Here is a 144,179-nt window from a genome sequence, read left to right on the forward strand (position 1 = left end):
GAAATTCAAAGGAGGCGATAGACAGATGGGTAAGGGGAGAAAGAGAGAATGACCACTTGGGAGAGATGAGGATCCCGGTGCCACCACCCCGCTGACCAGAAGCTCTCGGGGTGTGCGAGAACACGTGGGCGGACGAAGAGAGAGCAGTAGGAGTAGCAGTGTTATCTGTGGTGATCCATGTTTCCGTCAGTGCCAAGAAGTCGAGGGACTGGAGGGAGGCATAGGCTGAGATGAACTCTGCCTTGTTGGCCGCAGATCGGCAGTTCCAGAGGCTACCGGAGACCTGGAACTCCACGTGGGTCGTGCGCGCTGGGACCACCAGATTAGGGTGGCCGCGGCCACGCGGTGTGGAGCGTTTGTATGGTCTGTGCAGAGAGGAGATAACAGGGATAGACAGACACATAGTTGACAGGCTACAGAAGAGGCTACGCTAATGCAAGGAGATTGGAATGACAAGTGGACTACACGTCTCGAATGTTCAGAAAGTTAAGCTTACGTAGCAAGAATCTTATTGACTAAAATGATTAAAATGATACAGTACTGCTGAAGTAGGCTAGCTGGCAGTGGCTGCGTTGTTGACTTTGTAGACTAGCTGGCAGTGGCTGCGTTGTTGACACTACACTAATCAAGTCGTTCCGTTGAGTGTAATAGTTTCTACAGTGCTGCTATTCGGGGGCTAGCTAGCTAGCTAGCAGTGTTGATTACGTTACGTTGCGTTAAAAGAACAACAATAGCTGGCTAGCTAACCTAGAAAATCGCTCTAGACTACACAATTATCTTTGATACACAGACGGCTATGTAGCTAGCTATGTAGCTAGCTACGATCAAACAAATCAAACCGTTGTGCTGTAATGAAATTAAATGAAAATGTGATACTACCTGTGGAGCGAAGCGGAATGCGACCGGGTTGTTGAGTGCGGAAGTTCTATTCAGTAGACGTTGGCTAGCTGTTGGCTAGCTAGCAGTGTCTCCTATGTTAAGGACGACAAATAGCTGGCTAGCTAACCTCGGTAAATTAAGATAATCACTCTAAGACTACACGCTCTAAACTACACAATTATCTTGGATACGAAGACAGCAAAGACAACTATGTAGCTAGCTAACACTACACTAATCAAGTCGTTCAGTTGAGTGTAATAGTTTCTACAGTGCTGCTATTCGGTAGACGGTGGACGTTTGCTAGCTGGCTAGCTGCTGGGCAGATAGCAGTGTAGACTATGTTAGGACGACGAAATACGAAGTTGCAATAGAAGTGCTGACTGTTTCACTTTGTTGTCCTCTTTCTTTTCCTTTTTCTTCTGTCCTTCTTTTGTCCTTATTTTGTCTTCCTTTCTTCTGTTAACTAGATATTTTTTGTTGTTATTCTTTGTAAGCTAGCTAGCTTCTTCCAGGAGAGTCCCTAGCAACTGCTTAGCAACAAGTAAACAATTCTGCTAGCAATTGAGCTAGCTAAGATAACTGTACAATTTTATGAAAAATAGTTAATTTTTCAAAAGCCTGTCTTTTTTGGCTTGTTCCTTGTTTTGTCTTCTATTGAGTCTTGCAGTTTTCTCTTGATTTTTTCGATGTACTTCACTCTAAAAAACATTTAAATCTCAATATATACAGGAGCTCATTTTTCAGCAGCTGCTCAATTTAGAACTCCGGAACATGTTTTATGTTATGAAATTACGAGTTGATGCACTGTTTTATAATTGTGCTGTTTATTTCCATAAATCATGTGTGTTTCAAAACGGCCTTTCAGTTCAGTTACTTTGATGATTGATAATGGTAGTGGTAGTTATAACCACATGAGTGCACTAAATGACCAAAAGAGGGATAGTAAACTTTGAAGAGTGTGGTAAAGTCCCAATAGTAAATGATCATGGTGCTCAGATCCTGGTGAGAGATCTTGTCTGATGATCCACGCGTAGCTTGTAGCTTTTGTGGATAGATAGGGAGACAGAACAATAACAGCACAAAAATTGACAGCACAAAATCTCCAAAGGATATTATTTAAATTCCAATCTTATATGCCAAGATATTTGGTTGAGATAAGAGGAAGAACGATTGGTAACAGTACATTTTATTCTCTTCGAAAAGTTTCTTTCAGTAGAATATTTCAATTTCACAACTAAAAACATTTAATAACCAGCTTACAAGTAACCGAGTACTCAAGCAGAGGTACTAAAGGTCATCTTATAAAGAACACTATGATTGTATCACTAAATAATCATAACAGCTTGAATGCTTTTCCAGTCATGATAATCTCTCTGACTGATATAGCCTACTGTGCAATCCAATCCATGCTCATTTATTTTATTTTACCTTTATTTAACTGGCAAGTCAGTTAAGATGAAATGTAGTCCTGTGTTAATAGCGTTTCCCTCATCCCCCATTTACCAGACGACCCTGCCCTCCCCGGCCTTGTCCGAATCACATTTAATAAGTTTGAATTCCATTTGCCGTTGAAGAGGAATAGGGAATAGAAATAGGGGTAAGAAAAAAAGAGAGAGAAAATCCCCCTGGAGGTGTCGGGCACATCTGAAGCAGCTCTCCTCACTGCTGCGATTTCTCTGGCTTCTCATCAAATTGACTTCCTTTTAGCCGAATGTGGTGAATAATAGCCTGCGAGAGGCAGGGGACATAATACTCCCTATCTCACCAAACATATTGTTTCCCTTGTGATTTCCCTTTGAAATGTGACTGTGAGTTCTGAGTGTCTCTCTCTGTCTGTACCCCAGGATTCTTTTGTATTTTTTTTCTTCTATTTTTCGTCTTCATCCCCCTGTGTTGCAGAGTACTGTCATCCCTCTTTCTCACACACTTTCCCTCTCTCTCTCCCGATGCGGTAGGCCCCATCTTCTCCTTAATTATAATTGGGTGCAGCTTCAAGGTAATCACGAATGTGATCTCTGAGACATGTGGTGGTGGTGCTGTGAGAGCTGTGTGAGGGGCGATGAGAAACAACTGCGTGTGTGTGTGTGTGTGTGTGTGTGTGTGTGTGTGTGTGTGTGTGTGTGTGTGTGTGTGTGTGTGTGTGTGTGTGTGTGTGTGTGTGTGTGTGTGTGTGTGTGTGTGTGTGTGTGTGTGTGTGTGTGTGTGTGTGCAAAAACATGTGTGTGTATGCTTAGACTTATAATCTGTGACTGTGATGACTATGGCACTATGAAAACATGTATGCTTGTCATCCCCCGGAGATGTCTCTCTCTTTTCTCTCTCTTTCTCTTCCTTTTCTCTTTGTACCCTCACCCCCTCTCTCTCTCTCTCTCTCTCTCTCTCTCTCTCTCTCTCTCTCTCTCTCTCTCTCTCTCTCTCTCTCTCTCTCTCTCTCTCTCTGATGATGTGTAGAGTAGGGCCTGTTGGCTTGTTGTTGGTGAGTGAAAGGAATACAGCTATAGATGGGAGCACAAATAAGGTTTTCCTACCACAACATATAGGTAAGTGGGAAACCTTACTGTTCACCTTGGATTTAATTATTTTGGTGATAGTTGAGCATAGGCTACTCATGTAGGTACAGAGTGGTAGAGAGAGATACCTCATCATTCTTAAGTGATAAAAATCCTCAGTAATCGTAGACAAACATACAACATATAGGCCACTATTTTTACATGTCGATTATCCATGGCCTAATCTCAGTATAGATAATACCAAACATGCCACTTTTCTTCATGCTGTGCTCTTTAATGCACAAATGCACCACAGGGTGCTCACAACAATAACGTCCCCAAACACGGGAGACGAAAAATGTACAACTGAAATACACGACCAGGAAACAAACATGTTCCTCTACATACAGAACCGAAGGTCACAATAATTAATCCCACACAACAAACAGGCGGGCCGGCTGTCTAATAAAGCCCAACTAATCATTCAAAAACAGGTGCTACCAATAAACATACAAGGAGGGGGAGGAAAGACAATCAGGGGCAGCTAATAGGCCGGTGACGACGACCGCCGAGTGCCACCCGACCGGGAAGGGAAGCCACCCTCGGTCGGACTCGTGACACATGGTCAGCTCGATGAGTTGAAACAGGATAACGGCAAGTTGACAACAATCTGTAAGTCATTGAGAGAGTACATCAGTTCTATGTGTAAATCCATGATAACAATGACGGATAAATCAGACTATCTCAAGGGAGAATCAAGATGGAACAACATGGTTTTGGATGTAACTGCAGACTCTCCACATCAAATCAAATCATATCAAATTTATTTATATAGCCCTTCGTACATCAGCTGATATCTCAAAGTGCTGTACAGAAACCCTGCCTAAAACCCCAAACAGCAAGCAATGCAGGTGTAGAAGCACGGTGGCTAGGAAAAACTCCCTAGAAAGGCCAAAACCTAGGAAGAAACCTAGAGAGGAACCAGGCTATGTGGGGTGGCCAGTCCTCTTCTGGCTGTACCGGGTGGAGATTATAACAGAACATGGCCAAGATGTTCAAATGTTCATACATGAGCAGCATGGTCAAATAATAATAATCACAGGCAGAACAGTTGAAACTGGAGCAGCAGCACGGCCAGATGGACTGGGGACAGCAAGGAGTCATCATGTCAGGTAGTCCTGAGGCATGGTCCTAGGGCTCAGGTCCTCCGAGAAAGAAAGAAAGAAAGAGAGAAAGAGAGAATTAGAGAGAGCATACTTAAATTCACACAGGATACCGGATAGGACAGGAGAAGTACTCCAGATATAACAAACTGACCCTAGCCCCCCGACACATAAACTACTGCAGCATAAATACTGGAGGCTGAGACAGGAGGGGTCAGGACAGGGCCAAACAGGAAGGATATAACCCCACCCACTTTGCCAAAGCACAGCCCCCACACCACTAGAGGGGTATCTTCAACCACCAACTTACCATCCAGACAAGGCCGAGTATAGCCCACAAAGATCTCTGCCACGGCACAACCCAAGGGGAGGTGCCAACCCAGACAGGATGATCACATCAGTGACTCAACCCACTCAAGTGACGCACCCCTCCTAGGGACGGTATGAAAGAGCCCTAGTAAGCCAGTGACTCAGCCCCTGTAATAGGGTTAGAGGCAGAGAATCCCAGTGGAAAGAGGGGAACCGGCCAGGCAGAGACAGCAAGGGCGGTTCGTTGCTCCAGAGCCTTTCCATTCACCTTCACACTCTTGGGCCAGACTACACTCAATCATATGACCCACTGAAGAGATGAGTCTTCAGTAAAGACTTAAAGGTTGAGACCGAGTTTGCGTCTCTCACATGGGTAGGCAGACCATTCCATAAAATTGGAGCTCTATAGGAGAAAGCCCTGCCACCAGCTGTTTGCTTAGAAATTCTAGGGACAATTAGGAGGCCTGCATCTTGTGACCATAGCGTACGTGTAGGTATGTACGGCAGGACCAAATCAGAGAGATAGGTAGGAGCAAGCCCATGTAATGCTTTGTAGGTTAGCAGTAAAACCTTGAAATCAGCCCTTGCCTTGACGGGAAGCCAGTGTAGGGAGGCTAGCACTGGAGTAATATGATCAAATTTTTGGGTTCTAGTCAGGATTCTAGCAGCCGTATTTAGCACTAACTGAAGTTTATTTAGTGCTTTATCCGGGTAGCCGGAAAGTAGAGCATTGCAGTAGTCTAACCTAGAAGTGACAAAAGCATGGATTAATTTTTCTGCATAATTTTTGGACAGAAAGTTTCTGATTTTTGCAATGTTACGTAGATGGAAAAAAGCTGTCCTTGAAACAGTCTTGATATGTTCTTCAAAAGAGAGATCAGGGTCCAGAGTAACGCAGAGGTCCTTATGTCTGAAAAACACATGCGTCTAGCGAGGGCAATTTTGGGGCTTCACCATGTTTCATTGAAATGTACTGCTGTGTGTCATCCGCATAGCAGTGAAAGTTAACATTATGTTTTCGAATGACATCCCCAAGAGGTAAAATATATAGTGAAAACAATAGTGTTCCTAAAACGGAACCTTGAGGAACACCAAAATTTACAGTTGATTTGTCAAACCATTCACAGAGACAAACTGATATCTTTCCGACAGATAAGATCTAAACCAGGCCAGAACTTGTCCGTGTAGACCAATTTGGGTTTCCAATCGCTCCAAAAGAATGTGGTGATCGGTGGTATCAAAAGCAGCACTATGGTCTAGGAGCACGAGGACAGATGCAGAGCCTCGGTCCGATGCCATTAAAATGTAATTTACCACCTTCACAAGTGCCGTCTCAGTGCTATGATGGTGTCTAAAACCAGACTGAAGCATTTCGTATACATTGTTTGTCTTCAGGAAGGCAGTGAGTTGCTGAGCAACAGCCTTTTCTAAAAATGTTGAGATGAATGGAAGATTCGATATAGGCCGATAGTTTTTTATATTTTCTGGGTCAAGGTTTGGCTTTTTCAAGAGAGGCTTTATTAATGCCACTTTTAGTGAGTTTGGTACACATCCGGTGGATAGAGAGCCGTTTATTACGTTCAACATAGGAGGGCCAAGCACATGAAGCAGCTCTTTCAGTAGTTTAGTTGGAATAGGGTCCAGTATGCAGCTTGAAGGTTAAGAGGCCATGATTATTTTCATCATTGTGTCAAGAGATATAGTACTAAAACACTTGAGCGTCTCTCTTGATCCTTGGTCCTGGCAGAGTTGTGCAGACTCAGGACAACTGAGCTTTGAAGGAATATGCAGATTTAAAGAGTAGTCTGTAATTTGCTTTCTAATAATCATGATCTTTTCCTCAAAGAAGTTCATTAATTTATCACTGCCGAAGTGAAAGCCATCCTCTCTTGGGGAATGCTGCTTTTTAGTTAGCTTTGCTTTTCCTCAATTAAGTTGAAAAAATAGACCTGAGACCTGGACGGAGTCTGAGGACAAACTGAGGGAAATGATCTCTGAGAAATTGAAAATGGACCACAGGAAGATTGAGGTGGAGCGTGCCCACAGGACAGGAAATCCCACCACCGGCCCAGGTGATAGGCCCAGGTCGATAGTGGTCAAGTTCCTGAGGTTCAAGGACAAAGTTGCTCTTCTGGAAAGAGCCAAGAACTTGAGAGGAATGTATATCTTCCTCACCGAGGACTATCCTGAAGCTGTGCGCCAGAAGAGGAAAGAACTGATCCCAGCCATGAAAGCTGCCAGAGCGTGTGAGGACATTGCGTACATCCACTATGACAGGCTTGATATCCACCCTCCCTCCCAGAAGCCTGGAAGGGATGAGAGAGCCTATGGGTTTGTAGCCTCAATCCCACAGCACACACACACACACACACACACACACACACACACACCAATTGATTATTTGACTGCTGAATGTATATATTTTTCTCTTTCTTCATCTGCTCTTTTCAGTATTATGTCTATCTCTGATAAGCTACACAGGAAAGGGCTGAAAATAGACCATATTAATATATGTAGCCTTAGAAATAAGGTTCATGAAATCAATAACTTGCTAACATCAGATAACATTCATATATCAGACACATAGATAACGGTGATTCTGATCCAAACATATAGTTATAACCACTGAGACTCACTTAGATAATTAATTTGATGATACATCAGTAGCAATACAAGGATATAACATTTATAGAAGAAACATAAATGCTTATGGGGGAGGTGTTGCTGTATATATTCAGCTCCATATCCCTGCAATGCTTAGTGAAGATCTTATGTCAAGTGTTATTGTGGTTGCAGGTTCACTTGGCACATCTAATGCCTTTTCTTTCGGGGTTTTACTATAGGCCACCAAGTGCTAACAGTCAGTATCTAAATAATATGTGTGAACTGCTTGATAGTGTATGTGATCTAAACAGAGAGTGCTACTTTATTGGGCACCTACCTGAATATTCATTTGTTTTTCATCTGTGCCTGTAATCTGGTTCAGGTTAATCTACCAGGGTGTTTACAAACAATACAGTAACAAGATCGTCCACATGTATCGATCATATTTTTACTTATGCTGTAGAAACTTTGTTCTAAAGCTATATCTGTATCTGTATTGGATACAGTGATCACAATATAGTGGCTATATCAAGGAAAGCCAAAGTTCCAACAACTGGGCCTAAAATAGTACATAAGAGATCATACATGTGAGTCTATGTGGATGATGTTAAATATATTTGTTGGTCTGATGTGATTAATGAGGAGCATCCAGATGCTGCACTTGATGAATTCATGAAATTGCTTCTTCAAATTATTGATAAACATGCACATGTTAAAAAACTGACTGTTAGAACTGTTAAGGCTCCATGGATTGATGAGGAATTGAAAAACTATATGGTTGAAAGAGATGATGCAAAAGGAATGGCTAATAAGTCTGGCTGCACATCTGACTGGCCTGCTTACTGCAAATTGAGAAATTATGTGACTAAACTCAATAAATAGAAGAGGAAACTTTATTATGAAGCAATAATCATTGACATAAAGAATAATATAAAAAAAAGTTTCAATGAAATTATGGGCAGAAAGACAAATCAAATCAGATGGCTCATTCATCACAAAACCACTTGATGTTGCCAATTACTTTAATGATTATTTCATTGGCAGAGTGGGCAAACGTAGGCAGGAAATGGCCACAATGAACAGTGAGCAATTGTATTCATGCCTAAAAAACAAATAACGAAAGAAAGGCAGTGCAAGTTTGAATTTTGTAAAGTTAATGTGGGAGAGGTGGGAAAATTATTGTTATCGATCAATAATGACACACCTCCTGGCATTGACAACTTAGATGGAATGCTACTGAGGATGGTAGCTGACTATTGCCACTCCTATCTGTCATATTTTTAATCTGAGCCTAGAGGAAAGTCTTTAGCCTCAAGCCTGGAGGGAAGCCAAAGTAATTCCGCCAGTCAAGAGTGGTAAAGTTGCCTTTATTGGTTCTAACAACAGACCTATAAGCTTGCTGCCAGCTCTTAGCAAACTGTTGGAAAAAATTGTGTTTGACCAAATGCAATGCCATTTCTCTGTAAACAAATTACCAACAGACTTTCAGAATGCTTATAGAGAAGGGCACTCAACATGTACTGAAATTGATAATAAGAAGATTGTGGGAGCTGTACTGTTAGATTTCAGTGCAGCCTTTGATATTATTGACCATAACCTGTTGTTGAAAAAACATATGTGATTCTCTAATGTCAAACATGTAAAGTGTGGTGTACCGCAGGGCAGATTTCTAGGCCCTCTACTCTTTTCTATTTTTTACCAATGACCTGCCACTGGCATTAAACAAAGCATGTGTGTCCATGTATGCTGATGATTCAAACAAATATGCATCAGCAACCACAACTAATGAAGTCACTGAAACCCTTAAAGAGATGCAGTCTGTTTTGGAATGGGTGGCCAGTAATAAACTGGTCCTGAACATCTCTAAAACTAAGAGCATTGTATTTGGTACAAATAATTCCTTAAGTTCTAGACCCCAGCTGAATCTATCTGGTAATTAATGGTGTGGCTGTTGAACAAGTAGATTGTAAACTGTCATGGTCAAAACATGTAGATTCAATGGTTGTAAAGATGGGGAGAGGTCTAGCCGTAATAAAGAGATGCTATGTTTTTTGACACCAGTTCTGCAGGCTATAGTTTTGTCTAATCTTGATTATTGTTCAGTCGTGTGGTCCAGTGCTGCAAGGAAAGACCTAGTTAAGCTGCAGCTGGCCCAGAACAGAGCGGCACATTTTGCTCTTAATTGTAATCAGAGGGCTGATATAAATACTATGCATGCCAGTCTCTCTTGGCTAAGAGCTGAGGAGAGACTGACTGCACTTCTTATTTTTATAAGAAACATTAATGTGTTGAGCTCTGACACACACTTATCCCACCAGACATGCTACAAAGGGTCTTTTCACAGTCCGCAAATCCAGAACAAATTCAAGAAAGCGCACAGTATTATATAGAGCCCTTATTAAATGGAACTTCCTTCCATCTCACATTGCTCAAATAAACAGCAACCCTGGTTTCAAAAAACAGATAAAGCAACAACTCGCAGCACAATGCCTCTCCCCTATTTGACATAGAGAGTTTTTGTGTATGCATTGATATGTAGGCTATGTGTGAATTTAAAATAAAATGTATGTAGATCTGTCCTTGAACTGTTTTTGTCTATTCTGTATTATGACATTCTGTATTATGTTTCATGTTTTGTGTGGACCCCAGGAAGAGTAGCTGCTGCTTTTGCAACAGCTAATGGGGATCCTAATAAAATACCAAATACTGTCACGCCCTGGTCGAAGTATTTTGTGTTTTTCTTCATGTATTTGGTCAGGCCAGGGTGTGACATGGGTTTTTGTATATGGTGTGTAGTTTAGTGGGATTGTAGCTTAGTGGGGTGTTCTAGGAGAGTCTATGGCTGTCTGAAGTGGTTCTCAATCAGAGGCAGGTGTTTATCGTTGTCTCTGATTGGGAACCATATTTAGGCAGCCATATTCTTTGGTTGTATTGTGGGTGATTGTCCTGAGTGTCTTGATGTCCTTGTTTGATGTTAGTTGACACAAGTATAGGCTGTTTTCGGTTTTCGTTTTGTTTATTGTTTTGTAGTGTTCGTGTTTAGTCGTGTTTACGTTTGTTTAAATAAACATGGATCGCAATCGACACGCTGCAGTTTGGTCCGACTCTTCTTCACATGTACATGTACATTACCTTTAATGAATTAAATATCTCTCTCCCTCTCTGTGTATGTCTACCCCGATCTGTTTCTCTGTCTCTCTACACAAGAGCCAGGGCTTCCTGTAATATGTATGTGTTTGTGTGAGTGTGTGTCTTTTTCGGCTGCGGTCCCTGTACAGGGACCAAATCAGCGGAAATTTCAGAGCGCCAACTAATAGTACTTGATACAACTCAAACTTTCATTAAAACACACATGCAGGGTACTCAATTAAAGCTACACTCATTGTGAATCTAGCCAACATGTCAGATTTGTCAAATGCTTTTCGGCGAAAGCATGAGAAGCTATTATCTGATACCATGTAACCCCCAAAATACCCAAAGGGGACGTAAACAGAAATAATTAGCGTAGCCGGCGCTACACAAAATGAAGAAATAAAATATAAAACATTCATTACCTTTGACGAGCTTCTTTGTTGGCACTCCTATATGTCCCATAAACATCACAATTGGGTCTTTTTTTCGATTAAATCGGTCCATGTATACCCAAAATGTCCATTTATGAAGCCCGTCTGATCCAGGAAAAAGCACCTTTTCAAAACGCAACGTCATTTTTTTTTATTAAAAAAGTTGCCTATAAACTTTGACAAAACACTTCAAACTAACTTCTTTTGTAAACCACCTTTAGGTATTAATAAACGTTAATAATCGATAAAATTGATCACGGGGCGATCTGTATTCGATAGCAGCATGTCTTGAAATCATCGTCCATATTCTCCCTTTCATAACTTCCTTCGGTGTACCCGTATGACAGGAAGTGCCTATTCGTCATCCCACCAAGGATAAACCAGAACTGAATTGTCACTACTGGCGACATCGTGTGGAAGCTGTAGGCATTGTAAACGGGACTCTATCTATTTTCCCTGGCCATAGACAATACTGAGACTGGTGGATGGATATTGTTTTTGTGATTTTTTGTGAACAGTTTTCCTTGGGATTTTGACTCCTAAACACGTTCTGTTATAGCCACAGACATGATTTAACCAGTTTTAGAGACTTCAGAGTGTTTTCTATCCACACATACTAATCATATGCATTTACTATATTCCTCTGCCCAGAAGGCCAGCATCCCGGAGTCGCCTCTTCACTGTTGATGTTGAGACTGGTGTTTTGCGAGTACTATTTCATGAAGCTGCCAGTTGAGCACTTGTGAGGTGTCTGTTTCTCAAACTAGACACTCTAATGTAATTGCCCTCTTGCCCAGTTGTGCACCGGGGCCTCTCACTCCTCTTTCTATTCTGATTATAGCCAGTTTGCGCTGTTCTGTGAAGGGAGTAGTACACAGTGTTGTACAAGATCTTAAGTTTCTTGGCAATTGATGAAATTGATGTTCAAATGTTGCATACACATTTTGTAGCACCTAGATATTGTGTTATATGTTATAATATCTAACAAACAACTATATTGTATACATCAATAATATTGTTTTGTCAGGAAAATGTAAATATAATAATAATAAAGTTTTACCTGCACCTGTATGCAGACGATACGTTTGTCTATACTATCGCCCGCCCTGCTGATCATGCTCTATCTGAACTACATTATGCTTTTGTTATTTTGCAGAAAACTTTTATTGACCTTAAATTATTATTGTATACGTGTAAAATTAAGTATACGTTGTTTTCTAGAGTGTACAAAAATTATTCTAATGATTGAAGTGTATGTACCTAGTATGTTGTATATGTATAGTTAAGCTGTCATTTAAAATATATATATATATATTGATGAGTTAGTTAATTAAGAAGATTAATATAAAAAGGGGCTTCTTATAAAGAAACCGGTCAGGCCTCATAGTACAAAGCAGATAATTCAAGTGATGTTCTTACTGGTCCTAGACTGTGGCGAAATCATCTATATGAATGCAGATGCCACTTCATTAAAGCCTTTAGATACATTTGACCATAGATCACTTTGTTTTTTATGGGTACAAGTTCAGTACACATCCCTGCATTCTCTATCATGAAGTAGACTGACCCTCTTTGAGGTCACGTAGGTCAATTCATTGCTCTCTTTGCCTTTATATAGCTCTTTGACATACTGTAAACTCCCTCTGTAGCTAACATCTACAACATATACCATTAGGACGTATGAGTCGGAGTTATCATACACAGTCTCAGGGATAGCTAGCTCTGGAAATTCCTTTGGTCTGTACAGAGTTAGGTAAATCAGCTCTTTACCCCTTAATGTGGAATAATCCCCAAGCTTCTCTAAACATGAATGTTTTGGTGTGTCTAGGTTACCTCTCCTGTTGTGTTCGTTTCAAAATGACCGCCCAATTATAGCTTATAATAAATCCATAATACATACATATACAGTTTTTTTTTATTGCTAAACGACAGTGGACACAACTGGAGTCACATGTGCAAAACTCTAACTACAGTCTGCACAGCAGCAGTTCATGTGGACCAAACTCTAGTTTGTTTTTCATTGCTTGAACACAGTTTTCAAAACTCTACACACTTATCCCATGACTTTAACCACAACCTGCAAAACACTGTGGATTTACAGCACTTTGTTCAAATGCTAACACACTGCTGTCAAAACTGTGAACCACACATTCAAAACGGAATAGATTTCAGCCTTGTGCCTTTCAAACACTGCTGATTGCAATTTCAGCTGAAAGGCTAAGCAGGTGTCTTGTTTTAGACTTGTTAGTGAACACACACACACATATTACAGTATATATAGGTAGAGCTCAGAAAGACTCATTTTGGAAATGGAACAAGGAAGATGGGTTCGTGGAGGGAGAAGGGTGGCAGGGAGAGGGTGGATGCGTGGAGGAAGACAAAGAAGACAAAGAGCTGTTATTTCAGATGAAATAAGGGCTACACTTATAGACCATGTCGTGAACCATGGTCTCTCATTGAGAGAGGCAGGGTTGAGGGTGCAACCCAATCTGCAAAGATCCACAGTGGCATCTGTAATGCGAATTTTCCATCATGCAAACAGGTTACATCCTTACAGTAAATGAAAACATTACAGGAATCTATTTTGTATTGCAATTATAGAATATTTACACAGATATATATTACAGTAAATTTGACTGTAAAATATATTTTTACAACAGGACCAAAAGGCCCCCAAGAGGGGGAAGAGGAAAAATATTTTCAGATGCGCAGGAAAATGCTATTGTTGACATTGTTTGTTGTCAACAATGCAATAAAACTGCGGGAGATTCAAGATAGAGTGCTGGCTGATAATGATATATTTGAAAATGTTAATTCTGTCAGCACAACAACTATTGCTCGAGTCCTAAAGAAACACCAAGTTACAATGAAATAGTTATACACTGTACCGTTCGAGAGAAACAGTGAACGGGTAAAAGAGCAAAGATACCAATATCAAATCAAATCAAATCAAATCAAATCAGATACCAATATGTCCAGGTAAGACGTCTGAGGTTACGTACACAGCTATACAACATATTTACAGTTAAAAAAAACACTAGCATTTCTACAGTAAAACTGTGCACTGTTTTTCAGAGAGTAATGGACGTGGAAGCACTGGAAAGACCACATTCATTTGTATTTATCGATGAAGCTGGATTTAACCTTGCCAAAACACGGCGCAGAGGAAGGAATGTTATAGGTCAAAGGGCCACTGTGGAGGTTCCAGGCCAAAGGGGGGGAAATATCACCATGTGTGCTGCAATGGCCAATGATGGTTTGCTTCTCAACACACCATTCATTGGCCCATACAACACAGAAAGGCTTATAGCTTTCCTAGAACAGCTCTATGCTCAGCTAGTGCCAGCAGAACAGGGGGAGCCAGTGAGAAACCCCCAAGTTTTTGTCATAGTTTGCGATAACGTTGCTTTTCACCACTCTGCAGCTGTCACAGATTGGTTTGCAGCACATCACAGATTTATGGTTTTGTACCTGCCTGCATATTCACCCTTCCTCAACCCTATAGAGGAGTTTTTCTCTGCCTGGAGGTGGAAAGTGTTTGGTCACTACCCACATGACCAAATGTCTCTTTTGGAAGCCATGTGTGCCGGATGTGAGGACACGAGTCCAGAGGACTGCCATCGATGGATAAGGCACTCCAGAAGGTTCTTCCCCAGGTGCATGTCAAGAGAAAACATTAGATGTGATGTTGAAGAAAACCTGTGGCCTGATGCTAGAGAGAGGCAGGATTAGCCCCTCAATTATTTGTTCGAATTACAGTATGTACTTTTAGTTTCTACCTTTTTTTTCTCATTACTGTAATTCTGTAAATTACTACAGATTATTGAAGCAAACTGCTAATTTTCATTTACCTTAAAGACTTGTTATGTTCTAAAAATGTTAATAAATCATGTGAAAGAATGTCACTCTTTTCTTTGAAGAAAATATTACTTTGTATGAAGTCACTGAAATTGTTCAAACTGTAAAGATGAAAAGTTTGTATTTTCTGTATTGGTGTTTGATGCTAGTGTTTTTACGCTCAGTGTGTTCTGAGTGACAGTGTGTGTTATCTCAGTGAGGGTTGTGCATAGTGTTTGGCTGCACTGAGCGTGTTTTGAGCCATGTGTTAAGAGTTGTGTTGCTTGGAATGAGTTTTGCAGGTGATGTGAACTGTTTAGCTCAGGTGATTGTTGGTAGTGCAGACTGTAGTTAGAGTTTTGCACATGTGACTCCAGTTGTGCCCACTGTCGTTTAGCAATCGAAAAAAAAAACTGTATTATCGCCTAATGTTGTGTTGGATCTTTTATAAACTGAAGTTCTTGTGAACATTACAGGTTTTGAAATGATATTTGCTATTAATGGCCTATAGGCCTCATTGACCTGAGCTCATACACTAGTTTTTGAGTTTAAAAAATTATTATTATTATTTTGACAATCACAAAGTCAGATGAAACATATTGTGCTATTCATCACAGACTACCTTCTCCTCTAATGCATCTTCATTGTCAGTTTCCTTGCCTCTACTCCTTACCAGTGTTATGATCAAAGATATGATCAAGAGCCTCACATACAGTGTGTGTGTGTGTGTGTGTGTGTGTGTGTGTGTGTGTGTGTGTGTGTGTGTGTGTGTGTGTGTGTGTGTGTGTGTGTGTGTGTGTGTGTGTGTGTGTGTGTGTGTGTGTGCTCAAACACACATGCATGTTGGGGTCTGGGAGATGATGTATGTCCATCTGATGAATGGGAATGTGCCTGAACTCAATTCTATACACTAATTGCAGTCTCGCCCATTCATTTCTAATGATCGGTCATTTTTGACCGGGAACACCACATGTGTACTACAAAAGTTAAATAAAACACCCAAAATTGAATGAAAATCATCCAAATGTATTTTGTGTGTTCAGATGCCCTGTGTGGACAAAGTAATGGAATCTTATGACAATCAGATTAAATGAACTAAATTTTTCAGAGGGAAAACTTGTCAATCGGTCCAATTCGACCGGAACACAGCTGGAGGGTTAATTCAGGCTGCTGAATGAGGCCTGTTGCAACTTACTTACAGAACCTTTAAAGGAGTTTGTGAAACCATTCAGTCATGCATGTATGTAAACATATTTAATAAGTATTGCTTGTTACAGAAGACTACCGTTGTTCATTGAATAGCCATTCATCACTGTTACACCTTCTTGATGTGATGGTTCTCTGTGTCTGTACATGTTTATAATCCACATAGTGTGAATAGTGGTTTCCATAAAGTTATTAGCACCCCTAAACCTGAATCTGAAATGATCTTTATGATCTTTCTTACCACTGTTACACCTTCTTGATGTGATGGTTCTCTATGTCTGTACATGTTTATAATCCACATAGTGTGAATAGTGGTTTCCATAAAGTTATTAGCACCCCTAAACCTGAATCTGAAATGATCTTTATGATCTTTCTGACCACTATTGCTTTGGGGTTCTAATCCCCTTCTTTCAAAATCCACACTTTGAACAAATCTTTAACATTCATGATGCTTCACTATATTTATCCCAAAACTACCCACAATAACTATTGTCTACTGTTATTCTCAATGGCCTTACTGACAATATGAACGTTTTATACAGAACTAAATACAATGTTGGAGACGGTTGTCATGTCTTTCGTTATGCAAACATTTGTTTATTAGATTATATTTCTCATTAAGAATAATGTGGTTTTAATTATATATGAGTCATGCTTTGCTTTGCTCATGTGTTCTCTTATAGGTCAAGGATTTTAATTAGAATATAGCAATTATGTTCTCGCTTCAATTACTTAGAAGGGCATGTGGTCCCACCCCTCCCAATGTGTGCCCAGGTGCATATTTTATAGTACATATACATTCAGGATGTAAGGCTTACGAGTTAAGGCAAATGTTAGGAGGACCTGGTTGTTGTAACAAACAAAACCACAACAACAACAAAAACAGCAAAGCTTCATACTTTGACCACATCTTTTCACATACGTTTTATTTGGGTCTTTTTCATGTACCCCGTTGATTGGCTCCAGCCATTGGAAGCTTGTACAAAAAAAAATAACCACTTCAATCATTGATGGATGATGACGAAATAAAGACATTGCCAGTAGCCATGTTAAGGTTTTCAATGTTTTTTTTGGGGTGGAGTTTTGCCTGAATAGGAAAGAAGATCTGATCAAGCCTATTGGTGTGAAAGACACACAAATGTTTTGGGGTTAATTCCACATCTGCTTGCATTGTTTGGTAGTGTATTCGCATGGTATGAGACATATATAATACCTTAAGTAAAATAAAATAAACAGTATTATCCTAAATTGTTATCACATCAACATCTTTCAGAATGTGCCTGTTTTCCAGTATATAATGACAAGTATACAGATTATATTACAACTTTTTGTGTTTTGTCTTACTGATTGTTCGTTAGTAAATAGGAAACTCAACAGTGTGTTAGTCAGAGAAACATTAACTAGATGGTTGTTTTATGTTTGTGAAACCTTGAAATTAACACAATGGGAAGTGGTTTTGTAACAACAGATTTGAATGAGTAATTGTATCAAATATATATGTATCATTGTACGTTTGAATTATTTCTCATATCAACGGTTTTTATCACTGCCTTGTAAACACATTCTTGTAAGTTGGAGTTGCTGTACGTGAATACGTGAATCTGTTGTACAGATTTGAACACTTGACATAACGTTGACATTTCTGGGTATGTCTCACCTGTAACATAATAATAATAATGATTATGATATTAATAATAATCATATTGTTATATTATTTGTATAATAATACAAATCTGTCAATCAACCACATTTATTTCGTAAAACCCCTTTTTGCATCAGCAGTTGTCACAAAGTCTTTTACAGATACCCATTCCAAAAATCCAAGACCCATCAATGCATATACCGAACCACAGCATCTAGGAAACACTCCCTAGAGGTCATAAACCCACGATTAAAATTAGAGAGGAACCATGCTCAGAGGGCTGTGCTGAGTGGACATTTAAGAGTACAAGTGTCCCTTATCGTTATTCAAGATGTTCCAATGTTCGTAGATGACCCTCATGGTCATATAATAACCAGGGTGGCTATAGAGTGGGCAAAGGTTCAACACTCAGGAGTCAATGGCATGTCTTTTTAATAGCCTGAGAGAGGCAGAGAGAGAGAGGCGCAGAGAGAGAGAGAGAGAGAGAGAGAGAGAGAGAGAGAGAGAGAGAGAGAGAGAGAGAGAGAGAGAGAGAGAGAGAGAGAGAGAGAGAGAGAGAGAGAGAGAGAGAGAGAGAGAGAGAGACAGCGAGAGAGAGGATCTATTACATAAAGTTATCATAGATGCACACTATGTAACTCATTATATGAATAATTCCCTAAATATGTGGTGTCATTGTCTTTCATAACTGTTACAATACAAAACATTTAAATGTTGTTAGATATGTGTTACTTTGTTACACATTGAGTGAAATGTTATACATTGAGAGAGAGAGTAATATTACAAAATAAAATAATAGACCATCACTCACACAGACATGGCTTTATAGTTGTTCATAGTTTATTATCATAGTTTGATCATAGTCTCTAATTAGCATTTCTAATCATAGTTTGAACATAGTTGGCCAAAGTTTCTAATCATACTTTCTAGTCTGAGAGGTTTTGATATAATAAAAAGGGTCAAATATAATCTAAGAGGGCAGAAGCTATTGTCTACAAACATAATGAATAAAAACTAGGGCTACTGCTCAATGGATAAATAGCCGTCATTTGTAATACATATCATTCTTAAATAATATATTTCTACATACAAACATCACCTTGAATATTCAACTCACCTTCAAAAAACAAAGTTCCATGAGGAGGAAAGGATTCCCAGATTGTCTGTTGAAGAGGGGGGCAGGTGAGTGAGCTGGGGGCTTTTATGGTCCTGCCTCTGGGAGCCTGTTAGTGTCTGACATGATGAGAGGGTGAAAGAGGGCCTACAAACACACTTCTATTTGAAGAGGTTTTCGACCATTTAGGGACCTAATCTCAAACACGTGTGAAACCATGAAAAACATTATTGTCTACATACACTAAAGAATGTGAATTTGGTTATAAAAATGCTTTTTGACAGGTTATATGCATGAAAAAAAAAATCTTAAAAATGTGACATTTTGGAGAGGTTTTGGAACACTATAGGGACCACCTAGGCCTTGTTATGGATAAATGTCTATAAAGATAGACCATTATAAGATATCCGCTCCAACTCTGAGGGCCATGTTAACAAGATGTTGGGGAATCACTGCAGGGGTATATTGACCAACTGAGCATCTTAGTGTACAGCTCAATAAACACAATAGGCATCTTGATACATTTCAGTCTTCTATGATGTATTTCAAGTGGCATATTGGGATGCAAACAAAAAAAATGAATATATTTAAACTATACAGTATCTGACATGTTACTGCTGGTGTCTTCTTTTTTAAGTCCATAAGGGGAGGTGAGGTGTAGACTTTTGTTTCACAGTAGATTTGTTTAAGACCACCAAGAAACACTCTGTGTGCCCCTGATTTAGCCCAGTGCATTAAAAGGTTATTAAAGGGGGTAAAAATGGATCTGTTTAAGTCATAAGTAAAGCACCCATCTTAAAGAGTACAATTAGGTATGTTACCTAAATTTAAGTTAAGTGCTGTCTCTCTAGCTAGGCTGCATTCACACAAACAGCCCAATTGTGAATCACATCAGATCTTTTCACGTAAGATATTTTTCAGAACTGATCTGATTGGTCAAAAGACCAATTAGTGAAAAAATATAATAATTGTGTTGCCTGTCTAAATGCATCCCGAGTAGCATATGTAATCATTATTGTTTGAACTGTTTAATTGCTCAGAGCTTGTGACTGCTGATACATTGACTTAGTTTCAGGCCAATTTGTGTTGTAATCTTGCTAATTTGTGGGCGTGTTGTAGGAGGTGTTTTCTTAACATCTGCCAGGCAATCAGCAATTATTCATGGGAGGTGTGTCCTTCACCTCTGCTAGGCAATAAGCGTTAGTACTTCAGTCTCCCCTGTTCTTACAGCGGCAGTGTCATTGCCGAAACAAACACAGTTCAGCGATATTTGAGAAAGAGAGGAAAGCTCCACACTACTCTCTCACTTGAGTATCTCACCTAGTTATTTTCAGATTCTCATTTTGCTCTTTTGTAGGTGTGTCAACCTTGTGTGCTCCCCACCCCTTTGCTGCAACCCTTCGTAGTGTACCCTGAGCACACAACCTGTGTGGAATATCTGGTCTCCAATAACGTTTTGGAACTACCGATCATGTTTGCCTGACGGAGACATGGATTACCCCAGAGAACACTGACACTCAAGCTGATCTCTGGTCAGCTGAATATGTGTTCTCTCATAGTCTGAGAGAATTTGGTCACCGCGGTGGTGGCACAGGGCTACTCATTTATTTTTATTTGAGAATGTATCTTTTCCCCCCTCTCTCTCACCTGTCCATCTCCTCATTTGAATTTCATGATGTAATCTATCGCCCACCAGGTGCCTCAATGAGCTTGACACCTTGATAAGCTCATTTCCTGACGATGCCTCACCACACATACTAGGCAACTTCAACCTCCCGACGCCTGCCTTCGGCCTTCCAGCTCCATGGCTGTGTGACTCACTACGAGCTCACAGAACAGGGCTTTCGGTATCTGTGCAAAAATGGAGTAAAACAAAACTTCCGGAGGACCTTCCTCTGTATCTGCTGCTAAAGCTGCTTTCTATCACTCTAAATTTCAAGCTTCTGTCTCTAACCCTGGGAAATTATTTTCCACTTTCCTCCTTGATCCTCCTCCCTCTCTTCGGACGACTTTGTCAACCACTTTGAAAATAAGGTTGATGACATCCGTTCCTCATTCACACAGCCTATTCTCTGTCCTGGCACCACAATGGTAGAACCAGCTTCTCCCTGAAGCTTGGACAGCAAAGTCCATCTTCTGAAAACATCTGAAACCCTACCTCTTCAAAGAGTATTTTAAATAATCTCGCACCCTCTACTCACCCTTTTGTGAAGTAACACTTGCAATATTTTCCCCCTTTACTAACTCTGTTGCTGAAAGCTGCTTTATTGAGGAAAAATGTACTTCCTATTACTGTGAGATGTGGTTGTCCCACCTAACTATTTTAAGATTAATGTGCTAACTGTAAGTCGCTCTGTATAAGAGTGTCTACTAAAATGTATACATTTACATTTGAGTCCACTAGTCCCACTCACGCAGAACTACCCTACACTCTGATCTCTTTCTTTCCAGATGAAATCTTGCGACTCTTGATGTCCAGCTGCCTGTCAAACCTGCCCGTTCGACCCCACCCTCTCCTCACTTCTCCAGACAATCTCTGGAGACCTTCTCCCAATCCTCATCGCCCTCAACTCATCCCTGACCACTGACTGAGTGCCCTCTGACTTCAAGATGGCCAGAGTCACTCCCTTCCTCGAGACCAACACTTGACCCCTCTGATGTCAAACTACAGTCAGGTATCACTTCTTTCTATTATTTCCAATACACTTGAGTGAGCTGTCTATGACCAACTCTCTTGTTATCTTTGTCAGAATGATTTTCTTGACCCTAACCAGTCAGGCTTCAAGACGGCGCACTCTACTGAGACCACTCTCTTCTGTGTCGCCGAGGCTCTTTGCTCTGTCAAAGCTGACTCTCTCCTCTGTTATCATCCTCCTAGATCTATCCTCTGCGTTTGAGAATGTGAATCATCAGATGCTCTTCTCCTCCTCTCCACCTTCTCAGGGCTGGGCGACTCAGCCTCTCCACACCCTCTCCTCTTTTTCTATACAAAGTCACTCAGCTCCGTCATATCCTCAAATGGTCTCCTATCATTGCTATGCAAATGACACTCAGCTACTTTTCTCTGCCCCCCTTTGACAGCCAGGTGGTTACACTAATCTCTGCATGCCTGGAAAATGTCTCAGCTTGGACATCTGCCCACCACCTCAAGCTCAACCTTGACACAGTGGAGGTGCTCTTCCTTCCAGAATCCTACCTGCTCCAAGTCCTCTCCATCACGGTTGACAACTCCACAGTGTCCCCCTCCCAGAGTGCAAATAACCTTGGCGTGGCCCTGCACAAAACAACCTGTCCTGCTGGTTTATGCTCTACAACCCTCAGATTAAACTCTGGACCTCAAAGCCAGTTCAACTGCTTTTTTAAATCACAAACTGATTTAGACCTGGGACACCAGGTGGCTGCAAATAAGTATCAGGTACAACTGATAACCAGCAAGCTCCGGACCTCATAGGGAATACCCCTGCTCTACAACATCCATAGAGTAAAACATTTACATTTAAGTCATTTAGCAGACGCTCTTATCCAGAGCGACTTACAAATTGGTGCATTCACCTTATGACATCCAGTGGAACAGCCACTTTACAATAGTGCATCTAAATCTTTTAAGGGGGGGTGAGAAGGATTACTTTGTCCTATCCTAGGTATTCCTTAAAGAGGTGGGGTTTCAGGTGTCTCCGGAAGGTGGTGATTGACTCCGCTGTCCTGGCGTCGTGAGGGAGTGTGTTCCACCATTGGGGAGCCAGAGCAGCGAACAGTTTTGACTGGGCTGAGCGGGAACTGTACTTCCTCAGTGGTAGGGAGGCGAGCAGGCCAGAGGTGGATGAACGCAGTGCCCTTGTTTGGGTGTAGGGCCTGATCAGAGCCTGGAGGTACTGAGGTGCCGTTCCCCTCACAGCTCCGTAGGCAAGCACCATGGTCTTGTAGCGGATGCGAGCTTCAACTGGAAGCCAGTGGAGAGAGCGGAGGAGCGGGGTGACGTGAGAGAACTTGGGAAGGTTGAACACCAGATGGGCTGCGGCGTTCTGGATGAGTTGTAGGGGTTTAATGGCACAGGCAGGGAGCCCAGCCAACAGCGAGTTGCAGTAATCCAGACGGGAGATGACAAGTGCCTGGATTAGGACCTGCGCCGCTTCCTGTGTGAGGCAGGGTCGTACTCTGCGGATGTTGTAGAGCATGAACCTACAGGATCGGGCCACCGCCTTGATGTTAGTTGAGAACGACAGGGTGTTGTCCAGGATCACGCCAAGGTTCTTAGCGCTCTGGGAGGAGGACACAATGGAGTTGTCAACCGTGTTGTCAAACCTTCCTCATACTGAAAGTGGTGCAGGTCCTAATGCAGGCATTTGTCATCTCCCGTCTAGACTACTGCAACTCTCTGGTTGGGCTCCGCACGTGTGTCATCAAACCCCTGCAACTTATCCAGAAAGCAGCAGCCCACCTGGTGTTCAACTTTCCCACGTTCTCCCATGTCACCCCGCTGATCTCCCATGTCACATTCCACTGGCTTCCAGCCGAAGCTTGCATCCACTTCAAGACCCTGGCACATGTCTCCGGAGCAGCAAGGGGAACTTCCCCTCCATACCTTCAGGCTATGCTCAATCCCTGCACCCCAAACCGAGCACTCCATTCTGCTACCTCTTGGCCATCCCACCCCTATGGGGGTCAGCTCCCGCTGAGCCCAGTCAAAGCTCCTCTCTGTCCTGGCACCCCAATGGTGGAATGATACAAATGAATGCTTGACAGGACCTATGGACATGTATTCAGTCTGATTGATGAGCTTCTGTGAGTGACCACACCTATACAGTAGCTTGGGACAGGAAATTACCTAACAGCGTGGATGGGCTGGAAAAAAATAGGATAATTTAGGAAGTTTATTCAACCAACATATTTAAAACATAGTATTTGGCATAGGGGTGGAAAATGGTTCAGTTTAGGGCTATGGTTAAGGTTATGGTTATAGTTGAGGTAAAGGATGAACCTTGATGTGGACTTATGGTTACTGGCTGCTGTTAGGGTTAGGGCTAGTGATAAGGTTATTACAGACATTTAATTTCTTCATATTATTTTCTTAGCTTTGCATTAAAGAAACACATTAATCCTCAATTATAATTCCATCAATGTCAAATTCTCAAATTACTATTTCCAACCCAAGGGACAACATCCTACTGGGATATTGATTGTACTAAATATTTATTTAGTAGAATTTTGTTAGGATCTCCTACTCTTCCTGGGGGTCCAAACAGGAAACAACAAATAAAATTACATAATATACATAACACTACAAAAAACAATAGTAGTGTTGATTGAATTAGATTAGGATGTTAGGTGACTTCTGATGAATTCCCTATCTTGACAATGGTCCATAACTGTGCCCTGCATAAGAATATACTCACTTCTCAACCAACACCTGACAGACAGGACATCAGACATCGGGAACATGAGTCTTTCAGCCTTAATGAAAATCTATATTACTCACCCTTACATTTTTGGGGGGACTTTCATAACATACTAAAGGCCTCTGTAGCGAAAATAGGACTAATTATTTCTGCACAACCCACTCCCACATCATAAATTGTAAGCACACTAGTTACACTGCCTCCTAAACACATGATTGACATGAGGGGAAAGAGGGTGGGCTATCAGCTGATTGTTGATGATTGATGTAAATCTTCTAGGTAGCGAGGGCAATTTGTTTTACTAACGGTGATTTATCTTCAATGCTTGTATCAAATAATAACTTAATAATGTTCATAATCTTCTAACTCGTGATATGCGGCTGGCTGGCTAGTGTCTTATGTGGAGATTTTAGTATATGATGGTTAACTAGAGTGTAGACTTAGCTGTGTTGCTGCTGCCCTGACATACATGTGCAACTCCTAACTTAAGAAGGGTTGGTGTTGGGTCGGAAGGTCGTTGATGCAGCCACTCAAATCAAATCGTATTAGTCACATTCACCGAATAGAACATGTGTTGACCTTACAGCTTACTTACAAGCCCCTAACTGACAATGCAGTTTAAAAAAAACATGGATAAGAATAAGAAATAGGGGGTACTGGTACAGAGTCAATGTGCGGGGGCACCGGTTAGTTAAGGTAATATGCACATGAAGGTAGTGTTATTAAAGTGACTATGCATAGATGATAACAGAGAGCAACAGCTGCGTAAAAGAGGGGGAGAGGAAAGGGGGGCAATGCAAATAGTCTGGGTAGCCATTTGATTAGGTGTTCAGGAGTCTTATGGCTTGGAGGTAGAAGCTGTTTAGTGCTCAGGTACCGCTTGCCATGCGGTAGCGGAGAGAACAGTCTATGACTAAGGTGGCTGGAGTCTGACCATTTTTAGAGCCTTCCTCTGACACGGCCTGGTATAGAGTTCCTGGATGGTAGGAAGCTTGGCCCCAGTGACGTACTGGGTCATTCGCACTACCTCTTTAGTGCCTTGCGGTCGGAGGCTGATCAGTTGCCATTCCAGGCACTCCTCTCTGTCTGTATGATGGCGCCGACTGAGATTGCAGCATCGCGACTAGCTTCTAAGCAACTCTGCAGTATATTGTTTGTTTTATGTACTATATTTTAAGTTATTAGCTCAGGAATTGTTTCGTGTCATTACATACAACCGGGAAGAACTATTGGATATTAGAGTGGAAGTACCTCACCAGAACTTCCAGGATTGCGACTTCCCTGGAGCAGATCCTTTGTTTGCTCTCCCCAGAGCAATTTAACTTATTCCAGAGGCGGACCCAAAACAACGCCAACGGAGAAGAGGTACTCAAGGAGGTCTTCTGGTCCGACTTAGGAAGTGTGCACACCACCCACCGCTCGCAAGTATTTTACTCGCTAATGTCCAATCTCTGGATAATAAAATTGATGAGCTGAAGGCAAAAGTTGCTTTTCAGAGAGACACCAGGTATTGTAACATACTCTGATTCACAGAAACATGGCTCTGTCAAGATATACTGTCTGACTCTGTAAAGTCAGTTGTTTTCTCAGTACATTGCGCCGACAGGAACAAACATCTCTCCGGAAGCAGGAAGGTGGAGGTATATGTTTTATGATTAACGATTTATGGTGCAACTACAGGGACTCTAGTCCTTCTGTTCACCTGACCTAGAATATCTCACGATCAAATGCTGACCGTACTATCTCCCGGGATAATTTTCGTCAATAATAGCCACAGCGGTCTATATTCTGCCCAAGCGGATATCACGACAGTGCTCAAAGAACTTTACTGGGCTTTATGCAAACTGGAAACCACGTATCCTGAGGCTGCATTTACTGTAGCTGGGGATTTTAACAAAACAGATTTGAGGAAAAAGCCCCAAAATTCTATCAACATATTGAATGTTGTACTCACGCTGCTAAAACCCTCGACCATTACTAAACCTACCCTAACCAGAAACCATGGATAGATGGATAGAACGTTTGCGCAAAACTGAAAGCGCGAACCACCACATTTAACCAGGGCTAGAAGACTGGGAATATGAAAGAATACAGTGTAGTTATTCCCTCAGCAAGGCAATCAAACAAGCTAAGCGTCAGTATAGACATAACGTAGAGTCGCAATTCAACGGCTCAAACACGAGACGTACGTGGCAGGGTCTACAGTCAATCATGGACTACAGAAATAAAACCAGCCCCGTCGCAGACACCAACGTCTTGCTACCAGACAAATTAAACAACTTCTTTGCTCGCTTTGTGGACAATACAGTGCCACTGACATGGCCCGCTACCAAAACCTGTGGGCTTCAGTGTTGCCAACTACTCAGTAAGTAAAGTAGCTATTGGCTGTCCTAAAAGTCGTTAGAAGTTGCTAAATGACGTCATCACCCTAATTTGCATAATTGGCCATGTGCATGTAATTGTGATGGACGCTGTAGGAGAGAGGAATAACGTCGTGGGAGAGACAAAAAGTGAGTAAAAAACACCCTAAATATGTTTAGAACTACAAATGAGCAAGCTGCAGAGAGTGGCACACACAGCAAATAAGAACCAGATATTTGAGGTCATACTCCTCCTTCAGCACTTTATGGACCCCATTGTTAATCCCCGTCATAAGAGGCATTGTCAGTCCCTATCCCCAAGAGTTTCTCTTTTTTAAGACAACACTTCTCGAGGAAAGCCACAACAGCATGGGGCTATAGATTTGGCATCTCCTCCCTCCAACTTAACAAGCCCCAGAAATGTTGATACAATTGTCTGCTTGGTGTCACTAAAGTACTAAAGTACCTTATCACAACCCCCAGGTACTTAGAAACACTTAAATCTGTGGACACATCGAGGAAGAGGCTGAAATGCTAGTCACCCACAACTGCGACCAACTTTTTCAGAAAGTATGGTGCTAGAACACCATTAATCATGTCTGTGCACTTTGTCCTGTGCATTTTGAAGTGGGTAGCAGCAGTGGAGTCTGAGAATGCAGCTCTATATGCTTTTCCAATGTGATCACATTACCAGCATCGAACAGTCGTCAGCGATAGTTAATGCCGTGGTGGCCTAATTTTTTGTAGCCACAAATGGCAGCTTGTTTTGGGTGGAACTGTTATAAGGCTTTTTGCCTTGTGAGTATGTTTTTGAGTTGTCATGTGTTTTTTTTACATCACTAAGTTTGGCGTAGAAATCAGCCTTACAATACAGGCAGTATGCCCGTGTATCATCTCCAATAAACCGCTTCAACCAGTCTTTGAATTTAGGTACCGCTTGCCGTTTGATTCCCACTCCTTTCTGTATTTTTGATTGTACAGTTTAGACTGAGACATGATGAGCTAGCCAGCTAGATGGTTAGCTTATATAGTCACTGAGAGGGCACACACACAGTTGACAAGGTGAGTAAGTGACTGAGGCTGCGTGAGTCAAATGCAGTGATTTATTTTTGTGCGGTGATTTATTTTAGACAAAGAACATTTTACATTTACATCTTCCCTGAATGTAAGCCAGGGCGGGATCAGCCAGCGGCGGCTTCCCGCATGTGCGATTCATTTGCAGACTGGACACGGAGGGGTGAACATCTGCTCTGACTGCAGTTGGGAGGGACTGCTACGCGAGGACTGGGCCGCCTGTGAATGCTTTGGGAAGGGGGTGGGGCCCAATGCAGCACCCGCTGCTCGTTGATAAGAGTAAGAATGATACATGCTTTCACGTCAGTCTCCAAAAGTCTCCAATAACACCAGAAAAAGTCGCTAGATTTGTCGCTAGTCGATTTTTAAAAAATGTGTCGCTAGAGGGGTCTGAATACTCGATAATTATAGCAACAACGTCACTAAGTTGGCAACACTGGAGGGCTCGCCTTCACCGTGGCCAACGAGCCGCTTCCTCAGAGCATGCGCAGACCTGCTGGCTGGTGTGTTTACGGATATATTCAATCAATCACTATCCCAGTCTGCTGTGCCCTACATGCATCAAGAGGGCTACCATTGTTCCTGGTACGGCAACTGCTCCGCCCACAACCGTAAGGCTCTCCAGAGTGTAGTGCGTTCTGCACAACGCATCACCAGGGGCAAACTACCTGCCCTCCAGGACACCTACAGCACCCGATGTCACAGGAAGGCCAAAAAGATCATCGAGGACAACAACCGCTCAAGCCTGTTCACCCCGCTACCTTCCAGAAGGTGAGGTCAGTACAGGTGCATCAAAGCTGGGACCAAGAGACTGAAAAACAGCTTCTATCTCAAGGCCATCAATCAGACTGTTAAACAGCCATCGCTAACATTGAGTGGCTGCTGCCAACATACTGACTCACATCTCTAGCCACTTTATTAATTAATAATTGGATGCAATAAATGTATCACTAGTCACTTTAAACAATGGCACTTTATATAATGATTACATACCCTACATTACTAATCTCATATGTATATACTGTACTCTATACCATCTACTGCATCTTGCCTATGCCGCACGGCCATTGCTCATCCATAAATGTATAAATATATTCTTATTCATCCCTTAACCTGTGTGTATAAGGTAGTTGTTGTGAAATTGTTAGATTACTTGTTAGATATTACTGCACGGTCAGAACTAGAAGCACAAGCATTTCGCTACACTCACATTAACATCTGCTAACCATGTTTATGTGACCAATACAATTTGATTTGAACTGATGCATACACACACACACGGTCATGTTTTTAAATGTATGTCAATTGTAAAGTATTTTGTCTGTAATGTCTTTTTTGTTGTACCTCGCCATTGGCGTTGGCTATTGGGGATCCTAATGAATCAAATCAAATGACTGTGTTATTCAATGCATTTCTCTGGGCTATAGTAGTAAAGGCCAAATGCAATATTTGATCAAATAATTTGTAAAAAAATGATTGATACCTAAAGGGGTCCTAAAATTCTAAATCAAATAGCTCTTCTTCCGAAGAGGAGAGGCGAAACGGATCAGAGGACCAATACGCGGCGTGGTAATTGTCCATGGTACTTTTTTAATGCGTAAAGGTACACATGAACAAACTAACAAAAACAAGAAATGTGAAAACTCAAAAACAGTCCTATCTGGTGCACACACAGAGACAGGAACAATCACACAGTGAAACCCAGGCCACCTAAGTATGATTCTCAATCAGAGACAACTAATGACACCTGCCTCTGATTGAGAACCATACTAGGCCGAAACATAGAAATAACCAAAACATAGAAAAACAAACAGACTGCCCACCCAACTCACGCCCTGACCATACTAACTAAATACAAAACACAGGAAATAAAGGTCAGAACGTGACAGTACCCCCAAAGGTGCGGACTCCGGCCGCAAAACCTTGACCTATAGGGGAGGGTCTGGGTGGGCGTCTGTCCGCGGTGGCGGTTCTGGCGCGGGGACGCGGACCCCACTTCACCATTGTCTTAGTCCGCTTTATTGTCCGCCTCCGTGGCTTTCTCACCATGGCAACCCCTCTCAATGACCCCACTGGACAGAGGGGCAGCTCGGGACAGAGGGGCAGAAGCTCTGGACAGAGGGGCAGGGGCTCTGGCGCCTCTGGGCTGAGGGGCTCTGGCGCCTCTGGGCTGGGGCTGGCGCCTCTGGGCTGAGGGGCTCTGGCGCCTCTGGGCTGAGGGGCTCCGGCAGCGGCGCCGGACAGGCGGGACGCTCCGGCAGCGGCGCCCGGACAGGCGGGAGCACCTGCAGAGAGGAGACAGAGAGACAGCCTGGTGCGTGGAGCTGCCACAGGAGGCAGCGGCGCCGGACAGGCGGGAGGCTCCGGCAGCGGCGCCGGACAGGCGGGACGCTCCGGCAGCGGCGCCGGAAGCACCTGCAGGGAGGAGACAGAGAGACAGCCTGGTGCGTGGAGCTGCCACAGGAGGCAGCGGCGCCGGACAGGCGGGAGGCTCCGGCAGCGGCGCCGGACAGGCGGGAGGCTCCGACAGCGGCGCCGGACAGGCGGCAGGCTCCGGCAGTGGCGCCGGACAGGTGGGACGCTCCGGCAGCGGCGCCTTGACAGGCGGGAGCACCTGCAGGGAGGAGACTGAGAGACAGCCTGGTGCGTGGGGCTGCCACAGGAACCACCAGGCTGGGGAGACCTTCAGGAGGCTTGGTGTTAGGAGCCTGAAAGACCGGGCTGTGAGGGAGCACTGGAGCTCTGGTGCGCAACCTTGGCACCACTTCCCCAGGCTGGACAACTACTCTAGCCCGGACCCTCCAGATTGCAGGCACAGGTTGAACCGGGCTGTGGGTAAGCACGGGAGATCTAGTGCTTACTACACGCACCTCTCCCCTAGGCTCCACTCCCACAGTTGCCCAGTACGAGCGGAGCGCAGGCAGAGGACGCACTGCACCCTCCCAGCGCCCCGGAGACACAGCACGCAGAGCCGGCGCAGGATAACCTGGACCAAGACTGCGTACCGGTGACCAGACCCGCTGAGCAGGCACCATACGCCCTGGCTCAATGCCCACACTCGCATGGCACTCTCGGGGCTGCTCTATAGCGCACCGGGCTATGGACACGCACTGGCGACACCGTGCGCTTAACCGCATAACACGGTGCCTGACCAGTAATGCGCTGCTTATCATGAACACGAGGAGTGAGCTCAGGTCTGCTACCTGGCTTAATACCACACCTCGTGTGCCCCCCCAAAAAATTTTTTGGGGGCTGCCTCTCGTACCTGTCGCACTGCCGTGCTGGCTCCTCATATTGCCGCCGCTCAGCTTTCGCTGCCTCCAGCTCTGCTTTGGGGCTGCGATTTTCCCCAGCCCGTGCCCAGGGTCCCTCTCCGTTCAGTATCTCCTCCCATGTCCAGGAGTCCTGTGATGGTGGCCTCTGTTGTTGATGCTGCTGCTGCTGTCGTCGCTGTCCTTTACCACGCCGCTTGGTCCGATTTTGGTGGGTGATTCTGTAATGAATTTCCTCCTCTTCTTCCGAAGAGGAGATGCGAAACGGATCAGAGGACCAATACGCGGCGTGGTAATTGTCCATGGTACTTTTTAATGCGTAAAGGTACACATGAACAAACTAACAAAAACAAGAAATGTGAAACCTCAAAAACAGTCCTATCTGGTGCACACACAGAGACAGGAACAATCACCCACAAATACACAGTGAAACCCAGGCCACCTAAGTATGATTCTCAATCAGAGACAACTAATGACACCTGCCTCTGATTGAGAACCATACTAGGCCGAAACATAGAAATAACCAAAACATAGAAAAACAAACATAGACTGCCCACCCAACTCACGCCCTGACCATACTAACTAAATACAAAACACAGGAAATAAAGGTCAGAACGTGACAATCACCACCTTAAAACAATTCCATATGTCAGCTTAGAACTCCTCCTCCCACCTCAAAATGGCTTACACTTTTAAGAATGAACTATAAAACCAACTCTCACTGGACCTATACTTCTTTCTGCAAACACCTTTTTCGTCCTGCTATCCCCTTAACAGAAACAACCCAGTGTTGACTAATGGGTCAAATGTAGTTGTCATGTTCTGACCTTAGTTCCTTTGTTTTGTCTTTGTTTCAGTATGGTCAGGGCTTGAGTTGGGGTGGGCAGACTATGTTTATTTTTCTAGGTTGGTTTTTGTGTTTGGTCTGGTATGGTTCTCAATCAGAGGCAGGTGTCGTTAGTTGTCTCTGATTGAGAATCATACTTAGCCTTTTTACACCTGTGTTTCATGAGTGTTTATTTTCTGTTTTGTGTGTCATCACTAGACAGGACTGTTTCGTTTGTTCGTTCTTCCTAGTTGTTATTTTGTTTAGTGTTCAGTTTGATTATATTAAAAATTATGAACACTTACGACGCTGCACCTTGGTCCTCTTCTTCCACCGACGACGGCCGTTACAGTAGTGACATTTCCTCCTGGCTGGAAACGTAACATTCCTTGGTTTCCTTGCAGTTGGTTGATTTCTCCACAGTCAGTGACCTGTGAAATGGAGGGCTCAGGGGCAGTGAGGAAAGTTAAAGGTTGAGTTAGAGATTTAATGATTCGGATTTGGTGGTAGCATACCTGGGTGGAGCTGGGTAGCCAGATGTGTTGCACCAGACCATATCTGATGTGCTAACAATACTGTGAAATATGTGAACCTCGGGCTTGTTAGCCAGTGAAGGGAGGATATTTTTCTGGTTGTGTGGCGGCTCGTTGATAATGGCTGTATGTCCAATGCAGGTGGAGTTGACATTGACAGTTCTGGCCACTTAATCCTAGTCAATAACAGTACAGCTAAGGTATAGAGAAATACATCAGCTTCATCTCTAGTTGTTTGATTATGACCATTTGCAAAGCATATGAGAACTGTATTTTAACAAAGTAATCAAACCACACTCTGGGGAGAAAGGACTTCTGTGGTAAAATTATGAATAGTCCAACTTCTGATTTCTATTTATTTATTTAACATTTTTAACCCCTTTTTCTCCACAATTTCGATCTTGTCTCATTGCTGCAACTCCCCAACCAGCTCGGGAGGCGAAGGTAGAGTCATGACCCACCAAATTGCGCTTCTTAACATCCGCCCGCTTAACCTAGAAGCAAGCCACAACAATGTGTCGGAGGAAACACTGCTCACCTGACAACCGAGGTCAGCCTGCAGGCTCCCGGCCCGACACAAGGAGTTGCTAGAGCACGATGAGCCAAGTAAAGCCCCCCGGCCAAACCCTCCCCTAACCTGGACGAAGCTGGGCCAATTGTGCGGTGCCCTATGGGACCGGTTGTGATACTGCGCCACTCGGAAGACACCCAGCCTCTGATTTCAACGGAGGAGCACAGGAGAAATAGTCTCATCATTAACGTAGAGGTGAAACATATCCATTTATATTTGTTGGTGTGAACAGTCTCAACAGGGCTTTTTACCAATATGGTACTAATAGTCCCCTCCATACACACAGGCGGGCAGGCAGGCAGACACACACACGCACGCATACACACACACACTCACGGATGGCTAGAGAGAGGGAGTTCCAGGAGATCCACCTCATCCGCCAGTGTCACACTTCTGCAACTGCAGTGAAAGGTGGCAGTGCAAGAGCGATGTTTGTCAGACCATGATGAGACATCCCGAAAATCAGTGTTTTCACAAAGACGTCTCTAGTGTCCGAACAGTTTAGCCCATGAACTAATATGGAAAGATGAGACTCTCATGAACATGATGGTGTGCTTCATTTTTTCTCTATGACTCCCACAAGTGTCACAGAACTCGTCTGAAGATAACTGGATGAACGAATGGATGAACGAATGGATGTATGAAGGTAGTTTTGTGCATAACAGAATAAATGCAAAAAAGGGGTTAAATATATGTAAAAAAAATATATATATATAGAGTACCATTTAAAAGTTTTAGAACACCTACTCACTCAAGGGTTTTTCTTTATTTTTACTATTTTCTACATTGTATAATAACAGTGAAGACATCAAAACTGTAAATTAACACCAAAAAAGTGTTCAACAAATCAAAATATATTTTATATTTGAGATTCTTCCTTGCCTTGATGACAGCTTTGCACACTCTTGGCATTCTCTCAACCAGCTTCACCTGGAATGCTTTTCCAACAGTCTTGAAGGAGTACCAACATATAATGAGCACTTGTTGGCTGCTTTTCCTTCACTCTGCAGTCCAACTCATCTCAAATCATCTACATTCGGTTGAGGTCGGGGGATTGTGGAGGCCAGGTCATCTGATGCAGCACTCCATCGCTCTCCTTGGTCAAATAGCCCTTACACAGCCTGGGGGTGTGTTTTGGGTCATTGTCCTGTTAGAAAAACAAATGATAGTCCCCCTTAGCCCAAACCAGATGGGATGGCAAATCGCTGCAGAATGCTGTGGGAGCCATGCTGGTTAAGTGTGCTTGAATTCTAAATAAATCACAGTGTAGCACTCCCACACCATAACACCTCCTCCATGCTTTACAGTGGGAAATATACATGCGGGGATCATCCGTTCACCCACACCGTGTCTCACAAAGACACAGCGGTTGGAACCAAAAATCTCAAATTTGGACTCCAGACCAAAGCACAGATTTCCACCGTTCTAATGTCCATTGCTCGTGTTTCTTGGCCCAAGCAAGTCGCTTCTCTTCTGTTACTTGAACTCTGTGAAGCATTTATGGGCTGCAATTTCTGAGGCTGGTAACTCTGATGGACTTATCCATTGCAGCAGAGGTAACTCTGGGTCTTCCATTCTTGTGGCGGTTCTCATGAGAGCCATCATAGCGCTTGATGGTTTTTGCGACTGCACTTGAATAAACCATCTTCTGTATATCCCCCTACCTTGTCACAACACAACTGATTGGCTCAAACACATTAAGAAGGAAAGAAATTCCACCAATTATCTTTTAAGAAGGCACACCTATTAATTGAAATGTATTCCAAGTGACTACCTCATGAAGCTGGATGAGAGAATGCCAAGCATGTGCAAAGCTGTCATCAAGGCAAAGGGTGGCTACTTTTGAATAATCTTCAATATAAAATATTTAGATTTGTTTAACACTTTTTTGGTTACTACATGATTCCATATGTGTTATTTCATAGTGTTTATGACTTTACTGTTATTCTACAATGTAGAAAATAGTAAAAATAAAGAAAAACCCTTGAAGGAGTAAGTATTCTAAAACTTTTGACCGGTAGTGTAATTTCATAGGCTTAGACTTGTCTAGTCAAATAACGCTAGGCCTGCAGGTTCTCTTCCGTCCAAACATCAGGGGTCTCCAACAGGTCAATTGCAGCCCACCTATGAGTAGCTCATCATGAAAGTACATGCAGCTTTCACCCCAAACTATCGGAAACAAATCTCACAAGTAGCATCAGACACCGCAAGCTCCCATCTAATCAACAGAAAATAGAAATTAACCCACCCCTGGTACGCCAGTATTGGCTTAAAAGGCAAACCTGACACTATCTGACAATTAATTTCCAGCAATATTGCCCGTCTGTCTATGTGGTGAGCACGATTATTTATCACTCTGCTGCATCCAGTTGATGTGATAACCATCTTGGGGTTTGACAGAAATACAGTACTTTCCACAAAACCTTCTCAATTAAATGTTCACTGAAAAGTTTGGCTTACCTGGCAGAAGTATATCATGAGTAAGTATATCATTTGTTTGTATTATTTGGGCCTGAAGCATAAAAGGGGAATTACACTCAAATTAAATCAAATCATCAAGTCAAGCTTTATTTATACAGCACTTTTAAGACATGGAATGCAACACAATGTTCTTCACAGGAAAAAATAAAAACAATGAAAATAAAAACGAAAATAATTACTACATAACAAATATAAGAGAATTAAAAAAATATAACAATAAAACCTGAATGTCTAAAAAGCACCCTAAGAAAAAGCAAAGCTAAAAAGTTGTGTTTTAATCTCTTTAAAAAAATGTCCAGAGTTTCAGCCCCCCTCAGGCTATTCCAGAGTTTGGGGGCAAAGTAACTAAAGGATGCCTCTCTGTAGTTAAAAAGGCAGTGCCAGAAGGCCTGAGGGACATACTGGGTGCATCACTTAAAAGCATGTCTGACATGTATTGGGGTGCACAATCGTGGATTGATTTAAAAACCAATAGAATAATATTAAAATTAATTCTACAGTGAGGGAAAAACGTATTTGATCCCCTGATGATTTTGTACGTTTGCCCACTGACAAAGAAATGATCAGTCTATAATTTTAATGGTATGTTTATTTGAACAGTGAGAGACAGAATAAAAACAACAATATCCAGAAAAAAACGCATGTCAAAATGTTATAAAGTGATTTGCATTTTAATGAGGGAAATAAGTATTTGACACCCTTTTGACTTAGTACTTGATGGCAAAACCCTTGTTCACAATCACAGAGATCAGATGTTTCTTGTAGTTGGCCACCAGGTTTGCACACATCTTGTTTCTCACATTCTCCAATCTATCAGAATGGTAGAAGATGACCATTTGTTTAAACTCACTAGAAGGTGGAGTTAAAGGAATATAAATTAGGTTACTCACAATAACTATAGTGCCATTTCTATAGGAGTTGATATGATTCCCAAGTCCTCTGTTGCTTATTCTGACAGGGAGAACTGAAGCACTACCAGAACCTGCCTGTCAGTCTCTAACACAGTTTGTGATGTTGCTGGAAATAATATTGGAACCTCTGCGTTTAAAAAAAATGTGCTGGTTGCTCCCACAGCAAATCAAAGTTGTCACAAAAAGAGAAATTCCTGTCATTGCAAAGTTTCTTCAGATTACTCGTTTAGGGCAAAGAGTCGGCTGAAACGTTACGAACCCCTTCGGTAACACGGAAGGGGGCCAGAGATAATGATGCTCCAGATACTCAACTAGTCTAAAGAAGGCCAGTTATATTGCTTCTTTAATCAGAACAACCGTTTTCAGCTGTGCTAACATAATTGCAAAGGGGTTTTCTAATGATCAATTAGCCTTTCATAATTATGAACTTGGATTAGCTAACACAACGTGCCATTGGAACACAGGAGTGATGGTTGCTGATAATGGGCCTCTGTACGCCTATGTAGATATTCCATAAAAAAATCAGCCGTTTCCAGCTACAATAGTCATTTACAACATTAAAAATGTCTACATTGTATTTCTGATCAATTTGTTCAAAAATGTGATTTTCTTTAAAAAACAAGGACATTTCTAAGTGACCCCAAACTTGTGAATGGTAGTGCATATTGACAGAAAACATAATGCACTTGTAACGGTTGTCGTCTGGAGAAAGAGAGGAGGACCAATGCACGGTGTGGTACATGTCCTTGTTGATCATTTATTAACATTGAACACCAAAAACAAAATAACAAGGAGAACGAACAAAAACGAAACCGTTCTGTCTGGTGAAGAGACCGAAAACAATCACCCACAACTAAAATGGGGAAAACAGGCTACCTAAATATGATTCTCAATCAGAGACAACGAACGACACCTGCCTCTGATTGAGAACCATACCAGGCCAAACACATAAATACTACACAGAAAAAAAAGAACAGACTACCCACCCCAACTCACGCCCTGACCAAACTAACACAAAGACATAATAAAGGAACTAAGGTCAGAACGTGAACGTACAAGTATCTCTTGTACTCTAAGGACCTGGGGAAGAGTTGCAGGGGATAGGAGAAGACTATGCCTATTTGAAAGCTAAAAAAATAGAGGCCCCTGCTGCACATAACAAATACATTGGTACAGACAAGAGTAAATGTCTTAAATTAAAGAATGAATGCAGCAATCATCTAGCTGACATCTGTAAAGCTTTCTCTTTCAATGTTGCTTCTCTTGATGGGCCTGGGGAGAATATGCATTATCTCTAAACAGCGTAGCCTAAATATTCTTCCCTGGCAAACAATTTCAGATTAAACCACTGAAAACTAAATCCTGTTTCTGATGCATATTGTACGTGGTTGAAATACTGACAGCTGTTAAAGGACCAATCACTGATTAAAAATACCCATATTCGCATTTGCTCAAAATACTGAAAGAAATCTTACCATATTGCTCCACTCCTTTTCCTGAGACAAAAATAACATTTGGTGTATCATTGTACTGCAAGAAATACATAATTCTGCATGAGTTCATTTCATATTAGGCTACAGGTGAGATGTTATAGGCCTGTCAGTGTCAAGATTTCAGTTTGTATTTCAATCTCAAATTCAAAAGTATAATTTCAGCTGTCTAATTCCGGCTCTCTCTTTGTTGGCAAAGTAAACATTTTATAACACGATATATTAGTTTCTCACAAGATCACAATCTTTCACAGTAAACAAGTAATTCACAATAATACTCAAAGTAGTCATAGTAATAGAGAAATTAGTATTTCAAAGTGTCAAATATTTAAGTAGGCCACTTCCAAATGGAGAGCCATAGTAATAATTCAAAGTGTATTTGTTCTGAAGATACAGAAAAGTTAACAGCACAATTAAATAGTAGCCATACATACAGTAATGGCAGTGTAGTACAATACAAGGACTACTTGTACAGTGGTGCAATAGAGGTAACAGCGGTGTGGGTGTAGAGATGTGCAAAGAGTGATCTTGTGACAAGAACAAGGAGAGAATAGGAGAGAATTTCCCAACAACCTGCAGTGCAGCACCCCTGAGTGGAGAGTGTAGGGGTGCCTTGCTCAAGGGTAAAATGGCAGGAAATGGTACATGGGAGCCTTCCAGCTGCCAGTTCAAATCCATACCCATTTTTGTGTCATCCTTGGCTTGAACCATTGTAGTCATGGCACCACACTCATTCATTGCTCCTGTAGTTGCCTAGCCCTAGAGCACCCTAGTTTCCTGATCCTGATCGTAAAGGAATCAAAGTGGTGCACATTTTTTTTTTGCCTTAGCACTACACATCTGATTCAAACCATCCAAGCTTGATACGTTGATCATTTGAATCAGCTGTATATTGATCGGATAAATATAAGAATGTGCACCTGAACCAGAAATGTGCCCCGGTCCGGGCAAGAAAAAATGGGAGTGGAATTGAACTGGCAGCTGGAAGGCTGTTGGTCATTGATCCCATGTACCATCTTCTGCCAATGTGCCCTTGATCATGATCAAGCCACCTAACCCCCCACAATTGTTCTCCATACAGGGCCTCTGCACTGCTGCTGACCCTGTGTCAACTTGTGTATTTGTTGGCGATGGGAAAGAGTGAAGACATATTTTCCATTCTAACCAATGGATTATAAAGTTGTATTTAATTCCTATTTAGCGTAATTTATGTCTTTATCCAGCATTCTGTCCATCTAGAGAGGGATAGACAGCCCTGACAACACCAGCTGGCTCCCCATGTACTCCACTCCTGTAATGTAGACGCAAGGAGTCAGGAAGCAGGTGCAGTTAGTGAGTTTAATGATAATGAACATGGAACGATACAAAACATGGAAACACAAACAATACTACCTGAAGACTGACAAAACAGAGTGCTAGATAAATGTTAAGTAATGAAGTTAATAATGAAGTCCAGGTGTGACTGATGATAGGGTACAGGTGTGCATAAAGATGGATTGCTAGGACCGGTGGTTAGTAGATCGGTGACGTCTAGCACCGGAGAGGGAGAGCGGGAGTAGACGTAACAACACCAGGAAATATATGTCTACCATCAAGCATTATTTTCTGGAAAAAAAGAACAACACATTAGACTCACCTGCACAACCATTTGTTGAAATATATCAGCGCAATGTTGATGGGACACCTTTTACGTTGATTATACCCCACAGACCCCCAAGATGAGTATTACCCATGCGCTATCGCTCACATAGGATAATGAATTGTCTAAAGCCAAATCTTCCTCTTAAGTTACTCTTTCTCATCAATGTAAAATATTTTGTAGTAGACACACTAGGATTATGATTATCGGCTAGAATTTGGATAGATATCTAGCCAGCTAGAACATAAGGTAACCAAATCCTCTAGCTACTTTAGTTAGTTAGCTAGCTAGTTAGCTAAGTAGCTAAGTTCAGGTTAACTGGGCAAGCCACCCCATCAGCTTTGGGGGTATAAAGCTATAGCTGTATCACAATTGCTTGCACAGAGAGCAGCTATGGTAGCTTAACAACAATACATGGATGTAGCTATTATTGTGTTTCACAGAATTAGCTATTCAAGTTAGCTAACTAACATTAGCTAGTTAGAGTCGAGAGCTAGCTAGTTAATGTTACAGCAACCCACAATCGGATGTATTTTCCTGTTGCAAAAAGTTAGCTTTTTGGGTGGCATAGACAGACAGCTTTTAAAAGACTAGACAGTTTTTGCTAGGTCTTCAGACAGTGAGTGGAACACAGTTAGATTTATAGCTAGCTTGCTTGGTAGCAGATTAGTTAGACTATAAACACATTCATGTTACCTAAAGTGAAATGCAGCCAGACCTTCATAGCAGTCCTGTCTCAATGAAACACAACACTCAACCCTTAGCTACCCCTAGTAGCTAAAGCTAGCTAGCTAAATTTCTTCTTGTTGGTTTAGCTTTCTGGCAGACTAAACACTTTGTGGCACCAATTTAGAGGTTCTGAGTTGGAATCCATGCCACTACAAGTATGGTGAGAAATGCATACATTCTTTGGTGTTAAGATGGTGTCTTCCCTAAGAATGAGATGGAGAAGCGGGGTCTAAACCCTTGGATAGGGGTTTAGTTGTTGTTTTTTCCTCAGTCATTTGTCCAGGGTCAGGAGGCCATAGATGTCCCCGTCTATTTCATGCCGCTCCGCAGCACCTGATTGGCTGCGATAAGCATGACACTGATGATGAAAGCAATGGCGAAAGCACATATCAGGCTCTTGCGTACACACGTCTGCTTGACTTGCTGCGTTGGACTAGCTGCTTGACAGGGAAGGGAGGCAAGAGGATAAGGAAGGTATTTTAGTGGAAAATAGCTACTGTACATATAACGCAGCTACCGCCGGGCTATGCGTTTTCCCACGACGTCAACTTTCCATATCTCTCACCTGTTAGTCCCTCTCAGTTAATCTATATGCCTGTCTCAAAAAAAAAGGATACACAGTGTGTTATAGTGTGTGCAAGAAGTCTCTTATGATCTATATTCACCAGAGACGCATGTTAAAGTGTGTATCATACAGTGTGAACTATAAAGTGTCTACTACAAAGTGTGTACTATAAGATCCCTTACTCTCTATATCCACCTGAGACGCATGCTCTGAGTGAACTATAAAGTGTGAACTATAAAGTGTCTACTACAAAGTGTGTACTATAAGATCCCTTACTGTCTATATCCACCTGGCAGGCCCCTGGGTTCTCTATATGGCTCTCCTCGGTCTTGAAGATGTTCTCGATGTCCTTCATGGTCAGGTGGTCGCAGAACGTACGCACGCACAGACAAACAGGAACTGTTGATTTATGTTTTTCACCCCAATGGATATGGTTACGATTTGGAAATGGTAAGTTGATCCTGGACTTTCTAGCCTGAGAGAACAGCACAACACTGCCCATTGATGCGTGTGACATATTGAATGACTGTCTTGACTTGGGAACATACACTTCCATACACACACTACAACGTGTGTGTTTGTTCTAGATTGAACACAAAAACACTGCTTCGGCATAGACATTGCCAAGGGAAGCCTGAATCGGTCCCTAAATATTTGGTAAATCCTATTACTGTCCATATGGGAGGGTAATTATCTGGGAAACTGTCACAGAATTAACATCTGATTACATCTACATGGATTTCACTTCCTTTGATAAGTTGGGTCTCAACCCTTGGATGGAAATGTGGACCATAGATCATGAAAATAAGCCTCTTTAACGGGGACACATAACCATTCACCCCCAGATCATTCCCCTACGAAATGTTTTTGCATTGCAACTGCAGTTAGAGTACAGTAAAACTGCATTTATTATTTAACTAGGCAAGTCAGTTAAGAACAAATTCTTATTTTCAATGACGGCCTAGGAACAGTGGGTTAACTGCCTGTTCAGGGGCAGAACGACAGATTTGTACCTTGTCAGCTTGGGGATTTGCAACCTTCCGGTTACTCGTCCAACGCCCTAACTACTAGGCTACCCGGTTATGTATGAGAGGATGTTCTACTTGGTCTTACAGCAGCCTGACTTCCATCAGAACCTTCAAAGAGACAGATGAAGGTGATATGAAGCCTGGGGGATTGGTGATGATACTAGGCTAGAGTCCAAAACATCTCAGAGGAGGAACGATGGCAACAGGCATCATAGTGATCAGCTGGGATCCACAGATACAACATGGACTGACAATCAAATGCGTGTGCCCACTAGTGATACTGCAATGTAAGCATCATCAAAGGGACATACTATCTAAAGTCTTCAACCACATGTGACAGATTGCACACCTGGGACCTAGAGACTCTGGAAAGCCAAGAGGCGACTTGAGATGGAATATAATAGCAATCCATAAATCTACTGAACCCAAGAAAACACGTCAGTTTTTAAGTTGAGTTACTATCTGAAATGTCATCATGTCAAATAGTGCTTGTTCATAGAGCTGGTCATCATTCAAAGACAGTGTTATAATTGTAGGTCTTGTGTAATTTTCACTCATCAATAGTTGTGCATTAATATACTTTATTTATGTGAAATACCATCCCACAACAGACAGACATCTGGTATGATCAATGAACATATGTCACAGGGGGCGGAAAATATACAGTAACATGTTTTTGCAAGATCCAGAAACATTGAGTATCAAATTACAATACAATGAATGGAACAAGAACATTCAGTAGACTCAACATTTATACATTACAACACGTTTTGTTTCACCTGTAAAAGAAAATAAATATTTGACTGGTTTCTATTTCTGTACAGCTTTGCTTTGACAATAAACTATGTTTCGTTGACACTTTATTTAAAAGTACAATGCCAAAGTGTCTCAGAGGATAAGGCAAAGTAACAGGTCGTCAAACAACCTTCTCCAGACCCTCGGTTTCAAAGGGCAACATATTGTCGTCTCATTAGAATATGTAAAAAATAAAGACATTTAATTAAGCAGTGTAGTCAACTGTCGCACAAACTGAATGTACCAACAACAGATTTACCAGTTAAATGTAACAACAAATTAGGTGGGGTCATCTACTCTTCTTCATCATTGCATTCTTTTGATGATATAAGGAAAATGTACAAAACAGTAACTATTCAAAACACAGACAAGTATGTTTTGCGCAGTACTACAAAGTGCTACATTTGTTTACAATACATTTGTTTAAAGTACATGTAAATTGACCATGTGCAATTGTATTATGTCCTCTTGCAACCTAGATGCCTTTAACAAAATGCTCATGCACGTGAGATAATTGTTGCCCTGACTGTTTTTAGACAGGACAGTAATCATTATTCCATCACCTCGGTGGTATGCTTGTTCATAATACACAAATACTGGTTCTGACAATCATGTCAAACACAAAAAAAGTTATATTCAATACAAATTAAATATCCTCAGCCTCCAATACATATTTCAGTATTATAGAGAAGGGCATTTTATTTTTGTTATTTTGTTCATGCTCCACAGTATCTCTCCAATGCTTCGTCCTATTATTTTCGTTACATTGAGATCTCATCTCTGATTCATACACTTCACAGCTGAATAGTCAAATCTCCAACAAATATAACCCATGTCATCATGCCCACATTCAGAGATCCAACAACAGAACCCAGGGCTAGATTCAATCCCATTCTGCCTTAACCCATGACAACTGCATAGCAGTTTGTTTAATTGTTTTATTTAGGCGATGTCGGAGATGTAACTGCATTGGAGCTGTCAAATCAGCAAGCGGCTTCCTGCATTAAAGCTATTGCATTAGTAATTTATTTATCTGTTATTTTACCAGGTAAGTTGACTGAGAACACGTTCTCATTTGCAACAACGACCTTACAGGGGAGAGGAGGGGGATGAATGAGCCAACTGTAAACTGGGTATTATTAGGTGACCGTGATAGTTTGAGGGCCAGATTGGGAATTTAGCCAGGACACCAGGGTTAACACCCCTACTCTTACAAGTGCCATGGGATCTTTAATGACCTCAGAGAATCAGGACACCTGTTTAACGTCCCATCCGAAAGACAGCACCCTACACAGGGCAGTGTCCTGGGGCATTGGGATTCTTTTTTTAGACCAGAGGGAAGAGTGCCTCCTATTGGCCCTCCAAAACCACTTCCAGCAGCATCTGGTCTCCCATCCAGGAACTGACCAGGACCAACCCTGCTTAGCTTCAGAAGCAAGCCAGCAGTGGTATTCAGTGTGGAATGCTGCTGGCAGTAATAATCCCATGCAGCCCTGTAACAAGTTCAAACACTTGAATGTGTGTTGTAATCTACACCTTGATTTGGCTGATGTAAACTGTACAAAAATATAAACGCAACATGTAAAGTGTTGGTCCCGTGTTTCATGAACTGAAATAAAATATCCCAGAAATGTTCCATGTGCACAAAAAGCTTACTAAAAAAATAATTGTGCACAAATTGGTTTACATCCCAGTTAGTGAGCATTTCTCCTTTGCCAAGATAATCCATCCACATGACAGGTGTGGCATATCAAGAAGCTAACTAAACATTATCATTACACAGGTGCACAATAAAAGGCCACTCTAAAATGTGCAGTTTTGTCATCCACAATACAATTCTACAGATGTCTCAAGTTTTAAAGAGGCATGCAATTGGCAGGAATGTAATTTGGAGAGTGCAATTTGCAGGAATGTCCACCAGAGCTGTTGCCAGAGAATTTAATGTTCATGTATCTACCATAAACTGCCTCCAACATTGTTTTAGAGAATTTGGCAGTACATCCAACCGGCCTCACAACTGCAGAACACGTGTATTTCTTATATTTTTTATGACGTCTTGTGGGCGAGCGGTTTGCTGATGCCTACGTTGTGAACACAGTGCCGCATTGGTGACGGTGGAGTTATGGTTGTGGCAGGAATAAGCTACGGACAACGAATACAATTGCATTTTATCGATGGCAATTTGAATGCACAAAAAAAACGTGATGAGATCCTAAGGCCCATTTCTTTGAGGTATTTGTGGCCAACAGATGCATATCTTTATTCCCAGTCATGTGAAATCCATTGATTAGGGCCTAATGAATTTATTTCAATTGACTGATTTCCTCATATGAACTGTAACTCAGTAAAATCAATGAGATTGTTGCATGTTGCGTTTATATACACTACGGTTCAAAAGTTTGGGGTCACTTAGAAATGTCCTTTTGTTTTGAAAGAAAAACACATTTTTCATCTGTTAAAATAACATAAAATTGATCAGAAATACAGTGTAGACGTTGTTAATGTTGTAAATGACTATTGTAGCTGGAAACGGCAGATTTTTTTATGGAATATCTACATAGGTGTACAGAGGCCCATTATCAGCATAATCAGCATAATCAGCATTATCACCCGTTCGGTTACTGGCAAAAAGCTCTACCCACTTAGCTACCTGCACTAGGCTATGCACATATAACAAATATCAATAACATACTTTAGGATTTCTCAGTGATATGCTAATACAATCCATCACATCTGAGCTGTTTTTCATTGGCAGTAAGATATACTATGATGATCGTCATGGGATGCTCAGTGAAGTTAATAGTCCACAGTACGTCGATAAGAACAGTTCCTCAACAAACTACTTGTACAATACGAGCATGTAGTCTACTAAACAGCCCTTATGTTCATGCAGAACTGTGAAGTATTCCTATCATTAAATATTATTTGGTACACAGTACAGAAAAACAAATTCTCCATTCCCTCCCCTGACCACTGAACTTTGGTCCTTAACCTGACACCTTGACCTCCGACCCAAACCCCATTAACAAAAGTGAAAGTCACAGTTGGCCATACGTGATTTAAAACACACCTATGTTTGTTACACAGTTCTATGGATATACACTTATAATAACTTCTACAAATGTTTCAAGAGACGACTGGTTAAATCCATGCACTTCATGCACAGATGATGGTCATCTTCCAGGCCCACATAGTAGGGGCTCAATGGGTTCCATTCAGAAAGGAGTTTAAGGAGCAAGTTGGGAAATATGCCCATGAAGTCAATTGGATGAGAGCCATGTATTCTTTTCCTTTCAGTTTATTTTAATGTTGGTTTGATCGTCTGTTGTTGTTTTTGTCATTGTTGTTGTTCTGGTCATGGTTGTGTTTGTGGTTGTGGTTGTGGTTTAGAAGTTTTTCCTCAGTCATTTGTCCAGGTGTTTTACATTAGTCTCTTTCAGAGGGTCAGGAGGCCATAGGTGTCCCCGTCTACTTCATGCCGCTCCGCAGCACCTGATTGGCTGCGATAAGCATGACACTGATGATGAAAGCAATGGCGAAAGCACATATCAGGCTCTTGCGTACACACGTCTGCTTGACTTGCTGCGTTGGACTAGCTGCTTGACAGGGAAGGGAGGCAAGAGGATAAGGAAGGTATTTTAGAGGAAAATAGCTACTGTACATATAACGCAGCTACCTCCGGGCTATGCGTTTTCCCACCACGTCAACTTTCTATATCTCTCACCTGTTAGTCCCTCTCAGTTAATCTATACGCCTGTCTCAAAAAAAACTATTATACACAGTGTATTATAGTGTGTACAAGAAGTCTCTTATGATCTATATCCACCTGAGACACATGCTCTGAGTGAACTATAAAGTGTGAACTATAAAGTGTCTACTACAAAGTGTGTACTATAAGATCCCTTACTGTCTATATCCACCTGGCAGGCCCCTGCGTTCTCTATATGGCTCTCCTCGGTCTTGATGATATTCTCGATGTCCTTCATGGTCAGGTGGTCGCAGAACGTATCGTACAGCAGCCTCTTCAGCTCCTCCACCGTCAGCTTCTGCATGTCAGTCTGGACACAAGCACACGCGCACAGACAATCACAAGCTGTTGTCACTATGGTGGAGATACTGTTTCAAGGATGATTTTATGTTTTTCACCCCAATGGAGTGAACAGCACAACACTGCCCATTGATGCGTGTGACATATTGAATGACTGTCTTGATTTGGGAACATACACTTCCATACACGCATTACAATGTGTGTGTTTGTTCTAGATTGAACACAAAAACACTGCTTAGGCATAGACATTGTCAAGGGAAGCCTGAATCGGTCTCTAAATACTTGGTGACTTCTATTACTGTCAATATGGGAGGGTAATTATCTGGGAAACTGTCACAGAATCAATGCCTGATTACATCTACATAGATTTCACTTCATTTGATAATAAGACAAGCGTAGGAAAGGGATGGCACTGTCCTATTAACCATCCAACCAAATCTGGCAATTACATTTGTCTTTGTTCCAAGTCACAAAGACTTAGATAAACGCGATAAATAATAAATAATTTGATAGATAGATGACAGCTATAGCGAAGCATCCTGATCACCCAGAGGACTTTGCTTCAGCTTGTCAGTGGTAATCAGCAGGAGAGATGCGGGTAACGATTACTTACCTTCCAGAACACGGAGTCAAAGTCGGTTCCGTGGAACTTGTCAGGCATTCCGGCTGCTGTCAGCTTGGGTCCGAGGAGAGTGACAAACTCCTCGAAATCCACCTGACCATCACCTGTTGATGACAATGGGGCGAAGACATCTGTTATGCTCGTGGGTTTGCGAGCACACATGAATGCGTGTATGCATACCCATGTGGGTGCCTGTGTGTGTGCCTGTGTGCGTGCCCTGAGTATTTTCGTCGGTGTGTGTGTGTGCGCGTGTCTCACCGTCCATGTCCAGTCTCTGTATGATGACCTCCAGCTCCACCTCGTTGGGCATGTATCCCAGGGATCTCATGGCCATGCCTAGCTCCTGCTTGGAAATAAAGCCATTCCCATCACGGTCAAACACCTTGAACGCCTCGCGGATCTCTGCAGAGAAGACACACACATACGAAGGAGTATATGAAACCAGCCTACCTGTTCTGTGCGCCTAAGAAAATCAATCAATCAATTCATGTATGGTTGTGCGTGTGTGTTTGGTGGGTGGATCTTAATTGCACAAGGCCTGTTATTTGGCTGGGAATAGTACTTTTATTGATTCTACACATCACTTTGCTCAAGTTGATTGTCTCCAACCGACTTGTAAGTTGCAGCCATTTTTAGGGTTGTAAACGGCCAATAGCGCATCGATATTAGTCAGGAACATTTATTCCACTGCTCAAATCTATAAAAAATGTAAGTATTATAATTTTGGTCATCGAGTCGTAATGGTATCCAATTAAACTTTGAGTGAGGCGTAGTGCCTTTACAGCCGTCTAGTTGGCCCTCGAAACAAAGCTAATCGAGAATGATGTTCTGTAACCCAACCCTGGAGAGTTGCTTGAAGAGTAATGGATGAGAAAAATACTAGGATTGAAGCAAATGTAAGGAATTAACTTTATAACAAATCATGCAAAACATTTACAGTTAACAGGAATATGTTAGCTGTAGAGACAAAAAAAATTGTCATGAAGTTAATTGGCAAAAATCTTTCTAACATTGCATTTAGCTTTCTATGTGTGCGGTTCACAGTTATACAAATTGTAATTTGTCTTGTTTAATATTTTAGGAACTCCTGAGCAAACCGGAAAGCAAGGCTATCATCTTGTGAAATCCAGTGGAAGTAAAGAATTCAGCTAACGCATTTAATGTTACTGGAAATTGAATGAACAATTTTGTAAACTTGAATTGCTCCTTCAAAAAAAAAAATTCTAAGTCTGACTTGTCATAGTTCGTTATTGAAGTAACGTTAACGTTAGAGATTGAAGATATTTGTCTTGCAATGCAGCTGAAGTAACTCTTATTGCTTACTGTGTAGTAGAGGATAAAAAATACCCGTATTCCTATGGATGGGTTGCTTTGTAGCCGATCTGTGTATAGACCTTAAAACATTTGGTATAAATACCGTCAGAACCCGGTTACGAACCCAGGTCTCTGGTGTGAGACACAGTCCCTTAGCAAACTGAGCCACGAATAGTCAACAGAACCCAGAAGATGAGGCAGACACAGCAGTACTTGAGACGGTGTTTTAATAAAGTAAAAGGAATGTTCAGGCAAAAATATAAATCCACAACGTCAAAAGTAATTCCAAGAGAACAAAGGTAATCCTCCAAGACAAAAAGGTAAATCTACAAGGTGGTAGGTACAGCAGAAAAAAGCCTCAAAAGATAATCAAAAATGAAAAAACAAGAACAAAAACAGAGTACCACAAGAGAAAAGAACTGAGGAAAACTAAGGGTTTAAATACAATCAAGGGTCAAGGGAAACGAGGCACAGGTGCAAATAATAACTGGGAACAACGGAAAACAAAAGGGTCAAAAAGCACAATGGGGGCATCTAGTGACCAAAACCGTAACAACCCTGGCCAAATCCTGACAAATATTAGTTCAGAATAGGGGTTTCCATTTTTTTATTGCTTCCACTTGTTAATCATTAATCCCATGGAAATTGCAGGAAACGTGAAGGAAATGTGACTGTTACATTTCAAAACAGTTTTGTGAGATTTGTGTAACTCACGATTTACATGAGGGTTGAGTTTGGATTACGATCATGTCACTTACCCACTAACACGGGATTGTATCACCTAGGGAAACCCTTCATGAAGCTGTGCTAATTAAGTTCTATCCAATCATAACACCCTTCAAACAGTGAGACAGACCTAACCATTACACAGCACCTCGGGCCTCGGACATGTTTACATAAGACAACGCAATTGATGTGTTTGACAGTGATTACTCAAGTCTGCCACTGTTTTGGTCATATTGATAATTGAGACGATGCGCGCTTGCATCTACACTGCCACTTGTCAATATTCCAAAATAATTCAAAACCGACACAGAGCATTTTGTGTCCCTCCACAACTTGTTTTGTGATATGATTCCATATAAAACACTGCGTAACAGATGCACACTCTGGTAAGAGATAGTGAGAAAGCTGTAAATGGGAAACATCACCAAAACACGCCCATCTGCGGTCCGCTAACCGTTAGCTGTCTTATCGGCTGCTATCTGAATAGACCTATCGGACAATTTATTTATTTATTTTATTTTATTTTTTCTTGGGCCTCTATAACTATATCTATTGTTTTTTGTTGTTGTTGTGTTTCGGATTCATCCCCTCTACCACACAGAACCCCACTAATCCTACCGACGGAAACGCACGAGGTGGCTAATAACAGACCTCCATCCTATGCTAGCTTGCTACCGATGGCCCGGCTAGCTGTCTAAATCGCCGTGACCCCAACCAACCTCTCTACTCACTGGACCCTTTTGATCACTCGACTAAGCATGCCTCTCCTTAATGTCAATATGCCTTGTCCATTGCTGTTCTGGTTAGTGTTTATTGGCTTATTTCACTGTAGAGCCTCTAGTCCTGCTCACTATACCTCATCCAACCTATTAGTTCCACCACTCACACATGCGATGACATCTCCTGGTTTCAATGATGTTTCTAGAGACAATATCTCTCTCTTCATCACTGAATACCTAGGTTTACCTCAACTGTATTCACATCCTCCCATACCTTTGTCTGTACATTATACCTTGAAGCTATTTTATCGCCCCCAGAAACCTCCTTTTACTCTCTGTTCCAGATGTTCTAGACGACCGATTCTTATTGCTTTTAGCCGTACCCTTATCCTACTCCTCCTCTGTTCCTCTGGCGATGTAGAGGTGAATCCAGGCCCTGCAGTGCCTAGCTCCACTCCTATTCCCCAGGCCCTCTCTTTTGATGACTTCTGTAACCGTAATAGCCTTGGTTTCATGCATGTTAACATTAGAAGGCTCCTCCCTAAGTTTGTTCTATTCACTGCTTTAGCACACTCTGTCAACCCGGATGTTCTAGCTGTGTCTGCTTAGGAAGACCACCAAACATTCTGACATTTTAATCCCAAAATACAACATTTTCAGACAAGATAGAACTGCCAAAGGGGGCGGTGTTGCAATCTACTGCAAAGATAGCCTGCAGAGTTCTGTCCTACTATACAGGTCTGTACCCAAACAATTTGAACTTCTACTTTTAAAAATCCACCTCTCTAAAAACAAGTCTCTCACCGTTGCCGCCTGCTATAGACCACCCTCTGCCCCTAGCTGTGCTCTGGACACCATATGTGAACTGATTTCCCCCCATCTATCTTCAGAGCTTGTGCTGCTAGGCGACCTAAACTGGAACATGCTTAACACCCCAGCCATCCTACAATCTAAGCTTGATGCCCTCAATCTCACACAAATTATCAATGAACCTACCAGGTACCTCCCCAAAACCGTAAACACGGGCACCCTCATATATATCATCCTAACCAACTTGCCCTCTAAATACACCTCTGCTGTCTTCAACCAAGATCTCAGTGATCACTGCCTCATTGCCTGCATCCGTTATGGGTCAGCGGTCAAACGACCTCCACTCATCACTGTCAAACGCTCCCTGAAACACTTCAGCGAGCGAGCAGGCCTTTCTAATCGACCTGGCCGGGGTATCCTGGAAGGATATTGATCTCATCCCGTCAGTAGAGGATGCCTGGATATTTTTTTTTTTAAATGCCTTCCTAACCATCTTAAATAAGCATGCCCCATTCAAGAAATTTAGAACCAGGAACAGATATAGCCCTTGGTTCTCCCCAGACCTGACTGCCCTTAACCAACACAAAAACATCCTATGGCGTTCTGCATTAGCATCGAACAGCCCCCGTGATATGCAGCTGTTCAGGGAAGCTAGAAACCATTATACACAGGCAGTTAGAAAAGCCAAGGCTAGCTTTTTCAAGCAAAAATTTGCTTCCTGCAACACTAACTCAAAAAAGTTCTGGGACACTGTAAAGTCCTTGGAGAATAAGAACACCTGCTCCCAGCTGCCCACTGCACTGAAGATAGGAAACACTGTCACTACTGATAAATCCACCATAATTGAGAATTTCAATAAGCATTTTTCTACAGCTGGCCATTCTTTCCACCTGGCTACTCCTATCCCGATCAACAGCACTGTACCCTCCACAGCAACTTGTCCAAGCCTTCCCCATTTCTCCTTCTCCCAAATCCGTTCAGCTGATGTTCTGAAAGAGCTGCAAAATCTGGACCCCTACAAATGAGCCGGGTTAGACAATCTGGACCCTTTCTTTCTAAAAGGATCTGCCGAAATTGTTGCCACCCCTATTACTAGCCTGTTCAACCTCTCTTTCGTGTCGTCTGAGATTCCCAAAGATTGGAAAGCAGCTGCGGTCATCCCCCTCTTCAAAGGGGGGGACACTCTTGACCCAAACTTCTACAGACCTATATCTATCCTACCATGCCTTTCTAAGGTCTTCGAAAACCAAGTCAACAAACAGATTACTGACCATTTCAAATCTCACCATACCTTCTCTGCTATACAATCTGGTTTCAGAGCTGGTCATGGGTGCACCTCAGCCACGCTCAAGGTCCTAAACGATATCTTAACCGCCAAACATTACTGTGCAGCCGTATTCATTGATCTGGCCGAGGCTTTTGACTCTGTCAATCACCACATCCTCATCGGCAGACTCGACAGCCTTGGTTTCTCAAATGATTGCCTCGCCTGGTTCACCAACTACTTCTCTGATAGAGTTCAGTGTGTCAAATCGGAGGGTCTGCTTTCCGGACCTCTGGCAGTCTCTATGGGGGTGCAACAGGGTTCAATTCTTGGACCGACTCTCTTCTCTGTATACATCAATGATGTCGCTCTTGCTGCTGGTGAGTCTCTGATCCACCTCTACGCAGACGACACCATTCTGTATACTTCTGGCCCTTCTTTGGACACTGTGTTAACAACCCTCCAGGCAAGCTTCAATGCCATACAACTCTCCTTCCGTGGCCTCCAATTGCTCTTAAATACAAGTAAAACTAAATGCATGCTCTTCAACCGATCGCTACCTGCACCTGCCCGCCCGTCCAACATCACTACTCTGGACGGCTCTGACTTAGAATACGTGGACAACTACAAATACTTAGGTGTCTGGTTAGACTGTAAACTCTCCTTCCAGACCCATATCAAACATCTCCAATACAAAGTTAAATCTAGAATTGGCTTCCTATTTCGCAACAAAGCATCCTTCACTCATACTGACAAACATACCCTTGTAAAACTGACCATCCTACCAATCCTCGACTTCGGCGATGTCCTTTACAAAATAGCCTCCAATACCCTACTCAACAAATTGGATGCAGTCTATCACAGTGCAATCCGTTTTGTCACCAAAGCCCCATATACTACCCACCATTGCGACCTGTACACTCTCGTTGGCTGGCCCTCACTTCATACTCGTCGCCAAACCCACTGGCTCCATGTTATCTACAAGACCCTGCTAGGTAAAGTCCCCCCTTATCTCAGCTTGCTGGTCACCATTGCATCTCCCACCTGTAGCACACGCTCCAGCAGGTATATCTCTCTAGTCACCCCCAAAACCAATTCTTTCTTCGGCCGCCTCTCCTTCCAGTCCTCTGCTGCCAATGACTGGAACGAACTACAAAAATCTCTGAAACTGGAAACACTTATCTCCCTCACTAGCTTTAAGCACCAACTGTCAGAGCAGCTCACAGATTACTGCACCTGTACATAGCCCACCTATAATTTAGCCCAAACAACTACCTCTTTCCCTACTGTATTTAATTAATTAATTGATTTATTTTGCTCCTTTGCTCCCCATTATTTTTATTTCTACTTTTCACATTTTTCCACTGCAAATCTATCATTCCAGTGTTTTACTTGCTATATTGTATTTACTTTGCCACCATGGCCTTTTTTTGCCTTTACCTCCCTTATCTCACCTCATTTGCTCACATCTTATATATAGACTTGTTTATACTGTATTATTGACTGTATGTTTGTTTTACTCCATGTGTAACTCTGTGTCGTTGTATGTGTCGAACTGCTTTGCTTTATCTTGGCCAGGTCGCAATTGTAAATGAGAACGTGTTCTCAACTTGCCTACCTGGTTAAATAAAGGTGAAATAAATCAAATAAAAATGATGCCTCTAGCACTGAGATGCAGTGCCCTAGACTGCTGTGCCACTTGGGAGCCGACTTGGGAAGAAACGTTTGCTTTTCCATTCTACTTTAAACAAATCTAAAGCATACTGAGCAGGTCCAGCTTTAAAATACTTCCCCCACATCTGGAACAAGCTTCAAAGCCCATTTCCTTATTAGGGACTGAATCCCATCATTCATCTGTGTTGTAGATCATCGTCCAGTCACGTAAAAAATGATAATGTGAAATGACTGATCATAAAATATGTAGTTTAGGGAATATATCTCTGTAGATACAGTAGATGATAGCTAGATCTACTGTGGGATAAATCTTCTCTGGTTGCTACTCTTTCTGTCACAGGAGCCAAGATTCAACAGCACATATTAAAAATAATAATGTATAATATTATATTTGTGTTAAGTCAGTGTAAGCTGGTAAATGAAATATAGCTCTGTGTGATTACATCATAGATAACATTTGCAAGTGGGAATTGAAAAGATACAAAACCCGATTTGACTATGAATAAATCTAGAATTGAATGCACAAGGGAAATGTTAGTTGCAACTTTTTTCTAATCTATTACAAATGCTCAAGCTTTTGTAATTCTGTGTTCACTCTTAAAACTCATTGTTAATGATATGCAGTGTAGTGAATGTGATTTGCTGTTGCATTGATGTAGTGGGGTTTCAGAATAGGGATGTATAGGCAAGTCTGGACAAAAAAAACCTGACTCCTTTTGACAAATATTTTGTGTGAGGAAAGCAAAAACAAAATGTGAGGATGAATGATGACAATGTGTTGGTATTGTGTACATAAGATGTTGCCAAGGCTTTGGGAAATCTTTTTTTAAATTTTTATGGCGCAAACAAAATGGAAACCCATCCGCTACAGGGACAGGGGTAGTTGGCTATCATGGATTACAACAGATTACAATGTGACAAACAATTTATAGGGTGGAGTATAATTACATTTTACTGCAGCTATTTTTCACGTTTATCCAATGTATTATTGCAGGTATGGGGTTGAGTTATTGAAAGCCTCTGGATACATTTTTCACCTCATGGCTAGCCCCGGCTAATCCCGATCCCATTGTTTATACATCCACCTGAGGTCCCTGGCTCCATCTGTTTGCTGGTGTTAGCTGTTTAAACAGTTAGCTCTGCAGCAGAGCAGACACCTATTCTATTGAAAAGTTCAGATGCTGCCTCTCAGGAGGGGCAAGACCTTTAGAGAAGGTGGCAAAACCATTTAGAAGGTGCTATATCTCTTAATTGGCTTAACTTACTGATTGATTAAAGACAGAGATGAATAAAACATCTGAAAAGGTTGAATACCACGTTACAAATAAACTTTGCCGTAGATTAAATGTGCCATTGTTTTTTACCTGTATCAAAATAAATACAGTGCCTTGCGAAAGTATTCGGCCCCCTTGAACTTTGCGACATTTTGCCACATTTCAGGCTTCAAACATAAAGATATAAAACTTTATTTATTTGTGAAGAATCAACAACAAGTGGGACACAATCATGAAGTGGAACGACATTTATTGGATATTTCAAACTTTTTTAACAAATGAAAAACTGAACAATTGGGCGTGCAAAATTATTCAGCCCCCTTAAATTAATACTTTGTAGCGCCACCTTTTGCTGCGATTACAGCTGTAAGTCGCTTGGGGTATGTCTCTATCAGTTTTGCACATCGAGAGACTGACATTTTTTCCCATTCTTCCTTGCAAAACAGCTCGAGCTCAGTGAGGTTGGATGGAGAGCATTTGTGAACAGCAGTTTTCAGTTCTTTCCACAGATTCTCGATTGGATTCAGGTCTGGACTTTGACTTGGCCATTCTAACACCTGGATATGTTTATTTTTGAACCATTCCATTGTAGATTTTGCTTTATGTTTTGGATCATTGTCTTGTTGGAAGACAAATCTCCGTCCCAGTCTCAGGTCTTTTGCAGACTCCATCAGGTTTTCTTCCAGAATGGTCCTGTATTTGGCTCCATCCATCTTCCCATCAATTTTAACCATCTTCCCTGTCCCTGCTGAAGAAAAGCAGGCCCAAACCATGATGCTGCCACCACCATGTTTGACAGTGGGGATGGTGTGTTCAGGGTGATGAGCTGTGTTGCTTTTACGCCAAACATAATGTTTTGTATTGTTGCCAAAAAGTTCAATTTTGGTTTCATCTGACCAGAGCACCTTCTTGTACATGTTAGGTGTGTCTCCCAGGTGGCTTGTGGCAAACTTTAAATGACACTTTTTATGGATATCTTTAAGAAATGGATTTCTTCTTGCCACTTTTCCATAAAGGCGAGATTTGTGCAATATACGACTGATTCTTGTCCTATGGACAGAGTCTCCCACCTCAGATGTAGATCTCTGCAGTTCATCCAGAGTGATCATGGGCCTCTTGGCTGCATCTCTGATCAGTCTTCTCCTTGTATGAGCTGAAAGTTTAGAGGGACGGCCAGGTCTTGGTAGATTTGCAGTGGTCTGATACTCCTTCCATTTCAATATTATCGCTTGCACAGTGCTCCTTGGGATGTTTAAAGCTTGGGAATTTTTTTGTATCCAAATCCGGCTTTAAACTTCTTCACAACAGGATCTCGGACCTGCCTGGTGTGTTCCTTGTTCTTCATGATGCTCTCTGCGCTTTTAACGGACCTCTGAGACTATCACAGTGCAGGTGCATTTATACGGAGACTTGATTACACACAGGTGGATTGTATTTATCATCATTAGTCATTTAGGTCAACATTGGATCATTCAGAGATCCTCACTGAACTTCTGGAGAGAGTTTGCTGCACTGAAAGTAAAGGGGCTGAATAATTTTGCACGCCCAATTTTTCCGTTTTTGATTTGTTAAAAAAGTTTGAAATATCCATATCTGGGATCTTTTATTTCAGGTCATGAAAATGGGACCAACACTTTACATGTTGCATTTTTATTCTGTTCAGTATATATACAGTCTATACACTGAGTGTACAACATATTAGGAACTCTTTCCATGACAGACTGACCAGGTGCCAATTTATTTGAATCAATTAGTCAAGTTATGTCACATTCACCATCTCTCTTCCAAACCTTGACTGTTATTCATTAAAGTGCATCTCTTTGTCCTTCCATGCTTCGGCACACAAGTATGATTGGTTCATGGACTTGAATCTGAAGTGGGACAGCCTGCCTGCTGTATCTAGCATGCTGCTAGAGGTGTGGGGGCTGGAATTCACCACCTGTCTCTTCAGTGGCTGGTACATGGGCACCGAGATTGGTGTCAGGGACTTCTGTGACAGCTCTCGTTACAATGGTTAAATGCCACTATTTTGACATTCTAATGAGACCATGAAGTATTACAGTGTTATAACAGTGTTACATGTGTTATGCAGAAGAGAATTCTCAAGAGTTGTGAGTGGACTTTTTACTATAACCTTTTACTACGATATTTACTAAAATCTATAATATGCTTTACTGTAATCTGATAGGGCTAATTAAGATATGTCTTCAATACTTACCAGTGTGGTGGATTCATCTGATGTCATGACAACATACATACAGAGCTAACATTCATCACTTGTACGCTCAACATTCATGCAATAGGTTTCCATAACACATCAAAATGTACACAACGCATTTCCATGTCTTTGAAACAACACCTGCTGTTTCCATGACATAGACTGACCAGTTGAATCCAGGTGAAAACTATGATCCCTTATTTATGTCACCTGTTAAATACACTTCAATCAGTATAGATGAAGGGAAGGAGACAGGTTAAACAAAGATTTTTAAGCCTTGAGACAATATAGACTTGGATTGTGTATGTGTTCCATTCAGAGGGTGAATGGGCAAGACAAAATATTGAATATTTAAGTTCCTTGGAATGGGGTATGGTAGTAAGTGCCAGGCACATCGGTTTCAGTGTGTCAAGAACTGCAATGCTGCTAGGTTTTCACGCTTAACAGTTCCCCGTGTCTATCAAGAATGGTCCACCACCCAAAGAACATCCAGCCAACTTGAAACAACTGTGGGAAGCATTGGAATTAACATGGGCCAACATCCCTATGGAATGCATTCGACACCTTGTACAGTCCATGTCCCGACGAATTGAGGAAGTTCTGAGAGCAAAAGGAGATGCAACTCAATATTAGGAAGGTGTTCCTAAAGTTTTGTACATTCGGTGTACATTTACAGTATATTACTAATATCAATGCCATAGCTGTCAGCACAAGACATCTATTAACACACTGTAAACCCAAACAGTACTTTGTTGTATTAAGTTCTGTAAACATTATATATGTGAAAACGTTGCAGTAGCATAACTGTTTTAGGTTCCCATAACACTTTTTTTTGTGAGACTGGTAATTTGTTTAATCAGATGAAATGTATCGGAGAGTTTATCTGATATCAGGTCTTCTGATATGAGGACTTCTGATGATAGATTGACAGTCAAGTTTGACCTTGATTATGTCTGACGTCATGTACCGGTCAAAGGTTTGGGCACGCCTACTCATTCCAGGGTTTTTATTTATTTTTTAACACATATTTAAAAAATTATTCCAGGCTGTATTGCAACCGGCCGTGATTGGGATTCCCATAGAGCGGCGCACAATTGGCACAGCGTTGTCCGTATTTGGCCGGTGTCAGCCGTCATTGCAGAGAAGAATTTGTTCTTAACTGACTTGCCTTTATTTAAATAAGCAGGTCTGGACCACGCTGGGCCAATTGTGCGTCGCCTTATGGGACTCCCCATCATGGCCGGGTGTGATACAACCTGGAATCAAACCATGGTGTCTGTAGTGTCGCCACAAGCACTGAGATGAAGTGCCTTAGACCGCTGCACCACTCCGTAGCCCATATGGAATCATCTAGTAACTTGATGACAGCTTTGCACACTCTTGGCATTCTCTCAACCAGCTACATGAGGTAGTCACATGGAATGCATTTCAGGTGTGCCTTGGTAAAAGTTAATTTGTGGAATCCTTCTGAATTTGTCCCATCCTTCTGAATTGTGCTGTGACAAGGTAGGGGGGTATACAGAAGATAGCCCTATTTGGTAAAAGACCAAGTCCATATTATGGCAGGAACAGCTCAAATAAGCAAATAGAAACAACAGTCCATCATTACTTTAAGACATGAAGGTCAGTCAATACAGAAAATATCAAGAACTTCAAAGGTTTCTTCAAGTGCAGTCGAAACTGGCTCTCATGAGGACCACCACAGAAAGGAAGACCCAGAGGAAGACCCAGAGTTACCTCTGCTGCAGAGGATAAGTTCATTAGAGTTAACTGCACCTCGAAAATTGCAGCCCAAATAAATGCTTAACAGAGTTCAAATAAAAGACACATCTCAACATAAACTGTTCAGAGGAGACTGAGTGGAGGCCTTCATGGTCAAATTACTACAAAGAAACCATTACTAAAGGACACCAATAACAAGAGACACGAGCAATGGACATTAGACCCGTGGAAATCGTTCTACTTGAGAATTGAGGTTCTTGGTTCCAACCGCCATGTCTTTGTGAGATGCAGAGTAAGTGAACGGATGATCTCCTCATGTGTGGTTCCCACTATGAAGCATGGAGGAGGTGTGATGGTGTGGGGGTGCTTTGCTGGTGGCACTATCTGTGATTTATTTAGAATTCAAGGCACACTTAGGCAACATTGGTACCACAGCATTCTGCAGAGATACGCCATCCCATTTAGTTTGCACTTAGTGGGACTATCCTTTTGTTTTTCAACAGGACAATGATCCAAAATCTCCAGGCTGTGTAAGGGTCATTTGACCAAGGAGAGTGATGGAGTGCTGCATCAGATGACCTGGCATCCACAATCATCTGACCTCAACTCAATTGAGATGGTTTGGGATGAGTTGGACTGCAGAGTGAAGGAAAAGCAGCCAACAAGTGCTCAGCATATACAGTCGAAGTTGGAAGTTCACACCTTAGCCAAATACATTTAAACTCAGTTTTTCACAATTCCTGACATTCAATCCTAGTACAAATTCCCTGTCTTGGGTCAGTTAGGATCACCCATTTATTTTAAGAATGTGAAATTTTGGAATAATAGTAGAGAGAATTATTTATTTCAGATTTTATTTATTTTATCACATTCCCAGTGGGTCAGATGTTTGAATACACTCAATTAGTATTTGGCAGCATTGCCTTTAAATTGTTTAACTTGGTCAAACATTTCATGCAGCCTTCCGCAATAAGTTGGGTGAATTTTGGCCATTTCCTCCTGACAAACTGGTGTAACTGAGTCAGGTTTGTAGGCCACCTTGCTCGCACATGCTTTTTCAGTTCTGCCCACAAATTTTCTATAGAATTGAGGTCAGGATTTATGATGGCCACTCCAATACCTTGACTTCGTTGTCCTTAAGCCATTTTGCCGCAGCTTTGGAGGTATGCTTGGGGTCATTGTCATTGGGAAGACCCATTTGTGACCAAGCTTTAACTTGATGTCTTGAGATGTTGCTTCAAGATATCCACATAATTTCCCTGCCTCATGACGCCATCTCTTTGTGAAGTGCACCAGTCCCTCCGTCAGCAAAGCACCCCCACAGCATGATGCTGCTGCCCCGTGCTCCACAGCTGGGATGGTGTTCTTCGGCTTGCAAGCCTCCCCCTTTTTCCTCCAAACATAATGATGGTCATTTGTTACTAGATAATTTCACTGTTATTCTACAATGTAGAAAATGGTAATGACTGACCCAGCAGACTGTGCAATGCCATCTTCACCTAGGGAGCCACCATCGGTATGCACGAGGAATTGCTTCATGGCCTTGTGGATGGGGTTCAAATGTTGGCTGAATGCCATGACGGGGCATTGGACAGTTTGCTGGAGCAATTCCACGGGTTGTCTGGAAGGCCGCCTACTACGGTGTTAACCCCACTCAGCGACTCAGCTGCTAGCAGCGCCGTCTCTTCGGTCACTCCACCTTCTCGGGAGCCCCGCTTACCTCCTCCGGGACACTTCATTGGAGAGCCGTACACCTGTCGGGCATTCCTAGCTCAGTGTGCACTCATCTTCGAGCTTCAGCCCTCCTCCTTCCTCTCGGATCGCACCAAGATAGCCTACCTGGGCTACTGCCGTGGGGGAACAACAGTCGGTCAGATGCGCTAGTTTGGAGGGGTTTGTGGGAGATCTTTGATGCCCCGTTCTCTGGGCGAGAGGCCGCCCCGGAAGGACTCCCAGTGTAGCTGATTATGTGGTGGATTTCCACACGTTGGCAGCGGAGAGTGCTTGGAATCAAGAGGCACTGTTCGATATGTTCCTGCACAGCGTCTCGGAAGAGGACAAGTATGAGCTTGCAGTACCTACGGAGCTCGATTCCCTCATCACTTTGACCATCCATATCGATGGCCGATTATGGGAACGATGGAGGGAAAGGAATTTGGATTTCACTCGCACGACCAGGGATCCCACCTTGTCTCCTAGTCATCCCGGAAGCTCCCGGTGGTCTCAATGCTGAGAGAACCCGAGGATTCCTGACCTGCGCTGAGGGCTGCCGAAGATGGCCAAGTCACCGCTTCCTGAGCCTATGCCACTAGGTAGAGCTGGAGCGTCGCCAGCGGAACGGCAATACAGGATTGACACCAAGAGTTGTCTGTATTGCGGGAATCTTGGTCATTTTGTGTCTTCTTGTCCTTTAGAGAAACCAGGTTCACTGATAGGCGCAAGTACTCTGGTGGGCCATATGGAGAAGGCTCCTGCTTCACCTGATCGCACCCCTTTTCATGCCATTCTGCTGTGGAGAGAACAGTCCAAATCTCTTCAGGTTGTCACTGACTCTGGGGCCGGCGAGTGCTTCTTGGACGCTATCCTGTTGTCCAAGCTGAACATCCCCACTCAGCCGTTTTCCATTCCCATGGACGTTAGAGCGCTGGACAGATGCTCTATAGGCCGAGTCACTCACAACACCACTCCCATCAACCTATGGATGTCGGGAAGCACAGCGAGACTATCCAGTTCCTGCTTATCAAGTCCCCTCTGATTCCCGTGGTATTGGGATTCTCCTGGTGAGACAATCCCCTCATTAACTGGTCTACTGGTGCCATCATGGGCTGGAGCCTGTTCTGCCATGCCCATTGACTAAAGTCAGCACAACCTGCCCCGGGATGTCTTCCTGGGGGCTCGGAAGGTGCCCCTGACCTCTCTGCCAGTACCAGGACCTCCGGTAGGTGTTCAGCTAGTCGCTTCCGCTGCACCGACCCTATGACTGTGGGATTGACCTTCTCCCTAGCACCACGCTGCCCTGGGGACATATGTACTCTCTGTTGGGACCAGAGACCAAGGCTATAGATACCTACATTGGGGACTTCCTAGCTGCTAGATTTATCCATCCCTCTTCCTCTTTTGCCGGCACAGGGTTCGTCTTCGTGGAGAAAAAGGACAGGACCCTGTGCCCGTGCATTGACACCTGGATACCCAGGCTCTGGTGAATGCAACATGTTGAACTGGTTCATATTCATCTACATTGATGACATACTCGTCTTCTCCCGCTCCCCTCAAGAACACGGGCTCCACGTCCTACATCCTGACCGAAGTGGATCAGTTTTCCAAACCTGCCCACCTCATTCCTCTCCCCAAACTACCCTCTGCCAAAGAGATGTCCAAGCTCATGGATGCATGGACTGTCAGTGGACATGGTCTCTGTCCAGGGTCCTCAGTTTTCGTCCCAGTTCTGGAAGGCGTTCTGCACCCTCATTGGGTTGTCGGCCAAAGTGTTCTCCGGGTTACACCCCCAGTCCAACGGCCAGTCGGAGCGAGCCAACCTCAAAACTATCCTGCGCTGCCTGATCTCTGCCAACCCCAACACCTGGAGCCAGCAGCTTGTGTGGGTCGAATTCGCCCGCAACACCCTTCCATGCTCTGCCATGGACCTATCTCTCTTTGAGTGTTCCCTGGGGTATCAGCCCCCGCTCTTCCCTGAGCAGGAAGAGGAGGTTGGCATACCTTCTGCCCAGATGTTTGTCCGCCGGTGACGTCATACCAGGAGGAGAGCCTTCCTCAAGACCACCGCCAGGTATCAACGACAAGCGGATCGCCATCGGACCCTGGCTCCCCAGTATTATCTCGGGCAGAAGGTATGGCTGTCCCCCCGGGATCTCCCCTCCGGGTGGAGTCTCTCAAACTATCCCTCCGGTTTATCGTCCCTTTCCCCATTTCCAAGATCATCAGCCCCTCTGCTCTCCACCTTCTGTTGCCCGGTACCCTTCGTATTCATCCTACATTCCATGTGTCTAGAAGTAAGCCCGTGTCTCACAGCCCTTTGTCTTCTATTTCCAGGCGCACCCCTCCTCCCTGTGTCATTGATGGCCATCCGGCGTTCACGGTGTGGCTCCTCCTGAGGGTTCGACCACAGGGCAGGGGTTTCCAGTACCTGGTTGACTGGGAGGGTTATGGCCCAGAGAAGTTATGCTGGGTCCCCGCTAGAGACATCTTGGACCCAGCCCTCATTGCCGACTTCCACCGACACCACCCCGGTCAACCAGATATGCGCCCAGGTAAGACGCCAGATGAGGGGTGGTACTATCATACCTTGATCTGTTTCACCTGTCTTTGTGATTATCTCCACCCCCCTCCAGGTGTCGCCCATCTTCCCCATTATCCCCTGTGTATTTATACCTGTGTTTTATTGTTTGACTGTTGCCAGTTCGTTCAAACAGCATTTTTGCGTCAGTGCCTGCTTTCCCCCAGTCTCTCCTTTCTCATCCTCCTGGTTTTTGATCCTTGCCTGTCCTGATCCTGTACCCATGTGCCTGTCCACTCTACCTGCCCCTGACCCTGCCTGCCATCCTGTACCTTTGCCCCACCTCTGGATTACCGACCTCTGCCTGACCTGACCCTAAGCCTGCCTGCCTTCCTGTAGCATTTCCCCTGTTCCTATAATAAACATTGTTACTTCGACACGGTCTGCATCTGGGTCTTACCTTGATATCTGATAGGATGTCTGTAATTGCTGAGTATAATGTGACAGGTGCTAAAAAATGGTGCAGCCTAAGCTTGATTCAATGGCATGCTTCCTAATTACAATGCAGTACTCAGAGTTTTGAAAGTTAACATGAATTCTGAATGAGTTATGTACTATTCAAATAACATATGCTTATTTTCTGACGTTGATATTTGGCTTGAGTGTGAAACACATATCTAAAGTTATGAATATCATTTTCTGTAATTCTCTGAATGAACAGTAGTAGGCCTACCTACTAGTTTCCAACCCTAAGACTGTTACCACTACAAATTGTAATACTAATTATTTATTGATACTTTCTCTCTACAGGCCTGACTCAAGGATATTGGTGCTCTAGACAGAAGGCTAGTAGTTAAATGTGTACCTGTCATTTAATTCACACAAGTGTAGGACACACCAAGTGAGTGTTAGGTCACATTTTTGTCATGACATTGTCTGTCAGCAAACTCATAACTAGATGCCACTAGATCAGATGACTTATGTGAAGAATGTCCCAGCCAGAGCACAGAAACAGATGATGCCACTGGTGAATTGAGGAATCAGCTGAAACAAAATGTAGCTTCTTTATTTAAAAACTGCAGTATATCGTGTCAGACACAGCTACACAATAAATAGTTGACCACATATTAAAGTAGATATTCTCCTTTAACGAGGTATTGCAGAAGCATGACCACACTATTAGTGATACTATGCTTAAAGAAGTTGTCGATGCGGTCATGGACAGTAAAATTCTTGCAAGTGCTACTGCTGAAGGTGCGCAGATGTCATCTTCCGAGAGGAGAAAACGCCATCCGGTACATTATGTTTTAGACTTCGAGCAGCCTGGACACACATTGGTCTATGTTCCAATACTTCAGATGATTCAAGAACTATTTAAAAACTGATATTGTAAACAAAATCTCCGAACCAAATGTTGACATTCATGCCCACAAAGATGGTTCAAATCTTGATCAGGATGTCCTCCAACTGAATATTGATGATTTCATTGAATCCATTGGTCAGAATGTCAAGGGAACCATCTCTTGTGTTTTGGCTCACAATCTTGCTTCCCATGGATTGGGGGGGGTTCTAGTCTTTCAGAGCAGAGTAGGTTTGTAGATTCTGTAGGGCCACCAACAAACAGTTTCAGTCCAATGAAGGAGAGTTTAGCCTGAGATCTAAAGCCAACCATGACATTCATGTACAAAATGTTGTGCAAAGTGATACTCTGAGCAGTCAGTTTGGTGTGAAAGTGGATTGTGTCCTGAGTCACTGCGGTATTTCCACCCCATCACAGGTTTTCCACCAGATATACTTCATGTTCTTTTGGAAGGTATTTTGCCTGTTAAACTCTCTTTGCCTTAAAAGATAGGATTCGCCTTAAGTACGTCACATTCAATTACTTCAACAGGAAGATAGCACTGTTTCCATATCAGCACACAGACAAAGTTGATAGACCACAGCCCATTCCCAAGACATTCACTTCTGAAAGGACTACAGGTGGGAATGGACATGATAATTCCACTCTCTTCAGATTACTTCCATTGTTGGTGGGCTGTGAAGTCCCAGAGGGTGATGGTTCATGGCTAGTTTTGATGGACTTGAAATAAATTATAGAATTGGCATTGTGTCCAGCGTTTACAGATGAGACCATTAAGTATTTGCAGTGTCAAATTAGTGATCACAGACCGATTCTTAGAGATCTTCCCTGAGTATAGACTTTGCCCTAAACATCACTATGTTGAGCACTATCCCAACCTTATTAAGTGTTTTGGGCCCTTGGTGCACATTTAGACTATGACTATGCGGTTTGAGGGCAAACATTGTTTCTTCAAAAGGGTTGTACAAGACTCACAGAACTTTAAGACATTGGCAACCAGACACCAGTACATGATGGCGTATCATCTCAGTGCTCCATCATTTGTCACACCACAGGCCCAAACATCTAATGTATATATCCTATATCCTAGTTTTAACACTACCAGAATTAGCTCAAGTATACATTTGGGGACAGACAACTAGCAGCACAATCTACACTACATCGAAGGTCACCGTTGATGGCACAGACTATGCCCCTGGCATGTTTGTGTCAGTTCTAGTCAATGGGGGGCTGCCTCAACTCTGCAAAATTGCTCAGATATATCTTGTGAATAACCATTTTATCTTCTCTGCAGTCACTTTGAGTCATGGTATGTAGAACATCTTTGTTCCTATGAACTATCATCTACACAAGTTAACCTGTCTGTCCAATTGAGATACAATTTCTACAGCTGACAGAAATACTTTCAGATGTGTCTTCCCCAGAGCGCCTCAGTAGGTGGCCACCAGACGTTTTTCACATGCCTACTTTTGCATTGGAGGTCGAGTTGAATCTTAGAGAAGAAAATTCTGCCTTTGAAAGGAATGAAATATATCTTCAGTTGTCTAGAGACCAAACATATGACATTTCTACTACTGTGTACAGTTTCAAGGCTTACCCAAATGATCGAGAGAAAGGAAAGGCAGCTCTTGTTACGAAACACTTCTCTGAAAGAGGCAGGATCTGACACTGGGTGGAATGGGTGGAAGAACAGCATCAAATTCAAGATGGGTAACTACAGAACCAAGTTGAGGAGAGCAGGATGTCAGGAGGTCTGTATAAATGCAGGAAAAAGAAGCAGAACAATCCAGAGAATGAACCACTGCACTAGGTGGGCTGAAGATAACTTTCTGCCAAACTTCCCCCTTGGAGAGGACTCGTGGAGTCTTGAAACGCTGAGGCAGGAAATGGTCTAAGAAGTTCAGAAGATGGAAAGGAACTTACTCCTGATCAATAGGAAGATGGAGACCACATTCGCCCTGCTGCGCCAGGTTATAGTCACCGACACTCTACCTGTAAAGGAGTTCCATGATCTCTGGCGTGCTCTGGGCATGGAGTCGCAGGTAAAATTGCAATACTGTTTTTACACTAATTTGACCTGCTTTAATATATTAGTTATACTGAGTTAAATTGTGATTCCGTGTTCCAAACTTGTGATAACTTCTAAATACTGTCCTTTGTTGTCTGTCTATTCCAAAGGCAGATGCAGATGACACCGACCATGGTGGAAGTGCTACTGTAAAGTGTTCTCTTTAAAAGTGAACCTTTGCCGTGTGTAGGCTAATAATTGTAGGTCATGGTGTTTCTTAGATCTACCATTTTCCTTAACTTATTATTTCCTTGCTCAAATGCATTGAGATGACTATTTTTAAGCATGTTGCCTACCGTTATTAACATGACACTTGAATAGGTCTACAACTGTTACTTTTTTCAAGCGTGTTGTCCACGCTATGTCCTGTATATATTGAGATTTAAATGGTTTTTTAGAGTGAAGTACATCGAAAAAATCAAGAGAACTGCAAGACTCAATAGAAGACAAAACAAGGAACAAACCAAAAAAGACAGGCTTTTGAAAAATTAACTATTTTTCATAAAATTGTACAGTTATCTTAGCTAGCTGAATTGCTAGCAGAATTGTTTACTTGTTGCTAAGCAGTTGCTAGGGACTCTCCTGGAAGAAGCTAGCTAGCTTACAAAGAATAACAATAAAAAATATCTAGTTAACAGAAGAAAGGAAGACAAAATAAGGACAAAAGAAGGACTGAAGAAAAAGGAAAAGAAAGAGGACAACAAAGTGAAACAGTCAGCACTTCTATTGCAACTTCGTATTTCGTCTTCCGAACGTAGTCTACACTGCTATCTGCCCAGCAGCTAGCCAGCTAGCAAACGTCCACCGTCTACCGAATAGCAGCACTGTAGAAACTATTACACTCAACTGAACGACTTGATTAGTGTAGTGTTAGCTAGCTACATAGTTGTCTTTGCTGTCTTCGTATCCAAGATAATTGTGTAGTTTAGAGCGTGTAGTCTTAGAGTGATTATCTTAATTTACCGAGGTTAGCTAGCCAGCTATTTGTCGTCCTTAACGTAGGAGACACTGCTAGCTAGCCAACAGCTAGCCAACGTCTACTGAATAGAACTTCCGCACTCAACAACCCGGTCGCATTCCGCTTCGCTCCACAGGTAGTATCACATTTTCATTTCATTTCATTACAGCACAACGGTTTGATTTGTTTGATCGTAGCTAGCTACATAGCTAGCTACATAGCCGTCTGTGTATCAAAGATAATTGTGTAGTCTAGAGCGATTTTCTAGGTTAGCTAGCCAGCTATTGTCGTTCTTTTAACGCAACGTAACGTAATCAACACTGCTAGCTAGCCAGCTAGCCCCCGAATAGCAGCACTGTAGAAACTATTACACTCAACGGAATGACTTGATTAGTGTAGTGTCAACAACGCAGCCACTGCCAGCTAGCCTACAAAGTCAACAACGTAGCCACTGCCAGCTAGCCTACTTCAGCAGTACTGTATCATTTTAATAATTTTAGTCAATAAGAATCTTGCTACGTAAGCTTAACTTTCTGAACATTCGAGACGTGTAGTCCACTTGTCATTCCAATCTCCTTGCATTAGCGTAGCCTCTTCTGTAGCCTGTCAACTATGTGTCTGTCTATCCCTGTTATCTCCTCTCTGCACAGACCATACAAACGCTCCACACCGCGTGGCCGCGGCCACCCTAATCTGGTGGTCCCAGCGCGCACGACCCACGTGGAGTTCCAGGTCTCTGGTAGCCTCTGGAACTGCAGATCTGCAGCCAACAAGGCAGAGTTCATCTCAGCCTATGCCTCCCTCCAGTCCCTCGACTTCTTGGCACTGACGGAAACATGGATCACCACAGATAACACTGCTACTCCTACTGCTCTCTCTTCGTCCGCCCACGTGTTCTCGCACACCCCGAGAGCTTCTGGTCAGCGGGGTGGTGGCACCGGGATCCTCATCTCTCCCAAGTGGTCATTCTCTCTTTCTCCCCTTACCCATCTGTCTATCGCCTCCTTTGAATTTCATGCTGTCACAGTTACCAGCCCTTTCAAGCTTAACATCCTTATCATTTATCGCCCTCCAGATCCCCTCGGAGAGTTCATCAATGAGCTTGATGTCTTGATAAGCTCCTTTCCTGAGGACGGCTCACCTCTCACAGTTCTGGGCGACTTTAACCTCCCCACGTCTACCTTTGACTCATTCCTCTCTGCCTCCTTCTTTCCACTCCTTTCCTCTTTTGACCTCACCCTCTCACCTTCCCCCCCTACTCACAAGGCAGGCAATACTCTCGACCTCATCTTTACTAGATGCTGTTCTTCCACTAACCTCATTGCAACTCCCCTCCAAGTCTCCGACCACTACCTTGTATCCTTTTCCCTCTCGCTCTCATCCAACACTTCCCACACTGCCCCTACTCGGATGGTATCGCGCCGTCCCAACCTTCGCTCTCTCTCCCCCGCTACTCTCTCCTCTTCCATCCTATCATCTCTTCCCTCTGCTCAAACCTTCTCCAACCTATCTCCTGATTCTGCCTCCTCAACCCTCCTCTCCTCCCTTTCTGCATCCTTTGACTCTCTATGTCCCCTATCTTCCAGGCCGGCTCGGTCCTCCCCTCCCGCTCCGTGGCTCGACGACTCATTGCGAGCTCACAGAACAGGGCTCCGGGCAGCCGAGCGGAAATGGAGGAAAACTCGCCTCCCTGCGGACCTGGCATCCTTTCGCTCCCTCCTCTCTACATTTTCCTCCTCTGTCTCTGCTGCTAAAGCCACTTTCTACCACTCTAAATTCCAAGCATCTGCCTCTAACCCTAGGAAGCTCTTTGCCACCTTCTCCTTCCTCCTGAATCCTCCTCCCCCTCCCCCTCTCCTCCCTCTCTGCAGATGACTTCGTCAACCATTTTGAAAAGAAGGTCGACGACATCCGATCCTCGTTTGCTAAGTCAAACGACACCGCTGGTTCTGCTCACACTGCCCTACCCTGTGCTCTGACCTCTTTCTCCCCTCTCTCTCCAGATGAAATCTCGCGTCTTGTGACGGCCGGCCGCCCAACAACCTGCCCGCTCGACCCTATCCCCTCCTCTCTTCTCCAGACCATTTCCGGAGACCTTCTCCCTTACCTCACCTCGCTCATCAACTCATCCCTGATCGCTGGCTACGTCCCTTCCGTCTTCAAGAGAGCGAGAGTTGCACCCCTTCTGAAAAAACCTACATCCCTCCGATGTCAACAACTACAGACCAGTATCCCTTCTTTCTTTTCAAAACTCTTGAACGTGCCGTCCTTGGCCAGCTCTCCCGCTATCTCTCTCAGAATGACCTTCTTGATCCAAATCAGTCAGGTTTCAAGACTAGTCATTCAACTGAGACTGCTCTTCTCTGTATCACGGAGGCGCTCCGCACTGCTAAAGCTAACTCTCTCTCCTCTGCTCTCATCCTTCTAGACCTATCGGCTGCCTTCGATACTGTGAACCATCAGATCCTCCTCTCCACCCTCTCCGAGTTGGGCATCTCCAGCGCGGCCCATGCTTGGATTGCGTCCTACCTGACAGGTCGCTCCTACCAGGTGGCGTGGCGAGAATCTGTCTCCTCACCTTCTAGACCTATCGGCTGCCTTCGATACTGTGAACCATCAGATCCTCCTCTCCACCCTCTCCGAGTTGGGCATCTCCGGCGCAGCCCATGCTTGGATTGCGTCCTACCTGACAGGTCGCTCCTACCAGGTGGCGTGGCGAGAATCTGTCTCCTCACCACGCGCTCTCACCACTGGTGTCCCCCAGGGCTCTGTTCTAGGCCCTCTCCTATTCTCGCTATACACCAAGTCACTTGGCTCTGTCATAACCTCACATGGTCTCTCCTATCATTGCTATGCAGACGACACACAATTAATCTTCTCCTTTCCCCCTTCTGATGACCAGGTGGCGAATCGCATCTCTGCATGTCTGGCAGACATATCAGTGTGGATGACGGATCACCACCTCAAGCTGAACCTCGGCAAGACGGAGCTGCTCTTCCTCCTGGGGAAGGACTGCCCGTTCCATGATCTCGCCATCACGGTTGACAACTCCATTGTGTCCTCCTCCCAGAGCGCTAAGAACCTTGGCGTGATCCTGGACAACACCCTGTCGTTCTCAACTAACATCAAGGCGGTGGCCCGTTCCTGTAGGTTCATGCTCTACAACATCCGCAGAGTACGACCCTGCCTCACACAGGAAGCGGCGCAGGTCCTAATCCAGGCACTTGTCATCTCCCGTCTGGATTACTGCAACTCGCTGTTGGCTGGACTCCCTGCCTGTGCCATTAAACCCTACAACTCATCCAGAACGCCGCAGCCCGTCTGGTGTTCAACCTTCCCAAGTTCTCTCACGTCACCCCGCTCCTCCGCTCTCTCCACTGGCTTCCAGTTGAAGCTCGCATCCGCTACAAGACCATGGTGCTTGCCTACGGAGCTGTGAGGGGAACGGCACCTCAGTACCTCCAGGCTCTGATCAGGCCCTACACCCAAACAAGGGCACTGCGTTCATCCACCTCTGGCCTGCTCGCCTCCCTACCACTGAGGAAGTACAGTTCCCGCTCAGCCCAGTCAAAACTGTTCGCTGCTCTGGCTCCCCAATGGTGGAACACACTCCCTCACGACGCCAGGACAGCGGAGTCAATCACCACCTTCCGGAGACACCTGAAACCCCACCTCTTTAAGGAATACCTAGGATAGGATAAAGTAATCCTTCTCACCCCCCTTAAAAGATTTAGATGCACTATTGTAAAGTGGCTGTTCCACTGGATGTCATAAGGTGAATGCACCAATTTGTAAGTCGCTCTGGATAAGAGCGTCTGCTAAATGACTTAAATGTAATGTAATGTAATGTCCACCGTATGTAACACGGCCTAGCACTGACAAGTTGATTTTGGGGATTACATAAGGGCAATGTCTCAGTGGAGGTCAGTGTCAGTTCAATTCCATTTTAAATTCAGTCAATTCAGGTAGTAAACTGAAATTCTAATGGTTTTCCTCAAAGGAGGCAATGAGGAAAATATTAGAATTTCAGTTTACTTAACCAAATCAACTGAATTGAAAATGACTGAACCAAACATTACCTCCCCTGCCACATTGACCTCAATCTGTGCTCTTTAATTGTGAACCTTGCACTATGTTATCTAACATGTGAACCTTTTACTGTATTCTCTTTAAATGTACTTTGATTAGGAGTTTTTTGTGTTATTGTTACTGCAACAATTAATCCATTATATTCCTGGTTTAAAAGCATTCATTTGTACATGTTTTTTTTTGTTTTTTTTATGTTCTATTAACATTGCATTTATTTAGTTTTAGTTGATGCTACTAAAAAAACTATTGCCACAAAGGTTTTGATTAGATGTACAACTACCTTTTGATTTAAGTAAGTTATAGTTTTTAATCTGCGTATTAGTTGTCGCAACTTTAATTGTAATTGAGTACAGGCTAATGGCTAGGAAGTAAGCATGACAAAAAATATTACGTTATTTTAACATGAAGTTTGTAGTAAAACTACATGAAAGGTGTGTGTTATGTTTACATAAACAAAATTGGTTAAATCGATATATATTTTAAATCACTATAGATCAGTGTAATAAAGTTAGTAATTGTAATTACTTTAAGTTACATGTAATCAAATGTGTATGTTAATTAACAGAAGTACTGTATACATCAATACTTTTAAGTTTCATAACTACCAAAAACTGAAGCAATCAGTTGCCGCAAATGTATTGACTTCTGCTAACGTATCCTGTTTTACAGTGCATGAATCAAAATACCTCAAACTACTGTTTTTGAAATCAAGACAAACCCCTAACTATATTTATCTGAAAAGAATCACAAAGCCCAAAGATGTAAAAAAAATTGTATAGCGTGCACTCCAACTATTCCTCAAATGGAGCTTGATTCAGCATAATACTGCAGATTCTGTTTCTCTTTGGGGCCACATGACACACAGCTAAATCCACAAAGATATAATGTCCTGTCTTAATTGTCCCCAAGAGACATAAAATGCTCTGCTTTTTATACTTTTTTTCTACTAGTAAGATGCAATCACATTTTCAGACATATGGGCAGAGAATTGTAACAGTAATATTCACAATTTATTAGTCAAATTAAAGACTGTCAATCTCTTATGAATCTCATATGAATATGATCAACAATTAAATGAGGAGGGGACCTTAGTATCAGAAAAATAATTTGAAAGATTTCTATTCAAAATGATAACGGGGAAGCATACCAATTATGGGGACGTTTCCACCACTTTCTGAATCCTCAACTTAAACTATAGCCCTGAATGTAAATGTGACTGTTTCAAACATTACCTGTTCAAATATCAGTTCACCATGTACTAAAGTTGTCTATCTCTACAAGATACAACCTAGGGCGATGGACAGCATATGGTCATGGACAAAACGTAAGGTATAATATAGCCCATAGGGGATGGAAAAGATTGAGATACTGTAGAAAATATTCACCGAAAAACAGATCAAGTAAGCAAGCATTACTTCCTGACCCTGGCCCTATCTCAAATAATGTTTCCTTGCTGCCACAGATTTCCTGTAACTGATTTTGACCTTTAAACAGATCTGTGTTTGTTCCCTTTCTTTTTCTTTGTTCCTGTTTGCTTCGGTGAGCTTCAGAGCCGCATCCTCCTCTCTCTGGGAGTGTTTGCCACCATTTTATTCGTACTGAGTGGCATTTGCTTTGATGTAAAAAGGTGCTTGTTGGACTTCAAAGATAGAACGCCATTACGTTCAGTCCCCTAGGGGCTTGATGGAGGATAAAACGCACTAGGGAAGATCTGGAGATCACTGAGTTTTACAGAACCATTTAAAGTTTAACCCCACAAGAGAAAGGTGTCCTAGTCCCCCAGAGTACTGTAAATCAATAAAGCACAAAGCCACTAACAGTATCTCGCTGAAGCTCACAACTAAGTTAGTATCTGATCAGACAGAAACTACTTGGGAGCCAGACAGATATCAGTTCAACGTGTAAGTTAATTTGGGATAGCAGCAATATTCACAGGAAACTCAAAGGAGACTTCCTATCTGAAACTTGTCTGAAGGACTTGGGTTGATCTTACTTTGAGGTGATTTTGGCTCAGAATTCAGACAATGCTAAAGTGGGAGTAGAATTATGGAGGAGTTTTGTTGTTTGAGCCCACATAAGCTGAGAGAACATGTGGGCACAGTCAACAAAACATGTAACAGGGTTGTACAAAACAATCAGCAGGATTGGACTAAAAAAGAAAGATCCGGTCGACTACACCAAATGAAACACCCTGATCAAATCAGGGGTGCTAGACACCTAATCTACAGAATTATTATTATTATTGAGCAGTTTTGAAGTGCCTTTCAGCCAAGGTGTTTCAGAGGGTGTTATAGAACCCTTTTGTTTGTAAGTAGCTGATGCTTAACCTTAGCCTGTGGTGGCTATAGTACACGAATAGTACAGTGTGCTATCTTAGTTTGATCACACTGTTGTGTGATCCTGTGCGCTGCAGGAAATCACAATTGTTTTAAAAAAGGCTTCCAAAGTTTGTCATTTTCATTAAAAAAATTCAGACTTGATGTGCCCTAACAAAAAATGCAAAAAAATAAATGTCCTGTTGCTGCAGGATTAATTTCCTGCTGTGAGAAACTGGTCAAATTAAGATACTACATCTGTAGTTTACAGTCACCCATGACCCATAGACTACTTCCAAGGTGAAAACAAATATTGCTGAATGCTGAAATAAATTAAATTAAATACAATTTTATTGGTCACATGTACATGGTTAGCAGATTTTAATGCGAGTGTAGTGAAATGCTTGTGCTTCTAGTTCCGACCGTGCAGTAATATCTAACAAGTAATCTAACAATTTCACAACAACTACCTTATACACACAAGTGTAAAGGGATGAATAAGAATATGTACATATAAATATATGGATGAGCGATGGCCAAACGGCATAGGCAAGATGCAGTAGATGGTATAGAGTACAGTATATACATATGAGATGAGTAAACATTATATCCCAGCTCTCTGCAGGTCATTCACTAGGTCCCCCCGTGTGGTTCTGGGATTTTTGCTCACCGTTCTTGTGATCATTTTGACCCCACGGGGTAAGATCTTGCGTGGAGCCCCAGAACAAGGGAGATTATCAGTTGTCTTGTATGTCTTCCATTTCCTAATAATTGATCCCACCGTTGATTTCTTCAAACCAAGCTGCTTACCTATTGCAGATTCAGTCTTCCCAGCCTGATGCAGGTCTACAATTTTGTTTCTGGTGTCCTTTGACAGCTCTTTGGTCTTGGCCATAGTGGAGTTTGGAGTGTGACTGTTTGAAGTTGTGGACAGGTGTCTTTTATACTGATAACAAGTTCAAACAGGTGCCATTAATACAGGTAACGAGTGGAGGACAGAGGAGCCTCTTAAAGAAGAAGTTACAGGTCTGTGAGAGCCAGAAATCTTGCTTTTTTGTAGGTGACCAGATACTTATTTTCCACCATAATTTGCAAATAAATTCATTAAAAGTCCTACAATGTGATTTTCTGGATTTATTTTCTCATTTTGTCTGTCGTAGTTGAAGTGTACCTATGATGAAAATTACAGGCCTCTCTCATCTTTTTAAGTGGGAGAACTTGCACAATTGGTGGCAGACTAAATACTTTTTTGCCCCACTGTATCTATTGAGGATTTTGAGGCATCCATTGCCTAGAGTAAAATTATTGCCTTGAGTTTAGTTTTTATCTGCTGTGAAGTGGCATGAGGAGAGGAAATACCCACTCCTACAATCCTGGGATCCACTCAAACAAACAAACAAACAAACACACACACACACACACACATACAAACAAACAAACAAACGCATGAACACACACTCCTATAATCCTGGGTTTCTCTCCATGCTTCAGATCCAGAGAAGTACTCCCTCCTCCAGTCAGACCCTGTGTGCGTGTGTGTTGTACTCCTCCAGTCAAGCTCCCATCTGCCAGGACAACTTCTTCACATCAGTAATTGCAGCAGCTCTTCATGTAAGGCCCTTAAAAATCTATGCTTACGATCTTTTAACTGTGTGTGTGTGTGATGTGTGGCTCTGCAGGCTCTTTTTAAACCGCTAACCCATCTTCTGCTGGAAAGGGGCCTACTTGCACATCCAACATTTTTTCAATATTGCTGTAACAGGGGCCTAACATGGCTCTGGAGTATTCTAAAGGGGATGCTGTCTGTGTTTTTGGTAAACTCCCAGCTTTGAATGAAAATCCTCTCTAGTGGTAGCAGATATGTTATGAGGTTTGAAGTAGTACATTACCCTGCTTTTAATGTGCAACATATTCACAGGATTGTGGTCCTCTGTTTCTCAGAGCATGGCACTAGCTACTCTGTTGTGGGTTAAATTCCTGCAGGGATCTCAAACCTGCTAAATATGTATGCGCTCACTGTACAGTAAGTCAATGTGGATAAAGGCATCTGCTAAGTGGCATATATTACAGTCAGAAAAAAATACTATAATTTATTATCAGTAACATTTAAACTAAATCTGGAATTGTAGCGGACCTCGGTGCCCTCCACTTTCAAAATGGCTCACTGGGTCAACATGTAGAGCATTAGCCAAATTGTCCACGAAGGCCGATTTTTTTTTATCCAGGACCTGCGAACTAAGAATCCCAGGTCCCAAATGGACAACAAGTCCAGCCGTGCACCTTGTCATGGGGTGCGGGGAGGGGGGGCTCCAGGGGCCCTCAGGGGTGGGCAGGGGGTCCATGGCTGGTTTAGGTGAGACCCTCTAGGGGGGGCCAACACCCCCCCACCTGGGATCGGCCACTGGTCGTTTTAGGCAATTATTTACCCAATAATAATCAATGAAGGAGCTCTGCTGGGTCCCACTTCTTGCTCATTGCACTTCTCGCTCTACAAACAGGTTACCAGGGGCTGATGGGGGTGATGGGGCCTCTAGGCCTACTCTCTCTGGGCCTATCACTTCAGATCACTCCCCAGCCATGGATCTTTTTTCCTCTTCACAGCCTAAGTCCATACCTCCAGGCCTCTAGGCCTACTCTCTCTGCCCAGCTTGCCCGCCTGCCTGTCCCTCCCTGGGCCTACCACTTCAGCTCTGTGCACCTGGTAACCTATAACACTTTTCAGGCCCCTAGGCCTCCACACCTACTCTTTCTTCCCAGTCCAACACCCTCTCTCTGGAGATCAACCATGATCGAACACACACACCCACACACACACACACAAAGGTGCATTTCAAAGTAATACACTTTTTTAGGAAAGAGTGGATAATGGATTTATTTGTGCCTCAGAGATCGGGCCTGGCTGGCGTTATGAGGCGGACGATGGGAACGATAGTAATGAGATTGTTTGAAAAGGGAGTGATTCATGTGATCCGCAAAAGTTCTACGGTATTTAAAACCTGTTAGAGATAGGGGGCAGTATTTCCGCTTTGGATGAATTGCGTGCCCATAGTGAACTGCATCAAAATCTGTCCTAAATTGCTAATATATGCATATTATTATTAATATTGGATAGAAAACACTCTGAAGTTTCTAAAACCGTTTGAATTATGTCTGAGTATAACATAACTCACAGGGCAGGCAATCTTCCAAACTAGTTTTGAAATCCTGAAAGTTGGGGCAACATTGACGTCATCGCCCCCTCCCTTCCCAACAAGTTATGGATCTGGAAACACTTCCTATGTCTTCCACTAGATGTCCTCATTCAGTAGAAAGTGTAATGGAGCATTTGCTGTGAACTTTGACCTAATGGGAAGGAAAGTACTAAGTGTCGCAAAAGATTTCCATGTGCTTGAAGGCGCGTATGCGTTCGAGTGCTTCGTCTGTTCCAATGAGCCCCAGATGAACATGAATGGCCCGGTTGGAATGCTATTATGATGAATATTTCTATCTATCTTTCTATAATTCCTCCAGACATTTTGGAGAATTTTCTGAATATGGCGTCAAAGTAAACCGAGATTTATGGATATAAAATGCATATTATCGAACAAAACATAAATGTACTGTGTAACATGTCATATGACTGTCATCTGATGAAGATTTTCAAGAGGTCAGTGAATGATTTTTAAAAAATCCTGCTTTTGTCATTTTATCTTTTGTTGTACAAAATGGCTACGTTTTTTCTTTGTTTTGGTGGTGGTCTAACAAATTCCAATTTGACCCATGGATATAGGATGTTACATAGAGCTGTGATGGATCTCTAAGTTGGTGTTCATTCGGTTTCTGTGGGATAAACCTGAGCATTCACGCTAGAACCATGAGAACACCCAAAAAGGTCAAATGCAAATATCAAATACTATGCATAGAAACAAATCTGTACAAAATTGATCCTAAATGTATCCAAGCTATTTACAGAACATTTCCACAATCCATGCACTCTATAGAAAAACATTTGCTTTCTAAAAGCTAATAGGGTTATTTGGCTGTCCCCTTTGAAGAACCCTTTTTGGTTCAAGGTACAAAGATTTTGCTTCCTGGTATAACTATTTTGGGTTCCATGTTGAACCCTTTCCACAGAATCAAAAAGGGTTATCTTATTGGGATAGTCGAAGAACCCTTTTGGAACCCTGTTTTCTAAGTGTGTATCCAACTGATCTTGCATATCAACAAAGTTGGAATATTGCTAACTGCACAATTATATTTTGATAACATAAAATATGTGTACAGTATCTTATTCTATATCCAATGAACATCAAATTACTTTTCATTAAACGAAGACACAATATCATCCTGGAATACCTTCACGGTGGTTTCTTTGATTGAAAAACAAATAAGCGATTCACCCACAAACTAATCACAGTTATAATTTCACAGGTAATAAAGTATTGCTATAGCCAGTGATTCTCTGCAATCATTCAAAAGGAAAGTAAACGATTTAACCCTACCCTAGCTCCAATAAATTCACAGATGTCATCTGGCCCACACTGTAATCCATCCGATTAATTTGGAAAACAACAATGTGTCACACCCTGATCTGGTTCACCTGTCCTTGTGATTGTGTCGCTTATTATCCCCGGGGTATATATCCCTGTGTTTCCTGTCTCTCTGTGCCAGTTCGTCTTGTTTGCCAAGTCAACCAACGTTTTTCCTTGCTCCTATTTTTCCCAGTCTCTGTTTGTTTCTAGTCCTCCTGGTTTCGACCCTAGCCTGTCCTGACTCCGAGCCCACCTGCCTGACCACTCTGCCTGTTCTGACTACCAGCCTGCCTATCCCCTTGCACTGTTTCTGGACTCGGATCTGGTTTCTGGCCTTCGGTGACCTCTGTCACCATTCTGTTCTTTAAGTGTTCAGGTGTAGAAGAGACACCGAAAGGCAGGCTATTGAAGTAGTAACGTCTGAAAGATGTGATGATGGTTGTTAGCTTAACTGACTCCTCAGCTTGCGGGATATGCCAGAAACCCATGTTTGCGTCAAGCTTGCTGAAGATCTTCGCCCGGCAAGTGAGCCATGGGTCTGTTTAACAGTGGGAAGTTTGTATTTTTCTCTACATACTGACTCGTTGAGACGAGTGAAATCGACATGTATCCGCACGTCCTCATTCTTCTTTGGAACAACCACCATGCTGACACTCCAGTCCTTGTGCTCCTCCACTATGATGACAACCTTGAACTCTTGTATGACGTCTAGCTCTTTCTTCACTCTTGGCAGCAATGTCAGAGGAATCAGTTGTGGAGTGAGTAGGGCTCTGCACTCGGTTTTAGCTTGATGTTATATGTCAAGGCCGCTGTACAGCTTTGGATAGCTTTCTTTCAGTGTCTGTAGAATGATCAATGCTGTCAGGTCTAACAACTAGCTAAAGCTTTGTGATGGCGGGTCTGCCTAGTAAAGCTATGTGTACAGTAGATTTATGATGGCGTGCACGTCCTCCAGTGTCTCCTTTCTTTCCTCTCTCTCTTTTTCACAATAAAGAATAGCATGAAATCCATCTCTTACTTGTCCATACTCTTGTTGCTCTAGTTAGGTTGAACTCAGCACCGGGATTAAAAATGATAATTTAATATGTACAGAGGGATCTGTTAGCAGAAAAAGTATTTTGATAAATTCTTCGGGGATCGGTGTCCCGTCCACGAGTAAGAAGATGTCCCAGGAGATAGACATATCTGATAAGGGCAGAAAGCTTAAATTCCTGTTAACAAAATGTAAACAAATGTGTTTGCTTTAAATATCTTTTAAATTGTTTGCCGTTTTACAGCTATTTTCCTGAAATTATACACATTTTGCCATTATTTATTTATGCCATGTTAATATGATATCTGAGTGAGAGTAAATAACAAAATCAGTGGGGGGGGCCTAGAGGTCAGGGCCCCTGGGCATGTGCCCTGCGTGCCCGGTTGGTAATAGGCCATGATTACAGAACAGCATAAATTCCTGGGGCCATGGGTTGTACAAGGTGTCGGAAGCATTCCACAGGGATGCTGGGCCATATTGACTTCAATGCTTCCCAGAGTTGTGTCAAGTTGGTTGGATTTCCTTTGGGTGGTGGATCATTCTTGATACACACGGAAAACTGTTAAGCGTGAAAAACCTAGCAGCATTGCAGTTCTTGACATACTCTAACTGGCTGGCAGCTACTACCATACCCAGTTCAAAGGTATTTCAATATTTTGTCTTGCTCATTCACCCTCTGAATGTCACACACACAATCCATGTCTCAATTTTCTCAAGGTTTAAAAATCCTTCTTTAACCTGTCTACTCCCCTTCATCTACACTGATTTAAGTGTATTTAACAAGTGACATCAATAAGGGATCATAGCTTTCACCTGGATTCACCTGGTCAGTCTTTGTCATGAAAAGAGCAGGTGTTCCTATTTTTTATACACTCAGCAAATATACTACACTCAGCAAAAAAATAAATGTCCCTTTTTTAGTACCCTGTCTTTCAAAGCTAATTAATAAAAATTCAAATAACTTCACAGATCTTCATTGTAAAGAGTCTAAACTGTTTCCCATGCTTGTTCAATGAACCATGAACAATTAATGAACATGCACCTGTGGAATGGTCGTTAATAAGACACTAACAGCTTACAGACGGTAGGCAATTAAGGTCACAGTTATGAAAACTTAGGACACTAAAGAGGCCTTTCTACTGACTCTGAAAAACACCAAAGAAAAGACGTCCAGGGTCCCTGCTCATCTGCGTGAACACACCTTAGGCATGCTGCAAGGAGGCATGAGGACTGCAGTCCTGTGGCCAGGGCAATAAATTGCAATGTCCGTACTGTGAGATGCCTAAGACAGCGCTACAAGGAGACAGGACGGACAGCTGATCGTCCTCGCATTGGGAGACCACGTGTAACAACACCTGCATAGGATCGGTACATCCGAACATCACACCTGCGGGACAGGTACAGGATGGCAACAACAACTTCCCAAGTTACACCAGGAATGCACAATCCCTCCATCAGTGCTCAGATTGTCCGCAATAGGCTGAACTGGGCACAAACCCCCCGCCGTTGGACCAGACAGGACTGGCAAAAAGTGCTCTTCACTGACGAGTTGCGGTTTTATCTCACCACGGGTGATGGTCGGATTCGCGTTTATCGTCAAAAGCATGAGCGTTACACCGAGACCTGTACTCTGGAGCGGGCTCGATTTGGAGGTGCAGGGTCCTTCATGGTCTGGGGCGGTGTGTCACAGCATCATCGGACTGAGTTTGTTGTCATTGCAGGCAATCTCAATTCTGTATGTTACAGGGAAGACATCCTTCTCCCTCATGTGGTACCTGACATGAACTCCAGTATGACAATGCCACCAGCCATACTGCTCATTCTGTGCGTGATTTCCTGCAAGACAGGAATGTCAGTGTTCTTCCATGGCCAGCAAAGAACCCGGATCTCAATCCCATTGAGAACGTCTGGGACCTGTTGGCTCCTACTTCCGGCACCGAACAGAGATGGCCACCTCGCTTTGCGTTCCTAGGAAACTATGCAGTATTTTGTTTTTTTACGTGTTATTTCTTACATTTGTACCCCAGGTAATCTTAGGTTTTATTACATACAGTCGGGAGGAACTACTGGATATAAGAGCAACGTCAACTCACCATCATCACGACCAGGAATACAACTTTTCCGAAGCGGATCCTGTGTTTTGCCCACCACCCAGGACAATGGATCGGCTCCCAACCGGCAAACCAGAACAACGACGCCATAAAAGGTCTTCTGGTCAGGCTCCGGAGACGGGCACATCGCACACCACTCCCTAGCATACTACCAATGTCCGGCCTATTGACAACAGGGTTGATGAAATCTGAGCATGGGTAGCATTCCAGAGAGACATAAGAGACTGTAATGTTCTTTGCTTCACGGAAACATGGCTCACTCGAGACATGCTATCAGAGTCGGTATAGCCAGCTCGTTTCTTCACGCATCGCGCCAACAGAAACAAGCATCTTTCTGGTAAGAAGAGGGGCAGGGGGGTATGCCTTAAGATTAACATGACGTGGTGTGATCATAAAAACATACAGGAATTCAAGTCCTTCTGTTCACCTGACTTAGAATTCCTCACAATCAAATGTCGACCACATTACCGACCAAGAGAATTATCTTTGATTATAATCACAGCCGCATATATCCCCCCAAGCAGACACATCGATGGCCCTGAACAAACTTTATTTGACTCTATGTAAACTGGAAACCACATATTCTGAGGCTGCATTCATTGTAGCTGGGGATTTTAACAAGGCTTATCTGAAAACAAGACTCCCTAAATTCTATCAGCATATTGATTGTGCTACCAGGAATGGTAAAACCCTGGATCATTGTTATTCTAACTTCCGCGACGCATATAAGGCCCTCCCCGGCCTTCCTTTCGGAAAAGCTGACCACGACTCCGTTTTGTTGCTCCCTGCCTATAGACAGAGACTAAAACAGGAAGCTCCCGCGCTCAGGTCTGTTCAACGCTGTTCTGACCAATCTGATTCCACGCTTCAAGATTGCTTCGATCACGTGGATTGGGATATGTTTTCCGCATTGCGTCAAACAACAACATTGATCAATACACTGATTCGGTGAGCGAGTTAATTAGCAAGTGCATCGGCGATGTGATACCCACAGCAACTATTAAAACATTCCCAGACCAGAAACTGTGGATTGATGGCAGCATTAGCTGGAAAATGAAAGCGCAAACCACTGCTTTTAACCGGAGAAAAGTAACCGGAAACATGACCGAATACAAACACTGTAGATATTCCCTCCGCAAGGCAATCAAAAAAGCTAAGCGTCAATATAGAGACAAAGTAGAGTAGCAATTCAACAGCTCAGACACAAGTGTTATGTGGCAGGGTTTACAGTCAATCACGGTCTACAAAAAGAAAACCAGACCCATTGCGGACCAGGATGTCTTGCTCCCAGACAGACTAAACAACTTCTTTGCTCAATTTGAGGACAATACAGTGCCACTGACAAGGCCCGCTACCTGCGGACTCTCCTTCACTGCAGCCGACGTGAGTAAAACATTTAAATGTGTTAACCCTCGCAAGGCTGCAGGCCCAGACGGCATCCCCAGCCGCGTCCTCAGAGCATGCACAGACCAGCTGGCTGGTGTGTTTACGGACATATTCAATCAATCCTTATCCCAGTCTGCTGTTCCCACATGCTTCAAGAGGGCCACCATTGTTCCTGTTCCCAAGAAAGGTAACTGAGCTAAACGACTACCGCCCCGTAGCACTCACTTCCGTCATCATGAAGTGCTTTGAGAGACTAGTCAAGGACCATATCACCTCCACCCTACCTGACACACTAGACCCATTTCAATTTGCTTACCACCCCAACAGGTCCACAGACGACGCAATCGCAACCACACTACACACTGCCCTAACCCACCTGGACAAGAGGAATACCTATGTGAGAATGCTGTTCATCGACTACAGCTCAGCATTTAACACTATTGTACCCTCCAAACTCGTCATCAAGCTCGAGACCCTGGGTCTCGACCCCGCCCTGTGCAACTGGGTACTGGACTTCCTGACGGGCCGCCCCCAGGTGGTGAGGGTAGGTAACAACATCTCCACCCCGCTGATCCTCAACACTGGGACCCCACAAGGGTGCATTCTGAGCCCTCTCCTGTACTCCCTGTTCACCCACGACTGCGTGGCCATGCACGCCTCTAACTCAATCATCAAGTTTGCAGACGACGCTACAGTGGTAGGCTTGATTACCAACAATGACGAGACGGTCTACAGGGAGGAGGTGAGGGCCCTCGGAGTGTGTGTCATGAAAATAACCTCACACTCAACGTCAACAAAACAAAGGAGATGATCGTGGACTTCAGGAAACAGCAGAGGGAGCACCACCCTATCCACATCGACGGGACAGTAGTGGAGAGGGTAGTAAGTTTTAAGTTCCTCGGCGTACACATCACAGACAAACTGAATTAGTCCACCCACACAGACAGCGTGGTGAAGAAGGCGCAGCAGCACCTCTTCAACCTCAGGAGGCTGAAGAAATTTGGCTTGCAAAAAAGCACTCACAAACTTTTACAGATGCACAATCTAGAGCATCCTGTTGGGCTATATCACTGCCTGGTACAGAAACTGCTCCGCCCACAACCGTAAGGATCTCCAGAGGGTAGTTAGCTCTGCACAACGCATCACCGGGGGCAAACTACCTGCCCTCCAGGACACCTACACCACCCGATGTCACAGGAAGGCCAAAAAGATCATCAAGGACAACAACCACCTGAGCTGCTGCCTGTTCACCCCGCCATCATCCAGAAGGCGAGGTCAGTACAGGTGCATCAAAGCAGGGACCGAGAGACTGAAAAACCACTTCTATCTCAAGGCCATCAGACAGCCACCACTAACATCGAGTTGCTGCTGCCAACATACTTACTAAACTCCAGCCACTTTAATATTGGAATTATGTAAAAAAAATGTATCACTAGCCACTTTAAACAATGCCACTTAATATGTTTACATACCCTACATTACTCATCTCATATGTATATACTGTACTCGATACCATCTACTGCATCTTGCCTATGTCGTTCTGTACCATCACTCATTCATATATCTTTATGTACATACTCTTCATCCCTTTACACTTGTGTGCATGAGGTAGATGTTGTGAAATTGTTAGGTTAGATTACTCGTTGGTTATTACTGCATTGTTGGAACTAGAAGCACAAGCATTTCGCTACACTAGCATTAACATCTGCTAACCATGTGTATGTGACAAATAAAAATGGATTTGATTTGGTGATTTGATTTGATCGGAGGGTGAGGGCTAGGGCTAGGGCCATTCCCCCCAGACATGTGGAACTTGCAGGTGCCTTGGTGGAAGAGTGGGGTAACATCTCACAGCAAGAACTGGCAGTCCATGAGGAGGAGATGCACTACAGTACTTAATGCAGCTGGTGGCAACATCAGATACTGTTACTTTTGATTTTGACCCCCCATTTGTTCAGGGACACATTATACAATTTCTGTTAGTAATATGTCTGTGGAACCTGTTCAGTTTATGTCGCATTTCTTGAATCTTGTTATGTTCATACAAATATTTACACTTCTTTTGATTTTCCAATGATGTCAAGCAAAGAGGCACTGAGTTTGAAGGTAGGCCTTGAAATACATCCACAGGTACACCTCCAATTTACTCATTTGATGTCAATTAGCCTATCAGAAGCTTCTAAAGCCATGACATAATTTTCTGGAATTTTCCAAGCTGTTTAAAGGCACAGTATGTAACCCACTGGAATTGGAATTGACATTGACCCACTGAAATTGTGATACAGTGAATTATACTTTTCATACAAATTATACTAATTTTTTGTTGGAAATGTCCTAACCGACTTACTAAAACTATAGTTTGTTAAAACATTTGTAGTGTTTGAAAAAGGAGTTTAATGACTCCAACCTAAGTGTGTTTCATGACTTCAACTGTGTTTTTCATCCTACTTTGAAGGGGTAAGCTCTAGTCTAGAGTCTAGATCAATTTCTCAACTCCAGTCCTCAGGTAACCCCAATAGCACATATTTTGTTATTGCACCAGACAAACTCACCTGATTCAATTCATAGAGGGCTTGATGATTTGATGATTAGTTTACAAGTGGAATCAGGTGTGCTTGTCCAGGGCTACAAAAAAAAATGATGTTCTGTTGGGTGTACTGGAAGACTGGAGTTGGGAAACGTTGATCTAGATCAGAGTTTCCCAAACTCAGTCCCAGGACACCCCTGGGAACATGGTTTGGTTTTTGCCCTAGCATGACACAGTTGATTCAAATAAGCAACTTATCAACAAACTTTGATTATTTGAATCAGATCTGTAGTGCTAGGGAAAAAAACAAAAACCCAGCACCGAGTTTGGGAAACCCTGGTCTAGATGATCCTATCTGCCAATCAGATCTGTGTATATGTATTTACATTTGTATTAACATGCCCACACAATCAGACTGAGGCTCAGGAAAGTAAATTATGTTATTTTCATTTTTAAAAAAACATTTATTAGACATACAATCTTTATCTCTCTGTTTCAATGGCTGCCTATTTTTTTCTCACCTCCATCCATGTTTTAATTTAGATGTAGACATTTCTGTTTCTACTGCTTCTGTCTCATCAATCAGTAGTACTACAAAACATGAACAAATATGGGTGGGTACCAGGGTTGGGGTCAATTTAATTTTAATTCCAGTAATTTCTGTAGGCATAATTGGAGTTGGAATTTCATTATCTTGCAATGTTCTTCAATGAGGAAATGTTGGAATTTGAATTTGGTTTACTTTCTGAACTGGCTGGAATTTAAATGGAATTGACCCCAACCCTGGTGGGCACTACACAATTGATTTACATTTTGTCAAACAAGTAATCTTGCAATTCACTTCATCATCCTCTTGCAAAGGAGAGAGAGGGAGTGTAAGTCATCCTTACCATCTTCCAACTGTTCATTACAGTGCAACTTCTCTTGAGTAGCATGGCACTGAAGTCATACATCTCTGATGCTGTGATAGCTCAATAGGCCGATGGCATATTGTCATCTTGTTCAATACTAGTTGCATGATGACAGGACTGTGAGTACCGTCGATGGCTCATAACTCAACTCCTTGTTAGATGTGGACAATGCAGGGTTATAGACAGAAATTTTTCCGGATACACCTCGTATTGTTACATGGCCTTGACAGAAGATGGGAAACGTGATGGCATTGATTAAATAAAACGTAGAGCTTATAGAATTTTAAATTCACACTTTTCACATCTTAGTTTTGTATGAAATCCTTAACCCTGATTCCTTATAACTCCATAAACTATTAACATACTGTAAGTCTACCGGCAATATCAAAAGTAATAATTTGTTATTCATTACCCTTGGGAAACAAGTAAAGCCTTGGGGTGGACTAAATAGATTATAGATTCTCAACGATCAGGAGTAACAAGTTGCTCTTTTAGTGTAAGGTACAGTATGTGTATTTGGTCCTCCTGCACCCAGAGAACCTGATAACCAGCCAACACATCTTTGCAATGAAGATTGGTCACTGTTACAGTATGTGTTGTTGTCATTAACACCACGGCAGCATATGTTTTCAAAGGACGGGTGATGTTTGACCCCTTGAAAATACACCCCCACAACACCCACAAATTCTGCACAGGCAGACATTATGTTCATCATTTCTGCCTAAGCCTAATGAGCATATGCCAGAGTCTTTAAATATCCCCATTTGCATTCACTCAAGTATTTCCACAGAAATGGAAAGAAAACCTTCACCTTGAGGTTATCAGCTATTGTCAGTGTTTCCTCTGCACTTACAAGGGGAGCAACATAAATATCAACATAGCCTTGCAGGCTGTCAGTGTCATTAGGAATACACTGCTGTCATTGTGAAATGGTTTTGAGATCCAAAGTGAGTTTGTCAATCAAAACAATAGAGAGTGCATAAAAGCAAATACATTGTACATTCATAGACATGCACTTTTCTGCATTTAACAGTTGTTGCGCTTCTGCTGCAGTAAAAAATACAACCTGGTAGAAAATAAGAAAACAATGTCTTTCCTACAGCTACTAAGATAAACTGAAAGACAATCTTACAATACAGGCTGAGTAGTATTACTATGTGTCTCAGAGAAGCACATGAGATAGACTTCTTCTTATTCGTGTTCTATTATTGAAGTCACTTCCTGTTAGATTTGCCTCAGCTCCCTGTCTCTGGAGGACGACAGCCAATAGTATCTCAATCCTAGATGACAGCCATTTGGTTTTCCTAATGAATCAAGGTGGAAGCCCATCACAGTTCCTGAGGCACGGTGATGGAGAGATGTGACTGTTCATTTGGTTGATTTAGATGATTCCAGACACTTTACAATGATGAGTCTGTAAAACAGTTTATCCCAAAGGGGTACGCTAGCGCACTCGCTATATAAACAGTTGCATTTGTTAGTTAACCTGACAGTGATCAAGAGAGAGCTTTTGGCATGCCTACCTATGAATATGACTTAAGGAGTGTGGAATGTTTGCTTGGGAGAGTTTTAAAAAGGTGGGAAACCTAAATCAGTGGTTGTGGGCGAGCTAGCAAGCATTTATCGGACAACTGGCGGTTATGAGGCAGCTGATATTGGACCCATGTCTACCACCAATGCCACTAGCATCACAACACCGTCCATGGTTAACCAAGTCAATATGGCCAATAGTCCTTCTGTAGCACAGTTGGTAGAGCATGCCGCTTGTAATGCCAGGATAGTCGGTTCGATTCCCGGGACCACCCATACGTAGAATGTATGCACACATGACTGTAAGTCGCTTTGGATAAAAGCGTCTGCTAAATGGCATATATTATATGGCGCTAATTGAGGTGTCGGCCCACTGCAAAGCCAATGAACAGTATGCACATTGGGCCGCTTCCTTTGCCAATTGTGGGCTGCTCATGGGCTTGCTACAGCGAAAGTGGATCAGTGCTAGGGTGCAATCGTATTCACCTCAGACATCATTGAGGATGATTTACATAGATGCTATCCCGGTAATCTCTGTGTACTGTCTCCCTCCCATACATCTGGCTTTCATCATATTTGAGGATGATGGGAATCTGTTTTGAATAGGATCAACCCTCCTTCCTCCCCAGTAGTGTAGGAGGAAATGTTGAGATCACATCACCATAATCCTAGTCTTTTTGTACATTTGCAATATGTTATCCCACATACACTTAAGCCTCCAGAGCAACAAAAAATTGCATTCTATTCTGTTCCAATTATAGATTTTGACAACCCCTCTCAGGCGTTGGGAGAGCGATGCTGGTTGCCTCATCCTCCTGAGTGTTCAAGCTGGTAATTGAAAATCTAGTTTTGGGCTATGTGTGTCATTAGTCGGCCATACCCTCTCACACACCAATTTGACCCCTCCCTGCCTCCTCAATCGCCTGGCTGATGCTGAATCATTTAAGATCTCTGACAACCAGAGACAATTCTCCCCCTCCCCCCAACAGACTCAGAAGCCAAATAGGGATTGTACATTAAAGAGTTTATGTACTATTGGACGTAAATTCTGTGCAATCTTCTCCCACCCCAACTTTGCTCCTACATTTTGATTAAAATCTTGAATGGTGAGTATTCAAATTGTTCAAAATAAGCACACTTGTGATTATAGTGATTCACACAGCTGCTTAAAAGGATGTGTCTTTTTATAAAACAGTTTTTATAATTTGTCTGTCTGAAACACTACCCACCATGGCCTAGCCGTCTGGCACAGATTTGTGTGTTAAGCCTTAGCGGCTTAGCTCATTTTGAAAGAGGCTGATTGCAGTGAGCCAGTACCTTTCATTTAGTCTCATATCATTAGACAAATTCAAAATGAAACGGTGTCTGTTCAAAGAGCCTGAGGCTATTGTAGACTACAAATAAAAGGGTTGTCTCATAAAATGAATGCCTTTTATATCTTTTGGATATTTTGAGTAAAGATTGTGCACCAAAATTGCATTTTCAAAGCCTGTTAGAATAAATAAAGTGCCATTTAATATAGACCACATGGAGAATTCAATCAATCTGATTGTTAATATGAATAAAATACTTGCTAAAGGAATTCTGCATTTGTGACTCTGTGACTTCTAGGGGGATTTTAACCCACTTAATCCCAACATATCTCCAAGTATTCATCATCATAATAAAGGCTAGTTATTTTTGTTGCTTTGACAGTCATTTCTGAAAACTATTATTTATTTAATGTGATTAGTGATTATTCCTTCATTTTAAGGTCAACCCTGTTTTAATATGGTGAAACTATTCCTTAAATTTTAAAAAATAATAATCAAACATTGAACATCTTAACAGACAAATCATAGTATAAAAGAAGAGCTGGTTCTACTTTTTTTGCCATTTGCTGATGTTTTGTGGTGGAGAACTGAATTGGGTCAAGCATAACACACCAGAATAATACATGAATACTTTTTTATTGTGAATCTTGCATTAAATTGCCACTATTCCCCTGTCAAATGGAGATTTATGGTTGCTAGACAGCTAGAGATCGAGATCCATTTGAACTTCATAAATCAAAAACTCCTCACTCAGAACACCCTAACACTTTGTACCACTAAAAATGTTTGATTCAGTCTTGTCTTCTCTCAAAAACCACAACATGCAATTGGTGCGCAAACACAATGCTATGTGATATGCTCTGAAGACATTTGACACTGTCTAATGTCGCTGATGTGGGAGTGACAGGGTAGACTAAAGGAGCGAATGATATAATCATGTAAATGACACTGCAAAGAACAATGTTACCACTGACATGCTGCTCTTACGACATACATCTCCTAGCAACCAATTCCATGAGCAGCAGCCCTTAAGAAGTTTTCCTCCTTTACATTTTTTTGTCAAATTATTTTTATTCTATGTGAAGAGTTTAATTATTTTAGTGCATTGCAATGTTCTGCACATCTAGAGGACACGGAATATAGTTTTATTTGGAGAGATTGATCGACTTGGTTCCGGCAAGCAGCAACGGATTTAGGTATGGGCAATCAGTTTGCTGTTGATCATTTGCACGGCACGTCAATGATATCATGTCAACGTGTGGGACTGTTTGTCAATTAACCTTGTCGGATTGGGTTCCCTGATTCTAGTTTGTGAGGTAGGCAGGCTACTGCCTGGGAAGGTCTCCCACTCAGGAGTATGAGATGGGGAGGGGGCGGGGGTAGGTTGACCTCAGGTCTCCCCACTGGAAGCCCGAGGTAGTGGGAGCGGGGGAATCTATCAAATATCACACCTCTAACTTTGTACAGTACTAATGCAATTAGTCAAATCATTCACACTACGAAATGCTACCAAAGAAATCACAATTCATTCATAATACTGTGAATATATTGTTTCACAGACATATTGTTGCATTTTTTTCTGGTTTGTGCGAAATTGTTAAGAATAATATAAAACCAGTCTGCACACCAACAAGGTGAATTGGTTTAGTCTTGACTCTTGGTTGACAGTGTTAGGAGATGGGTAATATATTGATGCTCAAGTGCTAAATCAACACAAATGGATAAGAAAAGGTCTAAGCTTCCCACAATAAGTTGGGTGAATTTTGTCCCATTCCTCCTGACAGAGCTGGTGTAACTGAGTCAGGTTTTTAGGCCTCTTGCTCGCGCACACTTTTTCAGTTATGCCCACACATTTTCTATAGGTTTGAGGTCAGGGCTTTGTGATGGCCACTCCAATACCTTGACATTGTTGCCCTTAAGCCATTTTGCCACAACTTTGGAAGTATGCTTGGGGTCATTGTCCATTTGAAAGACCCAATTGCGACCAAGCTTTAACTTGCTGACTGATCTTGAAGTGTTGCTTCAATATATCAACATAATTTTCCTGCCTCATGATGCCATCTATTTTGTGAAGTGGACCAATCCCTCCTGCAGCAAAGCACCCCCAAAACATGATGCTGCCACGCCCATGCTTCACGTTTGGGATGGTGTTCTTCGGCTTGCAAGCCTCCCCCTTTTTCCTCCAAACATAACAATGGTCATTATGGCCAAACAGTTCTATTTTTGTTTCATCAGACCAGAGGACATTTCTCCAAAAAGTACGATCTTAGTCCCCCATGTGCAGTTGCAAACCGTAGTCTGGGTTTTTTTTATGGCGGTTTTGGAGCAGCAGTCTTCCTTGCTGTGCAGCCTTTCAGCTTAGGTTGATATAGGACTTGTTTTACTGTGGATATAGACACTTTTGTACATGTTTCCTCCAGCATCTTCACAAGGTCCTTTGCTGTTGTTTTGGGATTGATTAGCACTTTTCACACAAGGTGCATTCATCTCTAGGAGACAGAATGCGTCTTCTTCCTGAGCGGTATGATGGCTGCATGGTCCCATGGTGTTTATACTTGCATACTATTGTTTGTACAGATGAACGTGGTACCTTCAGGCGTTTGGAAATTGCTCCCAAGGCTGAACCAGACTTGTGGAGGTCTACAATTTTTTTTCTGAGGTCTTGGCTGATTTCTTTTGATTTCCCCATGATGTCAAGCAAAGACACTGAGTTTGAAGGTAGGCCTTGAAATACATCCACAGGTACACCTCCAATTGACTCAATAATATAATAATAATATATGCCATTTAGCAGACGCTTTTATCCAAAGCGACTTACAGTCATGTGTGCATACATTCTACATATGGGTGGTCCCAGGAATCGAACCCACTACCCTGGCGTTACAAGCGCCATGCTCTACCAACTGAGCTACAGAAGGACCACAACTCAAATGATGCCAATTAGTCTATCAGAAGCTTCTAAAGCCATGACATCATTTTATGGAATTTTCCAAGCTGTTTAAAGGCACAGTCATCTCAGTGTATGTAAACTTCTGACTCACTAGAATTGTGATACAGTGAATTATAAGTGAAATCATCTGTCTGTAAACAATTGTTGGAAAAATGACTTGTGTCATGCACAAAGGAGATGTCGTAACCGACTTGTCAAAACTATAGTTTGTTAACAAGAAATTATGTATGTAAAAACTTCCGATTTCAACTTTATGTCATAATTTTATGAGTATAATATTATGCATGTAATGAAATAGGCTAGTATAACACTTACGTTTGTTAGCCTACGTTGCTATATTGCTTGCTATGCTATTACACATAGAGCGACAATATTCCGTTTTCTGTCCTACTTGCTTTCATAACATTGGATATCATTTCACACAGTTTCATCATGATAATGTATGTAGCCTGCAGCAAAACGATTACAACCTAACTAGCACATTATTAATTTGGTTAACTTTCATTTAGGTGACATCATAAAGGTTTTCTGTGATTGTATTGACTAGGTCCTGAGCTCAGTAAGGGGAATTTCCAATGCTGTAGGCTAACTTAAAATACGTCTATATTACGCTGATATTTTGTATCTTTTGTTGTCTTTTGGGGTGTCTTATGCCTAATATTAGCCAAGGAGTTTGTATGGTTCATTTGGTTCCTATTCTGAAAGTTTGATAAATTGGGCATAATGACATGTATATTTAATTGTGCAACAAATGTATGTATACTGTCCTTCAATGCAAATTCAGGAGGCACTTCTGAAATATTTTGGAGCACCCTCTGGCACTGGCCAGGATGAGGAGTCCTCTACCTCCTTCGCCACACAGGCCTCTTCAAAAATTATATTGGCACCTCAGGATAAGGAGCCATCCACCTCCTCAGCCACACAGGTGTCTTCGCAAATGTTGTCTGAGCCTGAGGATGAAGACCCATTTGCTTCCACTTCTCCCCAGCAGGATTCTTCAGGTGTATAAATATTTTCCCTTTTGCAAAGTTTTAAGTTTCCATATTGTAGGTAACATTGATGATTCTATTATTACTGGGTTTGTATGTGGGATGTTCCACCACTAGAAATGCTGTGAATAACGTGTGTTAACTAATGCCCTTGTGATCTCCATTAGAAATGCCTTTAGCAGCATCCCCACCAAAACCTGCTGCTGAGGATGAACCACTGTCTACAGACCCTGCTGACTGGCCTTCAGTTCTGAGTGACAGCATTGGGACACAACTAGTTTGCAGAGGACCAAGTGAGGTACCCCCTATCTTTGTTTTCCCAAGGAATGAGAGCGATGGAAGAAGTTGCCACCAGCAGTATTTCAGGAAGACCTTGGTGAGTGGTGAAAAAAATCCCTAGAAGTTGATTGGTGTATTCTGAAAGAAACAGCAGCCTCTTCTGCTTCTGCAGCAAACTCTTTTCTAAGAAGAAAATTAATTTAGCAAACTCAGGACTGACAGACTGGAAACATGCAAGCCTACGCAACGTTTATAAATGAGGCCCCTGAACACCAAAACTGCATGAAAACATGGAAAGAACTGGTAATGAGGATCAAAAAATGGGAAACAATTGATAAGCATGAGATGGAAAATAAATTCATTAAAAATCCTACATTAATACAGGTAACGAGTGGAGGACAGAGGAGCCTCTTAAAGAAGAAGTTACAGGTCTGTGAGAGAAATCTTGCTTGTTTGTAGGTGACCAAATACTTATCTTCCACCATAATTTGCAAATAAATCCATTAAAAATCCTGAAATGTGATTTTCTGGATTTTTTTTTCTCCTAATTTTGTCTGTCATAGTTGAAGTGTACCTATGATGCAAATTACAGGCCTCTCTCATCTTTTTAAGTGGGAGAACTTGCACAATTGGTGGCTGACTAAATACTTTTTTGCCCCACTGTATGGAGGCTGGGAGGATAAGATGGAGAGCGGTGTTGACACGTCTGACAGCCATTGTGCAGTCTCTGGCAATTAGAAATCTGACACTAAGGGGACACACAGAAACACTGTACTCTCCATCAAATGGGAATTTTCTCAAAGAGGTTGAACTGATGGCACAATTTGATCCAGTCACGAAAGAGCACCTTACCCCATCCAAAAAGGGACCTCGAGTCACACTACCTTGGCCACAAGAAAACAGAATTAACTCATTGATTTGTTGAGAAGCAAGGTCATTTCAATAATGGTGAGTGACATCAAAAAGTTAATCTCTATCATTCTAGATATGTGTCACGATTGTTTAGAGATGGATTGGACCAAGGTGCAGCGTGGTAAGCGTACATTATTTATTAGATAAACACGGAACAAAAATAACAAACTACAACCGAATGTGAAGCTATATGCAGTGCCTATGCCATAAGACTCAGGAACAGCTAATCAAATGGCTACCCAGACTATTTGCATTGCCCCCCCCCAGACCTCCCCCTCTTTTACACCGCTGCTACTCTGTTGTTATCATCTATGCATAGTCACTTTAATAACTCTACCTACATGTACATATTACCTCAACTAACCGGTGCCCCCACACATTGACTCTGTACCAGTACCCCCCTGTATATAGTCTCGCTATTGTTATTTTACTGCTGCTCTTCAATTACTTGTTACTTTTATTTCTTATCTGTATTTTTTAAAACTGCATTGTTGATTAGGGTCTCGTAAGTCTGAATTTGTATTCGGGGCATGTGACAAATAATAATTTGATTTGATATGCTTGATCAATTTTTTCTTCAACTCTGCCCTCCTGATTGCTGAAATATTAACCCATATTTTTTACCTGACTATTATATCTGGTACTACACCCAAGGTTTGGAAGGCAACCCATGCACTCCCCCTTCCCAAAGTTGATGACCCTTGTAACCTAAATGATTAATCACCCTATTTCAAAACTTTCTTGCCTAGCTAAAATATTAGAATCCCTGATTAATTCTCAGCTAAGATCTTTCTTAATTTTTTCAATGTATTCTAAATGTACATCAGTCAGGTTTAATACCAGGTCATCGCACTTGCTGATACTGTTGTTTATGCTATTACACCCATGGTTGACCAGGCTCTATCTGAACTACAGTCTGCCTTCATTGTATTAGAGAAAAAATATATTGACCTGAAATTACACTGAACAAAAATGTAAAATGCAACAAGCCAAAATGTCCATGAATTTACTTTGTTACAGCTCACATGGGAAAATCAGTCAATTGAAATAAGTCAATTGGATTTCACAGAACTGGGAATACAGATATGCATCTGTTGGTCACAGATACCTTTAAAAAAAGTAGGGACGTGGAACAGAAAACCAGTCAGTATCTGATGTGACCCCCATTTGCCTCATGCAGCGCAACACATCTCCTTCGAATAGAGTTAATCAGGCTGTTGATTGTGTCCTGTGGAATGTTGTATGGCTATGCAAAGTTGCTGGATATTGGCAGAAACTGGACCACACATCAAACTCGAGCATCCTATTCATGCTCAATGGGTGACATGTCTGGTGAATATGCAGGCCATGGAAGAACTGAGACATTTTCAGCTTCCAGGAATTGTGTACAGATCCTTGCGATATAGGGCTGTGCATTATCATGCTCACACATGAGGTGATGACGGCGGATGAATGTCACGACAATGGGCCTCGGGATCTCATCACGGTATCTCTGTGCATTCAAATTGCCATAGATAAAATGCAATTGTGTTTGTTGTCCATAGCGTATGCCTGCCCATACCCCCACCGCCAACACGGGGCACTCTGTTCACCACGTTGACATCAACAAACCGCTTGCCCACACGACGCCATACTTTCTGTCTGCCATCTGCCAGTACAGTTGAAACCGGGATTCATCCATGAAGAGCACACTTCTCCGGCGTGCCAGTGGGCATCGAAGGTGAGCATTTGCCCACTAAAGTTGGTTACAATGCTGAACTCCAGTCAGTTCAAGACCCTGGTGAGGACGACGAGCACACAGATAAGCTTCCCTTAGGCTTAGATGGTTTCAGCAGAAATTATTCGGTTGTGCAAACCCACAGTTTTATCAGCTGTCTGGTTGGCTGTTCTCAGACAATCCCACAGGTTAATAGCTTCCAAATTCTTTAAAACTACATTGGAGGCAGCTTGTGGTAGACAAATTAATATTCAATTATCTGGCAATAGCTCTGGTGGAAATTGCTGCAGTCAGCATGCCAATTGCACGCTCCCTCTGTGGCATTGTGTTGTGTGACAAAACTGCACATTTTAGAGTGGCCTATATTGTCCCCTGCACAAGGTGCACCTGTTTAATGATCATGTTGTTTAATTAGCTTGTCGATATGCCACAACTGTCAGATGGATGGATTATCTTGGCAAAGAAGAAATGCTCACTAACAGGGATGTAAATACATTTGTGGATATAATTTGAGAGAAATACGTTTTTTGCATATGGAAAATTTCTGAGATCTTTTATTTCAGCTCATGGGACCAACACTTTACATGCTGTGTTTATATTTTTGTTCAGAGTAGTACTGAATGCAGGGAAAAGTAAGTACATGTTGTTCTCTAGAGTGCATAAAAATAACGAATAAAAATAAAATAATGATTTAAGCATACTGTATCTCCTTTGGATGGTGTCCATATTGATCATGTCCCTGCTTACAAATATCTTGGCATTTGGAAAGATGAAAAGATGTCATTTAATAGCATATTGATGAGTTAGAAGCTGCTAACAAAAATGGGCTTGTTCTCTAGAAATAGGTCATCCTCACACTAAATAGTAGAAAGCAGATTATTCAGTCGATGTTCCTATTGGTCCTAGACTTCAACTTCATTAAAGCCGTTACATGCAGTTTATCATTAAATGCAGTTTATGCTTTATTACGGGCACAGTTTTAGTACATTCATCACTGATTTCTCTACCAGAAAGTTGGTTTGCCCTCTTTGATGTCACATAGGTTGATACATTGTTATGTTTTCATTACAGCGCCCTTTTTCAAAAACTCCACCTGTACCAAAAATGTCTGTTTGGTTGTTCTGGTGCCTCTAGGGCAATTCAGAAAGCTGATTGAGGAACTTATTACTGATGAATGTGTTTGTTTTTTATGACCGTGTTTTTCTTTCTGTTTATTTATATTTTGATGTGTGTATTTTCTGTCATTTCCGTAATTCAGGGCTCATCCCTTAAATATACGTTGGTCTCAGTATCAATAAGTCTTTTGACAAAAGACGCAACTAGGTAGTGTATTTCATCTTATATTTTTCTCTATGTTTGCTAGTAAAGCGAGAGAGAGAGATACATATTCTGAAACAACTCACTGTCGAGGAGTGTTGATTTATCACATGCTCAGTCTACAGAGAGTTGAAACTCATCATCCATACAAAATGTAATAATTTTTTTGTTATTCACGTTTTTCAGCCAGCTTTTCTAATTGTAACCAGTCACAGCACAGAATGGGTTTACTGTGCTGTGCCGAGTCCAAAGTGTGTGTGTGTGTGTGTGTGTGTGTGTGTGTGTGTGTGTGTGTGTGTGTGTGTGTGTGTGTGTGTGTGTGTGTGTGTGTGTGTGTGTGTGTGTGTGTGTGTGTGTGTGTGTGTGTGTGCGTGCGTGCATGTACTTGCTCGCATCTTGTGTGTGTGTATGCATGCACGTGTGAGTGTGTGTTTGTGAGTGCGTATGTGCATGTCAAATCAAATCAAGTTGTATTAGTCACATGCGCCGAATACAACAGGTTACAGTGAAGGTTACCTTACAGTGAAATGCTTTCTTACGAGCCCCTAACCAACAATGCAGTTTAAAAAATACGGCTAAGAAGTTATTAAAGAGCAGCAGTAAAATAACAATAGCGAGACTATATACAGGGTGGTACCGGTACAGAGTCAATGTGTGGGTGCAACGGTTAGTTGAGGTAATATGTAGGTAGAGTTATTAAAGTGACTATGCATAGATGATAACAACAGAGAGTAGCAGTGGTGTAAAAGAGAAGGAGGTGTGTGTGGGGGGGGCAATGCAAATATTCTGGATAGCCATTTGATTAGATGTTCAGGAGTCTTATGGCTTAGGGGTAGAAGCTGATTTGAAGCCTCTTGGTCCTAGACTTGGCGCTCTGGTACCTCTTGCCGTGCAGTAGCGGAGAGAACACTCTATGACTTGGGTGACTGGAGTCTGACAATATTCAGGGCCTTCCTCTGACACAGCCTGGTATAGAGTTCCTGGATGGCAGGAAGCTTGGCCCCGGTGATATACTGGGCCGTTTGCACTCCCCTCTGTAGTGCCTTGCGGTCGGAGTCCGAGCAGTTGCCATACCAGGCAGTGATGCAACCCGTCAGGATGCTCTCGATGGTGCAGCTGTAGAACTGTTTGAGGATCTGAGGACCCATGCCAAATCTTTGCAGTCTCCTGAGGAGGAATAGGTTTTGTCGTGCCCTCTTCACGACTGTCTGGTGTGCTTGGACCAGAAATGATCCAAGATGGTGTAGCAGTCAGACGTGTGTTTTGTCTTGTCCCGTCCTGTCCCGTGTAAATATGGTTTTCCTAAAATGTTTTTGTATATATTTCGTATATATTTTAATCTGACTACATCTACTGACTGAATATACTCTCCTGCAACCTGCCTCACCCAATGTGGTAAGGATCTGCTATTTTTATACTTTAGAACCCGAACTCCCATCAAAGGCTAGCCAGCTAACTAGCTACTAGCTAGTAGTCAGTTAGCCACTGCTAGCGGTCTTCACCATTAACTTGGACATCAGCCAGCCTCAGCTCGGTCAATACCTGCCAGTCTACACAGCACGATATCAACCCAGAGCATATAGGATTGCTTTTTCTCTACCACATCTCCCGATGCCTACTGCAAGCTCCGAACCTTTACACCGGAGCATCGCTGCTAGCTAGCAGCAATCCGAGTGGCTACTCCTGGCTAATGTCTCTGTCCCGAAGCAAGCACCAGTTAGTCTTAAGATAGCTTTGAGCTAGGCCCATCTCCCAGCTAGCCGAAGAGGTCCACCAGCTAATTTCTTGGGCTACAATACCTCTTTTGCCAATTGGCCTGCACCCTTTACTGCCAACACGGAGCCCCGCCGATCTATCACGACTGGTCTGCTGACGTAATCGTCTGAGGTGGTCTCAACAGGCTCTTCCGTTGCGACGTTGCCGAAGGCCTATCTGCTAGCCCCGGCTAGCTATCTGAATCGCCGTGTCTCCAGCTTGCCTAGCGTAGTAGCGACTACTGAATCGGCCCCCTGACTCACCTATTGCTACTCATTGGACCCTATGATCACTCGGCTACACATGCCTCTCCCTAATGTCAATATGTCTTGTCTTTTGCTGTTTTGGTTAGTGATAACTATCTGATTTCACTGTAGAGCCCCCAGGCCTGCCCAATATGCCTTAGATAGACCTTTTGTCCACCCCCCACACATGCTGTGACCTCACCTGGCTTAACTGGTGCCTTCAGAGACAAAACCTCTCTCATCGTCACTCAATGCCTAGGTTTACCGCCACTGTACTCACATCCTACCATACCCTTGTCTGTACATTATGTCTTGAATCTATTCTTCCATGCCTAGAAATCTGCTCTTTTTACTCTCTGTTCCGAACGCAATAGACGACCAGTTCTTATAGCCTTTAGCCATACCCTTATACTACTCTGTTCCTCTGGTAATGTAGCGGTTAATCCAGGCCCTGCAGCCCCCAGCACCACTCCCATTCCCCAGGTGATCTCATTTGTTGACTTCTGTAACCGTAAAGGACTTGGTTTCATGCATGTTAACATCAGAAGCCTCCTCCCTAAGTTTGCTTTATTCACTGCTTTAGCACACTCCGCCAACCCTGATGTCCAAGCCGTGTCCGAACCCTGGCTTAGAAAGGCCACCAAAAATCCTGAAATGTTCATCCCCAACTACAACATTTTCGAACAAGATAGAACTGCCAAATGGGGCGGAGTTGCAATCTACTGCAGAGATAGCCAGCAGAGTTCTGTTATACTATCCTGGTCTGTGCCCAAACAATTTGAACTTTTTAATCATCCACCTTTCCAGAAACAAGTCTCTCACCATTGCCGCTTATTACAGACCCCCCTCAGCCCCCAGCTGTGCCCTGGACACCATATGTGAATTGATTGCCACCAATCATTCTTGGGTTATGCTTAACACCCTGGCAGTCCTACAATATAAGATAGATGCCCTTAATCTCACACAAATTATCAAGAGACCTACCAGGTGCAACCCTAACCTGTAACCATGGGTACCCTCTTAGATATCATCCTGACCAACATGCCCTCTAAATACACCTCTGCTGTCTTCAACCAGGATCTCAGCGATCACTGCCTCATTGCCTGCGTCCGTAATGGGTCCGCGGTCAAACGACCACCCCTCATCACAGTCAAATGCTCCCTAAAACACTTCAGCGAGCAGGCCTTTCTAATCGATCTGGCCCGGGTATCCTGGAAGGATATTGACCTCATCCCGTCAGTAGAGGATGCCTGGTTGCTCTTTAAAAGTGCTTTCCTCACCATCTTAAATAAGCATGCCCCATTCAATTAAAAAAAAACTAAGAACAGATATAGCCCTTGGTTCACCCCAGGCTTGACTGCCCTTGATCAGCACAAAAACATCTTGTGGCGTTCTGCATTAGCATCAAATAGCCCCCGCGATATGCAACTTTTCAGAAAAGTCAGTTGGGAAAGCTAAGGCTAGCTTTTTCAAGCAGAAATTTGCATCCTGTAGCACTAATTCCCCCCAAAATTGTGACACTGTAAAGTTCATGGAGAATAAGAGAACCTCCTTCCTGCTACCCACTGCACTGAGGCTAGGAAACACTGATACCACTGATAAATCTACGCTAATCGATCATTTCAATAAGCATTTTTCTATGGCTGGCCATGCTTTCCTCCTGGCAACCCCTAACCCAGCCAACTGCTCTGCACCTCCTGCAGCAATGTGTTAACAAACCTCCAAACGAGCTTCAATGCCATACAACACTCCTTCCGTGGCCTCCAACTGCTTTTCAATGCTAGTAAAACTAAATGCATGCTCTTCAACCAATTGCTGCCCGCACCTGTCCGCCCGACTAGCATCATTATTTGGAAAACAGTTCTGACTTAGAACATGTGGACAACTACAAATACCTAGGTGTCTGGTTAGACTGTAAAATCTCCTTCCAGACTCACATGAAGCATCTCCAATCTAAAATTAAATCTAGAATCGGCTTCCTATTTCACAACAAAGCCTTCTTCACTCATACTGCCAAACATACCCTCGTAAAACTGACTATCCTACCAATCCTTGACTTCGGCGATGTCATTTACAAAATAGCCTCCAATGCTCTACTCAGCAAACTGGATGTAGTCTATCACAGTGCCATACGTTTTGTCACCAAAGACCCATATACTACCCACTACTGCAACCTGTATGCTCTCGTTGGCTGTAATCCATTGCTTCTGGTTGGGGTATGTACGTACGGTCACTGTGGGGGTGACGTCATCAATGCACTTACTGATGAAGCCAATGACTGATGTGGTGTCCTCCTCAACACCATTGAAGGAATCCCGGAACATATTCCAGTTTGTGGTTGCAAAACAGTCCTGTAGCTTAGCATCTGCTTCATCTGACCACTTTTTTATTGATCGAGTCACTGGTGCTTCCTGCTTAAATTTTTTGCCTGTAAGCAGGAATCAGGAGGATAGAATTATGGTCAGATTTTCCAAATGGAGGGTGAGGGAGAGCTTTGTATGTGTAACGATGTGCGCTGAGAGTTGGGAAGCAAGTTAAGGGATTGAGTGATTTAATAAATTAACTTAAACATAAAACAAAACAAGAAACACGAACAACCCACAGACTTAACACAGGAACAGAAACAATAAGGCCTGGGGAACGAACCAAAGGGAGTGACATATATAGGGAAGGTAATCAGGGAAGTGATGGAGTCCAGGTGAGTCTGATAACACTCAGGTGCGTGTAACAATGGTGACAGGTGTGCGCCATAATGAGCAGCCTGCTGACCTAGGGGCCAGAGAGGGAGCACACGTGACAGTACCCCCTCCCCGACGCACGGCTCCAGCCGCAGGATGCTGACCGAAATGATGATCCCGGGGATCAGGAGCGGACCGACCGGTCACCTTTGCTGAGGCACGGGAAACCTGTCCGTGCAGCTGAGACACGGGAGCATGGTGACCTAGAACACCGGAAAGAGCATACGTGACGGTTCCCCCTCACCGGTGCGTTCAGCTCCAACCGCAGGACACCAACCAAAGGGACGATCCCGGGTATCAGGGGTGGACCGATCACCCCTGCTGATGCTCGGGAATCTGTTGTCGGCTGGGGTGCGGGAACCTGACAGATCGACTGAGGCATGAGAGCCTGATGAGCCAGTGGAAGCAGGGGAGCCTGGCAATCCGTGAAGGCATGAAAGACTGACAAGCCGGCTGTAACAGGGGAGCCTGGCGATCCGGCTGAGGCATGAGAGCCTGGAGCGGCTTCCGGACCCGACATCATTTCCACCGAAACAAAAAAACAAAAAACACTCCCTGATGCTTCCCTTAGGTGAGGCGTTATTCTGTAATGATGTGTGCTGAGAGTCAGGAAGCAAGTTCAGGGAGTGAGTGTTTTAATAAATAATCGCAACATAAACAAAACAAACACGAACAACGCACAAACTTAACATTGGAACAGAAACAATAACCTCTGTGGAAGGAACCAAAGGGAGTGACATATTTAGGGAAAGTAATCAGGGAAGTGATGGAATCCAGGTGAGTCTGATGACGTGCAGGTGCTCAAGGCGATGGTGATAGGTGTGCGCCATAACGAGGAGCCTGGGGACCTAGAGGCCGGAGAGGGAGCAGACGTGACAGTATGCGTCTCTGTGTGTGAAGTAAAGGTGGTCCAGAGTTTTTTTCCCTCTGGTTACACATTTAACATGCTGATATAAATTTGGTAAAATGTATTTAAGTTTCCCTGAAAGTTTCCACGGCTAATAGGAGCGCCGCCTCTGGGTGATCATTTTCTTGTTTGCTTATGGCAGAATACAGCTCATTCATTGTGGTCTTAGTGCCAGCCTCAGTCTGTGGTGGTATGTAAAACAGCTACGAAAAATACAGATAAAAACTCTCTCGGTGGATAGTGTGGTCTACAGCTTATCATCAGATAAGACTTCCTTAGATATTGTGCACCAGCTGATATTTACAAAAATACATGGTCCACCGCTCCTTGTCTTACCAGACGCCGTTGGTATAACCAGCCAGCTGTATGTTGATTGTGTCGTCGTTCGGCCACGACTCCGTGAAGCATAAGATATTACAGTTTTGAATGTCCCGTTGGTAGTATAATTTTATTTTCCAAAGATTGGTCGTTTGCTAGCAGAATGGAAGGAAGTGGGGGTTTATTCGATCGCCTACGAATTCTCAGAAGGCAGCCCGCCCTTTGGCCTCCTCCTTCTCTTCACGCAAATCACGGGGATCTGGGCCTGTTCCCAGGAGAGCAGTATATAATTCACGTTGGGCTCGTCACACTCGTTAAAGGGAAAAAAGGATTCTGCCAGTCCGTGGTGAGTAATCGCAGTCCTGATGTCCAGAAGTTATTTTCGGTCATAAGAGACGGTAGCGGCAACATTATGTACAAAATAAGAGAAAAAATAAGTTACAAACAACGCAAAGAAACGAACAAAACAAACACAATTGGTTAGGTAAAACATCAACCTTCTTCTCCGGTGCCTTCTTTACAGTGTGTGTGAGAGCGAGTGTGAGTGAGTGCATGTGTGCACGTGTGACCCTGTGCATGTGTGTTCATGCATATGTGACTCCAGGTTCAATTAGCTATTCATCTGGTTTTTGTCCCAGGGAATTTCCTCATTGGTAACCACACAGTGAGGTCTCTCTCAAGACCTGACCTGCAAGACATAATCAGATGCTGTCATTCACACTTATGCATGCATTCTGTCATGGTCAGATAAGCCTAAATGTGAGGCATTTGAATTGTTTGTACACTGATATACATCTTCTCACACCGAAAAGCGACACCATATACCAACAGTGTCAGTCAATCTGTCAAAGCTCAACCATGCAGCCAAATGCTGTCTGTCTCAAACTGGGACTTGAGAGTGGGTTGAGTGCCTTGAGCCTTTCTTCCTCTCTCTATCTGAACTCAATACTACAGTATAATTGTGTTCCCTTTAAATACGAGCTATAAATATACTGTAGCTGATCCATAAACCTCAATCAGGTGACAAGGGTAAGCCAGCCAGACAACACAACACTGAGTGAAGCGCAACAATAGGAGATTTCTGTCACAATGTGAGCATTTCTCTATCATTGAGATGATTAATCCACTGGGTTTCTATACACCCTAACAAATAAAAGGTCCAAGTTGGAACCAAATAAGGTTATTGAGAGCGATACCATAGGGGAAACATTTTAGGTTCTCTGAAGAACCATACATAAATACAAAACCAGATGTGTGTTGGACCTCTAGAACCAGAATTGAATAGCCCTGCTGTAGGATTATAAGCATTATTTGCACATTTCCCAAGGTGCCTATCGAGTTCATTTTTGAGTTACCACCCATGACTGTTTGCTAGTGACAAAGACACGATTGTTGCATTTATTCATTTTAAGTCCTGTGGTCTTCACCAATAGAGATCCTAAGTAAATATGTTGTCATTAAAATTAAATTAAGATAATACAATACATATTTCATAAGATCTTTTGAGTGCCTAGTTTTACCCTAATACAGTTCCCTGAAACTCATAGTCTACAGGCCACATCAGGCCTGCAAGTCATATTATGCTGGCTTGCAAAGTGATGTGAAATTCATATTGGAATCCAACAGTGGGGTTATTTTACCCCACTGAGTGTTAACAAGAAATGTGTGGAGTGGTTGAAAATGACTCCAACCTAAATGTATGTAAACTTACGACTTCAACTGTATGTATTTTTTTTTTGCTGATACAGAACAATTCAATCAAATTATATGGTCAGATGATAAGTTGACTTCATTCAGAGTGCCACATACACACAGATTTTTTTTCCAAAAGCAATGAGGACTTAGTATGCTATTTTGTGGACAGTGGCTTCACTCCAGCTGTGTATTCATTCGTGTGTCCGTCTCTTGAAGTCACTTTTCTGAATGGTTTTCTGTCATGACTTATTCTAATTTTTTTCTATTTTTTATTTTACTTTTTTTCTCGCAATAAACCAAAAACGTACATCGACAAAAACAATAGGCAACATAACATGAACATACATACATTCACCAGTGTTAATTAGTGTAGATTTTTCAGTGTAACATTTTTTGTGATTATTAAAGAGTTCAATTAAAACTCTAAATAGTTAAATTAACAAACTATAGTTTTGACAAGTCGGGTAGGACTTCTACTTTGTGCATGACACAAGTAGCTTTTCGAACAATTGTTTACAAACAGATCATTTCACTTAAAATTCACTGTATCACAATTCCAATGGGTCAGAAGTTTACATACACTATGTTGACTGTGCCTTTAAACAGCTTGGAAAATTCCATAAAATTATGTAATGGATTTAGAAGCTTCTGATAGGCTAATTGACATCATTTGTGTCAATTGGAGGTGTACCCGTGGATGCATTTTTGGAGAAATACTATTTTGGAGAAATGTCCTCTAGTTTGATGAAGCAAAAATAGAACTGTTAATAATGACCATTGTTATGTTTGGAGGAAAAGGGGGAAGCTTGCAAGCCGAAGAACACCATCCCAACCGTGAAGCATGGGGGTGGTAGCATCATGTTGTCTGGTGCACTTCACAAAATAGATGGCATCATGGGGTAGAAAAATTATGTGGATATACTGAAGCAACATCTCAAGACATCAGTCAGGAAGTTAAAGCTTGGTCGCAAAAGGGTCTTCCAAATGGACAATGACCCCAAGCATACTTCCAAAGTTGTGGCAAAATGGCTTAAGGACAACGAGGTCAAGGTATTGGAGTGGCCATCACAAAGCCCTGACCTCAATCCTATCGAAAATGTGTGGGCAGAACTGAAAAAGTGTGTGCAAGCAAGCAGACCTACAAACCTAATTCAGTTACACCAGCTCTGTCAGGAGGAATGGGCCAAAATTCGCCCAACTTATTATGGGTGTCACACCCTGACTATAGTTTGCTTTGTATGTTTCTATGTTTTGTTTGGTCAGGGTGTGATCTGAGTGGGCATTCTATGTTGGATGTCTAGTTTGTCTGTTTCTGTGTTTGGCCTGAAATGGTTCTCAATCGGAGGCAAGTGTTAGTCGTTGTCTCTGATTAGGAACCATATTTAGGTAGCCTGTTTTGTTATTGTGGGTTGTGGGTGATTGTCTATGTCCGTTGCTTGTGTGAGCACTGTTCTTATTATCGCTTCATGGTCGTTATTCGTTTATTGTTTTGTATAGTTTGTTCAAGTGTTCTCTGTTCATTAAATTCACGATGAGCACATACCACGCTGCATTTTGGTCCTCCGATCCTTCCAACTATGAGGAGGACGACGATCGTGACAGTGGGAAGATTGTGGAAGGCTACCCGAAAGGTTTGACTCAAGTTAAGCAATTTAAAGGCAATGCTATCCAATACTAATTGAGTGTTTGAAAACTTCTGACCCACTGAGAATGTAATGAAAGAAATAAAAGCTGAAATAAATCATTCTCTTTTCTTTTATTCTGACATTTCTCATACTGTTACACAAAGTCAAGATAAACCTTTACCATCATGGTATTCATTAAATGTAAATATAAGAAAACTGGCTAAAATGATCTCGTTGGGAAATGTTAGCTATAGCTAGCCACATGCTAACCTGAGTGCTAAGGTTACTAACATTACTAGCAACAGTAACAGTAAATCCAGGCATAATGGCTACCACAAACATTGGCTTCCATGATATCCTGCAAGTTCTATCGGCTAATAAAGATCAGAGAGCAAAACTAAATACATACTGTACCTTGGAATAAACAATGACTGTACTATTTCACTGTACTTGTACACTTGACATAAAAAAATGGAAACTTCATACAATAGGTGATTTCCACCACTACAGTGTGAGATTTCAGTCACAATGTACGCATGAGTGTTCTGTCTCATTGAGAGGATTCCTCTACAGGGTTTCTGTGTAATACAGATGATGTGTCTACCAGGGGTTTACATTTCAAGTGCTATTTATATGGATACATACATTATTGCTATTGGGCAACGTGTGCCGGGGTGCAGAAATACATACATTAACACACATCTCTAACCTTTTTGTTCGAGAGACAGTGTCAATGCTAGTACTGCCTTCTTACCGGAACAAGTACTGGTCAGTCACTGATAAGCAAGTTCACAATAAGGCACTATTACACACCAATAAACAAAATATGTGGACTCAGTGGACAGGCTTGTAGCACTCTCTTTTGAATATGTGGACATCTCACTACTCTCACAATTCCCACTCCTCTCACAATTCCCCTTTCACCTGCAAACAGGTGAAGCTCGAACCACACACAATTATCCCACTGATTGATGATTAAATTAATTGATTAATTGATAGCTTCATAATTTATTAAATTATAAAGTTGAGGTAGAAAAGCAACGAAACATATGTGAATGACAATCTACTGTGGTTGGGTGGTCTAAACGGTGTCACACATTGTTATCACGGTGAGGCGAGGGACTGCTTGAAATGCAGACGCTTTGAGTGGCGCTGTCCATGGTGCTTAATCTGATAATGCTGACAGCGACTTCGTCTGAATGAACTCAAACCGCTCGCTGAGAGCCACACCAATTAGCCTATAGTGAATACAACTGCCTTACCCTGACATTTTTTCACACATTGAAAGAGCCATGATTATATATTGACTAGGCAACAGAATACCATCAGAGCTGGTAACCGAAACAGAGCTGATTATATAACAGGTAAAGTCTCATCCTCACCTTCAACCTCGTCCTCGGGCAGGTTGACCGGGGCTCGGTAGGCGAGCATGTCCGGGATAGTGCAGATGCCCCGGTACATCAAATTGGAGGTGATTGGATGCATGATAGGCATGGCTGCGGTGACGGTCTGGGGCTGCCACCTGTGACCTGGTCTTCATATGAGTGGTTCTTCAGAGAGTCGTTCACAACTTTACTTTCAAAGAGGGTGCGGGGGTCAGGTCCATGGATAGGAAGGAACCGCTGTGGCCACAGGATCGAGAGGCAGGAGAGAGGAGAAGATTCGTGAATTCCTCCCCCGTTCTTTGATAAATGAACACTAAGAAGCCTAATAGATTATTATTATTTTTTATAGACGTGACGTTGTCACAGTATATCGTTTTTATTTATCTGGATAGTTGACAGTGATGTTTACAGACATTGCGAGATGGATCAAGCCTAGGTTGAGGGAATTAATTGGCAACTTTTGAAACATGCCTATATTGCCACACGTATAATTGCTATTAGCTGAACAAAACTAAACACATCACGGCGACTCCATCTGCTGAGACACACTGCCAGTGAGCTTTCAGCGCAACATGCAAATAAAAAAGACAAAGCGGTTTAACTCACTGCGGTAGAAGAGAGGCAGACAAAGACAATGAGACAATTCAACGATGCTTAATCCGTTGTTTTTGTCCAGTCGTTCATGCAGATAAATAATATTAATTCAGCCACTTGTTGGATCTCTTGGATGCAAGTTATTTTCTTCTTCCATTGAGCACTCAGTGATACAAATCACACAGTGATACAAATCCAGGTGAAAAATACAAATTAAAGACTGACAGAGTAGGAATTAAGAGTCCAAATTGACCTTCACTCAAAACTGTCTCAGGAATCGTTAGAACATTCACTAAAATAGCCTATGCGTTCAGCATAAGCCCTCGCTCGCCCTTATTTTGGTCATTGGCACGGGGGCGCCTTTTCATCTCCAATTCACTATTTGTTCCGCACAGGTAAGGGACTCTTGTGAACCGCAGCCCTGGACCCTGTGTATAATCAGCTCTCTCACACACCCGTCCACACACACTCCGTACCCTGACTCAACTGTGTGTGCATCTTTCTCTACGCGTTCAACCTGAATTCCACACAGCGCGCAACTAAATCCCGTAGCGTCACACGTGCTCCACTGGTATCACATAAACAACGAGAGCTGTGATTAATGACAACGAGGCACAATAGCATACCGATGATTTATCCCCTGGTGTATCTCCTCTCAAATTAATACATTTGACCTTTTATATCGGAAACCTTAAATTGCACACCAAATGTTAAACACTGAACAGACATGTGTGCCATTGAGGTTGTTGACCAGAAACCACTGAATGTGATGCAAACAGGACCAAAAGTATGTGAACACCTGGTTGTCGAACATCTCATTCCAAAACCATGAATATGAATATGGAGTTGGTCCACCCTTCGCTGCTTGAACATCCTGCACTCTTCTGGGAAGGCTTTCCAATAGATATTGGAACATTGCTACAGGGACAAAAGCAGCCACAAGGCTCGTAGTCGGAGTTCCAGTTCATCCTAAAGGTATTTGATGGGGGTTGAGGTTAGCTCTCTCTGCAGGCCAGTCATGTTCTTCCACAACGATCTCAACAAACCATTTCTGTATGAACCTCGCTTTGTGCACATGCACATTGTCATGCTGAAGCAGGAAAGGTCCTTCCCCTAACTGTTTCCACAAAGTTGGAAGCACATAATTGTCTAGGACATCATTGTATGCTGTAGCATTAAGATTTGTCATCACTGGGCCGAACCCGAACCATGAAAAGCAGCCCCAGACCATTATTCCTCCTGCACCAACTTTACAGTTGGCACTATGCATTCTCTCGGGTAGCCCACTCCTGGCATCTGCCAAACCCAGATTCGTCTGTCAGACAGCCAGATGGTGAAGCGTGATTCATCACTCCAGAGAATGCGTTTCCACTGCTACAGAGTGCAATGACGGTGAGCTTTACACCACTCCTGCTGACGTTTGGCATTGCGCATGGTGATCTTAGGCTTGTGTGCAGCTGGTCGGCCATGGAAACCCATTTCATGACACTCCAGACTAACAGTTATTGTGCTGACGTTACTTCCAGAGGCAGATTGGAACTCGGTAGCGAGTGTTGCAACTGAGGACAGACGATTTATATGCATTACGTGCTTCAGCACTTGGTGGTCCCATTTTGTGAGCTTGTGTGGCCTACCACTTTGTGGCTGAGCCGTTGTTGCTCCTAACGGTTTCCAATAACAACACTTACAGTCGACCGGGTCAGCTCTAGCATGGAAGAAATTTTACGAACTGACTTGTTGGAAAGGTGGCATCCTATGATGGTGCCATGTTGAAAGTCACGAGCTCTTTATTACAGGCCATTCTACTGCCAATGTTTGTCTATGGAAATTGCATGGCTGTGTGCTTGATTTTATACATCTGTCAGTAACAGGTGTGGCTGAAATAGCCAAATCCACTCATTTGAAGGGGAGTCCACATAAATGTGTAATAATACGGCAGGCATTTAAAGTTAAAGTGAAGTCACAGGTGTTTTTCATGAAGTTCTAAAAAAGGGATAGTTCACCCAAATTCCAAAATAAAACGTTGTTTTCCTTACCCTATAAGCAGTCTGGGGACAGCAATACAGGATTTGGTTTAGTTCTCATGGCCCTGTTTCCAAATTTGTCGCCACTAACCATTTGGACATGATGTGTGAAAAATGCAAATATCAAAACCGTGGCTAGAAGGAGATTTGTGCCACAAATGCTAAAATGTTAGCATTTGGAAACAGTGTCAGGGAAATAAAACCAAAGCATGGATTGCTGTCATACCTTGTCCATAGCTTGCTTGCCGAGGATTATAGGCTTAAGGTGGCTTCCTTGATCACGCAGGTCGCCAGCCTACGTAAGAAACTGGGGAAACAAGCGGATACAAACAACGAATAGTTTCGTCGTCCTGGAGCCTGATCTTCCTGCACCTTCGTCGCTGGTTGTACCTGTGCCTGCCTGCCGCAGTGTCTACTCCTACAATTTTGAAGTCGACGTTGGCAACCTTCCATCCCTGCTCTGGATCGAGCCGGGCTTCACGCTCTGTTGGTAGCCTCACCCATCCATAAACGGTTCTCTGTTTCCTGTGATGTGTGGGAGCGGGTGGATTTCCTCGTCTTTCTCGCCAGCTGTGATTTTGGGCAGCTCCATGGTAAGAAATGTGACCGTTCCTGGTGCAAAAACAATGTCCTATCCTGGAATTTGAGAATATCACATTACTAAGCTGCTCCTGAATTTACTACTTCAGGACATGGAAATCGATTATATCGTAGTCCATGTGGGTTTTAATTACATTATAAAGGGCAGCTCTAAACAGTTGAAACTGGATTTTAAAGAGCTGATTGACACTTTGCTAGAAAGTAATTAAAAAAACCTCATATCTGGCCCTGTGCTCTCTCTAAATCATGGCATTGAAAGTTTTGCCTGGATTCTTTCACCTCACAACTGGCTACGTGATTATTGCAGCTCAATGTTTGCAACTCTTGTTTAGAATTTTGATAACTTTTGGAAACGTAACACGTTTTATAAGGAGGATGGGATCCACCAAAATCATTTGGGTTCCTGGATCATTTCACAGCATTATAAGGCTGAATTGAGACATTGACTTATCAATGACCCACGCCCAGCTCAGTTAATCCCTACCATTGTGATGCTGAGTTGCCATAATGCTTCAGCAAATGTACATTGTACCAGGGGAGTTGGTAGACACAATGTAAGTAACCTCATTTATGTCCCTATAACTGCCATGAATGCCTCTGCTGATCCTATAACTATTGTATGCAGTAATCATGTGCCTATGAACCAGATTTATACTGTTAGCACTGAGGCAGTGTGCCCTAGTAGAAAGTCCACTGTAAATAACATGAGCATATTTACTTCTGCTAAACTTCCCAGTAAAGCAAATGAAAACAAGTAAGCATCCCAGAAGAAACATGCTTAAAATAGGCCATGCTAACATATGTAGCTTAAGGAACAAGGTTCATGAAATAAATCAATTGCTAGTAACAGATGACATTCATTTCTATCTCTGAAACTCACTTAGATAATACCTTTGATGATACAGTGGTGTAGCAACACAAGTTTAGAACATTTACAGAAAAGACAGAAATGCCAATGGTGGAGGTGTTGTTGTTTATATTCAGAACCACATTCCTGTTAAGCTTAGAGATGATCTCATGTTAAATACTGTTGAAGTAATATGGCTACAGGTTCATCTGACTCACATAAAGCCCATTTTTTGTGGAAAACTGCCAAAAACCACCAAGTGCTAACAGTAAGTATCTGAGTAACATGTTTGAAATGCTTGATAATGTATTTGATATCAACAGGTTGCAGGCACTGGTTGAAGTTTTTTCTTGAGTGGGTAGCTTGATGAAAGCCAGTAAATATTTAAATCACCCAGAAAATATCAGTCAACCTACCAGGCTAGTTACAAACAGCACATTAATTAAATCATCAACATGTATTCATCACATCTTTACTAATGCCGCAGAAATGTTCTTGAAAGCAGTATCCAGTACTCAGCTCCACCATTCTTTGAATCAGATGGCTCGTTCATCATAAAACCGAATGATATTGCCAAATACTTTAATGACTTTTTCATTGGAAAGATTAGCAAACATAGGCATGACATGTCAGCAACAAACATCCAAGTATATCTGACCTAATTATGGAAGACAAGCATTGAAATGTTCAAATCCGTAAAGTGAGTGCGGAAGAGGTGAAAAAATGATTATTGTCTACTAACAATGACAAGCCACCGTGGTCTGACAACTTGGATGGAAAATGACTAAGGATAATATCGGACGGCATTGCCACTCCTATTTTTCATATGTGGATCAACACCTGGATTCGGCTTATGTAGCAAATTGTGAAATTATGTTTTTTTTACATTGGATAAAAGTAGAGACTCATACACTGCACTCATCATACACTGCATTTGATGAACAATGGGAAAGTAATTCTGCTTTGAAATTTGATCAACTCGTAAATTCACTTTTGAGAAAATCACCTTTGAATGTTTTAGTATCTAGTGAAAAGCTCTTCTTTGTCTACACCCATTTAGCATCGTTCACACTCTTTTAAGTTTATCCCCACCCATCTCGTTTCGCTCTCTGAGTACACACTTGATGCTCTGGCCGGTGATTTGTTTACCTCTGGACAACATGAAAACAGCCTAACCAGCTCTGCTGGCAACAATTTCATTATGCTTTTTGCAGACGTTTACTGACAATGGCCATATTCAACGGGTGTTGTACACACGTCACTTAAAATTAGCTAACAAGCCAGCCAGCTATCATTAGCTAGTTATTAAACAACAATGAACAAAGTACCAACAATGGCTAACATTAGGCTCTAACTAGAAAACAAACAGCACTGGGAAACAAATAACAACGTCCGCTAGGGAGCCAGCCAACTAACGTTAGCTAGCTAGCTAACAGTACCCTTTAGCTTGAAATGAAAACACTTTCTGTCCAATACCTGAAAAAGTAGCTGCTAACGCTAGAATATCTTACCTGTATACATCCTCATGCATGATGATGATGTATCCTTGTCAGGAATGCCATACCACGGTTGCCCTTAGTTTGAAGATGTAATCCAGAGACAGGTGTTTTCTCCATCTCTTTAGCTATCATACTCTAATTCCACTGATTTCAAACCTTGATCCTCCAGAAAGTGGAGAGCAACACTTATGCATCTCCACTACACAATACATTAAAAAAAGCCATGCTTGACAGGATTACCAACACATACCGACAAGCTCAAAAAGACAGAAGCCTTGAATATAGCAGACCAATCAGAATTCATCTCTCGGCATGTGCAGCCCACTCATTATTGCAGCCAATCATGACTGGTGGGAAGGTTGCTTCCTTTTTCTGTGGCTTTACCCACAAGGCTCGTAATTTAATTAACAATTGTATTCATATTTACAGATGGCATACATTTTGGTTATTAAGGCACATGAAAGTTCACATGTTTGAGAAGGCCCCAAAACGCATTTTGATAAAAATACATTTTGTGACATGCGACATACTTCTAGTTTCCTGAATCGGGTTACATATTTTCTGGCTCAAATAGCCGACCAATCAGCCTGTTACCAACCCTTAGTAAACTTTTGGTTTGTGTCACGCCTGCTCCCGCTCCCCCTCCCTAGCTCTCGAGGGCGCAAGGCTGCCCATCATGATGCACAGTTGTCTCCATCGTTATGTGAACCAGCCCTTGTTTGGAGTCACCTGGACACAATTACTTTGTTGATTGCTCCTCTTATATCTGTCTGTTGCTCAGTTTGATCCCCGTGTCAGCATTATTGTCGTTATGTTTCCCCTGTCCAGACGTCTGTTTTATGTCGGTTATTTATTAAATGGTCACTCCCTGTACTCGCTTCTCGTCTCCCAGTGTCTGTCCTTACAGAATGCTGACACACAATTTGAAGCATCAGTGAGTGTTTTGTTTTTGTTGGTGACATCGGGTCCGGTTGCAGCTGCCCGAAGGAACCGGGGGTGCCTCAGCTGGCTCGTCGGGATTCCACGCCTTAGCTGGCTCGAGAGGTTTCCTTGCCTCAGTTGGCTCACAGGCTCACACCCCACGCCGTGCCTCAGCCGGCTCATCAGGCTCCCACACCTCAGCCGACTCATCAGGCTCCCACAACTCAGCCATCTCTCCAGGCTTCCATGCCTCAGCGGAATTGCCAGGCTCTCACGCCTCAGCCGGCTCATCGGGCTCCCATGCCTCAGCCAGTTCGTCGGGCTCCCACACCTCAGTAGGCTCGTCGGGCTCCCACGCCTCGGCCGGCTCATCAGGCTCCCACACCTCAGCCGGCTCATCGGGCTCCCACGCCTCAGCCGCCTCGCTCCCACGCCTCAGCCACGTCGTCAGCTACTACAGCAAGTGAAATGACTGCAACATTTACAAAGTGCTGCAGTTAGTTTCAGAGTGGATGGCAAGGAATAAGTTAGTCCTAAATATTTCTGAAACTAAAAGCATTGTATTTGGAACAAATCATTCACTATACCCTAAACCTCAACTAAATCTTGTAATAAATCATGTGGAAAATAAGCAAGTTGAGGTGACTAAGTTGAGGTGCACAGACACATGCATACACACACACGATAACATAAGCACTATACACACATGTTCACATGGATTTTGTATTGTAGATATGTGGTAGTGGTGGGGTAGGGACCTGAGGGCACACAGTGTGTTGTGAAATCTGTGAATGTATTGTAATCTTTTCATAATTGTATAACTGCCTTAATTTTGCTGGAACCTAGGAAGAGTAGCTGCTGCCTTGCTAGCAGCTAATGGGGATCCATAATAAATACAAATACAGAGAAAGTAAACCAATGTTTAGTTTTATCATTTGGGTTAACTATCCTATTATGTAACTTTTTGGTCAAAGTCACCAAATTCACATCGACATATGAGTTTCAGAGTTCAGAGTATAGATCTGTCATTCTCATTGAATGCAAGTCTAAAAGCAGTAGATCTATACTATGTGCACTATTTTTATGCTTCCCACTCTTAAGTTTTGTTTTTGTGTCTTTTACTTTCGGTTCGTACACTAACTTCAAACAGCTGAAAATAAAATATTTGTTGTTTTTAAAAATATTTCAGATCGGTTCTTAACACTAAATACTGCTTGTTTTGTTAGATAAACTGTAATTAGGTGAACCATTATAATTTTCGCAAACAGGAAATGGCAGAGCGTTTTCTGCATATTGCAACTTTAAGTATGACATTTTTTTCTGGATTTTCAGTGGCTCTTCAAAGTCTTTTTGTTCTGTGATGAATAAACTATTGAGTGTTTTAAAAGATAATTCAAGTCACATAGCCTTCGTTCCCAAGTGTTGCTTCTGAGACTGAGGTATTTGCATAACAATGGACAAGGGCGTATATATATATATGTGTATATATATGGTACAGTACAGTAGGTTTGCTATTGGAAACAATTATTATCTCGCATCATTAGCCCTTATCAACACTGCTCTCCCGCTGGGTATAGATGTCAGTTAAACATCTAGTTTTGATTGATGAGCTGACAACTGACGTGAATTCATTGTGAAATCAACAAAAATGGTCAGCATGTCATTGGATTTAGATTTAAAGTTGGGTGAAAAAAAGACTAAATGTCCTTTTTGCAAATTCAATACATTTTTCATGTTGATTCAACATCATAACATATATTTTTTGTTGTTGAAATGACGTGGAAACAACGTTGATTCAACCAGTTTTTGCCCAGTGGGCTGTGTGTGTGTCACTCCTCTGTTGACGACTTGGGAGGGCAGTGTTGGGGTCACTTCCATCTCCCCTAATTTATATGTAATTACAGTCCATCAGAGACATCATGAATATAGTGTTGAGAGTAAACACAGCCACACACACAGACACGCACACACACACACACACACACACACACACATACACATACACATACACACACACACACACACACACACACAGACACAGACACAGACACAGGCACACACACACAGACACGCACGCACGCACGCACGCACACACACACACACACACACACACACACACACACACACACACACACACACACACACACACACACACACACACATACATACATACATACACACACACACACACACACACACACACACACACACACACACACACACACACAGTGCCTTCAGAAAATATTCATACCCCTTGACGTATTTCACGTTTTGTTGTGTTACAGCCTGACTTCAAAATGTATTAAATATATAGATTTTCAATTAGATTTAAGTCAAAACTGTAACTTGGCCACTCAGCAAAATTCAATGTCTTCTTGGTAAGTAAGCAACTCTAATGTAGATTTGGCCTTGTGTTTTAGGTTATTGTCTTGCTGAAAGGTGAATTAATCTCCCAGTTTCTGGTGGAAAGCAGACTGAATCAGGTTTTCCTCTAGGATGTTACCTGTGCTTAGCTCCATTCCGTTTATTTTTTACACTGAAAAACTCCCCAATCCTCAATGATTACAAGCATACTCATAACATGATGCACCACCACAATGCTGGTACTCAGTAATGTGTTATATTGGATTTGCCCCAAACATAACACTTTCTATTCAGGAGGAAAAGTTATTTGCTTTGCCAAATGTTTTGCAATATTACTTTAGTGCCTTGTTGCAAACAGGATGCATGTTTTGGAATATTTGTATTCTGTATAGGTTTCCTTATTTTTACTCTGTTAGTTACGTTCGTATCCTCAGTTTTCTTCTATCACAGCCAATAAACATTGTAACTGTTTTAAAGTCATCATTGGTCTCATTGTGAATTCCCTGAGCGGTTTCCTTCCTCTCCGGCAACTGAGTTAGGAAGGATTTCTGTATATTTGTAGTGACTGCGTGTATTGATACACCATACAAAGTGTAATTGATAACTTCACCATGCTCAAAAGGATATTCAATGTCTGATTTTTATTTGTTTTACCCATCTACCAATAGGTGCCATACTTTGTGAGACACTGGAAAACCTCCCTGCTCTTTGTAGTTTAATCTGTGCTTCAAATTCACTGCTCGACTGAGGGACCTTACAGATATTTGTATGTGTAGGGTACAGAGATGAGGTAGTCATTCAATTATTGCACAAATTAATATTGCACAAAGAGTGAGTCCATACAACTTATTATGTGACTTGTTAAGCATATTTTTTACTCCTGAACTTATTTATGCTTGCCAAAACAAAGGGGTTGAATACTTATTGAATCAAGACATATAAGCTTTTCATTTGTAATTCATTTGTATAAATGAATACAAAATTCATTCCACTTTGACATTATGGGGTATTGTGTGTACGGCAGGCCAGTTGCAATTCTTTAAAATTGAATGAATTAAACATTTAGGCTGTAACACAACAAAATGTGGGAAAGGTCAAGGGGTGTGATGTACACCTCAATTTTCTTAATCCCGCCTCTACATTGATGTCACTCTCTATCTCTCTATATATATATTTCTCTCTCTCTGGCTCTCTCGTTCTCTCTCTGCCTGCTTGCCTTTCTTCATCCCTCCATCCCATCCCTGTGTTAAATCCGAACGCCCGGTAAAAACGCCTCTCCACATCATTGCCTGCACCAACCAACCCAGGAGTCACAATCCTCTCTTAGAAGAAGCATTCAAAGCTTCTCTCGAATCCAGGGATTTTCTTCCAAGTTACTTTTCAACTGTTCATCGATCCCGATGCAACCAGCTCCCCTTGACTGGGCTTTAAAATAAAAGCTTGAAGTTCTCTGTGACTATACCACCTCCTCCATCTTCTCCAACATAAACCTGGAGTCCCACCCTATTATGTTCACAAAGCAGCATACCTACATTATAGAGTGCACTCATTGAAGAGGCATGGAGGAGGTCAGACTGCTTTGTTCTTCCAATAGACACTCAATTAGCCTGACGTTTAGGCCCCAGTCAGTGCCTTCCTTTGTTACCTCAGGCATCTAATGATTTCCCTCTCCTGTGCTGGAGCCTGTGTGTTAGTGTCTCCTACTGTTGTTTTCTGGCTCAACTCTATGTCAGTGGTGTGGTGAGTCTGTCGGTCTCAGGGCTAGCACAAGATGGCAGTGCTCCTACCCTCACTGCCCACACCACTCACTGCATATGCCCTCTCATCTGTCTGAATTCCAAATCGGGAACTAGATTTTGTACCCGCAAGGCAGTTGCGTAGATGTTAGACAGGGTTACAGTAGGTGGTAGAGGATCAATTCGGAATTCATTGTATGTTGTCCAGTAGCATTTCTCATAACCAAAAATGAGCTGACCCTGTGTCAGGTACTTAGGTACAACTCCTTCCCACTCATTGCCACTCATGGGCAATTGTGTGCTACGAGCTAGCATATGCCATACCATGGTGGCATGGAACTGGGCTGAGCTGAACTAGGGGGACTAGGGGAACAGGGGTGGGTAGCTGAGGTAGGGTTACTCGGGTGATGCCCATCAGGGCTCTGATGACAGATTCGCGCCACAGATTTAAACCTCATCATGCCGAGCCCAGCTCCTCAGCTCCCTGGCAGTTATTCACCAAAGACAAGAAGGTGGCTCACAGGAGGCTCTTCCTCTTCCTCAGACTCTTTTTTTTCTATTGCCAAATCTCTTCTTCAGTCTGCAACAAAGATGTGAAGGAGAGAGATAGGTTTTGGCGAAGAAGCCTTATTGCATTGTTTAGAGATGAAAAAATGTGAAAGATTAATAAAGAGGGAAAAAAAGAGGGGTACACTACCCGTCAAAGGTTTTAGAACACCTACTCATTCAAGGGTTTTTCTTTATTTTCATTTTATTTCTACATTGTAGAATAATAGTGAAGACATCAAAACTATGAAATAACACGTGGGATCATGTAGTAACCAAAACAGTGTTACCTTGATGACAGCTTTGCACACTCTTGGCATTCTCTCAACCAGCTTCACCTGGAATGCTTTTACAACAGTCTTGAAGGAGTTCCCATATACAATGAGCACAGGTCATCTGATGCATCACTCCCCTTCTTGGTCAAATAACCCTTACACAGCCTGGAGGTGTGTTCGGTCATTGTCCTGTTGAAAAACAAGTGAGAGTACCGCTAAGCCCAAATCAGATGGGATGCTGTATTGCTGCAGAATGCTGTGGGAGCCATGCTGGTTAAGTGTGCCTTGAATTCTAAATAAATCACAGACAGTGTCACCAGCAAAGCACCTACACACCATAACATCTCTTCCTCCATGCTTTACGGTGGGAAATAGACATGAGGAGATTATCCGTTCACCCACATCTCAGAAAGACACGGCGGTTGGAACCAAAAATCTCAAATTTGGACTCCATACCAAAGGACATATTTCCACCGGTTGAATGTCCATTGCTTGTGTTTCTTGGCCCAAGCAAGTCTCTTCTTCTTGTTGTTGTCCTTTAATAGTGGTTTCTTTGAAGCAATTCAACCATGAAGGCCTGATTCACGCAGTCTCTTCTGAACAGTTGATGTTGAGATGTGTCTGTTACTTGAACTCTGTGAAGCAGTTATTTGGGCTGCATTTTCTGAGACTGGTAACTCTGATGAATGTATCCTATGCAAAAAGGTAACTCTGGGTCTTCCACTCCTGTGGCGGTGCTCAAGAGGTGCCAGTTTCATCATAACGCTTGATGGTTTTTGTGACTGCACTTGAAGAAACTTTCAGATCTTGAAATGTTTCAAATTGACTGACCTTCATGTCTTAAAGTAATGATGGACTGTTGCTATCTAAGTCATTCCAAAGGATAGTTTTAACAGAGCAAATTAAATGTAGCCATACTTTATGAGTCATATATCATCAATTACACTATTTAAGCTTATATAGTATTTGAGAAGTCATCAACAAATATCTTTTCAATTCAACCCAGGGTTTAACAAAGAATAGCCAATACATTTACATTTACATTTAAGTCATTTAGCAGACGCTCTTATCCAGAGCGACTTACAAATTGGTGCATTCACCTTATGACATCCAGTGGAACAGCCACTTTACAATAGTGCATCTAAATCTTTTAAGGGGGGTGAGAAGGATTACTTTATCCTATCCTAGGTATTCCTTAAAGAGGTGGGGTTTCAGGTGTCTCCGGAAGGTGGTGATTGACTCCGCTGTCCTGGCGTCGTGAGGGAGTTTGTTCCACCATTGTGGGGCCAGAGCAGCGAACAGTTTTGACTGGGCTGAGCGGGAACTGTACTTCCTCAGTGGTAGGGAGGCGAGCAGGCCAGAGGTGGATGAACGCAGTGCCCTTGTTTGGGTGTAGGGCCTGATCAGAGCCTGGAGGTACTGAGGTGCCGTTCCCCTCACAGCTCCGTAGGCAAGCACCATGGTCTTGTAGCGGATGCGAGCTTCAACTGGAAGCCAGTGGAGAGAGCGGAGGAGCGGGGTGACGTGAGAGAACTTGGGAAGGTTGAACACCAGACGGGCTGCGGCGTTCTGGATGAGTTGTAGGGGTTTAATGGCACAGGCAGGGAGCCCAGCCAACAGCGAGTTGCAGTAATCCAGACGGGAGATGACAAGTGCCTGGATTAGGACCTGCGCCGCTTCCTGTGTGAGGCAGGGTCGTACTCTGCGGATGTTGTAGAGCATGAACCTACAGGAACGGGCCACCGCCTTGATGTTAGTTGAGAACGACAGGGTGTTGTCCAGGATCACGCCAAGGTTCTTAGCGCTCTGGGAGGAGGACACAATGGAGTTGTCAACCGTGATGGCGAGATCATGGAACGGGCAGTCCTTCCCGGGAGGAAGAGCAGCTCCGTCTTGCCGAGGTTCAGCTTGAGGTGGTGATCCGTCATCCACACTGATATGTCTGCCAGACATGCAGAGATGCGATTCACCACCTGGTCATCAGAAGGAGGAAAGGAGAAGATTAATTGTGTGTCGTCTGCATAGCAATGATAGGAGAGACCATGTGAGGTTATGACAGAGCCAAGTAATATAATAATAATAATAATATATGATTTAGCAGACGCTTTTATCCAAAGCGAAAGTCATGTGTGCATACATTCTACGCATTCTACGTATGGGTGGTCCCGGGATCGAACCCACTACCCTGGCGTTACAAGCGCCATGCTCTACCAACTGAGCTACAGAAGGACCACAAGATAGCGAGAATAGGAGAGGGCCTGAACAGAGCCCTGGGGGACACCAGTGGTGAGAGCGCGTGGTGGGAGACAGATTCTCGCCACGCCACCTGGTAGGAGCGACCTGTCAGGTAGGACGCAATCCAAGCGTGGGCCGCGCCGGAGATGCCCAAATCGGAGAGGATGGAGAGGAGGATCTGATGGTTCACAGTATCGAAGGCAGCCGATAGGTCTAGAAGGATGAGAGCAGAGGAGAGAGAGTTAGCTTTAGCGGTGCGGAGCGCCTCCGTGATACAGAGAAGAGCAGTCTCAGTTGAATGACTAGTCTTGAAACCTGACTGATTTGGATCAAGAAGGTCATTCTGAGAGAGATAGCGGGAGAGCTGGCCAAGGACGGCACGTTCAAGAGTTTTGGAGAGAAAAGAAAGAAGGGATACTGGTCTGTAGTTGTTGACATCGGAGGGATCGAGTGTAGGTTTTTTCAGAAGGGGTGCAACTCTCGCTCTCTTGAAGACGGAAGGGACGTAGCCAGCGGTCAGAGATGAGTTGATGAGCGAGGTGAGGTAAGGGAGAAGGTCTCCGGAAATGGTCTGGAGAAGAGAGGAGGGGATAGGGTCGAGCGGGCAGGTTGTTGGGCGGCCGGCCGTCACAAGACGCGAGATTTCATCTGGAGAGAGAGGGGAGAAAGAGGTCAGAGCACCAGGTAGGGCAGTGTGAGCAGAACCAGCGGTGTCGTTTGACTTAGCAAACGAGGATCGGATGTCATCGACCTTCTTTTCAAAATGGTTGACGAAGTCATCTGCAGAGAGGGAGGAGGGGGAGGGGGAGGAGGATTCAGGAGGGAGGAGAAGGTGGCAAAGAGCTTCCTAGGGTTAGAGGCAGATGCTTGGAATTTAGAGTGGTAGAAAGTGGCTTTAGCAGCAGAGACAGAGGAGGAAAATGTAGAGAGGAGGGAGCGAAAGGATGCCAGGTCCGCAGGGAGGCGAGTTTTCCTCCATTTCCGCTCGGCTGCCCGGAGCCCTGTTCTGTGAGCTCGCAATGAGTCGTCGAGCCACGGAGCGGGAGGGGAGGACCGAGCCGGCCTGGAAGATAGGGGACATAGAGAGTCAAAGGATGCAGAAAGGGAGGAGAGGAGGGTTGAGGAGGCAGAATCAGGAGATAAGTTGGAGAAGGTTTGAGCAGAGGGAAGAGATGATAGGATGGAAGAGGAGAGAGTAGCGGGGGAGAGAGAGCGAAGGTTGGGACGGCGCGATACCATCCGAGTAGGGGCAGTGTGGGAAGTGTTGGATGAGAGCGAGAGGGAAAAGGATACAAGGTAGTGGTCGGAGACTTGGAGGGGAGTTGCAATGAGGTTAGTGGAAGAACAGCATCTAGTAAAGATGAGGTCGAGCGTATTGCCTGCCTTGTGAGTAGGGGGGGAAGGTGAGAGGGTGAGGTCAAAAGAGGAAAGGAGTGGAAAGAAGGAGGCAGAGAGGAATGAGTCAAAGGTAGACGTGGGGAGGTTAAAGTCGCCCAGAACTGTGAGAGGTGAGCCGTTCTCAGGAAAGGAGCTTATCAAGGCATCAAGCTCATTGATGAACTCTCCGAGGGGACCTGTAGGGCGATAAATGATAAGGATGTTAAGCTTGAAAGGGCTGGTAACTGTGACAGCATGAAATTCAAAGGAGGCGATAGACAGATGGGTAAGGGAGAAAGAGAGAATGACCACTTGGGAGAGATGAGGATCCCGGTGCCACCACCCCGCTGACCAGAAGCTCTCGGGGTGTGCGAGAACACGTGGGCGGACGAAGATATACATATGGGCGGAGGGTTTCATGCTTTGGTTTCATTTCATATATACTCTTCAAGGTGATCCTTAATACGTTTTATTCTCGTCTCCGTCTCTACCAAAAATCTTAGTTAAAGAATAGGACTAAAGTGCATTTAAAGTTTGATTAGATGTATTATTATTTTTATTTGACCGTTATTTAACTAGGCAAGTCAGTTAAGAAAAAAATATTATCTTATTTACAATGATGGCCTACCCCGGCAAAGCTGGGCCCCAATCACAGCCGGTTGTAATGCAGCCTGGAATCGAACCAGGGTCTGTAGTGATGCCTCTAGCACTGAGATGCAGTGCGTTAGACTGCTGCCCCACTCGGGAGAAAATTTAAGAGATTAGATTTCGTTATATTGTTAAACTTAGTGCACCAGTGGCTCAGATGAAATTTTCTAAGCATTAGATATCCTTTAAATGTTGTTATTTGGTTGCGCTGTGAACCAAACACAATTCAATAATATTTCTGCAATAAAGTAAATAGCCTAAAGTTAAGGCTATTGTACAAACTAACACAACAGTAGTTATTCAACCTTAATATTAGTAACACATCCATGGCCACATTTTGAGGTTAGCCTATCGTAACTATGAATGTATTCTGATGTATTCATCGAAAATGTGCATGTTCAAGATTGCATGCAAAGGTCACAGATTATTCTCGCGGGTAGCCCTCTCCTGGCATCTGCCGAACCCAGATTCGTCCGTCGGACAGCCAGATGGTGAAGCGTGATTTATCACTCCAGAGAATGCATTTCCACTGCTACATAGTGCAATGACGGTGAGCTTTACATCACTCCTGCTGACGTTTGGCAAATGCGCATGGTGATCTTAGGCTTGTGTGCAGCTGGTCGGCCATGGAAACCCATTTCATGACACTCCAGACGAACAGTTATTGTGCTGATGTTACTTCCAGAGGCAGTTTGGAACTCAGTAGCGAGTGTTGCAACTGAGGACAGACGATTTATATGCATTACGTGCTTCAGCACTTGGTGGTCCCATTTTGTGAGCTTGTGTGGCCTACCACTGTGTGGCTGAGCTGTTGTTGCTCCTAAAGGTTTCTGCAGGGCAGAAATTCTATGAACTGACTTGTTGGAAAAGTGGCATCCTATGATGGTGCCATGTTGAATGTCACTAGCTCGTCAGTACAGGCCATTCTACTGCCAATGTTTGTCTATGGAGATTGCATGGCTGTGTGCTTGATTTTATACACCTGTCAGCAACAGGTTTGGCTGAAATAGCTGAATCCACTCATTTGAAGGGGAGCCCACATACATTTGTAATGATAGGGCATAATAGGGCAGGCATTTGCAGTTAAAGTAAGTGAAGTCACAAGTGTCTTTCATGAAGTTCTAAAAAAGGGATAGTTCACCCAAATTCCAAAATAAAATGTTGGTTTCCTTACCCTATAAGTTGTCTAGGGACAGCAATACAGGATTTGGATTAGTTCTCATGGCCCTGTTTCCAAATTTGTCGCCACTAACCATTTGGACATGATGTGTGAAAAATGCTAATATCAAAACCGTGGCTAGAAGTAGATTTGTGCCACAAATGCTAAAATGTTAGCATTGGAAATAAAACCAAAGCATGGATTGCTGTCATACCTTGTCCATAGCTTGCTTGCCGAGGATTATAGGCTTGAGGTGGCTTCCTTGATCACGCAGGTCGCCAGCTTACATAAGAAACTGGGGAAATAAGCGGCTACAAACAACTAATAATTTCGTCATCCTGGAGCCTGATCTTCCTGCACCTTCGTCGCCACTTTTACCTGTGCCTGCCGCCCACAGTGTCTACTCCTACGATTTTGAAGTCGACGTTGGTAACCTTCCATCCCTGCTCTGGATCGAACCGGGCTTCTCGAGGCCTCATCCATCCATAAACTGTTCTCCGAATCCTGTGACGTGTGGGAGTGGGTGGATTTCCTCGTCTTTTTCACCAGCCATGATTTTGGGCAGCTCCATGGTAAGAAATGTGACCGTTCCTGGTGCAAAAACAATGTCCTATCCAGGAGTTCGAGAAAATCACATTACTAAGCTGCTCCTGAATTTACTACTTCAGGACATGGAAATCGATTCTATCGTAGTCCATGTGGATTTTAATGACATTATAAAGGGCAGCTCTGAACAGTTGAAACTGGATTTTAAAAGAGCTGATTTGACACTCTGCTAGAAAGAAAGAAAAAACCCATCATATCTGAATGCCTCTGCTGATCCTATAGCTATTGTATGCAGTAATCATGTGCCTATGAACCAGATTTATACTGTTAGCACTGAGGCAGTGTGCCCTAGTAGGAAGTCCACTGTAAATAACATGAGCATATTTACTTCTGCTAAACTTCCCAGTAAAGCAATGAAAACAAGTAAGCATCCCAGAAGAAACATGCTTAAAATAGGCCACGTTAACATATGTAGCTTAAGGAACAAGGTTCATGAAATCAATAAATTGCTAGTAACAGATGACATTCATTTCTATCTCTGAAACTCACTTAGATAATACCTTTGACGATACAGTGGGAGCAACACAAGTTTAGAACATTTACCAAAAAGACAGAAATGCCAATGGTGGAGGTGTTGCTGTTTATATTCAGAACCACATTCCTGTTAAGCTTAGATATGATCTCATGTTAAATACTGTTGAAGTAATATGGCTACAGGTTCATCTGACTCACCTAATGTCAATTTTTGTGGGAAACTGCTACAAACAACCAAGTGCTAACAGTAAGTATCTGGATAACACATGTGAAATGCTTGATAATGTATTTGATATCAACAGATTTACATTTTCTGGGTGATTTAAATATTTACTGGCTTTCATCAAGCTACCCACTCAAGAAAAAACTTTAACATGTAACCAGTGCCTGCAACCTGGTTCAGGTTATCAGTCAACCTACCAGGCTTGTTACAAACAGCACAGGATTTAAATCATCAACATGTATTTATCCCATCTATACTAATGCCGCAGAAATTTTCTTGAAAAAAGTATCCAGTACTCAGCTCCACCATTCTATGAATCAGATGGCTTGTTCATCATCAAACCGAATGATATTGCCAACTACTTCAGTGATTTTTTCATTGGCAAGATTAGCAAACATAGACATGACATGTCAGCAACAAACACTGACACTACACATCCAAGTATATCTGACCTAATTATGGAAGACAAGCATTCAAATGTTCAATTCCGTAAAGTGAGTGTGGAAGAGGTGAAAAAATGATTGTTGTCTACTAACAATGACAAGCCACCGTGGTCTGACAACTTGGATGGAAAATGACTTAGGATAATACCAGACGACATTGCCACTCCTATTTGCCATATGTGGCTCTCCACCTGGATTCGGTGTTACGTAGCAAGATGTGAAATTGGTGTATGAGTCTCTAAAAGTAGAGACTCATACACTGCACTCATCATACACTGCACTCATCATACACTGCATTTAATGAACAATGGGAAAGTAATTCTGCTTTGACAGTTGATCAAGTTGTAAACTCACTTTTGAAAAAATCACCTTTGAATGTTTTGGTATCAAGTGAAAAGCTCTTCTTTGTCTACACCCATTCAGTATCGTTCACACTCTTTTAAGTTTATCCCCACCCATCTCGTTTCGCTCTCTGAGTACACACTTGATGCTCTGGCCGGTGATTTGATTACCTCTGGATAACATGAAAACAGCCTAACCAGCTCTGCTGGCAACAATTTCATTACACTTTTTGCAGACGTTTACTGACAATGACCATATTCAACAGGTGTTGTACACATGTCACTGAACATTAGCTAACAAGCCAGTCAGCTAACATTAGCTAGTTAAGCAACAATGAACAAGGTACCAACAATGCCTAACATTAGGCATAGAAAACAAACATTAGGCCTAGAAAACAAACAGCTCTGGGAAACAAATAATAACATCCGCTAGGGAGCCAGCCAACTAACGTTAGCTAGCTAACAATACACGTTAGCTTAAGACATACAGCTAGCTAACTAGGTAAACAATGAACCTGGCTAGGTAAACAACATTTTAGATCACACACGTCATGTAACGTTAGCTAATGAGCCAGCCAGCTAACGTTAGCTAGTTAAACAACAATGAACAATGTGCCAACAATGCCACAGTGCTGGGAGCTAATCAACCAGGGCCAATGTTAGCTAGCTAACATTAGGCTCAAATTAGAAAAGCAAAAGGCTCTAGGAAACAAATAATAACGTCAGCTAGGTGAGCCAGCCAGCGAACGTTAGCGAGCTAGCTAACAGTACCCTTTAGCTTGAAATGAAACCACTTTCTTTCCAAATTAGAAACGTGTAATACCTGAACATGTAGCTGCTAAACGCTAGACTATCTTACCTGTATACATCATCATGCATGATTATGATGTCTCCCTGTCAGGAATGCCATACCACGGTTGACCTTAGTTTGAAGATGTAATCCGGAGACAGGTGTTTTCTCCATCTCTTGGAGAGGTGGGGGGGGGGTACTGTCATGCCTGATCCCGCTCCCTGGTGCTCAAGGGTGCCAGGCTGCCCATCATTATGCACACCTGTCACCATCGTTACGCACACCAGTGCATCTTTGGACTCATCAGGATTCCATTACTTTGTTGATTGCCCCTCCTATATCTGTCTGTTCCTCGGGTTGATCCCTGTGTCCGCATTATTGTCGTTATTTTTCCCTTGTCCAGATGCTGTCCTTGTTTGTTTCATGTTGATTATTCATTAAATGTTCACACCCTTTACTTGCTTCTCATCTCCCAGCATCTGTCCTTACAGTTTTACCAGATACAATGCTATTTTACAGTACACAAATTGGTAACAGACATTCAGCATGCTTCTAGGGAATTACATTCAACAAGCACAGCACTTACACAAATGACTGATGATTGGCTAAGATAAATTAATGCTAAAAAAATGTGGGGGCTGTTTTGTTAGACTTTGGTGCAGCTTTTGACATTATCGATCATAGTTTGCTGCTGGAAAAATGTATGTGTTATGGCATTACACCCCCTGCTCTATTGTAGATAAAGAGTTACCTGTCTAACAGAACACAGAGGGTGTTCTTTAATGGAAGTCTCTCCAACATAGTCCCCTTCATTTTTTCAATCTTTACTAACGACATGCCACTGGCTTTAAGTAAAGCCAGTGGCATCAACTTTATACACGTCAGCTAATACAGCAAGTGAAATGACTGCAACATTTACAAAGTGCTGCAGTTAGTTTCAGAGTGGATGGAAAGGAATAAGTTAGTCCTAAATATTTCTGAAACTAAAAGCATTGTATTTGGAACAAATCATTCACTATACCCTAAAACTCAACTAAATCTTGTAATAAATCATGTGGGAAAAAAGCAAGTTGAGGTGACTAAACTGCTTGGATTATAAACGGTCATGGTCAAAACATATTGATAAAACAGTGGCTAAAATGGGGAGAAGTCTGTTATAATAAAGTGCTGTTCTACCTTCTTAAAACAGTTACAAAGTTTAATGGCTGTGATAGAAGAAAACCGAGGATGGATCAACAACATTGTAGTTACTCCACAATACGTAAAATAAGGAAACCTATACAGAATACAAATATTCCAAAACATGCATCCTGTTTGCAACAAGGCACTAAAGTAATATTGCAAAATATTTGGCAAAACAAATAACTTTTCCTCCTGAATACAAAGTGTTATGTTTGGGGCAAATCCAATATAACACATTACTGAGTACCAGCATTGTGGTGGCACATCATGTTATGAGTATGCTTGTAATCATTGAGAATTGGGGAGTTTTTCAGGATAAAAAATAAACGGAATGGAGCTTAGCACAGGCAACAACATCCCAGAGGAAAACCTGATTCAGTCTGCTTTCCACCAGAAACTGGGAGATTAGTTAACATTTCAGCAAGACAATAACCTTAAACACAAGGCCAAATCTACATTAGAGTTGCTTACTTACCAAGAAGACATTGAATTTTGCTGAGTGGCCAAGTTACAGTTTTGACTTAAATCTATTTGAAAATCTATGGCAAAACCTTAAAATGGTGTCTGGCAATTAACAACAACCAATTTGACAGATACTTTTTTGAAGAATTTTGAAAGATCAATGGGCAAATGTTACACAATCCAGGTGTAGAAAGCTCTTAGAGACTTATACAGAAAGACTCACACCTGTAATCGCTGCCAAAAGTGCTCAGGGGTGTTAATACGTATGTAATTAGATATCTGTATTTAATTTTCAATACATTTGAAAAAAAACATATGTTTAACACACAACAAAATGTGAAATATGTCAAGGGGTATGAATACTTTCTGAAGGCACCACGTGTGTGTGTGTGTGTGTGTGTGTGTGTGTGTGTGTGTGTGTGTGTGTGTGTGTGTGTGTGTGTGTGTGTGTGTGTGTGTGTGTGTGTGTGTGTGTGTGTGTGTGTGTGTGTGTGTGTGTGTGTGTGTGCGTGCGTGCGTGTGGTTATGTTCACTCTCAACATTATATTCATTATGTCTCTGATGGACTGTAATTACATATAAATTAGGGGAGATGGAAGTGACCCCAACACTGCCCTCCCAAGTCGTCAACAGAGGAGTGACACACACACAGCCCACTGGGCAAAAACTGGTTGAATCAATGTTGTTTCCACGTCATTTCAACAACAAAAAATCTATGTTATGATGTTGAATCAACATGAAAAATGTAATTGAATTTGCGAAAATGACATTTAGTCTTTTTTTCACCCAACTTTAAATCTAAATTCAATGACATGCTGACCATTTTTGTTGATTTCACAATGAATTCACATCAGTTGACAGCTCATCAATCATAACTAGATGTTTAACAGACATCTGTGCCCAGCGGGAGAGCAGTGGTGATAAGGGCTAATGATGCGAGATTATAATTGTTTCCAATAGCAAACCTACTGTACTGTACCATATATATATATATATATATACACACAGCTCAAAAAAAATAAAGGGAACACTTAAACAACACAATGTAACTCCAGGTCAATCACACTTCTGTGAAATCAAACTGTCCACTTAGGAAGCACCACTGATTGACAATACATTTCACATGCTGTTGTGCAAATGGAATAGACATACAAGCATGTGGAGGCCACACACACTACTGAGCCTAATTTTGACTTGTTTTAAGGACATTACATCAAAGTTGGATCAGCCTGTAGTGTGGTTTTCCACTTTAATTTTGAGTGTGACTCCAAATCCAGACCTCCATGTGTTGAGAAATTTGATTTCCATTGATCATTTTTGTGTGATTTTGTTGTCAGCACATTCAACTATGTAAAGAAAAAAATATTTAATAAGAATATTTAATTCATTCAGATCTAGGATGTGTTATTTTAGTGTTCCCTTTATTTTTTTTAGCAGTATATATATATATATATACGCCCTTGTCCATTGTTACACAAATACCTCAGTCTCAGAAGCAACACTTGGGAACGAAGGCTATTTGACTTGAATGATCTTTTAAAACACTCAATACTTTATTAATCACATAACAAAAAGACATTGAAGAGCCACTGTCTGAAAATCCAGAAACATTTTTCATACTTAAAGGTGCAATATGCAGAAAATGCTCTGCCATTTCCTGTTCGTGAAAATTAGAATGGTTCACCTAATTACGTTCCACCTCGCCGCACTGGCCTGGCTACGGGGAGCATTCAGCCAGGTAAGGTTGGGCAGGCTCGGTGCTCGACACCTGTAGTGCGCCTCCACGGTCCGGTCTATCCGGTGCCGCCTCCACACACCAGCCCTCTGGTGGGAGCCCCCCGCACCAGGCTGCCAGAGTCGCTCGTCTGTCCTGAGCTGCCAGAGTCGCTCGTCTGTCCTGAGCTGCCAGTGTCGCCATCAGTCCTGAGCTGCCAGAGTCGCCCGTCTGTCCTGAGCTGCCAGAGTCGCCCGTCTGTCCTGAGCTGCCAGAGTCGCCCGTCTGTCCTGAGCTGCCAGAGCCGCCCACCAGTCAGGAGCTGCCAGAGCCTCCCTCCAGTCCGGATCTGCCAGAGTCTCCCTCCAGTCCGGATCTGCCAGAGTCTCCTCCAGTCAGGAGCTGCCAGAGCCTCCCTCCAGTCCGGATCTGCCAGAGTCTCCCTCCAGTCCGGATCTGCCAGTTCTGCCTGTCAGTCCAGAGGCGCCAATCACTATAGACTCGACCATCAGTCCAGTGGCGTCCTCTAGTCCGGGGTCGGTGGTGAGGGTTCCCGCTCCAGAGACATTACGTAAGTAGGCCAAGTCAGAAGTGAAGTGGGGTCCACGTCCCTCACCAGAACCCCCACCGCGGAGATATGCCCACCCAGACCCTCCCATATATGCTTGGTGTGCGGCCGGGAGTCCGCACCTTTGGGTGGTGGGGGGGGCTACTGTCACACCCTGACCTTAGTATTCTGTGTTTTCTTTATTATTTTGGTTTGGTCAGGGTGTGACATGGGTGATCATATGTTTTTTTAACCTGTCTAGGGCTTTTGTATGTTTATGGGGTTGTTACCAGTCTAGGGGGTTTGTATGTCTATGGTTGCCTAGATTGGTTCTCAATTAGAGGCAGCTGTGTATTGTCTCTGATTGGGAACCATATTTAGGCAGCCATATTCCTTGAGTATTTCGTAGGTGATTATCTATATCTATGGATGTTGCATGTTTGCACTCTGTGTTGATAGCGGTCACGTTCGTTTTGTTTGTTTAGTGTACTTCGTGTTATTTCGTCTTACATTAAAATCATGTATTCACATCACGCTGCGCTTTGGTCCTCCGATCCTTACTACTACTCCTCGTCAGAGGAGGAGGAGGAAGAAGAGTGTGACAAACAGTTAATAATATGTTTTATGGTTTGGAGATCAACTCCCCAGGAGAAGAGGCTGTCTAGCCTATTGCTAACTTTTAGAGTGTATGTAGCATGAAAACAGCTCAAATAAGTAAAGTGAAAAAACAGTCCATCATTACTTTAAGACATGGTCAGTCAATTTAAACATTTCAAGATCTGAAAGTTTCTTCAAGTGCAGTCACAAATCACAAACCATCAAGCGGTATGATGAAACTGGCAACTCATGATCACCGCCACAGGAATGTAGGACTGAGAGTTACTGTTGTTGCATAGGATACGTTCATTAGAGTTACCAGTCTCAGAAATTGCAGCCCAAATAAATGCTTTACAGAGTTCAAGTAACAGACACATCTCAACATCAACTGTTCAGAGGAGACTGCGTGAATCAGGCCTCCATGGTCGAATTGCTTCAAAGAAACCACTATTAAAGGACACCAACAAAGAAGAAGAGACTTGCTTGGGCCAAGAAACACAAGCAATGGACATTCAACCGGTGGAAATATGCCCTTTGGTCTGGAGTCCAAATTTGAGATTTTTGGTTCCAACCGCCGTGTCTTTCTAAGATGTGGTGTGGGTGAACGGATAATCTCCTCATGTCTATTTCCCACCGTAAAGCATGGATGAAGAGATGTTATGGTGTGGAGGTGCTTTGCTGGTGACACTGTCTGTGATTTATTTAGAATTCAAGGCACACTTAACCAGCATGTCTCCCACAGCATTCTGCAGCAATACAGCATCCCATCTGGTTTGGGCTTAGCGGTACTATCACTTGTTTTTCAACAGGACAATGACCAAACACACCTCCAGGCTGTGTAAGGGCTATTTGATCAAGAAGGAGAGTGATGGAGTGTTGCATCAGATGACCTGTGCTCATTGTATGTGGGAACTCCTTCAAGACTGTTGTAAAAGCATTCCAGGTGAAGTTGGTTGAGAGAATGCCAAGAGTGTGCAAAGCTGTCATCAAGCTAAAGGGCCGCTACTTTGAAGAATCTCAAATATAAAATATATTTTGATTTGTTTAACACTGTCTTGGTTCCTACATGATTTAACGTGTTATTTCATAGTTTTGATCTCTTCACTATTATTCTACAATGCAGAAATAAAAGAAAAATAAAGAAAACCCCTTGAATGAGTAGTTGTTCAAAAAACCTTTGACAGGTAGTGTACCCCTCTCTCTTTCCCTCTTTATTCATCTTTCACCTTTTGTCATCTCTAACAATGTAATCAGGCTTCTTCCCTAAAACCTGTCTCTCTCCTTCACATCCTTGTTGCAGACCGAAGAAGAGATTTGGCAATAGAAAAAAAGAGTCTGAGGAAGAGCCTCCTGGGAGCCACCTTCTTGTCTTTGGTGAATAACTGCCAGGGAGCTGAGGAGCTGGGCTCGGCATGATGAGGTTTAAATCTGTGGCGCCAAGCTGTCATCAGAGCCCTGATGGGCATCACCAGAGTCCCCCTAGCTCGGCTACATTACATTTACATTTACATTTAAGTCATTTAGCAGACGCTCTTATCCAGAGCGACTTACAAATTGGTGCATTCACCTTATGACATCCAGTGTAACAGCCACTTTACAATAGTGCATCTAAATCTTATACGGGGGGGGGGGGTGAGAAGGATTACTTTATCCTATCCTAGGTATTCCTTAAAGAGGTGGGGTTTCAGGTGTCTCCGGAAGGTGGTGATTGACTCCGCTGTCCTGGCGTCGTGAGGGAGTTTGTTCCACCATTGGGGGGCCAGAGCAGCGAACAGTTTTGACTGGGCTGAGCGGGAACTGTACTTCCTCAGTGGTAGGGAGGCAAGCAGGCCAGAGGTGGATGAACGCAGTGCCCTTGTTTGGGTGTAGGGCCTGATCAGAGCCTGGAGGTACTGAGGTGCCGTTCCCTCACAGCTCCGTAGGCAAGCACCATGGTCTTGTAGCGGATGCGAGCTTCAACTGGAAGCCAGTGGAGAGAGCGGAGGAGCGGGGTGACGTGAGAGAACTTGGGAAGGTTGAACACCAGACGGGCTGCGGCATTCTGGATGAGTTGTAGGGGTTTAATGGCACAGGCAGGGAGCCCAGCCAACAGCGAGTTGCAGTAATCCAGACGGGAGATGACAAGTGCCTGGATTAGGACCTGCGCCACTTCCTGTGGCTACCCACCCCTGTTTCCCTAGTCCCCCTAGTTCAGCTCAGCCTAGTTCCATGCCATCATGGTATGGCATATGCTAGCTCGTAGCACACAATTGCCCATGAGTGGCAATGAGTGGGAAGGAGTTGTACCTAAGCACTGACACAGGGTCAGCTCATTTATGGTTATGAGAAATGCTACTAGACAACATACAATGAATTCCGAATTGATCCTCTACCACCTACTGTAACCCTGTCTAACATCTACGCAACTGCCTTGCGGGTACAAAATCTAGTTCCCGATTTGGAATTCAGACAGATGAGAGGGCTTATGCAGTGATTGGTGTGGGCAGTGAGAGTAGGAGCACTGCCATCTTGTGCTAGCCCTGAGACCGAAAGACTCATCACACCACTGACATAGAGTTGAGCCAGAAAACAACAGTAGGAGACACTAACACACAGGCTCCAGCACAGGAGAGGGAAATCATTAGATGCCTGAGGTAACAAAGGAAGGCACTGACTGGGGCCTAAACGCTAATTGAGTGTCTATTGGAAGAACAAAGCAGTCTGACCTCCTCAATGCCTCTTCAATGAGTGCACTCTATAATGTAGGTATGCTGCTTTGTGAAGATAAAAGGGTGAAACTCCAGGTTTATGTTGGAGAAGATGGAGGAGGTGGTATAGCCACAGAGAACTTCAAGCTTTTATTTTAAAGCCCAGTCGTCAAGGGGAGCTGGTTGCATCGGGATCGATGAACAGTTGAAAAGTAACTTGGAAGAAAATCCCTGGATTCCAGAGAAGCTTTGAATGCTTCTTCTAAGAGAGGATTGTGACTCAATGGCCTGGGTTGGTTGGTGCAGGCAATGATGTGGAGAGGTGTTTTTAACGGGCCTTCGGATTTAACACAGGGATGGGATAGAGGGATGAAGAAAGGCAAGCAGGCAGAGAGAGCGAGAGAGCCAGAGAGAGAGAAATATATATATACAGTGGGGCAAAAAAGTATTTAGTCAGCCACCAATTGTGCAAGTTCTCCCACTTCAAAAGATGAGAGAGGCCTGTAATTTTCATCATGTAGGTACACTTCAACTAGAACAGACAAATGAGAAAAAAAATCCAGAAAATCACATTGGAGGATTTTTAATGAATTTATTTGCAAATTATGGTGGAAAATAAGTATTTGGTCAATAACAATATACTTTGTTATATACCCTTTGTTGGCAATGACAGAGGTCAAACGTTTTCTGTAAGTCTTCACAAGGTTTTTACACACTGTTGCTGGTATTTTGGCCCATTCCTCCATGCAGATCTCCTCTAGAGCAGTGATGTTTTGGGGCTGTTGCTGGGCAACACAGACTTTCAACTCCCTCCAAAGATGTTATATGGGGTTGAGATCTGGAGACTAGCTAGGCCACTCCAGGACCTTGAAATGCTTCTTACAAAGTCACTCCTTCGTTGCCCGGGCGGTGTGTTTGGGATCATTGTCATGCTGAAAGAACCAGCCACGTTCATCTTCAATGCCCTTGCTGATGGAAGGAGGTTTTCACTCAAAATCTCACGATACATGGCCCCATTCATTCTTTCCTTTACACGGATCAGTCGTCCTGGTCATTTTGCAGAAAAACAGCCCCAAAGCATGATGTTCACCCACTCCCATGCTTCACAGTAGGTATGGTGGTCTTTGGATGCAACTCAGCATTCTTTGTCCTCCAAACACGACGAGTTGACTTTTTTTACCAAAAAGTTATATTTTGGTTTCATCTGACCATATGACATTCTCCCAATCTTCTTCTGGATCATCCAAATGCTCTCTAGCAAACTTCAGACGGGACTGGACATGTAATGGCTTAAGCAGGGGGACACGTCTGGCACTGCAGGATTTGAGTCCCTGGCAGCGTAGTGTGTTACTGATGGTAGGCTTTGTTACTTTGGTCCCAGCTCTCTGCAGGTCATTCACTAGGTCCCCCCGTGTGATTCTGGGATTTTTGCTCACCGTTCTTGTGATCATTTTGACCCCACCGAGTGAGATCTTGCGTGGAGATTATCAGTGGTCTTGTATGTCTTCCATTTCCTAATAATTGTTCCCACAGTTGATTTCTTCAAACCAAGCTGCTTACCTATTGCAGATTCAGTCTTCCCAGCCTGGTGCAGGTCTACAATTTTGTTTATGGTGTCCTTTGACAGCTCTTTGGTCTTGGCCATAGTGGAGTTTGGAGTGTGACTGTTTGAGGTTGTGGACAGGTGTCTTTTATACTGATAACAAGTTCAAACAGGTGCCATTAATACAGGTAACGAGTGGAGGACAGAGGAGCCTCTTAAAGAAGAAGTTACAGGTCTGTGAGAGAAATCTTGCTTGTTTGTAGGTGACCAAATACTTATCTTCCACCATAATTTGCAAATAAATCCATTAAAAATCCTGCAATGTGATTTTCTGGATTTTTTTTTCTCATTTTGTCTGTCATAGTTAAAGTGTACCTATGATGAAAATTACAGGCCTCTCTCATCTTTTTTAAGCTGGAGAACTTGCACAATTGGTGGCTGACTAAATACTTTTTTGCCCCACTGTATAGTGATAGAGAGTGACATCAATGTAGAGGGATTAAGAAAATTGAGGTGTACAGGATATCAGATGTGTCTCACACGTAAAGTGCTTTCAGAGTAGTCACACCCCTTGACTTTTTCCACATTTTGTTGTGTTACAGCCTAAATGTTTAATTAATTCCATTTTAAAGAATTGCAACTGGCCTACCGTACACACAATACCCCATGTCAAAGTGGAATGAATTTTGTATTTATTTATACAAATTAATTACAAATTAAAAGCTTATGTCTTGATTAAATAAGTATTCAACCCCTTTGTTATGGTAAGCATAAATAAGTTCAGGAGTAGAAATGTGCTTAACAAGTCACATAATAATTTGTATGGACTCACTCTTTGTGCAATAATAGTGTTTAACATGATTTTTTAATGACTACCTCATCTCTGTACCCTACACATACAAATATCTGTAAGGTCCCTCAGTCGAGCATTGAATTTGAAGCACAGATTAAACTTCAAAGAGCAGGGAGATTTTCCAGTGTCTCACAAAGTATGGCACCTATTGGTAGATGGGTAAAACAAATAAAAATCAGACATTGAATATCCCTTTGAGCATGGTGAAGTTATCAATTACACTTTGTGTGGTGTATCAATACACCCAGTCACTACAAATATACAGAAACCGTTCCTAACTCAGTTGCCGGAGAGGAAGGAAACCGCTCAGGAATTTCACCATGAGACGAATGGTTACTTTAATGTAAGAAAAAATAACACGAAGTACACTAAATAAACAAACAAAATAACAAAATACACATGACCGCTATCAACACGGAATGCAAACATGCAACATCCATAGACTTAGATAATCACCTGTCATGCATAGGTGTAATAGGTGGCAGGGAAGTCAGGCGCAGGAGAGTCAAATGGAGTGTAAATATGGAGTCTTTTAATAAAGTTCCAAGAGTATGCTCCATAACAATAAATGTACAAACAAACAAAACATGGGTACGAGGACCCCGACGCGTACCTATACAAATAATCACACTACACTGACAACAAAGCAATCTCTGAGGGGAAACAGAGGGTTAAATACACAACAGGTAATGAATGGGATAGAAAACAGGTGTGTGGGAAGACAAGACAAAACCAATGGAAAATGAAAAAAGGATCAATGATGGCTAGAAGACCGGTGACGCTGAGCACCGACCCGAACAAGGAGAGGCAACGACTTCGGCAGAAGTCGTGACACCTACGAAATACTCAAGGAATATGGCTGCCTAAATATGGTTCCCAATCAGAGACAACAATACACAGCTGCCTCTAATTGACAACCAATCTTGGCAACCATAGACATACAAAACCCCTAGACTGGTAAAACCCATAAACATACAAAAGCCCTAGACAGGACAAATATACATATAATCACCCATGTCACACCCTGACCTAACCAAAATAATAAAGAAAACACAGAATACTAAGGTCAGGGCGTGACACTGTTGCTATTGAAGTCATTCCAAAGGATAGTTTTAACAGAGCAAATTAAATGTAGCCATACTTTATGAGTCATATATCATCAATGACACTATTTAAGCTTATATAGTATTTGCGAAGTCATCAACAAATATCTTTTCAATTCAACCCAGGGTTCAACAAAGAATAGCCAATACATATGGGCGGAGGGTTTCATGCTTTGGTTTCATTTCATATATACTCTTCAAGTTATTCCTTAATATGTTTTATTCTCGTCTCCGTCTCAACCAAAAATCTAAGTTAAAGAATAGGACTAAAGTGCATTTAAAGTTTGATTAGATGTATTATTATTTTTATTTGACCGTTATTTAACTAGGCAAGTCAGTTAAGAACAAGTTATTATCTTATTTACAATGATGGCCTACCCCGGCAAAGCTGGGCCAATTGTATGCCTCCTTATGGGACTCCCAATCACAGCCGGTTGTAATGCAGCCTGGAATCGAACCAGGGTCTGTAGTGACGCCTCTAGCACTGAGATGCAGTGCGTTAGACTGCTGCCCCACTCGGGAGAAAATTTGAGAGATTAGATTTCGTTATATTGTTAAACTTAGTGCACCAGTGGCTCAGATGAAACTTTCTAAGCATTAGATATCCTTTAAATGTTGATATTTGGTTGCGCTGTGAACCAAACACAATTCAATAATATTTTTGCACTGAAGACTCTAGTCTAAAGTTAAGGCTATTGTACAAACTAATGCAACAGTAGTTATTCAACCTTAATATTAGTAACACATCCATGGCCACATCTGATGTAATCATTGAAAATGTGGTTGTTCAAGATAGCATGCAAAGGTCACAGGTCTGTGGAGATATTGACAATTGCTATAATAATATGCGCAGGAACTTGAACAGCATTGATCACTAGCACTATATAATTTTAATTCATGTAATCCCAACTGCAATGCTGGTCATTTGGTTGTGCTATTAGATGAACAACAGTGATAACACATTATGTTGTATAAATATAAAATATCTGATATTGTTTTTCCATTGGATTTTGGTTGTGCTTTTAAATGGTTGAAGGTATAGCGATAATAAACAAAAATGTATATAAAAGAAGACTGAATGTGACTAACCTGCACAGATAGAAAAATGTCCAGATGCCTGTGTGATGACTGACCATTAGGCTAGGTGTGGATGTTCTGAAAGATAAATTCTGATCAATCATCTGAACACTTTATCGACACCTGATTGGCTATCAGCGGGACAATTAGTCAATATCCCTAAATTGATGTTGGTCATCTGCTATTGTCTGCTTGATTTAAAGCAGTGTGTTGGAAGATATAACAGAGAAAGCAAGGATATTTTCAACGGGATTCATTTTTCCAAACTGCCCCCTGTAGGGTAACATGGGGTAAGACCCCCCTAAGATCAACGTCTAATTGCTGAAAAAAAGCATTGAAGGTGGATGATGGCCATACTTAGGGTAACAAACCATGAAGCAAAATACATGGCTACATTTGACAGATTTTTTTTGTGAATTAATTAAATGTATTATTTTTGAAAATCTTGCCCCCAACATACTAACCTAGCATATTACTACTCCAAAATCATCAACATTTTCCTCTCTAAACAAGTGGATGATTTATTTTAAGATTTCCCTATATGTATATAAAATAAATGTATGTATCTAACTTTATTGGATTTATATCTACCACTTTTTCTAAATTACAAAAAATATGATAAATTTACCTCAAAATCGTTTTGATGGAATTACTTCAAACGTGTTGATGAAACAGAGGAAATTTGTAGTTCATCAAAACTAGCGTCTCGCATCTCGAATCTCTTGACGGAAGCATGGAGGTTTTTATTCTAGGCATGAAAATATTTCAACATCATGTCTAGACAACAATATGTGTCTACAGTGATATCTCATCCTTGGCTGCCAAATGCATAGGTTTCCACATAATATTTAAATTTAGGAGGTGCACGTTAATCATTATTTTAGCGATCCACGGTAGATGTCCAATGATGTCACGCATATGGTAATATGGTCAAACATTTGCTAGCTAGCTAACCAACAACTGTAACAATATATGTGAGAGACAACAAGCGCTCATTGTGCAACTTTATGTTTTCAATAAACATTGGAGACGAAAACTAGTTTACATGTTGTCAATCTAAGGCAACCCTATCTATTTTGCCCATTGTTGCGCACACGTCGGTTTAATTGCTAAACAACCACCCCGTGTACTGAAGTTGAAATTTCAAATGGTTACGGTAAGTGTTAAGGTTAGGATTAGGTAAAGGTTATGGTTAAGGTTAGAGTTTTGGTGTGTGTGGGGGTGGATTCTTATGACATTACCAGCAGTAAGATTTGAGTTTGATTTCCAAAAAGACAAGGACTGTAGCTTTCAAATGATTTGTCACTTTCTATTTTCTGTCAACGATATTTTTTGGTGGGGCACCCCCAAAACTCGCCTTGCCAAGTACCGGGTCCCAATCAACCACTCAGAGTTTAAAAGGCTAACCATGTTGTAAATTAGGTCCATCAGGATGAACCTCTCAGTGACACCATTGTAGAAGTCTTCTTTATTCCCTTTGAGTTTTAAACATTTCTCAGTCCCAGTTGACATGAGGCACAGTTGTACTTCACCAACACTCCCAATACATAATGACTGTTTCTATCAAATCATTCTGTATTCTGTTGGATGTACCCAGAAACACGGTGGAAGTCTCCAAGTGTCAAGCTAGCCTTACATTTTTGTCAGCAAAGGTGTAGAATAGCTTCACATTGTTGCCACGAGTACATGAGCTAGCTTATTACCACGTAATGCTAACACATGTTACCCTAGGTAGGATGTTGACAACTCCATTGTGTCCTCCTCCCAGAGCGCTAAGAACCTTGGCGTGATCCTGGACAACACCCTGTCGTTCTCAACTAACATCAAGGCGGTGGCCCGTTCCTGTAGGTTCATGCTCTACAAAATCCGCAGAGTACGACCCTGCCTCACACAGGAAGCGGCGCAGGTCCTAATCCAGGCACTTGTCATCTCCCGTCTGGATTACTGCAACTCGCTGTTGGCTGGGCTCCCTGCCTGTGCCATTAAACCCCTACAACTCATCCAGAACGCCGCAGCCCGTCTGGTGTTCAACCTTCCCAAGTTCTCTCACGTCACCCCGCTCCTCCGCTCTCTCCACTGGCTTCCAGTTGAAGCTCGCATCCGCTACAAGACCATGGTGCTTGCCTACGGAGCTGTGAGGGGAACGGCACCTCAGTACCTCCAGGCTCTGATCAGACCCTACACCCAAACAAGGGCACTGCGTTCATCCACCTCTGGCCTGCTCGCCTCCCTACCACTGAGGAAGTACAGTTCCCGCTCAGCCCAGTCAAAACTGTTCGCTGCTCTGGCCCCCAATGGTGGAACAAACTCCCCACGACGCCAGGACAGCGGAGTCAATCACCACCTTCCGGAGACACCTGAAACCCCACCTCTTTAAGGAATACCTAGGATAGGATAAAGTAATCCTTCTCACCCCCCTTAAAAGATTTAGATGCACTATTGTAAAGTGGCTGTTCCACTGGATGTCATAAGGTGAATGCACCAATTTGTAAGTCGCTCTGGATAAGAGCGTCTGCTAAATGACTTAAATGTAAATGTAAATGTAAATGTTGCTCTAATTGTCCTTCGAAATCTTACAGTTTTCCTTTATTGTGGACGGTCACTGGTTGTTTTTTCTGCTCATTTATTGCCAGATTGATCCATCTGTTCCCAAATGTTTTTAGCGTGATATGGTGTTGGATATGGGATGCCAACTTGTCATGTTTGTTGAGGGCATTGGTCAGGTTGTTGAGGTTGCAGAAGCCGCATGCTATGCAATCGTTGTCCCTGATTGAGAAGAGCAGGCAGCGTAACTAGTACAGACGTCTACTGGTAGCGCAACCACACAGCCATTGTTTTCATTCATACCACTCCTGTTTAAACAATCTTATGATTTCCTGTTCCTCCAGGAAGTGCAGGTGTTGTTCTGTATACCAAGTTTTCCTTTACAGTCAAATCAAATCAAATGTATTTATATAGCCCTTCGTACATCAGCTGATATCTCAAAGTGCTGTACAGAAACCCAGCCTAAAACCCCAAACAGAAAACAATGCAGGTGTAAAAGCACGGTGGCTAGGAAAAACTCCCTAGAAAGGCCAAAACCTAGGAAGAAACCTAGAGAGGAACCGGGCTATGTGGGGTGGCCAGTCCTCTTCTGGCTGTGCCGGGTAGAGATTATAATAGAACATGACCAAGATGTTCAAATGTTCATAAATGACCAGCATGGTCGAATAATAATAAGGCAGAACAGTTGAAACTGGAGCAGCAGCACAGTCAGGTGGACTGGGGACAGCAAGGAGCCATCATGTCAGGTAGTCCTGGGGCACGGTCCTAGGGCTCAGGTCCTCCGAGAGAGAGAAAGAAAGAGAGAATTAGAGAGAGCATATGTGGGGTGGCCAGTCCTCTTCTGGCTGTGCCGGTGGAGATTATAACAGAACGTGGCCAAGATGTTCAAATGTTCATAAATGACCAGCATGGTTGAATAATAGTAAGGCAGAACAGTTGAAACTGGAGCAGCAGCATGGCCAGGTGGACTGGGGACAGCAAGGAGTCATCATGTCAGGTAGTCCTGGGACATGGTCCTAGGGCCCAGGCCAGTTGAAACTGGAGCAGCAGCATGGCCAGGTGGACTGGGGACAGCAAGGAGTCATCATCTCAGGTAGTCCTGGGGCATGGTCCTAGGGCTCAGGTCCTCCGAGAGAGAGAAAGAAAGAGAGAAGGAGATAATTAGAGAACGCACACTTAGATTCACACAGGACACCGAATAGGACAGGAGAAGTACTCCAGATATAACAAACTGACCCTAGCCCCCCGACACATAAACTACTGCAGCATAAATACTGGAGGCTGAGACAGGAGGGGTCAGGAGACACTGTGGCCCCATCCGAGGACACCCCCGGACAGGGCCAAACAGGAAGGATATAAGTCCAACTGGGATTTTTTTTGCGGCGCAGTATAGTGTCCATTTTATCAGGTTGTTTTTGCTAGCTAGCAAGCTAGCTTCATTCAGTTTAAGGGTTGCGTGCGCCAAATGATGTAGACTCCCAAATGTGCAGAGCTCACCCACACAACATTTTTAGGCAATACACATTCACAAAATATCTAATCCGCTCAATGAAACAAATGTCAGCTAGGAAAAGCAGTGAGGCCTATGCTGACTCTGTCCATTAACAGCCTTTGGAGTCAGGAATGGCATCAACTAATTGAATGGATGGGGACATTGAGGAGAAAGGCATGCATATCCTGGCACTTTTCCTGAGGTTTTGATGCAGTTTGTTAAGCAAGTGTTGAGATCTTGAGCATAAAAACCACCAGAATCATTTAGAAAAAACATTAGATAAGAAAATAAATATTTGTATGTAATTGTATTTTTACTAGGCTTTTCATAACTGCTTATATGATTAGATTATCACAGGGTAAGCACTGCCTACCCTGACTGCACATTGCTGCATCTCATAGCCTTCAAAGTACAGTCACCAGATTGTGAGGACAGAAGCTGGGAGACATGAAGCAAGTACAGGGAGTGAAGATTTCATGGATAAACGGACATTTAACAAAACAAGAACAGTGTCTGGACAGGGGGAACAAAACGGCATTAGGACATTAATGCAGACACGTGGAAGAACCTGAGGAAGTGACAGATATAGGGAAGACAATCAATAAAGTCCAGGTGAGTACCATGAAGTGCT

General features: G+C 42.7%; 1 protein-coding gene and 2 long non-coding RNA genes across 5 annotated transcripts; 2 read left to right on the plus strand and 1 right to left on the minus strand.

Annotated features, from left to right (window-relative positions):
- Positions 1-20,062: 20,062 nt before the first annotated feature.
- LOC118394266 (uncharacterized) lies at positions 20,063-21,802 on the plus strand. 2 transcript variants are annotated; one of them, XR_004827706.1, is made up of 3 exons: positions 20,063-20,338; positions 21,258-21,481; positions 21,685-21,802. It is a non-coding gene; the product is annotated as an uncharacterized LOC118394266 (long non-coding RNA). The 2 variants fall into 2 exon arrangements; XR_004827705.1 differs by lacking the exon at positions 20,063-20,338 and adding an exon at positions 20,445-20,653.
- Positions 21,803-40,393: 18,591 nt separating this feature from the next.
- On the plus strand, positions 40,394-42,504 carry LOC118394267 (uncharacterized). 2 transcript variants are annotated; one of them, XR_004827707.2, is made up of 3 exons: positions 40,394-40,562; positions 40,950-41,103; positions 41,769-42,504. It is a non-coding gene; the product is annotated as an uncharacterized LOC118394267 (long non-coding RNA). The 2 variants fall into 2 exon arrangements; XR_008064106.1 differs by lacking the exon at positions 40,394-40,562 and having other exon boundaries at positions 40,580-41,103.
- Positions 42,505-42,655: 151 nt separating this feature from the next.
- Positions 42,656-109,136, minus strand: LOC118394269 (calcium-binding protein 7-like). Its single transcript, XM_035787481.2, has 6 exons — positions 108,652-109,136; positions 108,043-108,282; positions 47,405-47,548; positions 47,138-47,250; positions 46,384-46,534; positions 42,656-46,072 (listed from the first exon to the last, which is right to left on the minus strand). Exons 2-6 carry the CDS (start codon positions 108,152-108,154, stop codon positions 45,945-45,947), a joined length of 648 nt encoding a protein of 215 aa, XP_035643374.1. The 5' UTR covers positions 108,155-108,282; positions 108,652-109,136; the 3' UTR covers positions 42,656-45,944.
- Positions 109,137-144,179: the final 35,043 nt, after the last annotated feature.

Source organism: Oncorhynchus keta, chromosome 14 (assembly GCF_023373465.1).
Source record: "Oncorhynchus keta strain PuntledgeMale-10-30-2019 chromosome 14, Oket_V2, whole genome shotgun sequence".
NCBI classification, from domain to species: Eukaryota; Metazoa; Chordata; class Actinopteri; order Salmoniformes; family Salmonidae; genus Oncorhynchus; species Oncorhynchus keta.

What these genes read in the sequence shown, in the direction of transcription:
- LOC118394269 (XM_035787481.2), bottom strand. Translation starts at nt 108,154, where the DNA reads ATGCCTATCATGCATCCAATCACCTCCAATTTGATGTACCGGGGCATC. An exon ending in ACAGAGACTGGACATGGACG is followed by an intron (nt 47,251 to 47,404) that starts GTGAGACACGCG and finishes TGTCATCAACAG; the next exon opens with GTGATGGTCAGGTGGATTTC. An exon ending in CTGCCAGGTGGATATAGACA is followed by an intron (nt 46,073 to 46,383) that starts GTAAGGGATCTT and finishes CCTGTCAAGCAG; the next exon opens with CTAGTCCAACGCAGCAAGTC.